This window comes from Papaver somniferum, chromosome 2, assembly GCF_003573695.1.
Source record: "Papaver somniferum cultivar HN1 chromosome 2, ASM357369v1, whole genome shotgun sequence".
Classification (NCBI taxonomy): Eukaryota; Viridiplantae; Streptophyta; class Magnoliopsida; order Ranunculales; family Papaveraceae; genus Papaver; species Papaver somniferum.
Window position 1 is genome coordinate 46,309,699 of NC_039359.1, and position 144,179 is coordinate 46,453,877.

The following is a 144,179-nucleotide window of genomic DNA, read 5'->3' on the forward strand; positions in this document are numbered from 1 at the left end:
CCAGCATCACCTGTTTACTCCATATATTTCTCCCCCTTTTTTCACAAAAATGACAAAGAAACTAAAAAAATAAAGGACAACAGGAAAAGAATCTTACAAATCTCAGAATAGACTTGCAAACCTGTAGAATTAGGCACGAGGGTTACACACATCATATTCTGATAACTAATATCAAAACCGAAACTACAATAGTCTTATTTTGATATATTACCAAGGAAAAAAATTTCCGAAACAATTTTTCCAATTTATTTTAGCAAACCAAAAACAACTAAGCACCTTAGTCCCTTTGCTAAACCATATATGGGTTAGTATCTAGATTGACAAAAACACGATCCAAGTTTCAATTGATTTTTTTTATATATATATAATAAAGTATCTAGATTTCACGGGAATCCTCAACTCATTCTTCTAGATAAAACCTCACAGATAAAAAGTAACGACATGAACGAACGGTAGCTCTGAATCCACCTGATGTAGCACACGGAAGCGATTTGAAAACAAGAAGAATCCACTCCTTAAAAGAAAAGATAAACACTTCAATCCAGGAGCAAAGTGACGATAAAAAATCAATATAGATGATTAATAAAGAAAAAGGTTCAAAGACCAAAGAACTTACTTGTTCATAAACATTCAAACAGGCGAGCTATCCAAGCTGATTACAATGATAAAGGAAAGGGATACTTATAGTTCTAACTAGGCCTAACAGACTCTTGACTGGCCATAACTTCACAAACGTGTGAAGTTTATCCTAACAACTTTACTAAAAATATATTCCGGATAACCCCAATTGACTTAACTTAATAGACCCGTAAATTAACCAACTAACAAAATAAAGCAAATCTTATGAAAAACAGACTCAATAATAGATATGGACTACTAGCACGAATCGCATAAGAAATGGCCTTAAATACGTCCCATATCAGGCTGACATATCGTATAAACCTGTTAATGGGAGAAAACGATTTACTAGTTTTTGAGGAAAAGTGATGAGACGAGGGTCGATATTCCTCAAATGAGAAAATTGCTTTAACCTTTTGCAAACAGATGCACTGCACGGGAGTGCTTTGAGTTCGAGATATCAATCTGTAGGACTCCGTCCTAAACCAAGAAAATGGTCGTTCCAAAGATCAATTCGGCCACAAGAGAGGATGGGTTGATCTGCAGGAGGGAAGCTAAGAAGTATGTGTGAGATCAATGATGATAAAATGATTGTGAATGTGTTGTAGGTTTCTGCCAATTGATAAACTGTTGGGTTCGAATAAGTTTGAATTTTTCTCTGTTGAGAGTGATTGTTCAGAGTGTTCTTTTTCAATCATGAATTCAAAAACTTATTTATATTGCCAGAATGTAGACACATTGATCTCCAGTAAGTGTGAGGATTGCTTTGGTGAAAAAGTTGGAAAGTGGGAAATCATGGTTTAACCAGTTCCATGTCGTGCGGAGACTTGGTTGATTGTCCGTCCACTACTTTGATAACTTCCTCAACCACTTACACGACTTACTCACATATCTCTCAATGATTGGTGCTGTTAGAGCATAGCTCGGTCGACCTCGCATGCGTTGCTATATCAAGAATGTTTGTCAATGTTAGTGATCAAAACTATGAGTCTTGATTTCTAGTATATTATAGCTAAGTCTCGGACTAGGATAGAAAAGTGTAGTTGAGCTCAAGGACATCATGGCAATTCATCATATAACTACGAAGATCTACTCAAGGAACCGTGGAACTTCATCAACAAAAAGGTATGTGGAGACTTGAACTTAGCTATCACTCAAAAGTCTATCTATTCTATCTCTTACTTCTTATGAGACAAAAGTCATATGCTATATAGACTGGATCATACACATTTGACATTTCGAGCTGAGTATACTCTACTTATCTTTTTCTCGAAATCGTGTGTTGGTAAAGCATTCGCTTTGCTCGGGTTTATCTTCACCTAGTGACGAAAGTCATGAAAAGTTTCAATTACTTTGGAAATTGCTCTAACGAGAAAGGTTTGTGAATAACGACTGAATAACGTCCTCTGAGAATGTTACAATGATTGGAATGAGAGTTTACGTCTATATAACCAATGATGGATACAAGCATTGTGTGGTAACACATATGTGCATAAGTCCTATTCCTTAATCAGAAGTTTTCGAACTTTGTTGATTGAGAGAAACCGGAGGAATTGGCTTTGCCCAGTCCGCGAACTGACGGAAGTTCTCTTACCGAGAATTTCTGCTAGGATTTCCAAAAACTCGTTTGCGTGTTTAGTCTGCGAACTGGCGGAAGTCTCTTTGCCGAGATTTTCTGCTGAGTTTGATAAACTCTGCCGGTTATCTTAAGTCCGCGAACTTGGTTGTGAGCTTAAGTTTTTATGATCTAAAGATATGCTCTGAACATGAAACTTAAATAACTAAGGAATGATTTAAGCAAACCGTGGCTATAAAGTTCATGAGCCGATTTAATCGAAACGAGTCATCTTTGTTTCAATTGTGTCTGGTGTAGTTACATAAGATCTCATAGCAATTGAACAACTCTCTAACTAGTTCATTTGAGTCAACTGAACTAGTTATGGTGAAGAAGAACAAGGTTAATATGAAATGCTCATATGGTTAACCTTTTGGGTTACTATGTTAAACCAACATACACGTACACGTTTGGGCATGGTTTTCACAAACCCATTAAGTGTCTACCCAAGTGTGTGTGACAATCTAAGTTTTCGATCTAACGGTTGAGAAATATTAGCTTGAATCTAAATCAGGTTTTCATCTAACAATGAATATGGATTGCTTTGTAACTAAGGCAAAACCCTGATTTGAAGGCTATATAAAGGAGACATCTAGCATTGGGAAAAACTAATCCCCACACATCTGTGTGATACTAGTGCGCTCGCTAGAGTCGATTCTCCTTTAACCTTTGGTTTTCTTCTCTAAAACCAGGTTAACGACTTAAAGACTTTATTGGGATTGAGAAGCCAGACCTATACTACTTTTATCGTAGTTGTGTGATATGATCATGCATATTCTATCGTACGAGTACAATCTATTGATTGGCTTGAGATCGTGAGAGTTCTCCGATAGGCAAGATAAAGAAGTCACAAACATCTTCGTCTCACTGTTTGTGATTCCTCGACATCTGCTTGTGCAGTAAAGAAAGATTGTTGAGAGGTGATTGATTAATCTAGGATGTTCTTCGGGAATATAAGAGTGGATTATCAATTGGTTCATGTTCACCTTGATTTCATATCATAAGACGGAACAAAACCTAGGGTTTTTCTGTGGGAGACAGATTTATCCTTTGATAGACTTTTCTGTGTGAGACAGATTTGTTTATTATCAAATCTGCGATTTTGGGTTGCAGCAACTCTTAGTTATGGGTGAGACCAACTAAGGGAATCAAGTGCGCAGTGTCCTGCTGGGATCAGAGGCGTAGGGAGTACAATTATACCTTGGATCAGTGGAAGACTGATTGGGGTTCAACTATAGTCCAGTTCGAAGTTAGCTTGTAGTAGTCTAGTGTCTGTAGAGGCTTAATACAGTGTGTATTCAATCTGGACTAGGTCCCGGGGTTTTTCTGCATTTGCGGTTTCCTCATTAACAAAACTTATGGTGTCTGTGTTATTTCTTTTCCGCATTATATTTTATATAATTGAAATAATACAGGTTGTGCGTTAAAATCATCAATTAGAAATCCAACCTTTGGTTATTGATTGATCCTTGGACATTGGTTTTTGGTACCGTCCAAGTTATCTCTATTTGATAAAGACTCGCATATTTCCATTTTCTTGAGTAAAGATCAAATTGAGATATTGAGATGTAAACTCTTTGATATAGCTTTTTATTGATCGAGTCTAACTGTCTAGTTGATTCTCATAAAAAGTATATTGGAGTTTGTCCATACAGATTGCTAAGTGAAATATTGGGTGGTGTTTTTAGACCCACGCTTTTTCAATTGGTATCAGAGCAGGCAAACACATTAAAGACCTCAAAAGTCTGTGTTTGTAGCGATATGATTTTATGGACCAAACCGTTTTCTCAAGAAACGCAATACCAGTTCAGGGTCACTCGGTTGGGATTCAAAAACCGAATACTACTGAGAATAACTCCAACCCAAGTCCTTCAACTGAATCTGCACTCAACTGGGAAAAAATGCTTGATGAGCAGTTGGATGAACTTTCAGATGACAGTGATTCAGAAGAAGGACAGAGTGTTGATGAGGAAGTCTCTCAATATATCATGATGTTTGATCGTGCCTTGAAACAAAAGAGGTCAACAACATGTTTGAGAAAATACATGGGTCATCTTTGTCTAGAAAACAGAAAGTTGAGAAAACTCTTTAAAGGATATGATAGCGGATATAAACTCTTACAATCCACTGTCGAAGATCACAAGGAATATGTTCTTCTAAAAAAAACTGAATGTGATAATCTCCTTCGAAATCTTTCGATAATGAAAGATAAGCTTGCAGAATCTGAAGAAATATATGAATCTCAACGCAAATGTTTTAATGAAAAAGAACATCAGTTTCTTTCCAAAGAAAAATCCTTGGAAACTGATCTTGCGGCTTCCCTTAAGAAGGTTAAATCTCTAGAGGAAAATCTGAAGAGATTCAATTCTAGTTCTACAAAGCTATCATCTATACTTGGAGCATGTAAAGAACATTGTGATACGCGTGGTCTGGGCTATAAAGGAATATACGCTCTAAGCAATGGTAAGATTAACTTTGTTAGAGCCACTAATAAATCTTCATGTGAAAGACCTGTGTCAGCCTGCAAGAACAAGATTTCTACACCGACAAAATCTGCTTATAAGAGAACCACTGAATGTAAGTCCTTTTACTGCTATTTCTGCGGAAACAAAGGACACTCTGAGAAAAAGTGTCGTTTTCGGAAAAGGAATGAAAAACTTCACAACATTCTTACATGGATGTCTAAAGAAGTTGTTAAACCTGTATCACAGATTGGTAGAATTAAGGACTCTCGTTATCAAGGGATGAAGTGTGATAAGCTTGATTCTAAACATGTTCTTTCGAAGGATATCTACAATGGGAGAAGAAAGAATGGCAAAAGTGTGACGGATCTGGTAAATCAGTCTGAAAAGAGAATAAGGAACAGAAGGAAGAAAAAGTCAAGTTATAATCCTCTCAAAAATGACTATGGATCCAATACTTCAAATTCAGATTTTCTACACGTCAACAATCGGGTGTTTGATCTGAAAATGTGTATAAACAGACTAAGACGAAATATCAAGAGAACATGGAATGTTGTTGGCACAGGTACCTCTAAATCTTCTCTTGATAGTGCTTCTTCAACTAAACTAGGTAGTGTAATAAATATTGATGAAAAGGAAAAAGGATAAGTAAATAATGATGAGCAAGATGCTCATATTATTACACCATGACATGTTCATGATTGCATCTCTTTTTAATTATGATTAGTTAAATAGAGATGCTCATGATTCTCAGGATTTTTCATCTGTAGAAAGTTGTCAGGATTGTACTGCATTCGAAGCTACTTTATTCCGTTTGCTCCTCAACATCTATTTCTTTTTACTTCTTGGGCTTCTTTGGCCTATTTTTTTTTTTGGCCTATTCTCTAGTACACGCACCAACCCTCAAAAACGTCATATTCCCTAGGGTTTGATGGAATACCTTATATACATAATGTGTTCCAGAAGTGCAAAAAGATTTACTAAAGTCTTTTTGGTGCACAATGGAGGGAAGCAACAAGGTTGATGATGTTGAGCTATGTCCTTTTGATATCTCGTGTTCTCATGCTCGTCATCATATAAACGATGACAAACTACCAGTTCAGATTTCTTCACAATTGAGAACAACTCTGTATTGCAACCAAGAACCTTGATTTTCTGAAAGGCGAACTTAAGAAGGCGAATGAGGAGCTCGTTCACGTTCAATCCCTGGTTGTAGACAGGATTTAGGTTTCATCAGATCTTGGTTTTTACTTGCCTAGGATGTCTTCTTTTTGGATTAGTTGGAAGAATAACTAGCATTTTGAATGGCGAAGATTGTGACTACACATAGCTATTTTTGTTTCCATAATCTTATTTTATTTTATTTTAGGTTTATTATTTTAAATTCTAAAAATATTTGGAGGATGATGGTTATTGCAGTATTAATCTGTTTTGAAGAATTGCAATATTTTTATGGGATATGTATTGTTTGCGTCCGTGAACTTGAAGGTCCCATATTTTGTCAAAAGTAAAATCGTTCATAAATTGATATTCGTTTTGATGAAAGGACGAATGGACTTTTGACAAATACAAAAGTTATGCCTATGCAGTCATTTATTTGATGGAAAATAGGATGAAATCTTTTGTAAGACAAGGATAAAGTCTATTATGTCGTTACGCATATAGTGATGGAAAATGGAATAGATCCTTGTATGTTATCCACGGCATTGATCTTCATTGATCCATTTTGTTATGTATTACCGTGAAGGCTCCATTGTGTGTCTCATGTTTAGCACGATACAACTAAGTCGATTAATTTTGGCTTTTTTGGTTGTTTCGTGAGATGCTATATGTTGAGCATTCTTGAACTAAATTAATCATCTTGGTTGGTTATTTAGTTATTTGATCTGAAAGTCTTCTTTTGTCGAGCAAATCTTTTGACAATTAAATTGATTACTTCTGTGATTAGTTTGGTTGTGTATTTCAATTAGATTAATTATAGGTTCTTTTGTAATTATTCTAGTTGAGTTTTCATATATTCCACAAGTTCTTGTGTTGAGTATATGAACGGATATACTAATCATGTTCTATTGGTTAATGTAGTCGTATATTGCGTAAGGTTTTCCTTATGTTGAGTATGTGAACGGTTAAGTTAGTCATCTCTGTATGATTGTCTTAGACGTAGATCCGTAAATTTAATTATGTTGAGCACAATCAATTAAAGGATCACTTTTGTGGTTTGATTTAGTAGCGTATTCCAATTTAAATTAATCATGGGTTTACTTGTGATTAATTTGGTTGAGTTTTGGATATAGAAAATCATTCCCATGGTTTTTGGTGTCCAATTAAAAATCCTTCTTTTCTTTCGAAATTAAGGTCGCTCTTGTTGTTCTTTCGGGAATGACATCCAATGGAGGAGAGTTCTTTTGAACTTGTGCTTAATGGTAATATCTTGCGGGGTGTGCGGCTGTGGAATTTTATAGGGGTTATCTTGTATCTTAAAACTCCTTGATGAATGCATTTAGCTTCGGCTTTATGATTGCCTCTAAATTAAGTTGGTATGTATTTTTTCTTTTAGTCTATGAAATGTCTCTTGTGGAAATTTCATTATGATCCCGTTTTTCTACCATTGCCAATTTTATTGACAAAAAGGGGGAGAAATAATGTAGTTCACACTACAAGTACATATGGTTTTCAGATCATTGTGTAAGGGGGAGTGGTTTCCATAATCGAGATGGAGTATTGACTAAGGAGGAGTGATACGTATCACCGTAGTATTATTGTTAAAGTGGTGATGCAATTGGACTTTGATGTTACATAATAATATTATGTCACTGTATGATAATGATTGAGAATCTCGATTTCTCTCATTGTTATAGCTATGGATCTTCAACAATGATGGTGTTAAACTTACAACCTTTGGGATCATTAGAGTACTTGGAAGGACGAAGATTTCAAGGAACGTTGAAGATTAGACTATGGAATAGGAGCCACTAAAGTTTTTTTTTTTTTGTATTCCATATGTATTAATAGTTTTGTCACTAAAATTGACAAAGGGGGAGATTGTTAGAGCATAGATCGGTCGACCTCGCATGTGTTGCTATATCAAGCATGTTTGTCAATGTTAGTGATCAAAACTATGAGTATTGATTTCTAGTCTATTATAGCTAAGTCTCGGACTAGGATAGAAAACTGTACTTGAGCTCAAGCACTTCATGGCGATTCATCATACAACGACGAAGATCTACTCAAGGAACCGTGGAACTTCATCAACAAAAAGGTATGTGGAAACTTGAACTTATCTATCACTCAAAAGTCTATCTATTCTATCTCCTACTTCTTATGAGACAAAAGTCGTATGCTATATAGACTGGATCATACACATTTGACATTTTGAGCTGAGTATCCTCTACTTATTTTTTTCTCGAAATCGTGTGTTGGTAAAGCGTTTCGCTTTGATCGGGTTTATATTCACCTAGTGACGAAAGTCATGAAAAGTTTCAATTACTTTGGAAATTGCTCTGACGAGAAAGGTCTGTGAATAACGACTGAATAACGTCCTCTGCGAATGTTTCAATGATTGGAATGAGAGTTTAGGTCTATATAACCAATGATGGATATAAGCATTGTGTGGTAACACATATATGCATAAGTCCTATTCCTTAATCCGAAGTTTTCGAACTTTGTTGATTGAGAGAAACCGGAGGAATTGGCTTTGCCAAGTCCGCGACCTGACGCAAGTTCTCTTACCGAGAATTTCTGCTGGGATTTCCAAAAACTCGTTTGCGTGTTTAGCCCGCAAACCTAGTCCGCGAACTGGCGGAAGTCTCTTTGCCGAGATTTTCTGCTGAGTTTGGAAAACTCTGCCGGTTATCTTAAATCCGCGAACTTGGTTGTGAGCTTAATTGGTTATGATCTAAAGATGTGCTCTGAACATGAAACTTAAATTACTAAGGAATGCTTTATGCAAATCGTGGCTATAAAGTTCATGAGACGATTCAATTGAATCGAATCATCTTTGTTTCAATTGTGTCTTGTGTAGTTACATAATATCTCATAGCAATTGAACAACTTTCTAACTAGTTCATTTGAGTCAATTGAACTAGTTATGATGAAAAATAACAAGGTTAATATGAAATGCTCTACACGTACACGTTTGGGCATGGTTTTCACAAACCCATTAAATGTCTACCCAAGTGTGTATGACAAGCTAAGTTTTCGATCTAACGGTTGAGAAATATTATCTTGAATCTAAACCAGGTTTTCATCTAACTGTGAATATGGATTGCTTTGTAACTAAGGAAAAACCCTGATTAGAAGGCTATATAAAGGAGACATCTAGCATTGGGTAAAACTAATCCCCACACGTCTGTGTGATACTAGTGCACTCGCTGGAGTCGATTCTCCTTTAACCTTTGGTTTTCTTCTCTAAAACCAGGTTAATGACTTAAAGACTTCATTGGGATTGTGAAGCCAGACCGATACTACTTTTATCGTAGTTGTGTGATCTGATCTTGCATCTTCTATCGTACGAGTACAATCTATTGATTGGCTTGAGATCGTGAGATTTCTCTGATAGGCAAGATAAAGAAGTCACAAACATCTTCGTCTCACTGTTTGTGATTCCTCGACATCTTCTTGTGTAGTCAAGAAAGATTGTTGAGAGGTGATTGATTAATCTAGGTTGTTCTTCAGGAATATAAGACCGGATTATCAATTGGTTCCTGTTCACCTTGATTTCATATCATAAGACGGAACAAAACCTAGGGTTTTTCTGTGGGAGACAGATTTATACTTTGGTAGACTTTTATGTGTGAGATTATCAAGTCTGCGATTTTGGGTTGCAGCAACTCTTAGTTGTGGGTGAGATCAACTAAGGGAATCAAGTGCGCAGTGTCCTGCTGGGATCAGAGGCGCAGGGAGTACAACTGTACCTTGGATCAGTGGGAGACTGATTGGGGTTCAACTATAGTCCAGTTCGAAGTTAGCTTGTAGTAGTCTAGTGTCTGTAGCGGCTTAATACAGTGTGTATTCAATCTGGACTAGGTCCCGGGGTTTTTCTGCATTTGCGGTTTCCTCGTTAACAAAAATTCTGGTGTCCGTGTTATTTCTTTTCCGCATTATATTTTATATAATTGAAATAATACATTTTGTGCGTTAAAATCATCAATTGGAAATCCAACCTTTGGTTGTTCATTGATCCTTGGACATTGGTGTTTGGTACCGTCCAAGTTATCTCTCTTTGATAAAGACTCGCAGATTTCCATTTGCTTGAGTAAAGATCAAATTGAGAGATTGACATATAAACTCTTTGATATATCTTTTTATTGATTGATTCTAACTGTCTAGGTTATTCTCGTAAAAATTATATTAGAGTTTGTCCATACAGATTGTTAAGCGAAATATTGGGTAGTGTTGTTAGACCCTCGCTTTTTCAGGTGCGATCCAACCTATAAGAGATATGAGGGTAATCATATGAGGGAAAATAGAGCCCAATCTTTTAAAATGCAAATGATTACCCTCTCAAACGATAAGTTTCATCTTAGAAGCAAGATCAACTTGGTTTACCTGCAAATGATTATTCGAAAGCATATGGCTTATGAACTTTTCCTAGTACCTAGAAAAATAAAGCATATGCTTTGGTAAAATATGCTTTCGAAGCAAGGTTAAACATTACACAGGTACCTTATGAAAGTTGATATGTTTTGGTAAAGTTCTTTTATTCTGTAAAAAGAGCATTACTCCCAAACGATAAGTTTCATCTTAGAAGCAAGGTTATTTACACTAAAACAATCCACTGTGTCACAGCAGGAGTGATCTGATTTAACAGAATAATCATCTTGATGATCATAATCGTGACATGAAGTTTTTTGAGTTGTGTGATAAATAGAACTCTTGTATCGACACAGGAATTTTTTGGAATATGACATCATCGTTTGATGAGATTGTTTCCTGGATTCAATCTTAGACAGTTGATCAACTACAAAACAACATGATCTGAAATCATTCCCTTTTGTGTGTAAGAGTTGATTATTACATCTGTCTGAGAGATAATCATCGTCACCATGATGACAATTGATTTTGACCGGATACTAGTCAAAAGATTATCCCTAGAAAAGCATTCATCATGATTCTTGTGGGCGGTATGACAATTTGAATCACAATGTTGTATATTAGTTAAGAGATTCTGCAGGTTAGAATCACATATCCTTGCTTTAACTAATATAGCTCCTTTGGCTTGAGAAGATTCAAGACCTTTAGATTCAGCACCTTCGTGAATCAAGCAATCTTTGACGATCCTTTCGGCAGATGGATAATAGGTATTATGCTTTAGATTATATTTTTCAGCAAGCTTTCTGAAAAATTTGATCTCAGTATTACAGTCAATTGAATCTGACTTCTTTCCAACAATGGTTTTCTTTCTAATTAACACATCATGGTTAATATTGTTGTGTTCCACTAGTGAACTTACAGTGCAGAACTGTTCACCAGTATTTGGAAACAAACTTTCTTTAAAAAGTATATCATCTTCTTGCTCAACGTTAACTGAATCAGACATTAGATTTAATTCGTATTGGTTGGATCGACTAAAACTGTTTAATGGAATAAGTTCAGAAAGTGCAACTTCAATTAACGTATGATTAAAACAGGAATAGACTATCTTTGGTGTAACGGTTATGAAAACTAGGAATCATAGGTGAAATAAACTATCTTTTCATGTAAAGACAACATGAAAAGATACTCTGTTGCAATCTTTACTATTTTGTTTCAATTAACGCTTATGTAACTTAGTTTATTTCTGAACTAGGAGTCATAGGCGATACTTCTGTTGAAATGTAACTTATGTTTTTGAATTTTACTAAAAATAGTAAAGATTAGTATTTATATGGGTTAGTTTTAGGAATTAATTTGGGGTAAATTAGATTTTTTGAAAAATTTGGCGCCCCGTAATCATTTGGTAGAGTTGGGAAAGAAATTTGATAGGCCCCAAATAATTGGCCTAGCCGGAATTTAACCAGGTTAAACAAAAGATATATTAACGTGTCAAAAAAAAAAGCTAAAGATATATTATTTTTAACTTTGTTTGGGATCAGCACTTGAATTCTTGCATCAAACCAAGAGTTGTACATTGTTTTTAGAACATGGCCTCTACAGACCTTTTACCTCCTGTGGAACTGAAGTTGTGCAAGAACTTCTTAGCTACAGGGTGATTATGAAGAGTGCCTTTGGTGACAAGCGATCATAAAATTCATCTTCTATCACACAGTACCTCATATAAGATTTATTATCACAACGCCTCATTCCAAGGTCTGATTACGAGAAAATACAGAAGATGTTTTTTCCCGCATGTAGAGTAGGTACGGGCGATTTTCGATTACATGTTAAAAAAGAGGGTTAATTAGTATTTGGGTTGTAAATTTTGGTACAATTTAGTGTTTGGGTAGTAAGTATGTCCGCTATAATGTTTGGGTTGTAGACCCGTTAGTCAAAATGGTCAAATAGTCAAAATATGAACGTCAGTTAACTTAAATAATATACACATTTATCATCTGTGTGGAATTTTGTCGTACAGTTGATGGGAAAGACCTGTTAATGGTGGTGTCCGCAAAGGAATCATCTTCTCATGCTCTCAAATTCCTGCAAATTCATATCCAAAATAAAAGAAACATTTCTTATCATTCATAAGCCTTATTGATAGATCAATCGCCCTCATACATTACCTCAAACCATCAATAGCAAATCTAATTCAATGGCTGCTAACTTGTTAAATGGCCGCAAAACTTCCCCTCTTCTTTACTGATTTTTTGATGTAACTCTAAAATACTCGTTTCGCTAGAGCTAAGTTGAAGGTTCACCCGTGACGTTCAATACCTCTAACAAGATTTGCCATCTCTGAAAAAGAGCAATCTTCAGAAGTTTTGTAGGAGACTCAGATAAGAATAAAAGATTGTTCCAAACTGATATGTAAGTGAGGAGATTAATGGGTGTGTTTTGATCATATAAAAGGCGACGATGAGCTTGCAGTGTAATGCTGAGACCAGTAGAGAAATGAAATAGAGGAGACAGAGTAGACGACAACAAAAATGTAAAAAAAGCTGCGAGAACTGAAAACAGCAGCAGAAGAGAAAGATTGATCTTTCATTCGACGGATATGAATGTGGAAGAAAAAATAGCCCGTAAATCATTTAAAAACGGAAGTTAGCAGTTTGACCGTTTGACTCATTTGACTAACGGGTGTACGACCCAAATACTAAAGGTACCAAAACTTACGACCCAAACACTAATTAACTCTAAAAAAAATATTAGCGAATATTCATCCATCCGACTAACATAACATCTTGACAGTTCTTCATGGACGACGCCTACTGGGACCGAGTAACTAAAAAATATTCCCTCCATCCCAAATTAGATGAGCTATTTGGTTTTAAATTTTTTTCCCATAAATAGATATGCTATCTCACTAATCAATGAGATATTTCCAAAACTACTCTTTTAATTAATTATTATTATTATAAAAATATATATATATATATATATATATATATAACTTATAATTATGTTTATATTTGTTAAGTATATATTTTAAACTGCTTTTCAACGGTATAAAATTTATGAAAAACGGTAGTTCAGTTTAAGTGATAAATCATTCTAAATTTTACTAGTTATTATTCATAAAGATATAATTGTAAAAACTACTTAATTATACTCTCATTTCCTCCTTGTCTTAAGAATTGTGCAAACTACAACTAGCTCGTCTAATTTGGGACGGAGGGAGTAGGACGTTCTTGATGGGGGTAGGTTATACCTACGAAGACAACAATTACAATCAACTCGTTAAGTGGGGTAGGTTATAGCTACGAAGACAACAATTACAATCAACTCGTTAAGTATATAGTCTTCAACAACATGAAATACTCATGCTTCATGAAACTGAGAGCATCCACAGTGGGCGATCAAACCCATTTATTTGGTCGAGGAACGAGACACAGTGGTACGGACTAAGGACTAAAATCTGAACCAAAACCCAAATTTCAGACTATATTTGATCTGGGACCAAGACCAAAACCAAATTTGGTCGAGCGGAGATTAAAAGTTCGTCGGGAGTGGGGCGTAAGTATAAAATGCGCCTGACGAAAGTTTTTGAATTAAAAAAAGAAAAAAAAATGAGGCGGACATTATATGTCCGCTCTTTGAAAATTGTTTTTTTCTTTAAAATAGAGAAAATGGGGCGGACATACTAGAGCCCGCCCCTTGAAAAGTTGTTTTCAAAAAATTTTTAAAAAGAATTGGACGGACATATAATGTTCGTCCCATGAAAAAATGTTTTATAAAAAAAAGAGGGACGAACATATAGTGTTCGCCTGATGAAAGTTATGTGGGACGGATATTTGAGTTACGCTCGACCAAATTTTAGTCGGGTACCGTTGCTTGTTGCCACGGACTAAACCTAAAATTCGATCTTTTTTTTGGTATTTGGTCTTTGATTTTGATCGCACCATTGCAGTTGCCCTGAGGTCCCGACTATTATATTATGGCCCTACTGATTAAATACGCCACTAGGCCCGACTAACTAACAACACCATTATGACGCGAGTAAATACTGGGTTCATCCTAATGGTCGGGGCATACGGTCCCGACTAACAAACACTGCCCACCATTATAGATTGGTTAAATGGAAAATTAGTCACATGTTCAAAAAAGAAATATTCTCATTGTCAGGCCCATAATTAATTTTAAATACCGTAATATTCATAATTATTTCCGTGACACTCATAATTATATGAAATTATTAAAAATATCTGCTAACGGATTATGCATCAGGGGTACAATTGGCAACGCAACTTGGATATAACATATCTAAAAATCCGCGTCTTGGAATTTTACAAATTTTATATCGTTGGAAATCTTTTTAAGAGACCTACGCAACGAGTACAAACAAGAATATCAAATTTTTGTTTTTCACGAAAAAATCGGAGGTGATCATCATTTTAGGCAAAATTTTCGAAAGCTTGATATATAACTATTATGCAGCCACCAAAAAAGATGCATAACACATTATGCAGACGCATAACGAATTATGCAACCATTTTCTCCACTGCATAACAAATTATGCATTTGGATAACAAAGTTATGCATCTATAACAAGTTATGTAACCATTGTTTTGGTTGATTTTAGTGCGCCATAATAAAATTGATGCATAATGCAGTATACATCCCATATTTACGGATGCATATCAGGTTATGCATCTATTTTCTCGATGCATAAAAGATTGTGCAACAATTTTCTCGATGCATAATGCATTATGCAGTCATATTTTCGGATACATAACAGGTTATGCATCCATTTTCACGACTGCATAACATGTTATGTAGATATTATTGTAGGTGCATGACAAGTTATGCAACCTTATTTTTTGTTGGTTTCAATATTAAGAAAAAAGTAGTTGCGTACGTGTTATGCAACCGTTTTCTGGACAGCATAACAAGTTATGCAAAAAAAGAAAAAAAACTGCAGAACGTGTTATGCAACCAATTTCGTGAATGCATAACAAGTTATGCAACAAATTTTGTAGATGCATAACTTATGCATTACTATTCACACCTCCAATGTTATTTTCATGTTTATAATTGGAGGTGGATGTTGTGTATATAATGAAGAAGAATCTGGTGAAGGGGAGGGGATGTAGTGGTTTCCATGAAAATAGGCTAACAGGGTTGGCAGAAGATATAAAATATAAGGTGATGGGAGCTCTAACTCATGAGAGTATGGTTTTATGTCAGCTTTCCTCCCGTATGCACATTTCACATATGTGGGAGTCTTTGAAGTAGAAAAGTCCATCTGGTAAAGTTGGAAATAAAGCTATAGTTAGGACTTGGATGGTTAAAACCAGTCAATACTTGGTGACCCTGTGATTGCCAACTAATCTTATCTTCTCCGCCTCTGCTCGCTCACCCTCTCTTTCTCCTCCTTCTCATCTCCATACACTCCAACCTTGATTTCTATGACAACTTATGTTGATGCATTATCTTGTATCTGTTGATTCTCCTTCTTCTTCATTTTAGTCCCAAAAACAGTATCCAAGTAAGATGTAGATGTTGTAGATGCCGAGCAATTACTCACTACAGCTCTTCTGGTGTTGTAATATTTAATCGAACTCGAGCATATGATTCTCTTCTGCTTCTGCTCTTGCTGATTGAATTTGAGATGCTGATTATTCTGAAAATGAAGGCAAGTACAAGATGATGAAGATGATTCAACAGATGATTTCAGAATCGAGCCACCACATCTGATTCCCAAATAAGAAGAAGAGCTTGGTTCGATTGATTTTTTTTTCCAGAACTCAATCAATAAAGAAAAAAACCCTAATTTCAATTTCGAATTTCTGGATTGGTTTGACGAAACCCTAAATCTCCACCTTTCTCTTTCATATTCTTGATTGAGTCGTTGTGGAAAGATAAAGAACCCAATAAAACGTAATTTCAATAATTTTGGGTCTGAGGATAATTTTTCTCTAAAAAATGGGTGCGCGCCTTCAGATTTCCGGGCGTCGGTTTCACAGTGAGAGAAATCTGAAAAATGAGTGTGACTGTAGTTTTCACTTGGTTAAAATGATGATGAGGATACTAATTGACCAACCAAATAACAAACAAAGATCGAAAGAGCTTGATCCCCTTTGTTGGTTTTCTTGAAACATGGTGAGGTTTTAATACCGTGTATTTTCATGATTTGTGATTCCTAATTGGCATAAGGCATGATGTTATGGGAAAAATTTGTAAATACTATATTTTGAAACAAGTTGAAACCCTCTCAAAATAGCTCACCATTTAATAGAGCACAAAAGAATTAATTCTTTTTAGTAATAAAATGTACGGAAAAGAAGAATTAATTCTTTTTAGTAACAAAATGTACGGGAAAAAATAGCCATCAATATGGGCTATTTAGTATCATTGATAAAATGATGAAAATTGAAATCAATATTACAGGACATAGACCAGACGCACACTTTGTATTTATAAGACATAGAACGTGTCCGTACAGGACAGGTTGTAAACAACACACTAAACTGACCAATGAGGGACAGGTCTTACATAGATGAAGAGTACGTGCAGTAGAGTTACAATGCTATAACACTCCCCCCCCAAAGATGGATAGTGTTGCTAGATACAACCTTCTGCTTGTCTCTGAGATAAGAAAATCTTGGGCTAGCCATCCCCTTTGTAAAAATATCTGCAATATGATCCCAAGTAGAGAGATAAGTTACATGCACATTCTTGTTTTGGACCAGTTCTTTGAGAAAATGATATTCTATAACTAAGTGATTCATTTTACTATGCAACACAGGGTTTGAAGAAAGGGACACAATACTCTGATTATCACAGGAGATCAGAGGAGGTGAAGGGAGTAAAAGATGTAAATCCCTGAGTAGCTGACACACCCAAACAATTTCAGCTGTTGTACTTGCTAGAGGTCTGTACTCTGCCTCAGTTGAACTCCTGGGTACACTTCCTTGTTTTTTGCTTGGCCATGAAATAGGATTAGGACAAAAAAAAAGACATAAACCTCCTGTAGATCTTCTAGTGTCAATAGACCCATCCCAGTCAGCATCACTAAATCCATGTAAAGTAAGAAGGCCCATGGAAAATAACACACCATAATCTAGAGTACCTTTGATGTATCTCAGAACTCTCTTTGCAGTAATGATATGTTGATCAGTAGGAGCTTGCATATAGAGACATACTTTGTTAACAACAAAACCAATTTCAGGTCTTGTCCATGTAAGATATTGTAGAGCACCTACTAATGACCTGTATTCACTTGGATATGACAAAGGATTTCTATCTGATGTTGTAAGTGAAGTAGAAAGTGACACTGGTGTGTTACATGGTTTAACACCAGTCATATTATACTTCTCCAGTAAGTCCAAAGCATACTTTGTTTGGCTGAGAAAAAGATGCTTAGAGTTTCTTCTGACTTGAAGTCCAAGAAATTAATGAAGAGACCTCAAGTCTTTAACGGGAAAATATGACTGAAGTTGAGTGATGGACTGAGAGATATACTCATTGGAATTCCCGGTAATGATAATATCATCCACATAGACCAAAATGATTGTAATTATGGACCCAAAATTTTGAACAAATAATGAAGCATCATCTAGTTATGGCTTGAATTCATGTGAGATAATAACTTGCAGAAGCTTATCATACCAAGCCCTGGGAGCTTGCTTAAGTCCATATATAAATTTGTGAAGTTTGCAGACATGATGAGTCTTAGAAGGACCAACAAAGCCTGGAGGTTGTTGCATATAGACATCTTCTGCTAAATCACCATGCAGGAATGCATTACTCACATCCAATTGTTTCATTTCCCAGTTAAAGTGCACTTCCAAAGAAAGTATCAATCTAATAGTAGTTGGTTTTGCTACAGGACTAAATGTCTCAGTGTAGTCTACTCCTTCTTACTGATGAAAACCTTTTTCTACTAATCTACATTTGAATTTGTTTAAAGATCCATCTGCATTGTATTTTATTCTGAAAACCCACTTGCACCCTACAACAATATAAGATGGATCAGGATCTACAAGTGTCCAAGTGCATGTATCCTTAAGAGCAGTATGTTCTTCTACCATTGTGGTATTTTGATGGCCTTAGAATAACAATTAGGAGTGGGAGGAGGTATAGTTGATGTCATATTAGTAGATAAAACATATTTTGTATTATAGACTTTAGGTTTAAAGATACCTCTTTTGCCTCTGGTCACCATAGAATGAGAGTTAGTTGATGAATTAGGAATGACTTGGGCTAAAGGAGGTATACTTGCAGGTGTTATTGCAGAAGGAGTATCTGATATCTGAGCAGTGTCTTACTGAGCATTGGATGGCAGCTGAACTAAGATATGTGTGTTAGTTGAATTATAAGTATCTGCAGCTGATTGCTTTACAGATGTTGTTGCAGAGGAAGTATCAGATAATTGAACAATGTCTGACTGAGCTGATGCAGTTGTTGGCATTAATGTTGTAGTAAAACTTTCATCTGGTGGTGAAGGAGCTGCAAGGCCTGCAAGTAAAGCAGATACTGGTTTCAAAGGAAAATGATTTTCATCGAAAACCACATGCCTGGAGATATACACTTTTCCTGTTTTAATATTTAGACATATGTACCTTTTGTACATAGAGCTATAACCAACAAACACACAGTGCACACTTCTAGGTTGCAGTTTATGAGCAGTATAAGACCTAATCCATGGAAAACATGAGGAACCAAATGATCTGAAGAAAGAATAATCAGGCTTTTGAGCAAAAAACTTTTCAAAAGGAGAGATGAAACCCAAGCTTCTAACAGGCAATTTATTGATAACATAATTTGTTGTACGAAAGGAATCAACCTAAAATTTGTCTGATAAGCCTGGTTGAATTAAGAATGCTCTCCCTATATCTACAAGATGTCTATATTTAGACTCTGCCACTCCATTTTTTCCCTGAGTATGTGGACAAGATACTTCATGTATGATTCCATTAACACTTAAAAATCCTTTGAGTTCATTATTTAAGAATTCTCCTCCTCCATCGGTTGTTATTTTAACAATACAAGTATGCAGTAATTTTTCAGTCATAGCCTTGAAATAAAGAAAAATATCTTTGAATTCTGATTTTTCATATAAAGTAAATATCCAACAAAACCTTGAATAATCATCTACAATGTTAACATAATATCTAAAACCACTTGAGGAAATTACAGGACTTGGACCCCATAAGTTCATATGTAGTAGTTGTAGTAGTTGCAGATATTGAAAGTGGATTATAACCTCTACCACTACCTCTAAACATTGGAGCATAAGGCCTTGTAGCAGCAAAAGCCTTGGAATTAGCCTCAGTAAGCAAGTTCTTTTGCTTATTAGTAACCACTATTTCTTCGCTGAGAAGGAGATTGTGAAGTTCTTTGGACGAAATTGGTGGATTATGAATACGAATAGATGTACAGAAAGAACTATAGTCTGGTCCTAATCCATTGAGTATAGTAACAACTAATGCATCATCATTAATTCTTGATCCAGCAGCAAATAGTTCACCCTTTATATTCTAAATTTCACTCAAGAAAGTTGAAACAATACCTGATCCAAGTTTTGTAGATTGAAGTTTTAGACGAAGCTGAATTGAATGTGTAGAAGAGATTCTTGCATACCTAGCTTCAATATTTTCCCATAAATCTTTTGAAGAATCCGCTCCAACAACATAAGGAATCACTATTTCAGAGATCGATATCTGAATCCAAAGAATAAGAGTAATATCATCGTCATGCCATGTTGTATAACCAGGATTGATAACATTATCAATCAAATAAGGAGGACAATGTAAGGATCCATCAAGAAAACCATCGACTTTGTATATTCCGATAAGTGGAAGAAGAAGTGATTTCCAGGTAAGAAAGTTAATTATTATCCTTGAGTTTGTACGAGAGTATTTGGGAGATTTGATTGAGAGGAACTTGAGAAATTCTTGATTCATAAGCATCCATTGTAAAGAAATTGAAACAAGAATTGATTGACAAACAGTAAAGAGTTGATTAAGAAATTGAAGAACAAGAATGTTGATTAAAGATTTGAATTAATTGATAAACTAGATCTGAATATTTGAGAAGACATTAATGGCGGTGGCGGAAGCTTTGGTCTGATACCGTAGTATCATTGATAAAATGATGAAAAGTGAAATCAATATTACAGGACATAGACCAGACATACACTTTGTATTTATAAGACAAAGAACGTGTCCGTAAAGGACAGGCTGTAAACAACAGACTAAACTGACCAATGAGAGACAAGTCTCACACAGATGAAGAGCACGTGCAGTATAGTTACAATGCTATTACTATTGACCTATTATTATTCGTTTATTCAAATTGATTTAAGTAATCACAACTGAGGTTGTAGGTCCCGGCTAATTTGACCAAAAGAGCATAACATTGGCGTATGGCTTAGCACTTTAGATTTCAACCTAATTATGGCTAATTTTTATATGAGAATTATGTTTGACTTTAGATTTTCAATCCATGCCCCTAATTTATTTCGATTAACAAGACGACGAACATCCCTGACTAATTTATAGGCTCAACATGTAAATTTCAAAGTTATCACCGCTTATACTTTAGTAAGGGGACTAAATATTACTCAAAAATGCACAATCCGTGGCCGCGGATAATTACACTCGGCCAACAAAACATTTGGGCCATAGGCACCGGTTAAACTATAGGCTGGATAATGATTAATGCAACACAATTTTTGTTAGAGCATATGTCTTTTGTTATCAATATATCAATCATACAAAATAAATAATATATACTAAACAAACCTTAATGTTAAGGGATGATTACAAACAAACCATGTAACAAAGAATATGACCTAGGTGATACCTATTGTATATATTTTGATTTTTGTTTATTGTTTGGTTAGCCGTCAGTATTCTCACACAAAATTTTAATCAGCCTGTAATAACTAGGATCGTGTTTAGTTAATCGGGTCATAGTAACCGGGTTCTATGGCCCCGGTCGTGGATTAGTTCATGCATTAAAATTATCTGTGGTTAGGTTAGAATCTAAGGGTTGAGCATATAAGACAGACCCTGGGCCTAGGCATGAGTTACAACATCTAGGGTTAAATGCATTCCCCACATCAAAACTAGCCAAGATTATATTGAAATATAGAGGGTTGAGCCTATAAAGCATGCCTTGAAGTGTTAGCCTGATCGAATTAGTCGTGTGGATTAGAAAATCTACGGTCAAACGTTGTCCCACACTAAAATTAGTCGTGCCCTACCACCCAAATATGTTGTTGGTATGGTCAAATTAGTCGGGGTTTTCAACCCCTGTTGTGGCTCCTTAAGCAAATCCTAGTGTTTTGTTGGTCGTGTCAAATTAGCCCGAGTCTAACGCCTTGGCCATTATCCAAAATTGTTTTGGAAATTAATATCTAGCATAAATGTTAGACGTTTTTAATGTCTAGGTTATCATTAGCTTTTTCTGGGGTCGGAACGTAACAATAAACAACAGTGGGTAACCATTATCACGTGACAAAGAATTCACGAATTTGACCTTATGAAACGGGAAGAACTCTAGAGAATGCAAGAGCATCTCCAGTAGAAGGCCAAATATTTATGTTTTAATGACACACGGGGTTTTACACCTTTATTTTAACTAAATCCATCTCTAAAAGTAGGACCTACAAAATAGGAGGGATGAAATACTAATTTTGAAGTTTTTGAAGAAAGTCTTATTTTGACCTTCGGAATGACCTCCATGTCATATTTTTAATTAATAATATAGTAATATACAATTAGTCGGTGCATGGATATCACACGTGTCTCTCCTTTTACTGGTGAATTTGTTCATGCTTTCGCCCAGGGCATGCCATTTCTAGACCCATTTCGCGAAAGCGTACCAAATACTTAGAGGAATGTGTTGAGCATGGTTATTGTAAAGACCCTCAAGCTCGTCAACGCTATTAGACTAGTCAAGAGACGGTTTAGCCGCTAATTATTCGATTAGTATAACTCGAACGTTAATTATTAGAAATTAATCTAACAACGACATAGATACGAAAACGGTACCGTTATATAGAATTCGAGAAGTCATGCGAAATAGGCTACTTGAACTTGTCATTCGGACACTGGACGAAGAAGATATCACCGGACGAGTATGAAGGAAAGATTAGTCATTTTATAGACAAACCGACTTGGCATCCCTTATCCATGGAGTGGGTGTCTCAGTAATTTGGTCATCCTTATCTGCACCATTTATAGAAGATAAACTCTCGTTTCTCTTTCTATTTCTCTTCATTCTTTTTCTTCTTTCTTCTCTCTTCTTTTGTTCTTCGCTTATGGCAATTCTGCGAGTTTTCTGAGGCTGTGATAGTGAAGAGAAACTCAAGGGATACATTGGAGGTTGATTACTGGTGAAGGTGTTAAGGTTGGTTTATTGTTGGATGAAGAAGAAATTACGAAATAAATAGAATTAGAGTGAGGGTTCCTGAGAGATGGAATCGATTGAAGATTTATGAGATATAGAGGATGAAATTGAGTTCCTAATAGTGAAAGAATGAAGGCGTTGTTGTGTAATTGATGTTCTGAAGATGTTTTGATGAAGCATCATCGAGTTAGGGTTTGTAAGAAATTCGTAGAAGCTTTAGAAGATGAAACTGATGTTTAAGAAAGGTGATTTGAAGATGGGTATTGTGTTAATTTAAAATTTGAGGTGTTGATTCGTGGGTTGAGATTACCTCAAGTGAGTGAAGATTTTGGGAATTGGATGGTGATGTGATGAGTCGATTCAATCTAAAGAAGGGGTTGATTTCAATTAGTGGAGAGAAGCTGTTATGAGGTAATTATTCTTCTTAGTTAACATAGTGATGTTTATATACATTTATTACTGAGTTATGAACTTGTTAATTGAAATAAGAATTGAGATAGAAGTATGTGTATGGAACTAGATGAGGAATTATGTTACAGTGGACGGATGTTTGAGGTAGCAAAGAGATGGAGATGGTGAATATGGAGTTGGGTACTGTTATAACTTGTTGAATGGGTGGTTGATTATTGAGGCTTTTATTGAGTGGCTAGACTAGTCTGAGTTGTAAGAGTAATTGGGGTTTGATTATGACTCTCAAATGGAGTCTGGGGTGACAGTTAGGTGGTGGTGGTCTTGGAGTTGCAGAGAATGTGAATGGCTAGAGATAGTGGCATTGTCTGTGCGGTTGAAATTGCAGAATTAGAGTTTATTGTACTGATGCTAATTCAGTTAGGGAATTAGTCTTACAGTTGATGATGGTGTGTCTGTATGTATGATATTAAGGAAGGGTTGTCTGAGTTTGGATTGCAGATGGTTTGTTAGGTGCAGCTGTAGAGTAGGTTGATACTCTGGTGGTGGTTTGACCATAGAATGGATGTTATAGAAGTGTATCTAGAAATGAAATTGAGTTGATAGTTATATAGATAGATGATAAGGATTTGCAGATGCTTGTGGTTGAAAATGAAATCTCACTGATGTTGAGACATGAGATAGGTTTGTTGTAAATGATGTTACTGTTGGGATTCAGAATTGCCTGAGTTGGTGATGTAGGATTGAAAAGGCTGGATATAGAACAATGGTTGGGATTTAGAGTTATGTTGTATAATCACAGTAATGGGAAGGATATGGTGTTGTTATATTTGATTGTGCAATGTACTGAGTTACATAGATTGTAGAAGGTTGAATGTGCGGGCAGTGTACATAGTGAGATGAACTCAGATTGATGTAGGATCTGATAGAAATGAAGTTAAGGATGGTGGTGTAGACTGTGTAGTGGTTAATGAAGAACAGAAGTTGCAGGTGATGCATTTTGATTAAGTTCAAAGTTTAGAGTCACAGTTGTTTGAGTTTGACTTGGTTGTGAACTGAAATGATAATTGCAGGTGAGGGGACAATTGATGATAATGAAGAGGTCATAGTGATGATTACGTTGAATTGAACTCAGTGAAGTTGTTTGTGATTTGTGTGGAACTCTTGGAGTTGTGTTTGGGTTGGCTGAGTTGAGTTGTATATGTTGAGATTGATTTGAAGTTGGGAATGGGGGTTAGATGAAGGTGTTGAGTGAGTCTTTAAGGGAAAGCTTGGAACTGCTATTGCAGGTAGTCTTAAATTACAGTTGTATTGAATTTGTATAATTCTGTTAGAATGAATTATTTATGCATGATCAAATGAATAGAATCAGGTTGGATGTGTTCTTGTAATTGCAATATAATTAGGTTGTTAGTCATCCCAGTCAGCTATTTAACTTAGCTGACTCAGTTCTTCTGACTGAGTCGGATCTGCTGACTCACCTAATTAGTCTTGTAGACTGAGGTAACTCATTGAGTTTCCCTATCTTGACCTGAGTTGGATCGTTGACCGATTCCTGGTTGAATCATTTGACCTGACGTGGACTGTTAGTTGACCGTTGGAGACTGTTAGTTAAGTCAGATGGACTGGATCTTAGGTTAATGGGCTGGTCTAGTAGACTTGGGCTTAATACTAGTTGTCATATGTTGATGAATTGGATCGCTTGTTGTCCGAATTAGTCTTTGGTTACTTTATAGGATAGTAATAGAAAAATGTAGTTTTTATTAACAGTACAACTTAAGGATTACTTAATAATAATATAAATTTAAGGAAATAAAGTTAGATTAAATCAAACATGGTATTAATAATTAAACCTAGCATTATGATTAATTATGATTAACTTTTACCAGTCTAAGAGATAAGAGAAAATGTAAGAATAATAATAAAATATTAATATCAAATAATTATGAAAAATTATTAGTGGTTTATTTATATCAAGTCACATAATAGTATTACAACAAAGTTAAAAATATCATATATTATAAATTAACCTGAAATCGAATTTGGATTATATATATTGATAAAATAAATAGATAAAAAATCAGATGACTAAATTGTTTAAAATGACGTAAACTATTTATACATTTTACAACGTAAATTTATCAGACTTACACCAGTTACGATAAAAGTTTAGAGATTAATTAATCTTAATTAATACTTAGTTAGTCCAACACTAGGGAATAGTGAAGGTTGTGTTTTCTCTGTTCGTGGGAAGGCATTGTTGGGATTGGCCAACCTTGACAGGGCAACTGCATTCAGAGATGACCGATCATAGAAGTTTGGTATTATAACTCTTTAGGAAACCGATAGATAAAATTTCACTTAAAAAGATTCATAGGAATCTCCCTTGTAATTAAAATAGAAATTAGTTTGAGAAACTTAGACTTCCCTATTTGTTAGAATTTAAATTAGTATAATTGAACCTAGAGACACAAATTTTAGTTGCAGAAAGCAATATAGGTTTGTGCATTGTTTCTTGTTGTTAGTGCTTAGACAAGAGATGGGATTATTCTATAAGGTGGGGAGTTTTTGAAGACCAGAAGGATGGTTTGATTTTCGAGGATGAAAATGAATAAGGTGGGGAGAATATAAAGACCCTCAAGCTCGTCAACGTTATTAGACTAGTCAAAAGACGTCTTAGCCGCTAATTATTCGATAAGTGTAACTCGAACGTCAATTATTAGAAATTAATCTAAAAACTAGATACGAAATCGGTACCGTTATATAGAATTCATTCAAAATGGGATACTTGAACGTGTCATTCGGATACTGGACGAAGAAGATATCACCGGATGAGTATGAAGGGAAGATTAGTCATTTTATAGACAAACCGACTTGGCAGCCCTTATCCATGGCGTGGGTGTCTCAGTAATTTGGTCATCCTTATCTGCACCATTTCGAGAAGATAAACTCTCGTTTCTCTTTCTATTTCTCTTCATTCTTCTTCTTTCTTCTCTCTTCTTCTGTTATTCGCTTCTGGCGATTCTGCGAGTTTTCAGAGGCCGTGATAGTGAAGAGAAACTCAGGGGATACATTGGAGGTTGATTACTGGTGATAGTGTTAAGGTTGGTTTATTGTTGGATAAAGAAGAAATGACGAAATGAAGAGAATTAGAGTTAAGGTTCCTGAGAGATGGAATCGATTGAAGATTTATGAGATATAGAGGATGAAATTGAGTTCTTAATAGTGAAAGAATGAAGGGGTTGTTATGTAATTGAATTTCTGAAGTTGTTTTGATGAAGCATCATCGAATTAGGGTTTGTAAGAAATTCATAGAAACTTTAGAAGATGAAACCCATGTTTAAGAAAGGTGATTTGAATATGGGTATTGTGTTAATTTAACAGTTGAGGTGTTGATTTGTGGGTTGAGATAACCTCAGGTGAGTGAAGATTTTGGGAATTTGATGGTGATGTGCTGAGTCGATTCAGTCTAAAGAAGGGATTGATTTCAATTGGTGGAGAGAAGCTGTTCTGAGGTAATTATTCTTTTTAGTTAACTTAGTGATGTTTATATACATTCATTACTGAGTTATTGAACTTGTTAATTGATATAATAATTGAGATAGAATTATGTGTATGGAACTGGATGAGGAATTATGTTACAGTGGATGGATGTTTGAGGCAGCAAAGAGATGGAGATGGTGAGTATGGAGTTGGGTACTGTTGTAACTTGTTGAATGAGTGGTTGATTATTGAGGCTTTTATTGAGTGGCAAGCCTAGTCTGAGTTGTAAGAGTAATTAGGGTTTGATTATGACTCTCAAATGGAGTCTGGGGTGACAGTTAGGTGGTGGTGGTGTTGGAGTTGCAGAGAATGTGAATGGATAGACAGAGTGGCATTGTTTGTGTGGTTGAAATTGTAGAATTAAAGTTTATTGTACTGATGATAATTCAGTTAGGGAACTAGTCTTGCAGTTGATGATGGTGTGTCTGTATGTATGAGATTAAGGAAGGGTTGTCTGAGTTGGGATTGCAGATGGTTTGTTAGGTGCAGCTGTAGAGTAGGTTGACACTCTGGTTGTGGTTTGAGCATAGAATGGATGTTATAGAAGTGTATCTAGAAATGAAGTTGAGTTGATAGTTATATAGATAGCTGATAAGGATTTGCAGATGCTTGTGGTTGAAAATGAAATCTCACTGATGTTGAGACATGAGATAGGTTTGTTGTAAATGATGTTGCTGTTGGGATTCAGAATTGCCTGAGTTTGCAGAATTTCCTGAGTTGGTGATGTGGGCTTGAAAAGGTTGGATACAGAACAGTGGTTGGGATTTGGAGTTGTGTTTTATAATCACAGTCATGGGAAGGAGATGGTGTTGTTATATTTGATTGTGCAATGTACTGAGTTACATAGATTGCAGAAGGTTGAATGTGCGGGCAGTATAAGTAGTGAGATGAACTCAAATTGATGTAGGAGGTGAGGGAAGTGAAGTTAAGGATGGTGGACCTAAACTAAGTTTCAGCAGACATTTCAAGGTAGACTGTGTAGTGGTTAATGCAGAACTGAAGTTTTAGGTGATGCATTTTGATTAAGTTCAAAGTTTAGAGTCGCAGTTGTTTGAATTTGACTTGGCTGTGAACTGAAATGATAATTGCAGGTGAGGGGACAATTGATGATAATGAAGAGGTCATAGTGATGATTGCGTTGAGCTGAACTCAGTGAAGTTGTTTGTGATTTGTGTGGAACTCTTGGGGTTGTGTTTGGGTAGGCTGAGTTGAGTTGTATATATTGAGATTGATTTGAAGTTGGGAATGAGGGTTAGATGAAGGTGTTGAGTGAGTCTTTAACGGAAAGCTTGAAAATGCTATTGCAGGTAGGCTTAAATTACAGTTGTATTGAATTTGTATAATTCTGTTAGAATGAATTATTTATGCATGATCAAATGAATAGAATCAGGTTGGCTGTGTTCTTGTAATTGCAATATAATTAGGATGTTCGCCATCCCAGTCAGTTATTTAACTTAGCTGACTCGGTTCTTCTGACTGAGCCGGATCTGCTGACTCACCTGAATCAGTCTTGTAGACTGAGTTAACTCATTAAGTTCCCTATCTTGACCTGAGTTGGATCGTTGACCGATTCCAAGTTGACTCGTTTGACCATTTTTCTGGACTTTGACCTGACGTGGACTGTTTGTTGACCTTTGACCGTCTGATTGACTGTTAGAGACTGTTAGTGGAGTCAGATGGACTAGATCATAGGGTAAATGGGCTCGTCTAGTAGACTTGGGCTTAATACTAGTTGTGATATGTTGATGAGTTGGATCGCTTGTGGTCTGAATTAGTCTTTGATTTCTTTCACAAAGTTATAGATATTCATAAGACTTAGATAATGAACTATAGAAACAATCTAAGCGAACAAGTGTACCTTTAGATATGCTAAAGATAGATAAATAAAATGTCTAGAACCATAAATGAGTTTAGAAATATTAGTTAGACTTGTATTGTATGAGCCATTTTGGGCTAGTTTCTTAGACTTCTTGTGTGATTAACAATTATTTTATATTAACAACGATCGATTAAAGGATAAACCAGTGGATCGTGGATCTCGAGGTAGGTGTGGCTTGTCATCAAAAGGGGTGGAAATTTATATTTAACTCTTTTGTGATTATTGTTGTTTTCTCTTACCAAAGTTTATGTTTAACAAATCCATGCATTGTCTGATTGTGCTTTCCATGCATTGTTTAACTTTTAATTCGAAAGTTCTGTTATCTCTTTTAATCTTTCCATTGATTGGAAAGGAATTTTAATCCTCTGTTTGTCTCCATGAATTTTTTGGGAAATAAGAATTTCCATTTGATTGTTTGGAAATGAGAATTTCCATCCGTGGTATATAGGTTACTGCTCCTTCATTTATACCTACTTACTTTTATTGCAATAACTAGGTGTGGGACGAGTTCACCATGTAGCTATCTAGGTACGGGACGGGTCACCATTACTAGTAAATTGTTTGGAAGGAGTTAGATCCATATACATGATTGTTTACCTATGTGAAATTGGTTGCGATTTAGTGTTTAGGGAAAACATGAATCGTTTTCGAATCATTTCCAATGATTACTTTAAAGGTAAATGTTATTCCTACTGGGCACCCCTTTTAGGGATGTGTGCTCACCCTTTCCCATTTTCAGTTTCCGAGACAGATTAGAATTACGCAGCGATAGCTCTGAGAAGTTGACTTCGTTAGTTGGTTATATTCTGATATGTTTATTATGTTGTATATTAAAGTTGTAAACCTAATGATTATTGTATATGTATCATTTGAGAGGAGTTCTTGTATATATATTTCTGAGCGGGGTTAGTTTTGGGTTAAGTTTTTGTAGCAGATTTCTTAATTGAAAGTTTAAGTATTTGTTTTAGATTCGTAATGCCTCTTTATTTTGTTAATCTTTTGGATTAGTCAGCTGCTAGTTTAGGGGACGCTACAGTTATGGTTTGGGTGTTTTGGCCTTCACTACCTTAAGGAGCTTAGTAAAGATATTGTATGTTTTTTTTCAAGCGTTTGAAGAATTGCTTAGTTAGTAATGATGCTGGTAGTGGTGTAGGTAGTTTTATTTTCATATGCTATTCAGATAAGGGTTGGCGCTCAGCTGCCAACTAAAAAATCTAGTGTTGATAAATAATAATTAAAATATTATTTATAAATTAAACGGTTAATATTTCATCACATAAATTTTTAAAGAGTGAGACCTCTATATTGTAGGAGATGGTTTCTTAGTTACGGGGTCCTGTATTTACTATATGTACAAATTATTGTAAGGGGGATTTTGTGTTTCCCCCAAAAGAGATACCTAATTTACATTTCCCCCATTTTAAACTATTATTAGGTGAGACCCCCTTTAACCTGGATGCGCCGTGACTGCTCAGTTATGTTAGCACGGGTAGTACACGCGTCAAAATAAATAAATAAATAAATAAAACTCCTTTTCTCAAACACCGTCATTAAAGATCTCCTGTGAATTGATTTTTAGGAGATGATTTAGGAATCTGAAACAGTAAAAGAACACGAAGTATTATTGATGACCATTTTCAGAAGACTACAACAAGGAAGAAATGGGTCACGGTTTCAGAAGACTACAACAAGGAAGAAATGGCTCAAGCCAAACTTGAGCAGGCTAAGGCTGAGCTCCAAATTATGCGAGATCGCATCAAAGAGAAGAACATACAGGCTGAAGGTTCTTGCATCAAAGAGAAGAACATACAGGTTGAAGGTTCTGGGACCGCCGATGGGACAAAGGCTACAATCGAAGAGGCTACTCATACTATGCAATGCAGGAACAACATTGTAGTGGAGGAAACTAATAAACTCGAATGGGGGGCTGCCAAAGATGAGGAAGATCGCCTGAAAAAGGAACAAGCAGCGAAGAAGAAGGCCGAGCTTCTGGCAGGCAAGAAGGCCCCGAAGAAAACATCAAAAAATAAGAAACAACAAGCTAAGGCTGTCCAAGAAGATGACAAGGGTCCAGCAAACCCTTCTGATAATTTGATTACTTAATGTTTGTAGTTTGGTCATGCAGGCCTGTCTGCTGTCTTTTGTCCTCTTCGTTTTATCTGAAGTAAGGTCGTCTCTCTGTAGGACTGGCATCTTGTTTTTTTTGCTTCATGTAGGCTCTTCTGCGTTTGGCTTTTGGCTAAAGGCTAAAGAGACCTATCCTTTTGTGTTTGTGCTTTTTATTCAATCCATTCTTTGACCGAGTAAAAAGAAAGTGTTCTTGAGCCGCCGAGCCGGGAATGACAGAGAAGAACTAGAATTCTGTATTTCAGTGATTGCATAAGCTAAGAAACAATGGGTTCGTATCGATTTTAATTTGGCAGCAAAGCAATCGAGTTTTTTTTTTTTTGGTAATACGTGAAACCAAGAAACTAGAGAAGAAGATAGGATGATGTTGATATATGATTGAGAATGAATGATATGGATTTATGGGTATGTTTTAAATTGATGTCCTGCAGGGAAGGAGATAATAGGTTAGATATCAATAACGAAGGCATCTCTGGTTCATCATCAAAATGCACACAAGGTGCTTGTGGAAAATCCTGAGTGATATTTTCTCACTACTTCATACTCTATTGCTACTGATTTATTCTGTATTGGATTTTGGTGAGTCTTCGCAATGGATTAGGACATGTTGATATTAAGAAGAATACATAACAAGGACAAGAAATCTAAATATGTAACCTCATATTATCTTCATTATGTCATTAATGGCGTACTTTTTATAAATTATTAGCATGGGAGATGCTACTGCTATTAATGACGGACTTTGTTAGAGAAGAAAGTTTCTGCAACACACAGACAATAGGAATCCGGGACTGCTCGTCTTCCAACACTTGTATTTATCAATCATTAGTACAAAACAACGCTAGGCTAAGTTTGTCTGTGTTAGTGGTGGTCAGGATTTGTCCGGACAAAGATAAATCAAGGGTTGTGGTTCTCCTAACCACCCCCTACAACTCGCACGCATGGCATTAATTCCAATATAATGAATGAAAAATGAATAATAAAGTCAATATATGGATTTGGATTTTCAAAAATTGTATGGATTTTCAAAAATTGTAACAGAGAGGTTTGAACTCATGACCTATTATGTCATAAGAGTGGCCTCTAACCAGTGTTCCACCTTGGTTGGAATTAATAGAAAAGATAAATCAACGGTGGTGGTTTGTTCAACTTAAATATCATAATTTCTTTGTTAATTAGTGTTTCACTAATTGCACATAATAAATAATTTATTCATTATAAAGTGTTCTTTAATTAGTGTTTCACTAATTGCTCATAATAAATGACTAATCATTTGTTAATTATAAATGTTTTCTTAATTAATAGAGAGGCAAACAAAGTCGATAATTACACTGGGTGTGGTGGAAGCCTAGACATTTTAATTATAATATTAATCAATTATAATATTAATTAATTATAATATTTATTTTTATTAATAAGTAATTTTGATAAATAATATCAATAGACATTTTTGGCGACAATGAGTAGTAGAAAAGGTGGAGGCCGAAAGATTAGTGGTGGTTAGGGGCGGAGTCAAGCACAATTATATTTATTTTTGTTCTTTTATCGTAAAATGAGATACAAAGTACATTTTTCACATGTATCCAACTTGCCAAGAATTTTTTCTCCCTCTTTCCTCAAAATCCTGGCTCCGCCCCTGATTTGTGGTGGAAGAAGTAGTGACGGTGAGTGATGGACAATATTAATTTTATGTTGTCGTTAAAACATCGATAACATCGTAGTGTGGAAGATGTGGTTGGTTGTTTTTAACAACTTTTGATAAATGAATGTACCATATATTTCAGGGATGATATCATACAAGACAATATTTTCATGATCGTAGTTGGATCACCCAAATGGTACCCCTGTTATCTTTGGTACTATATCGTATAAATCATGATTTTTTAATGTTAAAGTAAAATTGATTGCAATATAAAAAAGAATATATACACGGAAAAAAATAATGAAACTAATCAATTGACGATAATTTTGATAGGCGCCAAATATTGCATTATTTATCATCGTTTTATTGGCACTTATCCCATTTTGCATACCATAATTCCCCCTTTTGTAATGAATTTTGTATTTTACTCTCCTCAAGGATAATTACTTAATGTTGTTTAATTTTGTATTTTTAGGTACCAAATAAAGACTAGATGAGTTGCGGAGCCAAAAGAGCAAAGACACGGGAGAAAGCCGGTGGAATCTCTAGCGGAAAAGAAGTGAAGATTGTGTTATGGAAGACTCAAGGATAAAAATGGGCTTAAAAAGGAAGAAATTGTTCTTAAAGAAGAAGTGGGCTCAAGATTTCCTAAGCCCAAATCCAATTCCTAAGCCCAAATCCAATTCCTAAACCCAAATCCATATCCTAAACCCAAAATTCAATACCCAACCCCGTTTTCCTTCTTAACCGTAAGATTGGATCCATTCCATCATCCAACGGTCGCTGCGTCATCATGCATCAGATTTCGATGCACCTTACCAACACTACAGCACCTAACTCCATCTTGAGCCGTTAGTTTCGTCGTATTTTTGCATCCAACGGTCGCTCCTCGCTCCCTTCCATCTCGCCGTTAGATCGATCTATCATTTCCGCATCACACGGCTCAGCTTCGCGAAACATCGAGATTTGATGAGTCCGCTCAACACCCAAACAACCAAATACCTATACCCGCAAAACAAACACACCCTTCTTCCCAAATCCATCGACTCCATCTTCTCCATTCCTCTACAGCGACGCTCCCCCAAATCACTCCACCGTCATCTCCCCCCAAATCACTCCACCATCTTCTCCCCCCAAATCATTCAACCATCACCACTCGAGCCATCATCACTTAGACCTACTTTTCTAGCCACTTATTACATCACCTCCTAATCGTTTCATCTCACAGGAATCCTAGGTTAGGAGTTGATGAAATAGGTGAGGTTAGAGGATAAATCGAAGGCATGGGTAGCATCAGCAGACGACAAGGAAGCATGGGTGAAAGTTCTCGAGTAGTTTTCAATGTATGAGGTGATTTAATCTCACTTTTTGTCAGAACCCTAGTTCACTGTTTTGGGGGATTTTAGGTTAAAATTTATTGTTTGTATAAATAGATGGGTGGGTGTGTAATAGAAGGGGATCTCTGGACTAGCCAGTAGAGAATGGAAACAAATTTATTTTGATGCAATTCCAATTTCAGTTCTTCTTATGCAGTTAACAGTGAATGTGTGCATGTTGTTTTCAATTATCTTGAATGTTGAATGTTGCTTGAATTATCATACTCAATGAATGTTATTGCTAGTTACATGTTTAGCATGAGCTAAACTGCATTAGGCTGAGGCTCAAATGAAGCCTAGTGCATTGTCAAATGGTGAATTGCTAGGATAGTTATCCTGATGTCTGTTTTGATTGAGAAATGGGAAGAGATTGATGCTCATAGTGCCTGTGATTGATTGTTCTGTCAAAAGACAGTCAATGCTAGGGGCAAACTAGTGAGCAAATTAGTTTTCCTCCCATTCTAGATGTATGCATAGGATATTCAACTCAACCTAGGATCACATTGTTTGGCTAGGACACAAAGGTGGATTCTAAGCCTTAGCTTAGACCACAATACCTTATTTCAGTCACTTACAATTTCAGTCTTGTTTTGCTTCCTGTTCAGTTTATCTCCTTACCTGTTTGCTTGTTTAATTTCTTGTATTTTGAAGCCTGTTGTGCATTGAAATCAGTGCACAAACTCACCCCTGCCCTTGGCTCACAGCCTTGGTTCCATGCTGTTTTGTCATCTTTGCTTTGTTAACTGTTTTGGTTCTTTGCAATTGCCATATTACTTTGCCTTGCTCACTGCCATAGTGCCTTGTCTCCATTGCTAGCTTAGGAAAATTTCTTGTATGCTCCCACTCCCTGTGGACTAATCCCTTGCTTACTCTCTATACTAAAACTTGGCCTTGTATACTTGCAAGTCTTTTGTGTGTCGTTTCCAAGCACACCAAGTTTTTGGCGCCGCTGCCGGGGAGTGGTGCTGCCATCTGCTGATTTCCTTTGCTGTCTTTCATCTACCATTGCATCTCTGTCAAGATCATTGCAGCTTCTGCCTTGCAATCATTGCACACTGATTTTGCAATCTTTGCACAAGATCATTGCAGAGTTGTCTGAGATCATTGCACTCTTGTTCACTTGCAGGTGCCACTGAGTTGCTGCTGCTGCTGAAACCTTGTCTGTTGCTGTTGCTGCAGCTGGGACTGGTGAGTTTCTGCTGCTGTTGAACCTGGCCAAGGAAGCTGCTGCTGCTGCCAGACCAAGCCCAAAGCTAGTGCATCTCTGCCGCTGGGCTGTGCTGCTGTTGCTCCTGGGCTGCTGCATCTCAACAAGTTGCTGGGCTCGTCCAACTGAGGTGGGCTTCGTTGCTGTTGCTTCTGCTGGGCTGCTAAACCCAACTGCTGTTGCTGGGCTTGCTGCGTGAGCTACTTAGGACGATCCTAAAGCCCAACTGGGCTGTGCAACTAAAAGGGGACCAAAAGCCTATTTTTGGGCTTCCCTCCAAAAATCAAGTAAGCCTAACCCATGAGTTAACCCACTTGGGCCTCATTTAAATTCAAATTCGGGCTTGTAATAATTAATTTAATTATTTAGTTGGGATTGTAATAATTTTTATTTTTCCTTTATTTTCTTTTTCTTTTTCTTTGGGACTGTAATTATTTTTTGTCTTTATTTTTCTTTTATTTTTGTTTTTCTTTTTCTTTTATGGGCTTGTCTTAATTATTATTATTGTTTTTATTTTCTTTTATGGGTTGTGCTAATCTATGCTAGGTTTAGTTCAAATTTTTTTTTTTCCAAAGCCCAATTTTAAACCAAAAACAAAATCCCTTATTAAAACCAAAACCCATTCAAAACCAAATCTTCGTAACCCTTGTGGGCCAAATTGTTTCCGATTGCTCTGTCTGACCAACATGTTAGTTGAGGTACCTACAAGGACATGACTGTGACCTATAGAGACCAAACAAACAGACTTGTTAGAATTAATCAAGAAGAACCTATCGAAATTCTGAGTTCTGAGGTAGACAGCCCAGATCAAACCGAAACAATGGGAGAACCCCGTACCCTCAAGGATTATATGTACCCAACTAGAGCCAGTCAACCTTCTTGTATTGTGCTACCCGAGGATAATGGCCATTATGAGCTGAAATCGAGCACAATACAGATGCTTCCTATTTTTAGAGGTGTTGAGAATGAAAACCCGTACCACCACGTGAGAGAATTCGAGGAAATTTGTGGAACTCTGCGTTTCACTCAAATGTCCGACGAAACCCTAAAGTTAAGGCTCTTTCCTTTCTCCCTGAAAGATAAAGCAAAGGCATGGCTTTATGCTTTACAGCCTCAATCCATCATGACATGGGATGACCTCATAAAGGAGTTTTTCAAAAAGTTTTTCCCGAATCACAAGACTGCGACAATTCGTCAAAGTCTGAATAGCTTTGTGCAATTAGAGGGTGAGACCTTAGCTAGATACTTGGAGAGATTCAATGAATTATTGCTCCAATGTCCCCATCATGGTTTTGAAAAATGGAGACTTGTGCAAATTTTGTATGAAGGTCTAGATGTGTCCACCCGAACAACGGTTGAGTCGATGTGTAATGGTCTATTCGTAGACAAAATTGCTGATGCGTCTTGGGACTTCTTGATTGAAGTAGCCGAAAAGACGCAACAGTGGGAATCCATCCGTGAACCCAGAAAGACTACATCTGAAGCGAAGGCTTTTAGGATTGAAGCAGATTTCGAGGGAAGAGCAAACATGGCATCAATAGTTAGGAGATTAGAAGAGTTAGAACTACATAAAAATTCAAAACCTTCCACCACTACTCTCCGAGAACATGTCGCTTCGTCTGTATGTGCCGCTTGTAACGATCCCAACCATCAATTCCAAAATTGTCCCGATTTGCTTGCAGTCCAGGAATCTAGGCTTGAACAGGCACATGCCATGTTTCAAAAACAAGAACATAACCCCTATTCACAGACCTACAATCCAGGATGGAGAAACCACCCTAACTTTTCATGGTCAAAAGGACCCACTCAGGGAGGACCATCTCAACCCAATCAGAGCTATCAAAACAATCAGGGATATCAGAACAATCAAGGTTATCAACACCCGAGAAACCATCAACAACAATCAAACTCTCAACAACAATCATATCCTCAACACAATACCGACAAGAGATTATCCGCCCTAGAGGAAATGTTCCAGAGTCTGGTGCAAAGTCAGAAAAGTCTTGATCAAAAGATGGGTCAAATCTGTGATTCCATAGGTGAGAGAGAAAAGGGTAAACTTCCGAGCCAACCCCAACAAAATCCAAGGAGTGTATTTCAAACAGGCTCTTCATCCTGCAAGGAAACCTCTCCAGATCAAGTCCATGCCATTACCACCCTCCGAAGTGGTAAAGTCATTGAGAACAACGTGGGCGAACCTAATGAATCCGATACAAATTCCACGCTGTCTCCACAACCCCAGAAAACCAAAGAACCTGAGCAAGTTGAAAAGCCTGACAATTCTACCGCTATGAATGTCCCTTTGCCAACTCATTCTCCTGTTGCCCCATTTCCTCAAAGATTGATCTATCAACAGAAAAGTACCCATTACAATGAGATGTTAGATCTGTTCAAGAGAGTCAACATCAACATTCCTTTTCTTGAAGCAATCAAGCAAATCCCTGCTTATGCCAAATTCCTCAAAGACTTGTGTACTCAAAAGCGCAAGCTCAATGTGCACAAACGTGCTTTCTTAGCTGAGCAGGTGAGTTCCATCATTCTGAACAAAACTCCACCCAAGTTTAGGGATCCAGGATGTCCAACAATTTCTTGCACTATAGGAGAACACACGGTCAATAAAGCGTTATTAGACCTAGGTGCAAGTGTTAACCTACTGCCATATTCTGTTTATGAGCAGTTAGGTCTTGGGGAGTTGAAGCCAACATCTATCACTCTATAACTGGCAGACCGATCTGTCAATATTCCTCGTGGAGTGGTCGAAGACGTTTTGATCAAGGTTGACAAATTCTATTTTCCCGTAGACTTCATTGTCTTAGACACTCAACCTGTACAAAACCCAGACTGTCACATTCCTGTCATCTTAGGACGTCCTTTCTTGGCTACGTCCAACGCAATCATTAATTGTCGTAATGGAGTGTTGAAACTGTCTTTTGGCAACATGACGGTAGAATTGAATGTGTTCGATATTAGTCAACAACCTGTGAATCTTGATGATGATGATGTGCATGAAGTTAATATGATTGAAGGATTAATACAATATTCGTTGACTAACATTCTATCCGTCGACCCCTTTCAAGCATGTATGGAGAACTTTAACTCAGATTCCTATGATGATGCATACTGTAGTGACGTCATATCTCTGCTCGAATCTGTACCTCAAATGGACGTCACTGAAAGAAGATATGAAGTGGAACCACCCTTACTCTCTGATTCCAAGCTTGTTCCTTCCATTGTTGAGCCACCCAAGCTTGAATTGAAAACATTGCCTAGTACGTTGAAGTACGCATTCCTAGGTTCTTCTGATACTTTACCTGTCATTATTTCATCATGTTTAGACACGGAACAGGAAAGTAAGCTTTTAGAAGTACTTAAGGAACACAAAGAGGCCTTAGGATGGACCATCTCAGATCTCAAAGGAATTAGTCCCACCATTTGCATGCACCACATTAACCTTGAAGAGAATGCCAAACCATCGAGGGAAATGCAAAGGAGACTTAATCCTAACATGAGAGATGTAGTCAAAGGAGAGATCCTGAAACTGCTTGATGCGGGTATCATATACCCAATACCTGATAGCAAATGGGTTAGTCCCATTCAAGTTGTGCCTAAGAAGTCAGGCATTACTGTAGTTCAGAACGACAAGAATGAATTAGTCCCTACTCGTACAACCACAGGATGGCGAGTATGCATCGACTACAGGAAGTTGAACACAGTAACAAGGAAGGATCACTTCCCGCTCCCTTTCGTTGACCAAATGCTAGAACGTGTGTCTGGACACAGTCACTACTGTTTTCTAGATGGCTTTTCCGGTTATAACCAAATTCACATTGCTCCGGAAGATCAGGAAAAAACTACATTCACGTGTCCATTTGGGACGTTTGCTTATAGACGTATGCCCTTCGGGTTGTGTAATGCACCTGCTACTTTTCAGCGTTGCATGATGAGCATTTTTTCTGACATGATAGATAGTTTTCTCGAGATCTTTATGGATGATTTCTCTGTTTTTGGTTCCTCGTTTGACGAATGTTTGAAGCATCTTGCCCTCGTGATATCCAGATGTAAAGAAAAGAACCTTGTTCTAAATTGGGAAAAATGCCATTTTATGGTGAATTCAGGAATAGTTCTAGGACACATCATCTCAGAAAAAGGAATTGAAGTGGATAAAGCTAAAGTTGACCTCATTCAACATCTACCACAACCTCGCTCTGTGAAGGAGATCAGATCATTTCTATGTCATGCTGGTTTTTACCGGCGATTCATCAAAGATTTCAGCAAAATCTCCAGACCTCTGTGCAGTCTTCTCTCCAAAGATGTTGCCTTCAATTTCGATGCTGCTTGTGTGAAGGCATGGGAGGAATTAAAAACCCTTCTCACCACCGCTCCTATAGTCCGACCACCCGATTGGAAGCTTCCGTTCGAACTTATGTGTGATGCCTCTGATTATGCTGTTGGTGCTGTTTTAGGACAGCGAGTTGATAGACTACCATATGTGATATACTATGCTAGCAAAACCCTTAATGATGCCCAACTCAATTATTCAACTACCGAGAAGGAATTGCTTGCCGTCGTTTTCGCATTAGACAAGTTTAGATCTTATCTGATAGGGTCTAAGATCATCATATACACAGACCATGCGGCTTTGAAGTATCTTCTTTCCAAGAAGGATGCTAAAGCTCGCCTTATTCGATGGATACTATTATTACAGGAATTCGATCTCGAAATCCGTGATAAGAAAGGTTGTGAGAATGTGGTTGTTGATCATTTGTCTAGATTAACTTTAGAGTCTATTGATGAATTTGAGCTGATTAGAGAATCATTCCCAGATGAACATCTGATGTCTATCTCAGACCTTCCTTGGTTTGCTGATATTGTTAACTACCTCGCTACAGGTAGGATGCCCTCACGTTGGTCGAGACAAGACCGCTCTAAATTCCTGGATGAAGTTAAACATTTCCTTTGGGATGACCCATATTTGTTTAAGTACTGCGCAGACCAAATCATTAGGAAATGTGTCCCCAACACCGAACAGAAAGATGTGATATCTTTCTGTCATGACCAAGCATGTGGAGGGCATTTTAGTGCCAAGAAAACCGCTGCGAAGATCTTGCAGTGTGGGTTCTATTGGCCATCGTTGTTCAAGGACTGCCATGATTACTTTGTTGCTTGTGAACGTTGTCAGAAGCTGGGAAGCATTTCAAGGAGAAACATGATGCCATTGAATCCTATTCTGATTGTTGAGATTTTTGATGTTTGGGGGATCGACTTCATGGGTCCATTTCCATGTCTGACAGCAAGTTGTACATCTTAGTCGCCGTTGACTACGTCTCCAAGTGGGCAGAAGCCATCGCAACCAGAACAAATGACCACAAGGTGGTACTTTCCTTTTTAAAGGAAAACATATTTTCACGTTTTGGTACCCCTAGAGCTATAATCAGTGACGGTGGCTCACATTTCTGCAATAGGCACTTCGAGTTTTTAGTACGCAAGTATGGAATGACTCACAAGGTTGCTACTCCGTACCACCCTCAGACCAGTGGACAAGTGGAAGTATTTGATAGGGAAATCAAGCACATTCTAGAAAAGACGGTTAACCCGTCTAGGAAAGATTGGTCAATAAGATTGAATGATGCTTTGTGGGCCTATAGAACAGCGTATAAGACACCAATTGGCATGTCCCCCTATCGTTTAGTGTATGGAAATCCGTGCCATCTTCCTGTGGAGTTAGAACATCGAGCTTATTGGGCAATTAAGCAACTGAACTTTTCTCTGGACGAAGCTGGAATTCAACGGAAACTTCAACTCAACGAGTTGGAAGAATTGAGAAATGAGGCTTATGACAGTGCCAGGTTATATAAGCAGAAGATGAAGATATTTCATGACAAGCGTATTCTACGCAAATCCTTCACTCCTGGTCAGAAAGTCTTGCTGTATGACTCCCGATTACATCTTTTTCCAGGAAAACTGCGTTCCAGATGGAAGGGTCCGTACCTAGTACGCACAGTTTTTCCTCATGGAGCTGTAGAGCTGGAGGATATTTCCAACAAGAACGTTTTCAAAGTCAACGGGCAGAGATTAAAGCCATTCCTTGAGCCATTTCCACCCGACATTGAAACAACCAACCTGGAAGACCCGGTCTATGTGGACTAAACTGGTCCACTCTTTCCCTAAATAACCAAAAAGTTTTCACTCCCGACAAAATCAAATTTTTCCCAAAAAGTCCAATCCCATTAAAAACCAAAATTTTCTTGTAGATAATGTGTTAGTTAAATTTCCTTTTGTATATATTTTGTGCTCATCCATTGTGACTCCGAATATGTTGGAGTTTTGCCTTGGATAACGGAGTTTTAATTCTGCTTTCGCCGAAATCGGGTATTCTCTCTCCTTTTACTCTACTCAGCATGTCCCTTTCCATATGTTGTATTTTAATTCCTTCCATATTTTTAAACATTGAGGACAATGTTTAGTTTAGGTTTGGGGGTATGGAATGGATACCATGATAATATGCTATAATTGAAAACGAACTCCTTCTTCTTTTGAAAAAATCGAAAAAATTCAAAAAAATTAAAAAATGAAAAATGAAAAATCATAAAAATGGAGCTCATTTACCTTGAAATGTTGACTCTTGTGCATATATGTAATTTTTAGGAGTCTTAGTCTAGATATTTAGGCACCCTGATTCTAGCACAATTCACATAGTGATAAGAAATTTGCACGTGCACGATCTACCAATACATGTATAGCCTCGATCTTCAAGGTGTTTGATAGGAAGTCACGATTGCCAATCACTTTAGAATACTGAACGAAACTTGACTAGCTTGTTCTTTGGTTGGTTGGGATAGAAGGTGGAGGTTACATTAAGAAAAACAACCATCGAATTTAACTGGGTGCATCAAAAAGGGCTACCTCTTGCAAAGTGTCATGTAATCTTTTGTTTCCTTTTGTATATATAAAAAAAAAATAAAAAAAATAAATAAAAAAAAAAATCAAGTATTTATCAATTCCATTCTCTCTTGTTCCAAAAATAAAAGAGAGTAGTCAATGTAAATAAGAGTCATGTAAAGAGTCATCTTTTGTTGTTTCATTGTAATAAGCAAGGAGGGTGCAAGCCATTGATGTACAACGCGAGTAATTGTGAAATACCTCCAACTCATTCACAATTCTCGTAAAGTCCGGACAGCTAGCTAGATTTCGACCTTGGTTCTTAGCCTGAGAAACTATCTCTTGGTGATTAGTAGTCATAACATCCGATCTTTCTTTACACATGTGTAGATACACTTTACACTCTTATCACATGTCTTTATTTGTTATCAGTGCTAGGATTGTGCCTTTGATAGCTAGATTGACATCTCCATTTTGCTGTGAGCTTAAACTGTCTTGCACATGTCACATTTGATGGAATCTGAGCTTATATTTTGACCTAGAACTTTGTAGGTACGTTCTAAGCAAACCTTCACGAGACTTCACTCGTCCACTAGGGACACTTAGTGGTTTAAAAGGCTTAGTGCATACGCTAAATGCATTCGAGAGACCAGCGACAGTGGTATAGGTAGGATTTCCTTAGTTTCTGTTTTACTTGAGGACAAGTAAAATTCAGATTTAGGGGTATTTGATAGGCGCCAAATATTGCATTATTTATCATCGTTTTATTGGCACTTATCCCATTTTGCATACCATAATTCCCCCTTTTGTAATGAATTTTGTATTTTACTCTCCTCAAGGATAATTACTTAATGTTGTTTAATTTTGTATTTTTAGGTACCAAATAAAGACTAGATGAGTTGCGGAGCCAAAAGAGCAAAGACACGGGAGAAAGCCGGTGGAATCTCTAGCGGAAAAGAAGTGAAGATTGTGTTATGGAAGACTCAAGGATAAAAATGGGCTTAAAAAGGAAGAAATTGTTCTTAAAGAAGAAGTGGGCTCAAGATTTCCTAAGCCCAAATCCAATTCCTAATCCCAAATCCAATTCCTAAACCCAAATCCATATCCTAAACCCAAAATTCAATACCCAACCCCGTTTTCCTTCTTAACCGTAAGATTGGATCCATTCCATCATCCAACGGTCGCTGCGTCATCATGCATCAGATTTCGATGCACCTTACCAACACTACAGCACCTAACTCCATCTTGAGCCGTTAGTTTCGTCGTATTTTTGCATCCAACGGTCGCTCCTCGCTCCCTTCCATCTCGCCGTTAGATCGATCTATCATTTCCGCATCACACGGCTCAGCTTCGCGAAACATCGAGATTTGATGAGTCCGCTCAACACCCAAACAACCAAATACCTATACCCGCAAAACAAACACACCCTTCTTCCCAAACCCATCGACTCCATCTTCTCCATTCCTCTACAGCGACGCTCCCCCAAATCACTCCACCATCTTCTCCCCCCAAATCACTCCACCATCTTCTCCCCCCAAATCACTCCACCATCTTCTCCCCCCAAATCATTCAACCATCACCACTCGAGCCATCATCACTTAGACCTACTTTTCTAGCCACTTTTTACATCACCTCCTAATAGTTTCATCTCACAGGAACCCTAGGTTAGGAGTTGATGAAATAGGTGAGGTTAGAGGATAAATCGAAGGCATGGGTAGCATCAGCAGACGACAAGGAAGCATGGGTGAAAGTTCTCGAGTAGTTTTCAATGTATGAGGTGATTTAATCTCACTTTTTGTCAGAACCCTAGTTCACTGTTTTGGGGGATTTTAGGTTAAAATTTATTGTTTGTATAAATAGATGGGTGGGTGTGTAATAGAAGTGGATCTCTGGACTAGCCAGTAGAGAATGGAAACAAATTTATTTTGATGCAATTCCAATTTCAGTTCTTCTTATGCAGTTAACAGTGAATGTGTGCATGTTGTTTTCAATTATCTCGAATGTTGAATGTTGCTTGAATTATCATACTCAATGAATGTTATTGCTAGTTACATGTTTAGCATGAGCTAAACTGCATTAGGCTGAGGCTCAAATGAAGCCTAGTGCATTGTCAAATGGTGAATTGCTAGGATAGTTATCCTGATGTCTGTTTTGATTGAGCAATGGGAAGAGATTGATGCTCATAGTGCCTGTGATTGATTGTTCTGTCAAAAGACAGTCAATTCTAGGGGCAAACTAGTGAGCAAATTAGTTTTCCTCCCATTCTAGATGTATGCATAGGATATTCAACTCAACCTAGGATCACATTGTTTGGCTAGGACACAAAGGTGGATTCTAAGCCTTAGCTTAGACCACAATACCTTATTTCAGTCACTTACAATTTCAGTCTTGTTTTGCTTCCTGTTCAGTTTATCTCCTTACCTGTTTTGCTTGTTTAATTTCTTGTATTTTGAAGCCTGTTGTGCATTGAAATCAGTGCACAAACTCACCCCTGCCCTTGGCTCACAGCCTTGGTTCCATGCTGTTTTGTCATCTTTGCTTTGTTAACTGTTTTGGTTCTTTGCAATTGCCATATTACTTTGCCTTGCTCACTGCCATAGTGCCTTGTCTCCATTGCTAGCTTAGGAAAATTTCTTGTATGCTCCCACTCCCTGTGGACTAATTCCTTGCTTACTCTCTATACTAAAACTTGGCCTTGTATACTTGCAAGTCTTTTGTGTGTCGTTTCCAAGCACACCAAATTTGTTCAATCTAAACCTCATACATGTCATTTGTGATTGAAAATTAGAATTGCGTCCAACAACCTACATGGGGTGGGCGGCAGTGACGATGGCAGTGGTGGAGTCAAAAATTTACATTGAGGAGGCCTACTTTTAAAAAAAAAAAAAAACATGTAAACTTTGGTGGACTAAACCATAAATATATATGGACAAAGTACTATTTATAAAATAAACTAAAAAATTTATGTAGTTATTAAAAATTTAAGGGGTTAGAGCCAGGTTAGTCAACCCTTGGCTCTGCCACTAGGTGGTGGTGGATAAAAAAGAATGGATTCATATGGTTTTATGGTGGTGGCGGGTATTGGTGAACAAAAACATATTATGCTAATTTCGCAACAAGGTAATATTCTATGGCTGTTCGAGAACACTCATGAGCTTAAGGACCAAATTTTTGGTAACTGTAAAAAGAGTTTCAGCTGTAACAATGGGTATCTTAAACTGCAGCTGGGACATGGTAGTTCTCAAACCCGAGAATTTCTGCTGGAGTTCGTGTACTCCTTCCATGAGCTTAAGTCCGCGAACCCAGTCCGCGAACTTGAGTAGGTTATATCTAAAACCGATTGTTCTTGAACTAATGTTTAAATAAACTAAGAAATGCTTTGGCAAACCGTGGCTATAAAGTTCATGAATCGATTCGAGTGAATCAAACCGATTTTGCTTCAATTGTGTCTTGTGTAGTTACATAAAATTTCCTTGCAATTGAACAACTCTCTAACTAGATCATTTGAGTCAGTTGAACTAGTTATGGTGAAGAAGAAAATGGTTGATATGAAGGTGATCATATGGCTAACCATTTGGTTGACTATTATTGAACCAACAAATGTTAATGTTTGGGTACGATTCATAAACCCAAAAATTGGACATTTCATTTGTGTGTAACAAGCTAAGTTTTCGATCCAACGGTTGAGAAATATTAGCTTGAATCTAACCAGGTTTTCATCTAACGGTGAATATTGAATGCTTTGTTACCAAGCTAACATTGATTGTAAACCCTGATTTGAAAGTGTATATAAGGGAGAACTCTAGCAACTGGGAAATCTAATCCCCACACCTCACGTGTGATACTAGTTTGCTAAGCTAGAGTCGATTCTCCTTTAACCTTTGGTTTTCTTCTTCTAAAACCAGGTTAACAACTTAAAGACTTCATTGGGATTGTGAAGTCACACCGATATTATTTTATCGTAGTTGTGTGATCTGATCTTGCTATTTCTATCGTTACGAGTTCGATTGTAATAATTGGCTCGAGATTTATAGAAAAGAAATCACAAACACTTCGCCTCATCGTTTGTGATTCCACAATATCTTTTTTCGCTGCATCGATTAAGATTATTGTGAGGTGATCAATAATACTAGGCTGTTCTTCAGGAATATAAGTTTGGGTTATTGATTGGTTCCTGTTCACCTTGATTTATCAAAAGACGGAACAAAACTCGCAGGTATATTCATGGGAGACGGATTTATCTATTACCGTAGACTTTTCTGTGTGAGACAGATTTTTTTATTAAAGTCTTCGACTTTGGGTCGTAGCAACTCTTAGTTATGGGTGAGATCAGCTAAGGGAATCAAGTGCGCAGTATCCTGTTCGGATCAGAGGCGTAGGGAGCATAATTGTACCTTGGATCAGTGTGAGATTGATTGGGATTCAACTACAGTCCATACCGAAGTTAGTTTGGAGTAGGCTAGTGTCTGTAGTGGCTTAATACAGTGTATATTCAATCTGGACTAGGTCCCGGGGTTTTTCTGCATTTGCGGTTTCCTCGTTAACAAAATTTCTGGTGTCTGTGTTATTTCTATTCTGCATTATATTTGTTTATATAATTGAAATAATATAGGTTGTGTGTTAGAATCGATCAATTGGAAATTTTACCTTTTGGTTGTTGATTGATATTGATTGATCCTTGGATATTGGTCTTTGGTACCATCCAAGTTATCTCTCTTTAATTGAGACTCGCAGTTTGCTTGAGTAAGATTAAATCGAGAGATTGAGATATAAACTCTTTGATATACTTTTCTCTAGATTGAGTTTGACTGTCTAGTTGATTCTCTAGAAAGTATATTAGAGTTTGTCCATACAGATTGCTAATCGAATTGTTGGGTGTGGTTTTTAGACCCCCGCTTTTTCACAAAGGCAATAGAAAAACCAACAAAGGGATCCGGTTACCATCAAATAAAGCCTTCATGTTGTATATACAGAAATAAATTGGTGGTCAATACTGGATAAAATTCCTCGAAACAATGTATGGATGTCTGCATTTATTAAACATATAATTTAAGCAGCAATAGCTTTAGCATTATGGCTTTTATTGTAAACTAAAATACCAAAGTGGAATAAGAAAATATTTGAAGGGGAAATATAAACTCACTCCAAGTCTGTTGTTTTTTGAACAACCACTGTAAGAACTGCAATCAACCCATAATATATTAATTCTTGTATCAATATGAACATTGAATTGAGGATACATTCCTTCTACCTAGGATCATACGCAAAGAGTTGCAAACTATTCAGCTAAGGCCTTCCTTGATTAACAACCTTAAATAGCATAAGAAAATCAGTAGAAACTCTAACTAACAGGAATGATCCAATGTAAGTTTCATGATTCAGGTGAAATTCAACATACCGTAATACCCAATACACCAGTGGAGATAGATGCAAGGCAACCACATTCCCCAATCAACATACCGTAATACCCAGTACACCAACGGATATAGATGTCAGACAACCATATTTCCCAGTTAAAACTTGAAAATCAAGAGTATGTTATAAGAATATTTGTCAAACAAACTGACATAGAAAACGCTACAGATGTTACAACACGTATGCAACATATCACAAAACAGTCCAAAAAATATGCTACATCGGGCTTGCAATCGTTGTAACCCCAGTACTATTGATTTTATTTCATACTTCATTGTGAAGCATACCACTTACATAATTATGCATCATATAACCTTTAATATATACGGCATAATTATTTCTTCTATTTCTCGATGAACATCTGTTAACTTAAAAGATTGTGTACCTTATTGTATCGGAGATGAAGTGATCAATCTCCTCAGTATTCTTTTGGAATTGAATGTTGAGCAGTGCATCCTCATATCTACATAAATAGAAAAGGAATTCGTCTCCATGAACTTTTTCTAGGTCATAGAAAGTCTATAAAACCATAATTAAGATAACCCTAAAAATAAAATAGAAAAAACTATACAATTAAGAGACACAAATTGAAATTTTCAAACTCTTACGCCGTCTCTAATATTACCCAAATATGGTTAACAACCATTCCTTTCTCTACTAATTGTTCTAGAAAATATGCTCAACTTGACATCATAGGGGAGGCCGTTTAGAAGATTTTTTTCCATCTCCATCAACCTGTATACTGAATAAAAATATTAATACTCCCTCCACCCCACATTAGTTGAGCTAATTGGTTTTAGATTTTGTCTCACAAATAGATGAGCTATTTGACTAATTAAGGGGATATTTCTAAAACTCTCGTGGAATAAAAAATAGAGAAGGAGACACAAAATAGAGGGGAAGATGAGAGAGAGAAATTATATTCATTAGTGTGTAAAATACAAAGGTTAGGACTCTATTTATAGAGTTTACATACTTGGTTCCCAAGTAATAGGGTTCCTTTAAAGTGGGCATCTATATAATAAACTGTCGTTTATAACACTCCCCCTAAATGACCATTGTATCTAAGCTAATTACATACGTACCAGGAAAACTCAAAAGAGAAGCCTGAGATTGCATAAGCATGGAAAGACGAGAAAGAGTATTGGACACGTAAATGTTTCCTCGTTAAAACCTTGACAAGGAAAACCCATTGGGACAAAACCTTGACGAATGAAAAAGAGTACAACGCGATATAGTATTGTAAATGCACCTTAATTTGATGATGGCTCTCCCCCTGATAAATACTTCAGTCAAATATTGGCGTGAAAATATTTGAGTCGAGACTTTCCAATTTTGAAGAACGAATTTGTTGAATGCAAAAGACGATTGTGCTTTCATGAATACGTCGGATAGTTGATGAAGTCTTCCTTTGTGTTGCAAAAGCAGTAATGTTTTCGATTAATACTTTTGCTGAGTCTACATTCTTCTTCAACACATTGAGAACTTGTGTCATGGATTGCTAGCTTCCCGAGATGATTTGCAAAAGTTGTTGATGTAGTTTCTTCAACATAGAGCCAAGATGTAGATAAATTACCATAAGTTAACAAAACTGAATTTATGGTCATACCTTATATGGATTAGAATGGCGTCCAAATTTCCAAGGGATTGTTATGTTGATTTGGCCTAACAAAATGTTAATGGTGAGAATCCATTAAACAAACAAACTTGATACAACTCCCCCTTAGATGACCACCATGTTGAATTAAATTGCCTCACTAAAACCTTGCCAGTAAAACCCAAAGGGAAAAAATATGGACGAAGGAAAAAGAGCACAAATATCAACATTAAAAGAAATTGAAACGTCAGAGATGTTGCCTCATTAAAACCTTGTCAGTAAAACCACATGGGACAAAACCTGAAAACGAAGGGAAAAGAGTACAACTTTTGACGATTCATGGATGCTAACTCAACAAGATGAGTATTATAGAAAATAAGAACCAAAATCATAACTATAGTCTACATCATAGACAAGGTTTAAGCAAACATAATATTCAAACTGCAGATTTTAAGAAATAAATGAAAAAATAGAATTTATGCTGCTAAAGCGTAGATTTTTGTGTTTTTAAGGACTCCTCAAGAGACCTATAAAGTTGATATCATCAACTAATTAATCCGGATTTTTTGTTTTCTATCAAATTTCTAAAAACACATAAAGGATCGTTAAAACCTAACACAATCGAGTCAAGTGGTTGGCTGAGTATAATTTGAGTCCTACAAGGATTACAAATTTGAATATGTTCCCAATCACAATTTTTTGTGTAAATGCAATGTGAGTCCTTCAAGGACTACCACGCCAAAAGCATTATACATAGAGAAGTTTGAGCAAAAATAAAAACCCTTAAATCGTCCTAAAAAGGAACATTTTTCTCGTATAACGAATTATGAGTACACCATCCCTTAAGTAATAGGTTTGGCAATTTTAAGGTGTTAAATCTTGGATCCAAAATTATGTTAATTGAGAAATTAATCCAATCTAATTTGGATTGTATGCTAACCAATCACATATGTCGATATTCCTCTACAGAGGGGTTCACAACCACCATCATTTATTTCAGTAGCTACCGTAAATGAATATTCGACAATCATATTAGCTTATCATGATCTCACAAAATTTTCAGTGTATGCATACTTTGAAAAATTCAAAATTTACTGGTACCAGTGCCCACGGGCTTGATAATCTCCTACTATTCAAATAAAGAGATATGAATTTTTTAGAATGTGAATCTTATTATGATAAACTCAGTAGCCTTATTAAAAAAATGTTACATGCTTGCTAGATGTGATTGAGTTTGCCTTTTCAAATGGCATAAGCTTAAATAAGCTAGATGAAATATTTTCACGCCTAGTAAATGACAGCCTTTTTTGATTTGATCAAGATGGGAGGAACGGATATAACTTTGAAGTTAATTAATACCAATGTTTAGTAATGTATATTCTCCCACTGATTATGGGGGAAGTATTTTCATCTCATATACGAAAACAAGTTACGTAGAGTATTACCCGATTAATTCGAGGACATATACTCATAATAATTTTTGGATTATAAACAACTCCAGATTGGACAGTATATTCTGATTTAAAGAGTCATAAAAGAAATTGTCCTAAAAATAAAATAAAATTGTAGTCTTCTTGACATACAAAATTAACATCAACCAACGATACCAAGAGTTTTATTGGATACAACCAAAAACATATAAAATATGTAAATAAATCTCCATATAATTTCGTGAACTCTAAAGGCAACGAGATATAGATTTGGATTGTAGACACTTTATTTTCCAAAAGAAACTAAATTTTAAGATCAATTTAGTCACTACAAGGACTAATGATATACAGGCTTACAAGCCGGGTGCACCCTTTGATCTTATGTGTCCTTCGGTGTTCCAACAACAAGTGCAATAATCCGAATTTTGGAGATTATTATCACGAGGAAACAATAATTGCTCAATATCCCAAAGAAATGCAACAATTCCTCTTTTTATTGGTAATAGTAACGACATTTTATATATATCCCTTTAAGATCGATAGTGAAAAACCAAACTTAATTGGCTTATTTGTTTCTTCTTGAGAAAGATAAAGAAACCATTTTCGTTATTGAATTTAGAAAATTCCTGGTTTCCGGTAAGAAATAGAAACCAACGGTATTGGTAGAAAGAACCAAACTATATTGGTATCCCATATAAGCAATAAAGAAACCAACACCAGATCGTTTGTACGATTCATGAAAATCATATCGACGAAGAGAGAAAAAAAATGTTGTCCTATTATTAGTCATCGCATAGGGATAATACACTTTGTGGTTAAACAAATGATTTCTCGTAAAGGAATAGAAACCAGATAAAAATAAAATCACATGATCTTCGTCCAACAGACGAAGATACCAAAATTAATTCGCCGTAGGTTTTTCAACCATGCATGTGACTAATTACCGTAAAAATAATTAAATTGCGATGATACCAGATTTTGGTGATTACAGTTTCATTAAAAAAAAAAACTATAGAATTTTAATTGCAGCCGGAAAAATAAGTTCGAGAATACCATAATCATACTCTCGTTGTTGGGTTGCAAAGATATATAAAATCCATGAAGATCCATGGTAGAAAAATACATTGATGTGTACACATAAAGAAATACACCAATTACAAGTAATTTCCGTGACAAAATAAAAGGGAAAATAAAAAGAAATCTAATCACATAATTGGTGAAACAGTATAAGATACTAAACAAATAAATAAAAAGTTTTATAAGGTTTTACTGTAGTTATGTCGTGTATGTGCATTAGCACCTTGGGTCCTCATCGGTAGTGGTGTCTTATGTATACGATGTAAGCAAGGTTCAATCCACCTATATAAATGTGTATACAGCCGGAAAGTGATTGTTGATACGTCTACACTTTTTATGAGATAGTATTGTACCGTGCTTACCTAAAACAAAGCCGATGGAAACTTAGTTAGAATCAGATTAATAAATCGTTGAAGAGGAAAAAAAAACAATTTAAAATGATTAGATAGAGATCGTTATTAATCTTCTTTTGCTCATATTGGTGGAGCAACGTGCATGATAAGGTCTTGTGGAATAGAAAATAGAGAAGAAAACTCAATGAGAGAGAGAAATTCTATTCATTAGTGTGTAAAATACAAAGGTTGGAACTCTATCTATAGAGTTTACATACTTGGTTCCCAAGTAATAGAATTCCTTTGGGCATCTATATAATAAACTGACGTTTATAACAAAAACTACCCTTTTAATTGATTATTGTTTTTATAAGAAATATGTATAATTTGATAGCCATGTTTATATTTGTTACGTAGGTGTTTTAAAATATTTTTCAACGATATAAAGTTTACGAAAAACCGTGGTATAATTTAAGAGATAAATCATTTCGAAGTTTTAAAAGTTATTATGTATAAGGATATACTTATAAAAAAATACTTAAACATACTCCCCTTCTTTCCTTGCCTTAATAATTTTGCAAACTACATATTACTCAACTAATTTGGGACGGAGGGAGTATTAATGGATAAAATTTCTAAGACCAATACTTTTTGATAAATACTGTAGAGTGAAATTAGGCCTACAATGTGTTAATTTGTTACCCTTTCAGCTTTCACGAAGTCGTTTACTTCAAGATAATAAGATCTGTTATCGACTTATAAAACACTTCATCTCGTGTACTTTATCTTGTAAATCAAGATTACACATCACCATTAAAGATTTTACCTATGTTTTCAAGTTGAATAAGATTCCAAAACACTGATGTTCATATGTAGTATAAGAGACTTTCCTAAATTTCAATAGAGAATAGATTACCACATAACGAATCACACCTGATTAACATCCATTCTTCGAAGTCTCTTTTTGCCAACCTTTCCCGGATTTCATCGACTTCAAATAGGCCAACGTTAGTGAGCACTTTGCTGGCACTGGTGGAGGAGAGAGGGCCATTTTCCAGCGTCAGTGACATAAGAAGTTAAATCACAAAATCTTGCAGTTTGATTTGGTTGATAATTCTTCGCAGAGATTGACATAGTTTAATAAAGATAACTTGAGATTCCTTCACAAAAGTGTAACAAAGAACAATGACCTGAGGACCTGGGTTGGAGTAGACTACTTGGATCATTTACCATAGGGGAATTTGCAGATGAACCCAAAGTGCAATCTTTAGTATTCGCACCCCCGAAACAGAAATGCTTGGTGTGGTTAAGGACACGTTCTCATGTTGGTGTGAAATATAATATCCGTTATGAATCATAAAATCCACAGGGAAGAATAGATACCCAGGATTCCCAATGGTGAGTTCCGCATTTGGCAGCTCCCGCCACCGAGACGATAAAGCTGCTGAGCGTTGGACATGGTTTTCAGTATGCCAACATCATCTCCAGCGCAGATGTTTGAACAATGAGGTACTGACATCTTAGATGAATATATGTTGTAAGCAAGGTTAAGTTTGAAATATAGTTTGCCTGTGAGATATACGCTGAAAAAATTGGGTTCCAAGTCTACATAGTCAGTGAAAGAGAATTCGTTAGGAGGAATTGACGTGGAGCAAGTGTCATGGAAGCAGCAGCCCAACACTCAAATAATACAAAGGATTGCTTAAAACTAATATAAGAAAGTATTAGTAAAAAAGTGAACCATTAAAGTAGTACAAATGATTGCAAGGGATCCATTTATATTCTATACAAAAATACGAAACCTGAGAAGACTATGTGGCTGTGGCATGCGCGATGATATTACTGATTAAGCCAGCCTGCTCCTTTGCGGTCTCCACCAATGAATCCTGCAGAGATACATCGAATTCTAGTCAACAAAAGCAGCAATCTTCTGGAAATCCAGTCATAATAAAATATTGCTTCTGTCGCAATAAGTCATGCAACTGATTTTTTTTTTTTGCTTCTTTCTTGCAGTTAACTGGCAATCAAAAAACAAACTAAATTGGAAGCACATAATTGGCATCCTTGTCGATTACCCTGCCATTAACCCAAAGCATCCAATACACAGTTAACATTAAGTCAACAAGATAAACAAAGAAGCATTGGATATTTTAGATGGTGAGACATACACATATTTAGCTGCAGTTATTTTTCAACCTAAGAGGTATCAACCTAAGCAAATCCAATTCCTTTCATCAATCAACTTCAAGCTAAAAATATTTAAAAAAAAAGTTTAGTACCAGAGGAAAGAATGAGGTAATTATTCGAATATGCAAATTAAGAAAAAAAAAAGAATCAACATGGTTTATTAACTTCTGTTTTTGTTTTAAGCCTCCGGTATCCACCATACAACGTTGCAGCACATAACTAAAAAACCAGCCAGAATACCAGCCATCAGTAATCTTCTATACTCTTAACTATAAGAATACACTCACACTGAATTCCTTTTCTTTTCTTCTTATATTCAACTAAAGAATACATTTTCTCTGATAATACACTCACATTAAAAATTTCTTTTGTCAACAGGCAAGATCATTGACACAAAAAGAACGCCGTCAAAAATAAAAAAAAGAAAAGGTACATTAACTAAGAAAAAAGCCTGTACTGATTAAGACTGCAACTAGTTTCTGTTCTAAATTTACAATAGGCACAAAAAGAACCTTCAGAAGAAGGTGTTCTGCCAACAGGCCTTCTTCAACAGCCCAGAAAAAACCCATCAGTAATTTTCTGATCAATCTAGTAATACAGTTACTCTTCATAATTGATCGTTGTCGTATGCGTCAAAAATAATTTCACTTTCTCACTCGACTAAATAAATGAAGTATGTGGTAAGAAAGAGTTTGTTCCCTCAGAGAGGCTTTTGTTGTTATGCAAATTTCAGTTTCTTAGTAACCAAGGGGGGATTTTTGTTTTTATCTAAGCAATAAAATAAAGCAAAGCAAATAAAATAGTTGGAATAATCAATTAGCAGAAGATATTGGTCAAGGGACAGTATCATTCACAAACATGTATTTTCATCAATGACTAGAATAGGTATTTTAATCTCTCATTCACTAAAAGTCCTAGGATACCGTGATCGCAAGAATATCCCGTTAATTCCCTGATTTCAACACAAACACATTAAAAGATGCAAATGTGAATTCTTCCTAGAAAGCAACCTAAAGTGTAAAAGCACAATTAAGTTTAACTCCCTAAAAGCAATAAGTTCTATGGAATAAGACTAATCAAGGCAATCAAACGTGTAAAAACACTAATTCGATTTAACCAAGGTTATGATTCACTGTGACTAGTAGGATATATCCCTACAAGCACTACCCACAATTATGCTACTTAGAATCAGGGATAAACCACTTTTTCGTATTGAAAACCCTAATATAGCTTTAGAAATGAACGCAAATCGGATTGATTCCGGACTCAACCAAATAAACAATCAAATCATACGACAATATAAACCGTGAATCATAAACAATAAAGTTGAGACAAAACTAATGCAATGAATCAAATAACATGTTGAGAAATCAACTTTATCGCATAACCAATAATAGTTGTTTAGCTACTCATAGATTTTGAGTTCATCATCATCAATAATAAAAATGAAGAAGATAAAAAATGAAATGAAAGCAAACCTAGTAGAATCACCGCTCTCCTCCAAAGCTCCCAAAAAATACGTGATCCAAAGGAAGTAGAAACTTTTTCCTTTTGTAGCTTTTCATCTTTCCAAAACTAGGTCTTCAAAGCCCAAAGTAGTCGCCGGAAAACTGGGGTCACCTGCCGGAATTTGGCTGAGAAAGTTATCTCAGGTGACTGTAAAGTTACAGGTCAAAACTCAAACGGGTCAACTCGGGTCAACTCCGAAGTCAGACCGAGTTGAAGTGAGTCAAGTGGTCTAGTCAGACCTCAGTCAGAGTCTAACAAGCCTGACTGAGCTGAGTGGTCTTGGCCAAAGCCATTTGCACTGCCTGAGTTGGTTTGCGCCATGATGACCCTTAGCAGCAATGATGCACCACCAGTTTCATGAAAAGTGCATAACTTGACCATTTGCAGCTTCAGCTCTCCACAATAATCTTCATTTCTTCTTCCCTGTCTCAGTCTCCCAATTGTGAGCATTACCAACACACAACTGTATCATCAGTCCATTGCAGCTAACAGTCCAAATCCTTCTCAGCTTCTTCTCCACCTAATCCATCTCGTCTTAAGCAGCAGGAACATCAACCAAGTCACCACCATAGTTCATATTTCAGCTCCAGACTGCAACTACACATACAACCACAGCAAACTCTCTTGAACCTGCAATACCCGTTGGCAGCATCACAACCATACATACGGACTTAGCATCCTTCACTTCTGTTCAGCTGTAACGTCAACCCCCGACTATAACCTTACCAGAACTAGTACCACTAACACTGACTTCTACCTGCAATTAGCCATACTCCTCCAACATCACCTGAAACTGCAGCTTCATTCATTACTTCAATTTCAACTTCACTGACCAGTTGCATACTACAACAGCACTGACCCCTTCAGCTCTGCATTTCAGATCAATCAACTCATTCTCTTCTCTGCCAAGCCAAGTACCAGCAACAACCTGCAACTCATTGGAACCAAACACCCACACAACTGACTCCATTCCTTGGCTCCTGCAAGAGTCTTAAGATCCACCTGAATGTCACCAGCATATACTAGCCCGCACCTGTAGTTTTATCAACTTCACATGACTGCAAAGCTGCATTCATTCTGGCTTCTCTGTAACATCAACTTCAGCTGCAACTTGAGCTTACTAGCATTATCAACTGCAGCTCATTACAAGACCCTGTCACTGCACCAGTTCTCATTCCACCAACAACAACACTACCTGTTTCTGAACTTCTCAACACCACTACTGAATTGTAACCACTATCACTGGCAAATACCACCTTCAAGAACCCAATTTCAGTTCCATTCCACCAATCCTGGCTACCTGCAATCATCCAGCAGTTTTAGCTCCTTCTTGACTGTAGTTCAGCTATCTCCATCTTAATAGCATCACCAGCTACCTCAGTTGCAACCACTGAGCAATTCCATCTCACATCTTCTGATTTCAAGAGCAGATTCCACATCAAAACCATCTCAATCTCTGTAAATCATCAAGCAAGAGAAACCCATTCTCAAACACACAAGTATTCATTCACCATCTCAGTCATAACCTTCATCAATTCCTCCATCTGAACTTCATTACCTTCTTCTACCAGCAATATCAACTAGCGGAAATCCCTAATTTCAATTTCACCATTATCATCTTCTTCCAGTGAATCTTGTAACAGCTTTCTAAGTTCTAACAGATATTGGGGTTCAAAACTCAAACCGAGTAAAACCCATCTTCAATTTCATGAACTTCATCCTGTTCAAACCCATTACAGAACCTAGTTCGAGAACCCCTCAGCATCAACAATTTCTTCATTTCTCATGAACCCAGAAAACCAATTCAGACCCTAAATTCATCGAATCCCCTTTCTTTCTTCACCAAAATCAAACCAAACTCAATCGAATTTAACCCATCTCTTCAACCTCCGCCATTTATCTCTGAATCCAACAGCATCAGGTTCTTCTTTGTTACTCTCTAATTCCATCAGTCTTGTGTTCATCTCTGTTAATCACCAACCCTAATTCGGATTCATCCCTGTATTCTTCTTGACATCAAAATTCACCATAGACATTCATAAATTTGAGTTTTGTTTCAAACCCATCTTCATTCTAACCCTAACGGCACCAGAAAGTCTTCTTAAATCATCCTCTTATCCAAATTCCTTCATCTTTTCCCATCGATCTGAACCATCACTACCTCCATCTACAACAGCAGCAAACTCGATCTATTCCCATGGTGTTCTTCTTCAGTTCATCTTCTCTGAATTCCAGCAGCAAACACTATGAACTGGATACTGAGACACAGAATTCTAGGTTTAGTGTAGAAAGTTCTGGATATAGCCACCCAGATGAACTGGATAAGGGCCAGCCAAAATCATATATGACACAAACCGACAGCCTAATTCAACTGTCAGTTCATTCACCTCTTTCTGGTGTAACCTCAGCTGGCTCCGAGTGTTGCTCGCACGTGAATTGACCTCTTTGCTCCCTTTACGTTTCAAATAGATTTTTTCGCCTTTTTTTTTGCTCCAAGTGACTCCAAAGTACCTAAACACAAAATAAACATAAGATATGCAATTCATAAGGATAATAGCAAAGAAAACGTAAATACTAGATATGAAATTAGGTGTCTTACAACACCTATCAATAATCATGTGAAAATAGATGCAAATATTGATTTTTTGTTCTGCAGGCAGCATCATTAGCACAAAAAAAAAAAACACCGTGAAAGAGAAAAACAAGAAAAGGTACACAAACTAAAAGAAAAGGAGCAATTAGTAATTTTCTGATTCATATCATTGTTGTACACGCTGAAAATAAATTTCATTTAAATTGATAACAGGAAAAGATAGCACGTTATGTTATTCCGACGGCTCTTATTCAACCTAAACCAGTAAGTTGCGATGAAGGGCATAATCAGTTTGTAACTGAGAGAGCTAAAGTATTTACTTTACCATTATTCAAACGTTTAATAACATAATCACCTACAAACATTTAATAAAGCACTTACTTGAATTGACAGGTACGGATGTCAGTGTCACAGCGACAACGTCGCAGCAGAGAACTGAATCAACATCTTTCTAATCAACACGGATCACCCTTAGGACATGCAGAAAATGAGCCATCAAGAGTAAACTTCTGAACCATGTCTACAGTAACATTGAAAACATTGATTTAGAATATTAAGAGATTAAGTAAATTTTATTCAAATTTGCAACGGGCTGCACCCTCGGCACAAAAACAACGTCGTGAAAGAGAGAAACAAGAAAAAATACATCAGCAGGCAATGAAATATCCTCCTTCGTGTCCCAACCAGTGGAAAATCTGATATTAGAACAATGGAAAATCTAAAAAGGAAACAATGAAATATAGTAAGTTCATGTTAGCAATAAGATCTAAAAAAGTTTAGGGAATGAATATCTGTGACAATAGGTACAAATATTAAGAAAGGGTAAAAAATCAATAATGCAATGTAAGTATATAATACTGCTGTTATTATTATTGTGTCATTCAATCAATCACTTGGTTTCTTTGTAATTGCAGAACCGCCATAAAAAAAAGGACAAAAGAGCCACAAGATCATAATGTCTTTGAAGCTGCATATGAAGATCAGGTAAGTATATAAGACAATGCTACAGGGGCCACTGAAATTAACTACTCAATATTAAGTCACTGCTTAGTGAAAATATCTACTCGGACATCTAAAATACGAAAAAAATGAAATATATTGATGTTGTATATGTTGACTAGGTATCTTTTTTTTGCGTTTATAACAGATGAATACACTAACTATGGGAAGTGATATGTGAATACGGTATCTGCATACACCATCCACTTCAGATGAAAATGAGATGTAATATACTAAAATTTGAAGGTACCAATGTATATAAATTCTATTTGAGTGTTGATTTAACAATGTTGGTTGTTATTTGTTTTTAAACAGGTATATTCCTGCTCCAGATATATCTTCTGATGAGTATACTGATTATGAATATTCTTCGGGTGAAGATGATGCCGATGCACACGTAAATGTACCTAAAGATGTTGGAAATGTACCTACTGTTAACTTTAATGAGACCGGAAGAAACTATCTTGGAAGGATGGACGTTCCCTGCCAATTTTGTGGTGCTCTGCATTGGATTGACGAGAAATTGTATGAATCATCTTTCAAGAACCCAAAATTTGGTAAATGTTGTCACAAAGGAAAAGTTAATCTGCCAGCACTACGTGCACCTCCTGATCCAGTAAGAGAATTATTTGACGGTGATGATGATAATTCAAAAATGTTTTGGGAAAATATTAGAAGTTTGAATGCTGCTAATGCATTTACCAGTCTAGGATGCAAATACGACACAAGGGTATCAAAAGGAGGATGACCTCCATGTTTTTCAATACATGGTGAATTACGGCATAATAGTGGATCTTTGACACCTAAAGAAGGAAAGGATGCAATTTACTCAAAACTATACATATATGATCCATCTCATGCATTGGTTATATGAGAAAAAAGAAATCCAAATCTAAGTAGAGATGTTCTTAAAATTAATCAAGATACACTACTGAAGCACAACATTTTCATTACGAAGTATCTTCAGGCACACGATATTTTAAGAGATAATGAGGTGTCATCTCAGAACCCTGTGCAGGTGTCTCTACATTTTAATAAGGAATCTGATAAGAGGCGATATAATCTTCCAACTGTGGAAGAAGTATCCGTCATTGTACCTGAAAAGCCCGGCGACATAAAAGCACCTTGCGATATTGTTTTGCATCTAAAATCAGGAAAATGGTTTACAAGAATTAATGAATGCCATCCTGCATATCTATCTTTGCACTATGTTTTATTATTCCCTTATGGTGAGCCAGGTTGGAGCACCGAACTTGCACAATGGGATGGAAAAATTTTACCGAAAAAAGTCTATCTCAGATGCAGTTCTACGGTTACTATCTTTTTCAGCGCCACTCAGAATATTCAACAATTCTGAGAAGAGGGAAACTATTCCAAGAATTCTTAGTAGATGCGTGGGCTTCGACCGAACAAAGTCGCTTAAATTTTATGAGATTTAACCAGATAAAGCTACGTGTAGATAAATATGCTTCAATAATAGAAATGAAAGATGCTGGATTAACACCTGAAGAAGGAAGTACACCATGCATTTTACCATCCTCATATATTAGAAGTCCAAGATACATGTATGAAATCTACCAAGATAAGATGGCAAGTACACCGTTTAACCACCATCCTGATATTTTTCTCACTATGACCGCCAATCCGAATTGGACAGAAATCCAAGACGAGCTTTTACAACATCAATATGCATGCCATCGTCCTGATTTAGTGGCACGAATTTTCGGATTAAAAAGGAAAGCGCTCATGAATGAGATAACTAAGAAGAATGTGTTTGGCAAAGTTGTTGGTCATGTGCACGCCATTGAATTTCAGAAACGTGGATTACTGCATATGCATTTACTAATATTATTGGATAAATCAGAAAAAATACGTACAGTTGAGCAGGTAAACATATTTGTTTCAGCCTCTTTGGATAAATTTCCGGATGAGAAAAAAGATCAATTCCTCTTTAATACAATAAGGAAGTGTATGGTGCACGGTCCATGCGGTGACAGGAATCCAGAGGCCGCCTGTATGAAAAATGGAAAATGTATCAAAGGATATCCAAAAAAATACAACGACGATACATGTTTAGACGGTGGTGGGTATGCGGTAAATCGACGTGGTAATGATGGAAGAGAAGTTTTTGTTCGCGGCGGACGTAAAGCATACAATACTGATGTTGTACCCTGCAATCCACACTTATCAAGAATGTTTAACTATCATATAAATGTCAAGATATGTGCTGGAGTAAGGGCACTGAAATACATAAACAAATACATCTATAAAGGATATGATAAAACAACAGTTATTATTGGATCAATAGATGAGGTTCAAATGTATATAAATGCAAGGTACATTGGACCGCCTGAAGCTGCACATCTTTATTCGGTTATTCCATGCATCAAGAAGAACCAAACATAATGATATTGGAGATCCATTTGCCAGGCAAGCAAAGAATTATTTATGAATCAACAGGGTCAATAGAAGGGGTTACAGAGAAAGCTGAGAACTATAAGACGACATGATGGCTTATTTTGAGTATTATGCTGAAAATCTTAGAGCACCGAAATATAGGTACCAAGAATTTCCAAAACACATGGTCTGGGATAAAACTACAAAAAGTGGCACATCAGGAAACAGGGTTTCGCAATCGCTAGAATGTATTTTGTTTCTCATAATGTTGGAGAATTATACTACCTAAGATTACTGTTGATTGTTGTTCCAGGTGCGAATTCCTTTGAACTCCTAAAAACAGTGGACGGTGAATTGCAACCTACATTAAAAAAAGCATGCATTTAACTTGGACTACTGGAAAATAAAGGACAATCCATGGAGTGTCTTAAAGAAGCCGTAGATATCCAAACAGGTAGCCATCTCAGAAAACTATTCAAAATCATTTTAACATATTCTAACCCAACCGAACCAGAAATGTTGTGGGCAAAGTTTGGTTTGAAAATATGTGATGATCTTCCTCATAGACTGAGAACAATGTTCAACATTCAAAATCCAACAGACGTACAGACTTTATATTATGGATTATACCTGTTGGACAAACTACTGCGCGTATCCGGCAAGAAGCTAAAACATTTTCCTACAATGCCGAAACAAAAAGAGAACTGGGGTAAGATCATTGGAAACAAATTAATATTCGAGCATAGACAACTTCAATTCGCAATAAAAGAACCAGAACTTAAAAAAATATTGCAAGCTTGATTCTGGAACAATTGTCAGCGTATAATAAAATAACAGAGTCCGTGCGACAAAGAGATGGTCGTACCTTTTTCCTCAATGGTAGTGCAGGAACAGGGAAAAAATTTGTATATAATACAATAGCTGCAAGTTGCCGATTCAAGGGAGATGTAATGCTCACCGTTGCATCATCGGGTATCGCTTCGTTGATTTTGGTAGGGGGTAGGACTGCACATTCAACATTTAAGATCCCGATAGAAATAAAGGAAGACATCGTATGTTCAATTCCTAAACAAAGTTCAGAAGCAAAACTTCTTAAAGAAGTAAAACTGATTATATGGGATGAAGTACCAATGCAGCATAGATACTGTGTGGAGTCGGTTAATAAACTACTTCAAAATGTACGTGAAAACAAGTTCTTACCTATTGGAGGCATTACGGTTGTTATGAGAGGAGATTTCAGGTAAACCTTACCAGTTTTACCGAATGGCGGCCGTGCAGACGTCGTATGTGCGTGCCTCAGAAAATCTGTGCCCTGAAATAATATAATTGTTCTGATACTTACAAAAAATATGCGTCTTGATAGTCAGGATCCTGAAAACATTGCATTCGCGAAAATATTACTAGAGATAATAATGTTCTTTAACACTGTGATATTAATATTTTTTTAAACAATAATAACATTAGAGATTAAAATGGATAATTTTACTTATGTTATAAAATGTGATAGGTGGGGACAAATCCAGAAGAAATGATTCAACTCTCTTCTTCGGTGCGTAGATGCAAAGATATGAAAGAACTCATATCTTAACTCTATCCATGTTTGGGGACATATGATCAGGTATCAGATGAAAAACTAACTGAGAGAATCATTCTATCAGCATGTAATGATGATGCCAACGAGATAAACAAAGAAGCATTGGATATTTTAGATGGTGAGACATACACATATTTAGCTGCAGACAAACTGAATGCCGACGAAAGCGGTGTTATACCAAATTACAGTAGTGAATTTTTGCAGAACTTGAGTCCACCTGGATTGCCTTTATTCAAGCTACAACTTAAAATTGGTTGTTCAGTTATCCTGATCAGAAATCTAGCTCCATCAGAGGGTCTTTGCAATGGTACAAGGCTGTTGGTTACTAAATGTGGTAAACATGTACTTTAAGCAAAAATTCTAACCGGACACAAAGCAGGGGACAAGGTATTACTGCCAAGAATATTGTTTCAACCATCGGTTACAGAACTGAATATAAATATGACAAGACGTCAGTTTCCGGTTCGGCTAGCATATGCAATAACGATTAACAAATCACAAGGTTAGTCTGTAAAGTACGTTGGGATCGATTTACGAACTCATGTGTTCATCCAATGCCAACTATATGTCGCTTTATCGAGGTGCACTGCGGCAAATAGGATAACGGTGCTTTTGGAAAATGGAATGGATAATCTGGAGACAACTAACATTGTCTATTCGGAAGTTCTATTATAAATTATTAATACTTGTTTGATTTAGCATAACATATTGATATTCATGTTTACTTTTTATTCAGTTCTGGCCTGAGGCAAGTCACATTGACTATCCATAATTTATTCAATTTGAAAAATAGTTTATTTCCTGTATATCTATTGTCGTTCCTGAAGTTGATCCAGAAAAGAAAAATTTATTGTCTCTCTACAGTATGATTTTGCTTATAAGTAATACTTTGAAAAGATCATGAAGGATTGTGTATATCAAAACTTTATTATCTTCTTACTTTTAAATGCCATAACAAAATTGAACTCATTAAGGATTGTGATATCAAAAGGCTATACTACAAAACTTAGTTATGTAAAATCAACTAAGTAGCACGTACGTGTTTGTATTCAATTCAAATATAATGCTTTTAACTAAACAAAAATGCAAAGCAAAATCATAAAAACTAATTCAGATGCAATGTGAACCGGAAAAGGAAGAGTATACCGTGATACCTTTAGATTTTGGCTATATCATTATTACTTTTCCGCATGGCTTAATCTGTAGCAATGAAAGAAAAAAAAATACATATCGCATACTAACAGATTGAAAGACATAAGTTATGTCAAGAATTTTGCGGCTGTGATATGCCATATTTGAATTTTTTTTTTTTAAAGAAACTCTTTTCCTAATCACTAACTTTGATCAGATGTCCTTTAGATTACACTAAGCACTAACTCAACATCTTTTAGGTTCCACTAAGCACTAACTCAACAGTTCGGTAAACATATAAAAGAACTGAATTGTGTCAAAAATGAACTGAAAGAGTTATTGTACATTTATGCATGATATACAATGCAAACTCATTCAAAATCGATCTCCACAATTTCGACACACGGACACAGTTAAAATGCAACTTACTCTCTTCAGTAAAAGGGCTCTATCTTGCAGTCCATCCATAGCTCTATCATTATCCTTCTCATCAATTTCATGGGTGTATGATGGAGTATCCATGTTCCTCCCTCTTATATTCCGTCAAAGAAAGTTGATCCCTACATTCAAGCCATCAATTCAAACATTAAATCATTAAAAAATGAAATAATAATAAATAAATAAATAAATAAGCAACTAAACATCACAACAGGAGCACAACAACATTGAAAGGATCATATTTCTTTACGATTAAGAAAGTTAAAAATACATTGAAGACGAAGATCAACATGGCATCATCGGCCATAACTTTCGACCCTTATACCTAATGTTCATATTTTAACAAAAAAATTAACAAACTAAAAAAAGAATAATAACAAAATTTAACATACCTGACAAATAGGTATTTGAGCAAACATATTCAAACTCCAAAAACATGGTAAATTTATGTGCGATAAGAAACAAAATGAACTCAGTCACTGAAACAAGGACCTCAATTCTAGATTCCAATGAAATTTCCATGGATACCAAACAATTGGAGGTTATAGAATGATGAATTAATGACGAATCGGTGAAACTAGATTCGTTTAAAGCCTAATTCACTTGAGTTTTGTGGCGAATTTGAAAACCGATGATGTAAATGTTTGGGAAAATATTAGGGTTAGGGGAAATTTGAGAGGAAAATGACGAAAATTAGAAAGATGATCTAAATGAAGAGATTATATACAACACCATTTTTATCCAACAAAAAAGAAAACGAGCTCTCTGTGTGTGTATGTACACGGATGATTTGCAATTTCAGGGATAAAGTCTCTTTGTAAAAACGGAAGAGGAATGAGTGCTGAAAATTTGGGAAATGACGGAGATAACTACGGTTTCACCTACCAAACATTTAGGAATAGATATCCACGTGTTGCTATAAGAATCCGTATTTCTTTGTGAAAGAATAATAATTTCTTTCAAACTGATTAAACTTCACCCTTCAATTAGTATGTCAAAAGAATTTGAAATACATGCTATGAAGCCTTTTCAAGAGGTTAGTTATTACAGTGAAAACAATCATTCCTTCTCTAAAAAAGAGGAAAAAAAAATCATTCATTTCCTAAAACTTGATCCCAGACTTAATTAAAATTGAGAGAAATCAAAAAGGTATCACCCCGGCCTAAAAAGGATTATTTTTAGGTTTTGTGTATTTAAGATTTTTTATAACACACGCATGTTCTACACGTGCTAATATAACTGAACAGTCACGGCACATCCCAGTTATAGATGGGGCAAAACGAGTTGTTGGTTTTTACGGAATTGAGGAGATGACCGTGCGGAGGAAATTCCTTGAACCGAGCGAACTGTCAAACCTCACACAGATGCACTGCAAAAAGGGAGTGCTTTGAATTCGAGAGATCAATCTGTACGACTCCGGCTTAAACCAAGACAATAACCGTTCCAGAATCAATTCGGTCACAAGAGATGATGGGTCGATCTGTAGGAGGGAAGCTGGGAAATATGTGAGATCAAAGATTGTAGGTGTGTTGTATAGAAATAAGATAAGCTCTGATTAATTGAATTTGCTCCGTTGAGAGTAATTGCTCAGACGTTGAGTTGTTAATCTCGTATTGTCTGTTTGACGAAAGATTATCTTTTTTTCAATCATGATTTGTAGGCTTGTTTATATTGATAGAATTGTAAACACCATGATCCCATGAAGTGTGACAGTTAGCTCATCGTGCGAAAACTTGGTCGATTTCCATCCACTACTTTGTTAACTCCTTCAACTGATTGCACGACTTGATCACATTCTCATCGTGTGTATGAACACACGTGCCGTAGACCGCCAGACCAAAACCCTAGTTAATATCCCCCCATGTAACACGATTGATGTCTCGCGGTTGTGGAGTCTGCAAAGCAGACATGTATTTAGTTAGTCAGTTGCTGACTTCATGGGACGATGAGTCCTTGTATCGCTGAGTCGAACGTGATTTGCAAATGTTCTGAGACTCATGAAACGAACATGTCTGTTGAGACAAAGGTATAATGTACGAGTGAATACTGATAGTTAAGGTGAGCAAATATTGCTCATTCGATGAATTGTTGAACATTGGTAGTTGAACCGTTATTCCTTAGTCTGAGCAAATATTGCTCATATGAGCAAGTGTTGCTCGTTTGATGAATTATTTGTAGTATGACCAGATAAAATATTAATTTAGATACTGGCAACTGAGCCAAGTATAATTAATAAAAATGTTGATCATGGGATCGTCGTAAAATTATTAGCATTCGAATCTGGAATTATGAACCTTAGACTCGAAACCCTAACTCGATCAATTGATGGTTTATTGAAAATTAACCACGGAGTGAAGGAGGGACCGGCCACATGGGATCATGGGTCGACCATGTAGCGCCCAGATGCTCGAGTGAGCAAATACCAAGGTCTCTTGAAGAGTTGGTGAAAAGATGATCAAATGCTGGTTTAATCATTTATTAAAATAACGCTCGTCTGAGCCTTGGGTAATAAAACCTAATTAATTATGAAGAGATGAGGGACCGACCAAGAGGTCAGTAAAAGCAATCATTGCTTCTCTAAAAAAAGAGGGGAAAAAATCATTCCTTTCCTAAAACTTGATCCCAGACTTAATTAAAATTGAGAGAAATCAAAAAGGTTGAGCCCCGGCCATAGGCCAAGGTGATACCCAGTTATTTTATAAAAGGGGCTATTTTTAGGTTTTACGTATTTAAGATTTTCTTATAACACACGCGTGTTCTACAATATAACTGAACAGTCACGGTACATCCCAGTTAATGGGGGTTTTACCTATTACAAATTTAAAAAGAGTAATGCAAATTAGGTATTATTTTCGTGGGGGAACACAAAATCCCCTTTATCCTAAATAAAAATCTGTAAAAATTTCCATGTAAGATTTTTTTAACATGGCTTGATTGGGGTATACCCGAATTGATCGGGATAATACCAAATTTTATCACAATAAGATCACGTTGAAATAAAACACAAAGCCCCTTATCCACATATTTACAAAAATGACTAATTGGGCCGACCGAGCGAAGCGAGGCATGACCTTATGACCACTTTTTTTTTTTTTTGTAAATCCAAGTGATCAATTACCATAAAAAAAATTGAAAATGGTCCAGGCTGAAAAACCCAAAATACCCCTTTCATAGTGGGAGATTTTGCCAAATTGACACAAAGGTCGCGGGATCGAATCCAGGCCACCTTAAAGTTTTTAGTTTTTCTTTTTCTCCTTCTTCCTTTCAACAAATTCTCCGTGACTCCGTCCAATTTTAGTTTTTTTTTTCTTCTTCTCCCTCCTCTCGGTTTCTTCTCGATTTCTCCTCCTCTGAACTTCTGGTGATTTTGGTTCGAGTTTGAGAAGACGATGTAGCGTTCGAGATTGCCTGAATTGGATGTTGCAGGAGTTAAATGTGATGAACGGAGAGTGTTTTGGTCTGTGTTAGGGTTTGAAATTGCATTAGAATCGAGAGAAAAAGGGGAGGCGCTGTTAATGGAGAAAACGAGAGCATTCAGAGAGATAAATTGAGAAGATGAAGAAGAGAGATCTGCCATAGATGGAGAATGGGTTTGTGTTTGAATCACTTGATTTGGAAGAAGAAACCAGAGAAGAAATTGATGGTGATGTTCTCAGTTGATGAAGAAGATGAAGAGGTTTAGATGAATGTTAGGACAGGGGTTAATGGGTTCTCAGATTCAAGCAATAAAGGTGATGAATTGGGGAAGAACTGTGAGTTTAGTGTTCTGAAATTGCAATTAGGGTTTTGAATTTGATTTGAGTTGATGATGGCCGCTGTTGTGAATTGAATTAGCTGTTGGTCTTGATTTGAAAATGTGGTAGTGGTTCTGGTGATGGGTTGTAGCTGAAGTTGCAGTTACAGAGATGGGGTTTTGGACAGTGACTTGAGCAAGTGGTGAAATTACAGTTGACAGTGATGCATCTGCAGCTGGAAATGGAAAATGCTTCGCTGTTGCTGCATATGGCTCAGGTTGTGAGAATTCAAGACAGAAATTGAAGATGATGGTACTGGACTCAACAGTAGATGGAGTTAGCCTGCTGGAATTCTGTTCCCGAGTCAAGTGGTGATTGAGTTGGTCTTGTAGCTGAGTCCAGAAGGCTGAAGGGTTTGATGGTGCTGTGATAATAGGTTGTGCAGGCATGAAGCTACAGGTGCTGTTGGCACCAAGTCAGAATTGCAGTTCTGGTGGAGATGCTGCAATACAGTAAATGGCATGTGCATCTAGATGTATGTTTAGGACTGTGCAGGGATATGGAGAATGAAGCAGGAGCTGGTTATGAGGTTGTATTCAAGGGACGGAAGTTGGTGATTTTGGTGTGTTGGTTGCAGATGATATTATGAAGAGTTTTGTTCAAATGGGTGTTTCGAAATCAATTGACGCACTTGAGGTTAGTTTTCAGTGTTCATTTCTTCAGTTCAGTTTCCATTCCATATGTATTTGATTATGTGATAAATATTAGCTATTTCGAAGCTTTACGAATTTATTTGATTGATTGTTGATGTGCTAATAACGAATTTATTTGATTGATTATGAAGAAAATAGGCAGACTGTATTCGGCAAGTTCTGCCAAGATGATTTACTGAAGTCGAACCTATGAGAAATGTTGGTGCATTAGGCTTACCCCATCGGGTGAACACTATTTCGAGTGTGCTTAATAGTCAAAAGCTTATAAAGTAGATGATTCTGTTAATTAGTGTGCTATTCTCTGATCAAGCTTATAAAGTAGTGTGCTATTCTCTGATCAAGCTTATAAAGTAGTCAAAAGTTTTATCTCAATCAGTGTGCTATTCTGTTAATTCAGTAACTAGATCTATGCTTCGACTACTTTTCCAAAACCCTGTAATGTAATCATGTTCTGTTTATTTTGCATTTTTTAATGTCTAATGCATCAGATATTATATATTTCGCCATATTCTCCCTTCATGCCTATCTTTGGTTGCCAGTTCCTCAGCTGCATCTAAAAGATGCATACACATGATTTTGGAGTTAAAACAGTATGTTCTCTGTATATGTTGGTATTGTTGATTGACTGAATTCTTTAATAACGACAGGATTCTAATGGGTTGACTGATGAGACAAGTGAAAGAAGGCTGTACATCGGTAATCTTGATCAGAGAATAACTGAGTATGTGTCCCTCCCTCCCTCCCATGCTAGTACTAATGGTTGCCTCCCTCCCTCCACTTATACTAGTACTAATGGTCACTGAATTTTTGTTCTTAACTATAGGTCGGTCTTGATCAAGATGTTTTCTCCTTATAGAAAGATCGAGTCGGAGGAATTTTTTATGGCACACTCGTGGTCCGAAGCGAGGAGAGCCACACAGTTTCGCTTTCATTCAGTTTAGTACTAAAGAGGTATATCATCCATTACTCTAGTTTGTTAATGTCTCAGTCAAAACCTCATTTCCAAATTTGAAGTGAGCACGCAGGAAGCACAACTAGCAAAGCAGAAAATGAATGGAAGATTGGCTTGTGGGCGTCCATTGGTTAGCCGGTATGCTAGTGAGAAATACTATCTGGAAATGTCAAGCACATCCCCAAAAGCTTCCAATGTTGGTATTGTCAGTGAAGCGAAGAAAGCAAGTCAAGCGGGTTGTAGTACTTATTCGGGTCAAATGAGTTGAAGTGCTAAAATTGCTGCGTTAAAGAACAAACTGAAATCCTTAGCAGACGAAGAGAACTGTTGTTTAAAGAAGAAATCCAGGCAAGGTGATAGTGTCACTTGATCCTCAGCTGCCTGTAGCCTTTTATTACCCGTAGACAGTTCACCTGAAATCATATGGCATTGTGAGCTTGAGTAGATTTTTCTCCAGTGTTTGTGAGGTCTGAGCTTTGTTGATGAGCTGCTAAAACAAAGAAGCAGCTATAATGTTTATTCGTATCCTAATCAACTTGGATTACCTGTTTTGGTACCTGTCTTGGCAATTATCTCTTAAAATAGGTCAAGTGCAGTGATTTGAATGAAAAAGTTATTTGTTGTAGTTATCTTAGCTGATTGTATAACATTCATTATATCTACTGGCAGAGTTCTCGCATGCTAGCAGGAAGACTGGAGATTTTTCATAGAGGAAGACGGTTAATACTTAATGGACAAGTAGTAAAAGGTTTGTTGGTCAGTTCAGTTCCTCCCTGCTGAGATTGTGAATCTATGTAGCATACCTGATTCTTTACAAAGTCTACTTAATATTTGTACCGGCAAAAAGAGAACATTGCCATTCCTCCCGAGAAAGAAAAAGTTTTTCTTGTTAGTTACTATTGATTCCTCCTACACATGGGCTTCTACACCCAAATAATTACCGGAGTTAAGAGCAACTGCACCGTTGGGTTACTATATCCCCAAATTCTTATCCTAAATATGGCTTTTTTATTTAGAAATTCTGTGTGTAACGCAGTGGGAGACGAAATCCTATCCATCAACGTAGTTTAAATTTGCGTTTCACATAAACGTGATTAAAAAAATCGTCCGACTCAAACGTGTTTTATAAAAGCGCGTGGTATGGAACACAATTATTAATTGCGTATGATGTAACACGTTTTACTTATGATTGTTGAAAGTAGTTTATAAATGCTTCTGATAAAAAGTTCTTTATAACCACTATTAAACGTTGTTTATAACTACTTCTAATAAAACGATATTATTAATGGTGTCCCACGCAAGAAGCAGTTTATAATACTGTCACATCTAGACGTTGTTTAAACACCCGTCCCAGCCAGACGCGTTTATAAAGTTTTTTTTACTCGGTCAATAAAATAGAATAAAAAAGCGAAAATGTACAGGGATCAGGCTAAGTTAGCGCTAAGCCAAAAGGCCGCACGCTAAAAAACCTAAAAACGATAGTAAACCTCTCCAGGCCATTCAACAGATTGAATAAAACCTGGCCTACCCTCGTAAAACTCATAATGTTCCTCAGCCAACAAACATGCTTGTTTGGCCGAGACATCAGCTGAAAAATTAGCCTCTCTGTAGCTATGAATATAGCTAATATTGTTGTAAAAAGTCTTCGCTATTCTCCACCTCTGCATTAGCTGCCATGGCAAGTTGCCTTTTTGAAGAGCAAATAAACAACTCATCGAATCAGATCTGACACTTAGGTTCTTCACATTCCATCTTTGAGCAACGACAGCACCATAGATAACCGCACAAACTTCAGCATAGAAGTTAGTCTGCCAGCCCAGACCAACACACAAAACTCCCAAGACTACCGAGTTAGAATCACGGAAGACAACACCAGAACCAGCCTGCCCCGGGTTACCAAGTGATGCACCATCACAACAGATCATAATTTCACCAGGATTTGGTGGAGTCCAAGTAACTTCAATGGGATCAGAGTGATCGCAAGATCTATGCTTCACTCTAAAGAAATTAACAATACGCAAATCATCCAAAGTATTATGCATATGGCCCTTCATTCTAATAGAGTTATCACGAATTACCTGATGAACTCTTCCTTTAAACTCCAGCCAACGAACCCGCATGTTCTCAAAATAAGCTTTGTTACGCAACTTCCATAGTTCCGTAACTATTGCAAGATTTGCAACAAGCCACAGATCCTTAATCATTCGACTCCGCCCCTTTGCCACCTTGTAGGAGGCCACGAGGTCCTCATTCGGTTTCATATTGAAAATTTCAACTGCCCAATTCCAAATCCTCTTGGCAATTTTGCAATGCCAAGTAATATGGCTAACATCTTCACAATCTTCTCTGCATAAACGACACATAGAAGGCATCTCCCTACCTGTCTTCTTCATAACATTATCATCAGTAGCACAACATTGTTTATAAAATAGCTTCCAGTACTGCACACCCAAAGTAGGATGTACAATACTTCTAGAAAAAAGTGCCGCAGCTGGCAAAATTTCAGCTGGCCCACGGATGGCAGCCTTGGCCGACTTGACAGAGAAAACACCCTTATTGTCCAAGTCCCAAATTTTATAATCATCTCCACCACCAATAAGAGGCAAATTATCAACATCAATATTGCATCGTAACATCAATTCTTTAGTCTTTGGAGGAATAGCCCAAGAGCCATCAACAATAATATCACTCACCTTGGCCTTAAAATCATTAGGGCCCTTTGTTTTGATGCCAAGACGTTGTGCAATTGAAAAATCAGCACACCAATTATCAAAAAATAAGGAAGTATTAGCACCGTTACCTATAATTGAGCGTGTGTGTTTTTGAACAAAGTTATGCACCAATCTAATGCCAGGAAAAACCGAGGAACCCAACTTGTAATCAATCAAGTTGCCACTAACCTTGAAATATTTTGCCTTCAAAAATCTTGCCCAAGTCTTATTAGAGTCGCGAATCGAGACCCATAACTTCATAAGCATGGCCTTATTAACATCATTCAACTTCTTGAGCCCAAGCCCACCTTCACGCCTAGAACGGCATAAGTCATCATAAAGGACCGTGAAATGTTTGCGCTTCTCAGCATCTCCAGACCACAACAAATTGCGAATGACCCTCTCCACCGTCTTGATGGCCGTGCATGGCCATTTATATACATCCATTGAATGAAGCAAATAGCTAGAAATTACTGATTTGATCAAAACTAACCTGGCCTGAAAAGACAAGAGCTTACCCTTCCAACCTGCCAGCTTGTCCATAATCTTCTCCATTACCTGACGAACATGAATATGACGCACAATGCCAGGTTTCAATTGGATTCCCAAATATTTATCCGGGAAATGCGCCCTCTCCATGCCCATAAAGTTTGCAATAACAACAGCACGAGTCTGTCTATCTCCACCATAATAGAATTTGCTTTTGGCGTAACTAACATACTGCCCGGAAGCACGTTGATACATGCCAAGCATCTCCTTCAAATTCCGCAGACTATGAAGATTGCCTTTACAGAAAATAAGAATATCATCCGCAAAGAGTAAATGGGTTGGAGCCACACCTTTCTTACTCACCATGTGGTGCATACTTCTAGCAGCAAACAGCTTAGAGAGATTGCGGCTCAAAACATCCTCAATAAGAATAAAAATCAAAGGTGAAAGAGGATCACCTTGACGAAGGCCTCTTGTGATATTGAAAAAACCTTCAGGGCCACCATTAATCATAATAGATATACGGGCAGAGTGAAGAATACTAAGCAGCCACGAACACCATGCATCAGAAAAGCCATATTGACGAAAAACTTCAACAACAAACTCCCAACTAACCGTGTCAAAATCTTGGGCTATATCCAATTTAAGGCCAACATTACCATGCTTCCGCTCAACACTAATCTCATTGATCAGTTCCGAGGCCAAAGCTATGTTCTCATGAATTTTTCTTCCTTTCATAAACGCCACTTGCTCTTCAGAAATCAATTTGTTCAACACCGTGCCAAGTCTGGTCGCCATAATTTTTGTAATGATTTTGAAGAAAAAGTTGCTTAAACCAATTGGCCTATAGTCTTTAATAGCATCAGACTTATTAGCTTTTGGGATGAGAACAATAAAACTAGAGTTAATGCCATTAGGAATCTTCTTCATCGCCCAACAGTTTGCAATAGCATTAAAAAGATCTCTAGAAATAATGTTCCAACAGGTTCGAAAGAAAGAACCTGTAAATCCATCAGGGCCAGGTGCAGAATCCGCTCCCAGATCAAAAACAGCCTCTTTAACTTCATCCAAGGTCGGGATAGCATCCATACAAGCACTCTCAGCAGCTGATATGCTCTCATGCTCATAATCAAATAATCTTGGATCAATATGAACAGCTCCACCGTTGAACTTTGCACGATAATGATCAACAATGTAATCTTTTATTTCATCCTGCAAAAACAAAGTAGAGTTATTAGAAATCTTCAGTTCGGAAATTGTGTTTTGGCTCCTCCTCATTCTAATTGAATTGTGAAAAAAACGAGTGTTCTGATCACCATCCTCCAACCAACTAGTTCTCGATTTTTGCTTAAGCATATTGGCCAATTCAGACCGCACATCATCAACAGCCTTCCTGGCGTCGGCAACCTTCAAAAATTGGACTTCACAGCTAACATTATGGTCCAGAATATCATTCTCCTTATCAAGATTCAATTCCGCTTGCTTTAAGCGAAACTGAACATCTCCAAACACCGTTCTATTCCAAATCTTCAAAGCATCCTTCAATCGCTTCAACTTTGACGTAAAAACAAAAGGAGGAGCACCATCCAACCTAATACTCCAATTATCTTTGACGAAATCCAAAAAAGATAGATGAGAAAGCCACATCTTCTGGATTCTAAAAGGAGCTCTCTTCGGCCTAGGACTATCAAAAGCAAAACCAAATAGAGGAGAATGGTCCGAGCAGATTCTCGGCAAAGCTTTGCACCTCCAGTTATCAAACTTATCATGCCACGCACCATTAATAACAGCCCTATCATGTTTAGAAACAATTCTATGCATTCCACTCCGACAATTAGACCAAGTATACTTCTTCCCAATAGCATCGGCCTCAACCAAACCATTGTCAGAGATCCAACTTCGAAACTCATTTATATAAATTTCTTTGAGCGGCCTGCCACCCTTCTTCTCATCAAGACGCAAAACACAATTGAAATCACCCAACACCAACCATGGAATGGAAATATATCCCAGACCCAATTGCCGCCAAAGAGATCTCCTTTCGACCGCATCAAAAGAAGCATGCACAGCCGAGATAAAATTCCCAGAAAAATCCAAAGTGATAGCCTTCTTAGACGAAGATAAAACAATCGGCCTTGCTAGAGTATTCCTCCAAAAGACCCAAATATTACCTTTCTGGCCATGCACCTCATTAGTAATAACATCTTCACAAAAATCAAGCAAATTAAGCTTCCTAACAAAACGTGTAGTGCAACGAACCTGAGGCTCCGCAATACAAATAACATCAGGTTTGTGCAAGTAGTAAAGCTCATTCAACTTGGCCCTTGCACCATCTTTGGCCAAGCCTTGAGCATTCCAATAGAAGACACGCATTAATTAACTCTACTTTTTGAAGGGCTTGCCGAACCCTGTCTAGACAATTTTCCACCTCGAGTTTGAACTTGACTAACAGTAGCCACAACAGCTGTCTTCTTCTTAGGAGCTTTAGATTTTTTCTTCTTTTCCGCCAACTCCTTCTTCTCATGATCAACTAACTCTTTATTAGCAAGAATCTCCAAATTTCTTGCATCCTCCTTAACTATGTTTGAAGTGCTAGTTGCAACTACATCCTCAATCACATCATCAGCTTCAATAACCACCTTATCAATCTCCTCGGTCCCAGTTTCAAATCTATTAGAAAGTGTTAAATTTTCTAAATATGTAGCTGGTGAAGATCTTCTTGAAGTCTTAGTGACCTCACTAAAACTAGCTTTCTCATTAGCATCCATAGTAATTGGAGTATTAGCCGGAGAATGATGCAAGTCCAAAACCTGCTTCCTCAAGTTCTCTAGCTTTGCTCTAGCAATATCTTGTTGAATTTTGGCAGCTTCAACATCAGCCTCCCGTTGCCTAGTTGCCTCCTTCATGGCCTCATAATTTCTATAAGCTTCCATCTCTTGCATCTCCAAATCCATATCATCTTCCTTAGTTAAATTATCATGCACCAGCTCTTCAAGTGCTGCACCAACACTTCGCAAAACCAATTCCGCATCGTCATAGCGGACAGATTCCGCATCTTCTTTATGCAAACCAGGTAAAGCTTCGTCACCAGCGTTAGCAACATCTCCGCATTGCTTAGATAAGCCACCATCCTCCATGAGCTGCACGGACTGAATATCGCTCTCGCTGCGAGCTTCAGCAATTTGAGTTGCAGCAATATGCGGCACGGACAAAGATGCATCTTCGGTGTGCTCCGATATAGTATCATCATCTTCTAATGTAGCACCAGCACTCTCACTGTGCTCAGGAAAGATTGTACGTGTTCCAGTTGCCATCTCAAGGATAGATTTCTTCTTCTTCAACGTTATGGGCTCATCACCATGTTTAGATTGATCGGTTTCCAAGATTGGAGCATCCGACGGCATATTCTTCTTACCTTTAGGAATTCGTTCTTTTTGCCAAAAATTCTTAAGATCATCCATATCCGCTTCAATTGCTTTTTTAATCTCAGGATCAGTTTCAACTTCAGCCTTGTCCTTCAAATCATCAAGCTTTTTTGTTCTACAATCAGATTTTTTATGGCCGATAGATTTACAATAGTCGCAAAAGCTTGGCATGTTTAAAATTTCATATTCTTGAACAAAAATTTCATCATTCTCTTCACCATCAATCAAAATTCGTCTCAAAGGTTGAGAGAAATCTATGTCAACCAAAGCTGCCGCAAAGTAACCATATTCATGGCGCAAAGTACGCGGATCAACCGAAACCGGTCTACCAAGCCCTCTTGCCAGCCTAAAAATCGTCTCTTCATCCCAAAACTCCATTGGCAAAGCTGTGAAACGAACCCAAACTGCATCTCTAGTAATCTTATCTTTCCCAGGATCAAACATAGGTGTCCATGGATGAATTTTAAGCTGTTGAATTCCGTTTGGAGATTTAATCTTCCATGGACCATCATAGCTTACACGTTTACGATCATCTTCATTGTCTAGCTTAATAACAAAGTATCCCTTCTTCCATGGAATAAATTGGACCGAACCAGATAGCTTCCATTGATTCAATAATTCTCTTTTAACATCATCGAATTTTAAGGTTTTGAAAAAAACCAAACGACCAACCAAACTAAATCTCCACACAGCCTTAATCCTTGTATGAGTGTCTCGTGGGATCTTGATCAAAACATCATTATTTGTTGTAGAAAAAATTGGAGGATGAGAAAGTGTTTCGGCATCAATCTTTGATAAAACATGAGTTCGTCTCTTTAATATAGCTGCATAGGATCCTTCCATAACACCATCGTCACCCGGTTTCCTAAACGAGCTATGATTTCCATCTTCCTTCCTAGACGCACCATGATTGTCCGTCCCCATCACCTTCCTAATCGCTGTAGGATTTGCAGCGTTAGGGTTTGCACCATGATTCCTAAACGCGCCAGGAATTGCAGCGTTAGGGTTTGATGCGTGTGTATCTTCGAGCTGCCTTCCAAACACGGAAGCATTAGGGTTAGCATCATAATTCTTAGGTATATAGATATTTTTTGATTTTGATTGATTCCATATCCTTGTTGATTGATTATCATAACTATTAACAAAAACTGGTGGATTATTGTCTTGATTTTGCGCCATTAGAGCGCAAAATCAAAAGAAACTTTGTGAACGCCAAGAAAATTTTGAGGGAGAAAAAACCGGAGCCCAACCACGTGAAACCCTAGCTTTTTCGCTTTTTTGAGACGCGTTTATAAAGCACGTTACATTTTCAATACGTTGTCTAAAATTTCGTTTAGTGTTCAACGTCCTTTAAAATTGCGTCTGGTGTCACACGGATTTTATAATGGCGTGATGCTATATTTGAGAATTGCCAAAAAAAAAAGTTCTCAAATATAGACACCTCGTTTAACAATATAGCATTTTGATAACAAATAAAGCTTTTGGCAATCGGGACTGCGCCTCATTTTGTTGTCATATATATACCTTATAGAAACAACACTAAAGTTGCTCTAAGTGAGACAAACCTTTACCAATACTCTTAAACAAAGAGTACGAAATCCGAAGTGACATGGCAGTTTCTCGAAGCTTAGATTTGTATGCCTAAGATCCATCAGTATCACGATATTTATAACCTAGATTTAAAATTTGTCCCAAACAGAAAACACTTCACTTGTAAACTTAATACAACTTCTTTTTACAAATTAGGATTATGATAAAAATTTCTGAACATCTCTTTTACAAAAAAAAATCTTTACAAATCTGAATTCGTGCAATCATGTAGTGGTGTCGTTTCGTCAGGTTTTTCGGTCGGCCCTCCCACCGTGTAAACGTTGTACTAGTTTTAGATTGAACTCATGGATGTGGGTAGATTTTTTTTTTTTTTTAAAGAACTCTATTTGTAATGGAAATGAAATCGTACTACCCAAACACTTATAAATATGTGATTGTAGAGCTGTTGGGCGATTTTATACTCAAGATTATAGAAGGAATCAACATTTTTAGTTGTGAAAATATGGAAAGTCGGCAAGGTCTACGGATGAAGAACATGCCGACTATATCTGGCCGGCAAGGTCTGCGGATGAAGAACATGACGACAACTTATGGCCGGCAAGGTCGATAAAAAACTACCCTGCCGACTATAGGATTTTTGACATACAGAGAAGGTGTTACAAATGCATGATTAGTCGGCAAGGTATTAATTTCATAACCTTCCTACAAAAATATAATCGGCAAGGTATAGAGATGGATATCTTGCCGATCCTGTAACTGCTAATTTCAGAGATGAAAACTCGGCATGGTATTCAACCTTATACCCTGTCGACTAAAATATAGTCGACAAGGTCTACAAAAAATACCCTACCGACTTTTGGTTCGTTTTGATTCTTCGTTTTTTTTTTTATTTTATTTTGTTTCACATGTATAGTTAGAGTGTAGAAGAAAGATTTTGATTTTTTTTTAATATGTTTTGGTCGGCATGGTTTTTTAGTATAGGCAATTTGGTCTTTTAACATCTTTTAGACACCCCATAGCACATTAGTTTGGATAGGAATAAAATGAGTATATCCCAATTAATCTGGGTATACCCCAATCTCACCAGGATTTTTCACACCCTCTATTTAAAGACCGTGCACAAAATAAATTGATCTTATTGGTCATTTGTAACTAATTGTTAACTATTTATTAAATTCTTTATCCTTTTCCAATTAATTCAATTAAAATATAAAGTTGGTAAATATTTATATATTGAATCCTTATACATAGGCATTAGAAAACAGAAAGGGTAAGTATCTCCCTCCTTAACCTGGACTGAAAATACTAAACGTTTTTGGTGTACCGCCGTACCTTTCGTGTACGGCCGTATTTTTCATACACCGAGCGTATTTTTCTTTTAGCCTGTTGGATTATATCCATCTCTCATTACTGCTGTCAGATCCAACTAATCTACATAAACAAAGACTTTTCTCCTCCTCTTTTCTTCGATCGTTCTTCTTTCTCTCTCTCTCTTTTCTCTAAACATCTAAAACCCAACAACTGAATCTTCGACTTGGTTTCGAAATTTAATGACGGAGATCAAGAATTTAATCTATTGTTTTTCTCTTCTTCGATTAGGTATGTCCACTTCCTAAAGTTGTGATCGTTTTATTTTGTAATACGGAATTCTAGGATTCTACAAAATTTTGGGGTTTCTTTTTGACTTGTGTTTATGAAATGGTGTCGAGGGATTTGTTATTCAATGACAACAATTTCAACATTTAGTGTCGCGTATATGCATTTGACGATTACATAAGACTTGATTTTGGATCTTATTTAAAATTTGCTTCAATACCATTATGCAGTATATTTTGAATATTTGGCAGAATCTTGAGTTCAAACATAATCATATCTATGAATATCGAATTTGAACTTTATTTTGATTTTATTTAAACATCTATACAAACTGTTGGCAAGTTGAGTAAAATCCTAAAAAAAAAAAAACCCATTCAAATTTTGGCTTACAAATGATTCTCTAAGGAGGTAATTTAGAAGGTATTTTGAGATAATTTTTCCTCAACTTGGGTGTTTTGAATTTAGCAAAATAGGGTGTGAATTGTTATAGTTAGGGTCACTCCTACTCCGTTCTATTATTTCGTAATTAGTCTTCTTTCAGATTGAATTTCCAAATATGGCCACTTAATAGTCAACTTTTACTATTTCTTAATTGTTCTTTTTTTTTGGCGGACATGCGGAGTAATATGCATGTAGATCATCATTTCATTGTGGATTGTGAGAAGTTAGTTGGAGATATTTTCTAGAATTACTTGCCTGTTGGGGAGAGCTGAAAGGTATGATAGTACTCTTTATTGATTTTTGGTTGTGATTAATGCTCATATAGAAATGGGACTATAAGAGAATGTCGTTTATTTTTTTTTTTGCTATACTATTTGATTATGTGAATCCCATTGCATGTAAAATTTGGTTCTAACTATAAAGATTGTTGATAAGAAGAGATCATTTATTTTCGCTGATACTTTAGAATCACGTTGAAACACTTACGTTCTTAACTTTATTTAAGGAGATGGTGGGTGTTACACGAAGAAAGATTCTGCAGTAATATTGCGGCAAGTAATATGCTCTTCGGTTTGACTATCAAATGAACAAAAAAGTTTGTCACTTACCGCAGGTTTGGAATTTAGGAAGCTGACCTATAGGAGGCTACAACGAACTTTCGTCAAGGCTGTAATAGTAATTATCACTCGAGACTTCTTCTAGCTCCAGCTACTATGATCGCTGAGACAAGGTATGCTACTCTTCTGAATAGAAATTAATCCTCACAGTCTCAATCTCTTTTCGCATGTGTAATATTAGTTGGAATATTCTGGGTCTTTGCGCATGATGCATTCTGGACAAAGTTTATTGTGTGTCTAATGTGCTTAATATTTTGTTGAACATCCAACTCATATAGTCCCTAACTCTATTTGAACTCAAAACGAATCTTCTAATAGTGATTATATCAAACTAAGTCATTAGGAAATCCTATATTATCATGGTCCCTATGTATAGTTAGATGATTTGGTGACTCCAAAATAAAAGAAGAGACAAGATGGGTGTTTCTTTTTCCCGTTTCTTCATTTTTTTTACAAATCTTTATTAGTATCACACTTATTCTTTGGTTGATATTAATTGTCGTTCCAAATTTTTGCAGGTTTAAAGTGTAGATGGTCAGAGCTTAATCTATTTAGTCGCAAAAGCGTGTTTCAATTGTTCTTTGAATAATTTATGTTCTTTATAACTTTTATGTATACCTGAGAAGATATTCAACATCAAGTCTATTAAAGTGAAAAAAAATGTATTTGCTTGGTTTGTAATTCAGTTATTCAGTAGGAATCCCCATTTCTATCTTTGTAACATGAATATATCGAGATTTATATAATCTACATCAATCCGGTGATTCCTCATTCTAATAAGTAATAATTAAAATAACAGAAGGAAGAGAAACATTATTGCCCAACATAGGTTGCAGTGTCATACTTATGCAAAATGGAAGATAAGTGTGAGAAAAATTATGGTTTGCCGACGTGCAAAGCACGTGCACTCTACTTGTATATATAAGGGCCGCAATATATGCTTTTGAAATCAGTGATTTGTTTCCTAATTTATGGGAGTCAATGATTTCTTTCATAAGAATGGGCTAATCGCGATTTGATCTTGACAAACAAATTAAGTGGCTTAGTTGGAACTATATACGGTAGTAAGATTAGCAAGCTCATCAATATTGTTTGCAAGACTACCATTTTTTTTCTTTTTTATCGTCAGTAAATAATTAATTAGTTGAACAAAATAAATCAATGGGAAAATGTATAATCAATGAGTCCGATAATTAGTTAATCATCAGGGGTTAGCCCAGTTGTCTAGGAACCTGACTCTCAAGTAGGAGGTCAGCGGATCGAGTCTCCGCTCACGAGTTTGGAGATCTCATGAAATACTCTTTATATGTATTTTAAGTGATAATGTACGACCTTTCCTATTAAGCTTGTCTTCGATGTCTTCAAATAAATTAGGGTTCTTTGTTTTCGCAGATTTTTGGGCGATATTTCTAATGAACTTGCAAAAGTTTTGGAAAATTCTCACTTTATGATATTTATCTGCTTCTCTGTTTGAATATTTATCTTGTTTCTGTACCCCTTCGTAGATATGGATGATCGTCAGCGGGTTCCTTATCAAACTCCGCCACCGATCCCTCATAGATCTCCCCTACATAGAAGTCCTGATATATCTCCGTCGGGGGGTGGTTCGTCTAGACCTTCACAATTAGATCCTCGTGCTCAGAAGACTTCATCCACTTCTCCTCCCAGAGCTTCATCTTTCAAGGGAGGGGATCAGATGAAGGGTCCTCATGGTTCTAGGTACGTTGTCAACCGTACCGCTGCTTCTCAACGTGTTGCGCCAACAAACACACAGACTCCTTCTCCTTGTCGTAGTGAACCGCTGAATGCACATCCCCTTCGTTTTGTTGCTCCCCCTATGATGCCCCTACAGAAGCCTAAGGCACCACCTTCTGTCATTCCTTCAAGAGGGAAATCTACCAAGGGTGTCGCATCGAAGGTCGATCCCTCAAAGAATCTTCCTACTAAGAGGAAAGCCTCAGATATGAGTCCCCGCAAGAGGCCTTCGTCGGATCCTTCTAATGATTCGGACGTTACCCCAATTATACGAAGCGTCACATTCGGTAAGAGGAAGGTTACTTTCAAGCACATAGACCTTGCAACATTCAAAGCGAAGCATGAACTTGAAGCTTTTGAAGTTAGGTTTTATGCTCCCGATGAGGATCTTACTTATGATATGATTTCCAAATATCAATACGATGAATTCCACTTGTTAACTACAGTGGGAGCCTTCGGAGCTGGACTTATGCTGCCTTTATACAAGTCGGGTGATTCTTTTTACTACGATGTCTTGGCTAATCGCGAGGGTTCCACTCCACATACTCATCATCGCTCGATGGCGCAGCTGACCGGTAACTACCTTCGTGCGCTTAAGGAGAACTATCTTCGGAGTAAAGGGGAAACGATGACGAATTTCTACGTTCCCAATCCTGCTGAGAGAGACTGGTATACTCCTGATAATTTTATAATTCTTTCGGAGATTATGTTAATGGTAGGAATCGTAAGCCATGGAGTGTTGGCCTGCGAACCATTGCTGCTCCTCGTGGTGAGATTCGTCTTTTAAGCGAAGTGAGTGATTCAAAGCTAAAGTATGCTCCTGGTACCGAATGGACTTCTCAGCGGAAGATTTTCCCTGCTCGTGAGCGGCTAAAGCGTGATCACGATTATGAGTGGCATGCCACCGTTCTTGAGGTTGTTGGTCCTTGGGCTTATGGCTGGGTACCTGGTCCGAATGGATGACGTCCAACCGCTAGTAGCCAAGCTCGTGAGAGTGCCCCAGCTCGTTATGGAAATTTCTGCCCTTGGCAGTAAAATTTTGAGGGTATGAAGTTTGAGTATGCCTTCAATGCTGCTGATGCAGACGAAGAAGAAAGTTCTGATGTTACCCTTCCTTCGAAGAGTACCACTGCTGCTAAGGTATGGTTTCTTGTTATACCATATATTTTGCCCCTTTCCTTCTTGGTTTCAATTTTTAATTGAGGTAAGGAGGAAATAACCTTCGTAATAATTCCATGTCGTATTTCTAGGTGACCAAGAAGAAGAATATTGGACCACTTCAATCTTCTACCGCTGTTGTTGAGGAAACAGAGATTCCCGACGAGGTTAACAGCCCTGTGAACGAAGAGTTCATCGAGGAAGAAGAAGAAATTACTGATGATGAGGAACGTACTGATACTTCTCCTCACAATCACGGGGACGACAGGAATGCTGGTGATGGTGCTGTCAAAGAGGAGATTGCCCCTGGCGATGGTGGCACTGCGAAAAGAGGAACTGCCCCTGGAGATAGTTGAGCTGTAGAAAAGGAAAATGCCTCCGGTGGTGGAGTCGGGTTTACCTCTGGGCAAAAGAACGAAGACGCCGGTCCTTCGTCATCAATTCCTGTCGTATTTCAAGAGTTCTCTTTTGGAAAGATTTATTCCGCAGGTGAGCCAATTGATATGAACGCTGCTATGGAACTTGCTTCAGAATTTTCTTTTCTTTCCCCAAACGATGATTGGGATGTTCTTGGTAAGTCCTCTGGTGAGAAGACTGTTGAAGCAGAAGAGAGTTCTGATGGCGAGGATGCCGATGCCCTTGCTGATGAGGAAGCATATGCTAAGAAAAACTCCGACGCTGGGAAGAATGTTTCTGCTAATGAGGCTTATGCTGAGTCATCCTCGTAGGATTTTCCACAGTCCTTAATGCGTGATGGCGACGATGCCATCCTCGACTGGTTAATGAAGAAGAACTTGATGTTCGTACCCAATCCTGCCCCTGTAGTTCCTGGTGAGAAGAACTCAGATGCTTACACTCGTCGGATGATGCAACTATCTTCTGAAGCAAGATTTGCATAAGTGTGGAACAAGGATCTGAGGGCCACTTCTACCAATCTCCTAGTTGATCCCCCCTCTGTCGTTGTTGATATGATGGCCATAGTTGATGGGTATCAGTATGGTTTCCCTCAGCAACGGTTACTTGAAGTAAGTCGTCTTAATTCCTTAGAACTTGCATGGTATTTTGTTGTGATTTCTTATAATTATCACCTGTCTATTTGAATACGCAGATGATGAGGAGTGAATACTATAATCATACTCTGTATCAGTTTTTCAAGGCGAAATCCCTCAAGTTGGAAGCCAAGCTTCGTCATAGGGAAGAAGAATTATCCACTGTTGAGGAGGTTATCTCTGCTAGAGATAAAGAGATACTTTAACTAAAGAACCGGTTGAAAGGAAAAGAACATCTTGGTGCCGAAGAAGAGAAGCTTCGTCACGAACTTGCACTGATTCGTAGTGATCTGGATATGGCTCGTAATGATGCTTCGTCCTTAAAAGGTTCGTTTTCTTTTCTTATCTTCCTCTTCGTCTCTCCATTTCGTGCTCTTAGTATATTGTCTGAGTCTCCCCACCCTATCTCCAGCGGGTGATGTCCAAGAACTGAAATGGCTTCGGAATGAGAGGACTCGGTAAGCTTCATGTATCAACGAATTATTAGAGAAGATTAAAAGTGAGGCTGTTAAGTGGAATGCTTGTGCTGATGAGTATAATACCTTAGTAGCTGAGTGGAGAGAAATGTGAACTCAGATGGTCGATATGCAGAATAGTTACAACACTGACCGCCGTTAGTTTAATGATGTTCTATTATGGACGCATGAAAATCTTCGTGAGGCGCGCGAGCTCTAGAATCTAAAGTAACCCATCTGGAGGAGGAGTTACGCCAAGCTCGTTCATCTCATGATCCCGTAGTTAAGGACTATATACAGCGCCTCGTTCGTGAAAGAGACGATGCTAAAGCTGAAGCCCATGCCCTTAGCAATGCTTTAACTGCGTCTCGGGCCGACGTTGCTCGTTTAGTCGATTCTGAGAGAAGTATTCAAGTGAATGTGTACAGACTTAATAAAGAGATAGAAGAAATAAAAAACGAAGTCAATCACCTTCGTCATTTGGATTCCATGAAGCAGGTAGAGTTAGATGAGTGTCAATTTGCTCTTACAACCCTTCGATTGGATTATAAGAAAATATCAGACGAGTATGATTTCCTTGACGAAGCCCGAGACGCTGTAGTTATCGAATATGAAATAGCCTCAGCTAATGTAGAAGGTATATATTTATTTGGTCGTGTGTTGTTCTATAATCTCAGCATTCTAACCCCTTGTGTTACCCTTTTTCTTTACAGAGCTCGAGGGGCAGCTTCTCGATGCAAATGAAAAACTTGACAAGGCTCAATCTTCCTTAGTGCAGCAGGAGAGCCAGACCACGTATTACAAGGGTTTAGCTGGGTCTCGGGATGAAGCAGCGAAGAAGGCGGCTAAAGAAGTAATCTGACTGTCATCTCTGTTGTCGCAGGCTGAACTGAAGAGCATTATTATTGCCTATAAGGCTCGCTGACAGCTATCTGAAGAGATTAACAAAACTCTGACCAAGATTGAGCACGATCTTCAGACAGAACATGGCATCATCAAGAACTACCCTCGTCGTCCTATGCCTGAGCCATTAACTTACTCTTCGGGTCCTTCTTCGGGCGAGAGTGTTCCTTCGTCGCAGAAGAGAAATCCAACTGATCATGTAGAATCATCCCAAGGAAAGTAGATTCCCTTATTTGCTATAAAAAGTTGATCTTTGTTGATTACTTGGCTTCGGGCCGTTTCTTGATGTATTTTGTGTTTCTTGTTCATTTTGCCGAACTTGTAATCAACTTTCATGGAATAGATCGTCGTTTATTTGGATATGTACAATCTAGATCTTACCTGCATCATTAGTTCAGTTATTGTTTAGCTAATAAGTTAATGAACTAAATGAGTTAATGAATTAATAATCAAAAAATGATAAAGTGTTTGACTGCGATGCCGAAGGTATGCACCCTCGTGATCGTCTTGAGACCTGTCACCCCGCTGGCTAATCCCTGGCCAGAGGATTCCCAGACGGTGGGGGTCGGGGCAGCGTCCCGGATATGTGGTGCGTTATTGAAATATTTACATGCACCCATTCCGCTGAATTGCTGCCTTGCAATTGGTTGGGTATCTCTTTCTGCTGGATGCCTTCCCCATGGATCTACACTTTATAGACGTGGATAGGGGAGTCCTGAGAGATTGTATGTGATTACTTTCCCCAATGAATATTTTTTCAAAAGACTTGTTTGTTTGATTTATAGGTTGAGGTCTGCTACTCCTCGTCCATAGATAGAAACATGTCAAGCGGGTACGCTGCCTTCTTCTTCTAGTACTCTTCGTGCAGATGCAGAACTGCGCTGCCTTATGGATAGTATGGATTGAGATACTTCGCATTCCACGGGTGTCTGAGGACCTCTCCTTTTAGGTTGCACAGGTAATATGATCCGTTCCCTGCGATGTCATGTATAACAAATGGTCTGCCCCACGTTGGTGCTAGCTTAACCCACTTTTTCTCTCGCTGGTATTGGGGTATGGTTCGTAGCACATACTGTCCTTCTACAAAGTTTATAAGCTTAACTCTCTTTTTGTATTCCCTTGCTAATCTTTGTTGGTAGTTTTCCATCCTCTGTAATGGCGTCTCCCTTCTTTCTTCTAGGTCATCGAGCCTTTCTAGCATCATGTCCGTCGTGAGGTTCTTCTCCCATGCCTCAGTTTTTGTTGTTAGCATGATGATTTCTGTTGGGATGACTGCTTCAGTTCCATAAGTGAGAAGGAATGGTGATTCCCCTGTGGCGGACCTCCGAGTTGTTCTATATGCCCATAAAACATTGTGTAGATGTTCACACCATCGGCCCTTGTGTTCATCTAGCTGCTTTTTGAGGATAAGTGCAAGAGTCTTGTTTGTGGCTTCGGCTTGGCCATTGCTTTGAGGATAAACGGGGGTCGACTTATTCTTCCTGATCTTCAAGGTATCAAAGAGCATGTCTATGTTCTTTCCCTGCAGCTGTTTGCCGTTATCAGAGACAATTTCTGCAGGGATTCCGAACCTGCAGATGATGTTTTGGAAGATGAAGGTAAACACGTTTGAGTCGCGGATTCTTGCTAAGGCCTTGGCCTCTACCCACTTACTAAAGTAGTCTGTAGTCACGATTAAGAACCGTCTTTTCCCCGACCCTTCGATCAGGGGTCCGACGATGTCTATCCCCTATTTGGAGAATGGCCATGGACTATCTACGGAATTTAGCTTTGTTGCAGGAGCATGGATCTTCTTAGCAAACCGTTGGAATTATTCACATCTTCTGGACATCCTAGCTGCATCTCGTATCATCTGTGGCCAGTAATACCCCTGCATTTTTGCTTTATCCGATAGTGACCTCATCCCACTATGATTTCTTGCGTCCCCATAGTGGATTTCTTTCAAGATGTAATGTCCTTCCTATCTTGATAAGCATCGTAACAGTGGTCCGAGGAAGAATTTTTTGTATAAAATTCCATCCCGAAGGTCGTACCTTCCTGCCTTCGATTATATTTTCCTAGATTGTTTCAGGTCTGTAGGAAACGTACCTTCTTTTAGGTAGAGGTGGATCTCAGTTATCCAATCCTATTCCTTGGTAAAATCCTCATCTTCGTTTGCCCTTGTAACAATGTCATCTTCAATGAAATCTTCAACAATATCCTCCCCTATATCATCATCGGCAATGTCCTCCCCTACATCGTTTTCATGAGTTGTAAAGAAAGACTGTTGTGGAATGACCGAAGGTTCGTATAACCTGGCTACCTTGATCGCCTCCACACTCTCATCTTTTAACATGGATGAAATATAGGCTAAGGCATCGGCGTGCCTGAGTTCCTTTCTGCATAAATGCTGGAATTTGATGTTGGGTATCTGGGCAGCCAGTGTCTGGACTAATGCCATGTATGCTGACAAGGTCTCATCGTAAACGTTGTACTCTAGCTCTATTTGTCGTATGAATAGCTGTGAATCACTTGTCAGGCCCATTTCTATTATCAGACGAAGAGCGTGCACTACGGCTTCATATTCTACGATGTTGTTGGTATGCCCCTTGAATTCTAACCTCAATGCGTGCACGATCCTGTCCCCAGTAGGAGATGTGATTATGATGCCTATACCGGCCCCTTCCCTATTTTTTCATCTGTCGACGAAGATCTCTCATCGTCTCTGGTTTGAGGGTTCGAGAATATCAACTGGGTCTTTCCCGTCTTCGGTTTCTGTCATGTCCCTAACCTCCTCATCGTTATCGAGGGGTGGATTTGCTAAGAAATCCGCCAAGACTTGCGATTTTTGGGAATGTTGGATTTCATGGATGATGTTGAATTGGTCAAGGTGTGTGTTCCACTTTGTTATCCTTCCTACCTTCCCAACGCTTTTAAGAACAGTCTCCAATGGTGCTTTGCATGGGACACAGATGTAATGGGTTAAGAAATAAGTCCTTAGCTTTTGGGGTGCCCATACTAATTCCAGGATAAGTTGCTCGATCTTTGTGTAATTCCTTTCTGCCAAGTTGAGAGTCTTGCTGACGTAGTAGATAGGTTGCTCTATCTTCGTATTTGTTTTGACCAACATTGCGCTGACTGCATCTTCCGTAGCTGCTATATAAAGAGCCAGCACCTCGCCGGAATCAGGTTTTTGCAGGATCGGGATTTCAGCTAGGTATTCCTTGATTTTTTTGAAAGCTTCCTCGCATTCTGTCTTCCATTCAAATTTGCTTCTTTTTTTTAGGATGTTGAAGAAATGTTTGCACCTGTCCGATGATATGCATATGAATCTACCTAACGCAGCTAAGGATCCGTTGAGATTCTGGACCTCTTTCAAATTCTTTGGGGATGGCATTTCTATTATGGCTTGGATTTTGGCAGGATCTACCTCGATGCCCCTTTTCGTTACCAGGTACCCAGGGAATTTTCCTGATGTGACGCCGAATGTACACTTTTCTGGATTCACTTTCATGTTGTGCTTCCTCATAGCTTCAAAGATATCCATCAAGTCTTGATGGTGGTCTTTACGTAGCTTGATTTTCATGAGCATGTCGTCCACATAGACTTCCAGCGTATTTCCAATCCATGGTTTGAAGATTGCATCAACCATTCTCTGGTATGTCCCCCCTGCATTTCTCAGTCCGAAGGGCATCTTGGTGTAACAATAGAGACCGTGCGGGGTGTATAATGTCGTATGTTGTTGATCTTATTCTGCCAAGGCTACTTGATTGTAACCAGAATATCCATCCATGAACATTATTTCGTCGTATCCATCGATGGCTTCTACGAGTTGATCGATGCTGGGGAGCGGGTAAATATCCCTTGGGCAGGATTTGTTAAGATTGGTGAAGTCGATGCATATCCTTACTCCTCCGTTTTTTTTTGGTACGATGACCATGTTCGAGATCCATGTTGGATAATTCACTTCCTTGATGAATCTTGCTTCTAATAATTTGCAGAGCTCCTTCTCGATGGCTTGATGATACTCTGGGGCTATCTTCCGTACCTTCTGCCTGAAAGGGGTCGTGTCTGGTTTAATACGGAGCTCATGCTGAATTATCTTTGGGTCGATCCCTGGCATATCTCCTAATTTCCATGCGAAGATGTCTGCATATTCTATTAGTAACTTGATTAGTGCCAACTCTCTTACTTCATCCATTAATGTCCCTATCTTAATCATCTTCGGGTTTTCTTTGGTCCCTATGTTGATTTCCTTTGCTGGTTCCAAAGACGTAAACATGGGCTTTGGCTCCCCTAGGAGAGGAACATTCTTTAATTGCTATTTAGTAGGCTCTTCAGCCCCCTAGCCATTGAGGTACTTTCCTCGGTATTAGAATGTCACCCTCCTTCGTCAGGATTTTTCCTGAAATTTCTTCGAGATAAAGATCAATTGCCTTTTCCTTAGCGGCTTCTTTGTTTCGCCTTCTTCGAGATTTCCGCTGCTCATCTAGCTCGTTATTGAGCTGGTTTTGTATAGCTTGGCATTCTCGGGTAGTAACCTGATCTCCCTTTATTTCCAGTACCCCTTTGGGTGTTGGGAATCTAAGGTATTGATGATAAGTTGCCGCCACTCCTTTCATTTTGTGCACCCATCTTCGGCCAATGATGGCATTATAAGGGGAAGGGTGATAGACACATTTTTGTGTCTAATTTGTCCTCAATGTCCGTATTGTTGGAACTCTATTTTTGTACTAATATTGTGTTTTTATGTATTTTTAGGAAATAAACATTTTTGGAAAATTCGGCTCGAAAAGTTGATTTTGGCACCCGGAGGACAAGTGTTATTCAGACTCTCGCTTTTGGATAAGGGGTAACCAAATTACTAAGGGGCACCCCCAAGGCAGCTGCTATTCGCACCCCTACTCTGGATAGGGGGCTACCAGTTTCTTCCCCATTTGAACCGAGTTTTGGCGGGAAAAATAGTTCTTCACCTGCGTAATTGTTGAAGCAAATTTTGGACGTGATATAAGGAGATTTAAGGGCTAGTTTTCATTGGGCTGGACTTGGTAGAGCAAAACAGCGTTAGTTTAATCAATTGGATCAACTGAATTAGGCTGGATCGAGTGAAACGGAGCTCAAACAGGGAAGGTAGTTGACTCATGCACGTATTAAAGGGAAGATATGATACGATTCTAAGTGACACAGGGAATGGAAAATTTTGAAGTTAAAGCAGAGAATACGTATCTTATGAGAACAGGGAAAGAATATATTCACCGGGTAATCATATATATCACATCCACAGAGTTTAGGAAAGTTTTTAATGCTGCAGACGCGTGATCAGAAAAGAAGGGAATAATCCCGTGAAAATATTTTTTATTTATCACGGAGATTTTTGGAGTTATTAGAGGAGATTCGAAGTCCTAATATGTATAAATAGTCTACTGTGGTTGATTGGAAGGGGTTGTTGAGAGTTGGGAGGAGAAGAGAGGAAGCTGCAGAGGAAGAATCACGAATTCTCTCTGCTGCTGCTGCTGTTCGTGATGAAGATGAAGAACATGAAGAACGGACTTGCCAAGACAGTCGTTTAATAACTGTCGTAGTTTGCCTTCATTTGCAGCAGTTATTCGCAACACTTCCTTTTTATCGTTCTGTAATAGTGGAGTCTGTAACGCTTATAAACGTTGCAGTTTCCCGATTTTCTCCATTTTTCACCATTGTAAACCATTTTTGAGCCATAATTAAATATTTTGAGAGTATGTTTGCGATGATGAGCTAAAACCCAACACTGGGACGACGGAGGAGGCCGAGCTTCATACATGGGTAATTTTATTAATTATTTTTAAGACTTTTGCATTAAAAATTAATTGAAATATGATTTGATAAAATTGGTTGTTATTTGATTAGATGGGTCATGCTTAGCTTAGGTGATTTGATGTTCCATGCTAAACATTTACAATCAATTTTTTGAGAATCTACTTTGGCAAAATAAGAGTCCATATAACTTATGTTTTGAGCGATTATTGTCGAGAATAATTCATTGAGCCCTATTTTATGAAGATTGGCGAATCATTAGTCCCAGTACCTCACCATTGTTAATATTTTATTGTATATATTTATCTTTTTTATTGAGTCTAAAAAAATTATCCTTCACAAATCCGAGAGTTTGAACCTTCATTACTACAACCCCACAAACTTGGTAGGAAGATGTGATATGGCATGAGGAACACATTATGGGCAGTGGGTTCGATCAGAAGTGGCTGGAAAACGCGTGATGATCCTTGAGCCCAAAACAGAGCACGTGCACTGTAACACGAGCAAAAATGGAGTTATTGTGTGCATGGAAGAGTCCTACTAGCGTTGGAAGAGTGTTGAGGCGTGGAGAAGACATTTGGGAGCGTGCAGGATCAAAGTTAATGCGTGCATGGGATTAAAAATGGAAATTTTCGTTATTATTGGCAGCCGAGAATATTTGGATTAAATGGTGAATATATGCAATCAATGGTCGGATTTTTGGCTCCAATTCACTATAAATACAAGGAAAAACAGTTTGGGAAAGGCTAGCCAGTTTAGGGAGAGTTTGGAAGAGAATAGAGACGTAAAATCGAAGAACTGGGCGCTGTGAAGAAGAAGTTCCTGCTGCTGCTGGAACTGAAGAACACGAAGAACATTGGACGAGGCAGGAAAGTCGTTAAAAACTGTCGCTTTATTGCGACACTTTTCCACTCCTTTCCGCGACTGAGTCATTGTACCAACATCACTATCTCCGTGTTGTTGATTCTGGACGCCTTCTGTGGGTCCCAGGATTCTGTTTTATACTATTTACTTCTCTTTCTCTTCATTGTAAAACACTTTTGAGCATCAATGAAATATTTTGAGAGGTTTTCCAACACAAAAAAAAAAAAAATGAAAAGGACTCAACGAAATATGGTGAAACTATCATGTTATTACTAACACCTGAGCTCTGTGCTTTTATGAATAAACTCTTTCGATGTTTCCATCTAATCAAATTGGTTCCTCAACTCCTATAACCAAGATGTTCCCATCCACTTAGATTGGTTAGTGCAAACCTTGATAGGCATAAATTTCTAGGCTCTGAAGTTTACTGATTGCAACTAAAAAGTTTCTCCCATACCCCCAAACTTAAATCTAACATTGTCCTCAATGTTCTAAAGATGAAACTAAAAGCATGAACAAGGAGAAACTGTTACCATTTGAAGCGAAAGAGTTAAGGAAAGATATGACCGTGTTGCATGAGCATGGGATACCTCCCAAGAAGTTCTAAGTTTAAAGTCTTCAGCCAGACTTAGGAAAGGATTAGTCAACTCGAACCATAAAGTAACAGTCGAAATAACTGTGGGTCTTCAAAACTAAATAGAGCTGACCAAAGGAAACTGCAATGAACCAAGAAAGTGAACAAGACTAGCATGCCCTTACTTAGTTTCCTGATTAAGAAATTTATATCTAATTGTGGTTCAGGTTCAGGTTCTACGAAAGGGTCTAAATACAAAATTTTCATTTGCTGCGTTTCTTCATAGGTGGGATCCGAATCATTAGGTCCTAGAGTCTGGAAAAACTCAAATATGATCTTAGAAGCGCACAATAATAACCTAAATAACTGAGGATCCTCTAAGTCAATAAGATTTGACTTACATAATTGACCACAATGAGAGTAGTGGTCATTCTTAAGCAAATGTGTCGATTCTAATTTCCTAAAGCATTTAGGTTTAGTCTCACAACTTAATATTCGACACATTTGGAATATAAACGTTCTCATAGTTGGAAGAAAACTATTTGGTGGGAAAACAAAGTCAATCTGGGGATCATAGCCTGGGAAAACCACATCAACCAGAGGATGGGTTTCTAACGACTGAACTTCTTCCTGTACATCATTAGGTTCGGGAAAACGAGTATGAAGGTAATCTTGTAAAATTGTCGAGGCAGAGATATCAAGTCCTAAGTGAAGGGACTTTCTGAGAGTTAAAGGTAAGGCACTAGGAAGGTGATAATCACCCCCAAACTTAGAGTTTTGGGTATCTCTAGATAGACTAGCTACAATTTCCCTAATTTCTAGGTCATCAAATTCCTGGAAATAGTCAATTGATTCTTCTAAGTCAGGTTCATCCTCACTCATCTCTACGAGTTCATCTTCTTCGTCTAAGACTATTGTTTCTAAATCGCTAGACTCTAAAACATTATTCTCAGAATAAACTCGTTCCTCTAAATCATTATCGGCTTTGTAAACAGGAAATACTACATCGTCTAAAACGAGGGTATCTCTAGTCAAATCCTCGTCCTTTTGAATAGGTGAATAATTATTAAAATTATTTGGATTTGAACTAGAAATAATATTATCATTGTAAAGCTCAATTGGAGTAACCATTTCCTGATCACTATTCCTACATAAGTATGATTCTCCATCAACACTATCCTCATCATAATAACATGAAAAAGATCGAACCTCATCAAAACAAGTAGTGCTACCAATTCTAACCTCGTCATCTTGATTATGCAAATAACTATCCTCATTTTTAAGGGTATTATTGGAAACACTATATTGGAAAGTAAGATTATTTCGAGCAAGTTTTTCGTTCGCCTCAGTCATCATCTTGAGGGATTCCTCTATAGAAAGTTCACTCATTACTGTAGTTCTTTCGTCTAGAATTACACTATTCATCTCAGCTAACTTACGCGTCGACTCAGCTAACTCCCTGAGGGACTCTTCTAAAGGAGGAATAGGAACAGAGGGATCATAAAAAGGACTACTTTTCAATAGTTTGATTGTATACTCTAGAGACGAAGAACTAGTACTATAATCTTCTTGCTCGTAAGACTGATGCATGTGTGGATAGTAATTGGGCTCACCAGGGTATGACCCATATCCTTCCAAATGATGGCGTTCCCAACCACTATTCCCAACATGGTCATAGAAAGGATGATGTCCATATTCAAATTCAGGTCGATAATCATTGTATTGGCTTCTATCATACCAGTTCGACATTCTTAATTGCAAGGGAATTCTACACAATCACAAACAAGGCTGACTCGACCAAATCAAACCTATAAAATCTAGCAAACAACAAGCATGATGGCTCCACTTAGATTGTTTCTAGACCAGCTTCTAATCCTACGAAAGGGAATTCATTACAATTTAAGCAAACCCCTCTGGAATCAATTCGAGTCAAAGTAAGTTGAATTGAGGCGAGGGAAGCTCAGTGGAGCTTTGATACCCAAGGCCTCACCGCTATCACAAGGCGGCGCAATCACGCATTCAACTCACAGAAACCATCATGAACTTCGAAGTATGCTTAAAGAGTAACCAATATTTTTCAAACGACTTTCCTACTAAGCTCGTTACCCTACAGGTCTCGTTCTAGTCAAAATTTTAAGCTTAGGTTCGCGTTTGGTTTCGTTTTCCTAAAGCGGGCAAGAAGGGAGCGGTGATGAAATCCGAACCCTTATCTTGTATTGGCCAGTCCTTTCCCTTTACTAGGAATTTAAAAACAGTCCAAATTCGTCCTCAATCAAAGAATCACCTTAAGGAATACAGTAACTCGCTTACAGGAGATTCGCGAGTGTTTCGATGGACTTACCTCCCGTACCAGACGGGGGATGAACCGTTAAAGTCGACTCGGGCCACGACTCCTATGTCATGTACGAACCCGAGGGGCCGAAACGATATTGTAATCGTCGTCCTTCCCTGCAAACAGTTTATATATTTTTTTTTTTATATAACCCTTCCGTAGGGTTTAAAATTAAAATAAATTGTCCAAAGTCCAGTCCAATGAAAAGAAATACAAAAAATAATAATAATAATTACAAAAAAAAAAAGAAAAAGGAAAGTCTCTTAAAAAAAATAAAAAATAAATAATTCTCTTTTTTTTTTCCTCTCTTTTTTCTTTATTTTTTTGCTTTGTCTTTTTTCCTTCTCTTTTAGCTTTAAGCTTTGATTCCAAGGTCTTTAGTATCCAACTTCAAACCTGTAATACAAAGACACAACCAAAGAGACGTAAAAAAGAACAAATGGAATAACAAAAATAATAAAAACCTAAAAATTCTACCTAAGCACAAATCCGCGTCGTCGGCGCCAAAATGATTAAGATTTTTATGGGGTTGTAGTAATGAAGGTTCAAACTCTCGGATTTGTGAAGGATAAGTTTTTTAGACTTAATAAAAAAGATAAATATATACAATAAAATATTAACAATGGTGAGAGGTACTGGGACTAATGATTCGGACAATCTTCATAAAATAGGGCTCAATGAATTATTCTCGACAATAATCGCTCAAAACATAAGTTATATGGACTCTTATTTTGCCAAAGTAGATTCTCAAAAAATTGATTGTAAATGTTTAGCATGGAACATCAAATCACCTAAGCTAAGCATGACCCATCTAATCAAATAACAACCAATTTTATCAAATCATATTTCAATTAATTTTTAACGCAAAAGTCTTAAAAATAATTAATAAAATTACCCATGTATGAAGCTCGGCCTCCTCCGTCTTCCCAGTGTTGGGTTTTAGCTCATCATCGCAAACATACTCTCAAAATATTTAATTATGGCTCAAAAATGGTTCAATGGTGAAAAATGGAGAAAATCGGGAAACTGCAACGTTTATAAGCGTTACAGACTCCACTATTACAGAACGATAAAAAGGAAGTGTTGCGAATAACTGCTGCAAATGAAGGCAAACTACGACAATTATTAAACGACTGTCTTGGCAAGTCTGTTCTTCATCTTCATCACGAACAACAGCAGCAGAGAGAATTCGTGATTCTTCCTCTGCAGCTTCCTCTCTTCTCCTCCCAACTCTCGACAACCCCTTCCAATCAACCACAATAGACTATTTATACACAGCAGGACTTCGAATCTCCTCTAATAACTCCAAAAATCTCCGTGATAAATAAAAAATATTTTCACGGGATTATTCCCTTCTTTTCTGATCACGCGTCTGCAGCATTCAAAACTTTCCTAAACTCTGTGGATGTGATATATATGATTACCCGGTGAATATATTTTTTCCGTGTTCTCATAAGATACGTATTCTCTGCTTTGACTTCAAAAATTTCCATTCCATGTGTCACTTAGAATCGTATCATATCTTCCCTTTAATACGTGCATGAGTCAACTACCTTCCCTGTTTGAGCTCCGTTTCACTCGATCCAGCCCAATTCAGTTGATCCAACTGATTAAACTAACGTTGTTTTGCTCTACCAAGTCCAGCCCAATGAAAACTAGCCCTTGAGTCTCCTTATATCACGTCCAAAATTTGCTTCAACAATTACGCAGGTGAAGAACTATTTTTCCCGCCAAAACTCGGTTCAAATGGGGAAGAAAATGGTAGCCCCCTATCCAGAGTAGGGGTGCGAATAGCAACTTCCTTGGGGGTGACCTGGGGGTGCCCCTTAGTAATTAGGTTACCCCTTATCCAAAAGTGAGAGTCCGAATAACACTTACCTCCGGGTGCCAAAATCAACTTTTCGAGCCGAATTTTCCAAAAATGTTTATTTCCTAAAAATACATAAAAATACAATATTAGTACAAAAATAGAGTTCCAACAATACGGACATTGAGGATAAATTAGACACAAAAATGTGTCTATCAAAGGGGCATCCACCACGCTGAATCGAGTATCGACTTTCATTGGTCCCGCGTCTACTTGCAAAACAATGTCTCCCAAGGGCTTTGTAGACGCTCCGTTGAATCCGTAGATGGTATAATACGATGACATTAACTGTTCGTCATTAAGCTTCATTCGATTGAATGTATCATAGAACAAAACATTAACCGAGCTCCCGTCATCGATGAGGATCGTCTTGATATTGCATCCCGTGATAGACACATTTTTGTGTCTAAGTTGTCCTCAATTTTCTGTATTATTGGTACTCGATTTCGCACTTATTATGGTGTTTTATGTGTTTGTAGGGAAATAAACATTTTTGGAAAATTCGGCTCGAAAAGTTGCTCGGGGCACCCTGAGGACATTTGCTATACGGACCCCCACTTTTGATAAGGGACACCCACGGCTATGTGTAGCCCAAATTTTTAATTAGCACCCACTGGTTATTTGGCACCCAAGACATTGGATAGGGGCACACCTTCTTCTTACTCGTGAAGAACAATTTTGGCGGGAATTGTTTTTTTTGAAAACCCGAGTTTTGCTGTTTTGCATTTGGAGAAATTTTAGAGAGATTAAATCGTTGCAGTCAATTGGAATGATCCTGTTACACTTATACAGGACTGGTAGGTCCATCTGACTTGAATATATTGGGCTGAATCACAGGGTTTTGAGGAAACAGGGGTGTGTTTATTCCCGTGAAATATTCTCGGGATTTCTTGTTGTTTTGGGAAAGATTATATGTGTTTGAAGCGTGTTGCAATTATACTGCGTGTAAGATCATGTTTGGAGTGTTTCTGCATCATTTCAGCGCGTGAAGAGTTAATTCAGGGAAGAAAATATCCGAAGAATATTTTTTCCTTCAAGCCGAGTAATGGAGAATTTGATGAAGTTATGACGAGATATTTCGGTGCTGGAAAGCTATATAAGTGTCTTAGGATTAGTATGAAGGGAGACAGAGAGTTTGGGAAGGATTTGGAACATCACAGAGGCGAAATACGATCACCAGAGAAACCTGCTGCTGCTGCTGCCACTGAAGAACACGAAGAACATAAGACCTCAAGAAGCAGTCTTATTTTGCTATAGTACTTGCGACTGTTCAGTGTCAGTCTTAGAGCTACAGTAACAGTGACACATCCTCTGTATCGTTCTTTGGTTTGTAACAAATATAATTGTTACAAACCCGCTTTTGAATTATTTCTCAATTTTCATCATTTGTAAACCATTTTTGAGCAATGAAATCGAATTCTGAGTGTGTTTCCAACATGATGAGAGGCTAAATTCTCGCTTACCAAGGCAATGGATGAAGCTATTTACACATGAATAATGGGTAACTATTTTATTTTCTCTAATTTTTAATTATAATTCACTCAATCACTGCTTTTGCAGAGCTTTTAAATGTTTACATAATTTTCTTAATTACTTGTGATTCAATTTGATAGATTATACTTTGTTTAATCAATTGATAGTCTATGCTTGGGGAATACAATTAATATTTGGGAATATGTTTGATTACTTGTGAATTAAGAAATAAGGGACTTAAAAGATAATTAGAGTTTTGGATTATTTGCCATAATTTATTCATGTGTGATAGTGGAATCAGTGTCTTGGTTATTCCTAATAATCTTGAATTAAGTTTTGTTTGTTTTTAAATTTCATTAAATCTAAAATATTTTGCTTTCACAAGTCTCAACGAACTTTTTACTACAACTCGATTGAAAATACCATCATCCCGCTACTGGCAATGTGAGGACCAAAGGATCATTGTGATCTTCCATGTCTTCTTCGATATCTTCAGAGTCGAAGGTCAAGGGCGCGTTCATCCATTGCTCATGTTCGTCCACTTCTACTTCATCGATTTTGTATAGCTCGCAGTAATCCTCAAATTGCTTCCGCAGCCTTTTTCCTATCTGAGCTGTTAGTGAAGGTCCGGTAGCTTCGGAACATGAAATGGTATTCATTGTTCGGTTTTCTTCAGGCAATTGAACTTGCTTGCTTCGTGTAGCCCTATCTTCGGTTTCTACTTTTCATACATACTGCTTGAGATCTCCCGCGTCAATGAGATTTTGGACCATTATCTTCAGATTCTTGCATTTTTCGGTCTGGTACCCATTGAAGCAGTGATATTCGCAGTAATCCTTTGACTTTTCGGATCTTGGGGGCTGCTTTCCTTTAGACCATGAACATTCCAAGTTTTCCCGGCCCTTAATTTCTCTTAAGATTCGAGCATAACTTGTGTTTAGTTTTGTGTAGACTTGATCTTCGAATTTTCGATCGTCATGTCGGCGATCCTCCTTTCATCCTCTCTTATCTTCGGTTGGACGTTCGGGAGAACCATCTCTTTTTGACCCGCTGGATTGCTCTGCTGAATTAGTTCGATGTGACCTTTGAGTCTGAGCTCTGGGATTCTTCCGCTGAATTTCTTCCAACCTTGCATGCTTTTCGATAATTACTCGAATATCCCATTCATTAGTGGGCACACTCCCGTGAATCTCAACAAATAGTGGGCTCATCATATCAAGTCACCACTTGTAGCAGTTGATGCTGACCACTAGATCAACATTTCATATAGCTTGTCAGATCTTGTGCCATCTATCCGAGTACTCTTTTGTTGTCTCCTTGTATTTGATTGCCAGTGAGAATAACTTGTCCATTCCAGCGTGAACGACCTTGTTGTACATGTAAGTTCTCAAGAATTTATCAGTGAGTTGGTCAAAGGAGTTGATGGAGTTGGGAGGAAGGTTATCGAACCAAGACAAGGCCGATCCTTTCAGACTTGATGGGAAATACCTACAGAGGACTACATCCTCTTGATCCCATCGTGCTAATATACGATTATAATATCAAAGATTGGTTGCGGGATCGCTGGGATTGGACATTTCTTCGGTATGAGTGCTTTGGCTAGGCGCGGAGTCAGCGGTGTAGTATTAGCTTCTCTCATTACCTCTTCTAATCTTCCCCCTCATTGCTTTGCCTTTAGTTGCTTGATTTCAGCCTTCATCTCTGCACGAAGGTCTTCCATAGCGCGATAGTGATCATCCTCCGCAAAGGTTCGTCCCGCTCCTCGGTTCTCACTGAATCTTCAGGAGTATAGTCCGGATCCGATGACCTATTTCTTCTGGCGGTTCTTCGGTTTAATGGTTCGGGATTGGCTTCGTTTTTCACGAAGAGTCTTTGGTCATGATTGGGCTCTGGAGCTTTTGAATTAGCTTCGTCATGTTGGTGCGCCGCTCCTAAGCTTTGAGCCATTTTCTCTTTGAGTTCTTGGTTTTCTCGTGCCAACAACGCTACAGCCTCTGTGTATACCCTTTGATTCTTCTTCAGTTCCTCAAGCTCCGCCATTATCTGGGGGTGATGATTTGATCCTTGATTTGGGGTTCCAACTTGCCTTTTCCCCCATCCACCATGGTATGATCTTCATAAACCGTTTGGATTAGGGGTATGGGCGGATCAGTGGTCTCTACTGGAGGTTCGTCATGAGGAATCGCCGGTAGATTTTTTGTTAGCAAAGGTAGGGTGACCGGTAAAGTTTGGTTTTGAGCGTTGGTAAGCGGCATCCCGAGAGCTGGTTGTTGCATTGTTGATTCTGCAAATCCTTCACGTTGTTCGTGGTTACGAGAAGTTGCTGCTGCTTTTGCTGCATCGGCTTTTGCTGCCACGGACTTGACCGCTGATGCTGCTACTTCGTTGGCATTTACTAGCGAAGTGATGTCCACTGTATCGACCCTTTGGGTTGATGCCTTCGCTTTTTCACCCTTCTATTTGCTTCGAGTCATGACTGGTGTCGTCCTCAGCGTTTCTTTTGAGGATGCCTTCGCTTTTCCCTCATCTTTGATTTTCTCCATATCTGATATCTCTGCAAAAGATGGGTCTAGACGAAGAAACAGGATCCATAGAAGGTTCGTTAGTAAAATAATTCTGACGAAAATAACCTTGACACCGAGGGTAGGGAGAGGTAACCCAGCAATTATTCCCCTCTTCAGAGGTATTGGGTCTCGCAAATACCCTAGGTGTATTTTGGACATTGATGACAAAGAGAAATGGTTCTAAACGGGATCATTTAAAGGCTTATTTTAAGCGAACAAATTCAAATAGATTAGGAAAACCTATAAATTCGAAGAAGGCGCAGATCCATAGAGGGTGCGCCCCAAAGGAAAATCTCTTCGGCTTAAACGAATTAGATCCAAAGAGATAATTTACCAATGAGTTCAAAGAAAATATTTTCAACCCCAATGATAGGTCCGAAGTAAAGTTTGAGAAAGGGGTCGGCACACACTTGAGGAAAATAAATTCTGATAGTCTGACAAAAATGGTTTAGAAGACTAGATCTGAGGGGAAAACCAGATCTGATGGGTTTTTGCCGTAGGAAATGTCATTTTGAAAATAAACATAACGAAGCGATGGAGAGTACTCAAGACGCTACCTCACATGGAATAGCGCTGAGTCATGCCCTTTAAATTCAATACCAGGGCGACCCCTCCGTCCAATCCCAAATGGTACCATCTCAAAGTCATGCCCTTTAAATTCTATGTTCTTAGTTATGAATCTTTCTGGTCGGAACTCTTCAGGGTCTTCCAAAAACTTAGGGGTCCACTGCAATAGCTTTTGCATTAAAGAATACCTTTGTTTTGGCTGGGATGTTGTACCCGTTTATTAAGCAGTCATCTCTAGTTTCCCTTGGAACTAGCAATGGTCCTGGAGGATGAATCCGCAGTGTCTCTTTTACCACTGATTTCAAGTAGTTCAGTTTGGGAAGATCAATTTCATGTACCACGTTTTTATAGCCGAGAAATCTTCTCACTTCCTTTTGTACTCTTTCCATCACCATTGGACTGCTAATTAGTTCTGTCATTGCCCACACAAGCGTCGAAGAAGATGCATCGGTTCCAGCAATGAGCATGTCCTGTATACAAACAATTCATAACTAATTAATGAACTAGTTAGCTTCTTTACGAACACAAACATCACCAATTCTCCCAGAACTGGTACAAAATTTATAAGGAAATGTGGTAATCCACAAAGATTAATCTCGTAAAAGTAAATAAACATACCTACAAAGCCAACCTAAACCACCTGCCTTCAACCGTCTGTCAGAGTGGTCAACAGAATTCACCCCATTACCTCACACTGCGAGCAACTCACAGCACCTGAAAATTAGAGACAAACGGTGTTACAAGCAATTACCAAGTGACGGTCAAACAGTAACATCCATCTACAATGGAAGCCCCTAATTTTTCATCTCCAAAAATCACTATAAGCTTAGGCATGCATTGTAATTAGCACTTTGAAATGACTCTCCATCAAGAAACACATATTCCACCCATAAACTTACCCAAACCCACTTAGTCTAAGTCTAACCCCAGGAACACAGAAAATAGTGGAACAACCAATTCCGACCAAGCATTGAATTTTGTTGGAATTCTTAAGTTCTCACACCATCCATAAGATATTGAAACTCCTCCCACCCACCATATTTCACTACTACTACTACCAAAATTGTTTCTCGCTGAATACTTCTGAGGTATTATGAGTTGTATCAATTACTACTACAAATTTACAGATGAAAACCTCAAACATTGGCAGAATTTCAATTCTCATTTCTCACTTACCATTTAATTCGCAATTTTCACAAACTATGGTTGATACTTGAACAACTGGACTTGGATTCGCATTGGCCTGCCAATTACACAACCAAACATTAATAAACCCCCAAAAATTTGGAGTACATCTGCACCAAAGTAGCACACAAGAATAAAAACATCAACAAATCGAAGTAACAAACAAGAATCTTAGATTCAATAAATTGCTCCAAATTAGTTCTTGGAGTTTCTAAATTGAACATTTATTCTTATATTTAGTAGCTTATGATGATTACCTGAGCAGTCGATATCGCATATGCATTAAGATTTGTGTCGATATAATAACAACTGATATGCAAATCATCTCCCTATCATCATCACACAATTCAATCATGTTTAACAAAATTATTCAACAAAAATTTAAACCAACACTAAACAAATATGAATTACTTACTACCTGTATATGATCAAGCACTGATCTAGCAGAATTAAGTGAAATCCCAATATAGCTATGATTAATTTCACTTTCAGTTCTTCAATTTCAACCCCGTCGTTACACAATAACATCTCCATCATCTTCGTTAAAAAAACCCACAACCAGGGATATTCGTTCTTCTCTTAATTTGACAACAGCCCCATTCCTTGATAATCACCATGGTAAGAGCATCGAACCCATCTCTCTGATTTCCACATCACCGGTTTGAGTTCCTCAACCCTTCTTTCTGTTAACAGAGAACCACATCTTCTTCTCCGTAACATCAAGACTCATAAAAACCCTCAGATTCTCAGACCCTGAATTCAATTCTTCAATTAAATTTCGAATTCCGCTGCAAAACCCTAACTCTTCACATCACACAGCAGCGACCCATGTTGTTAATCGATGGCAGCATTCACATCTTCTACTTCGAATCCTTCTCAATTTCTATCCTCAATCATTTCTATCTTCAATCATCTTTCATTAATCTTCTCTGTCTCGATCTCCTCTCTCGGTTTCATGGCTGCTTAAAAAAAAAAAAGGAAAAAAAGAAGTAGGAGGTGGTCGGGATTTGATCCTGCAACCTTTAGGTCACCTTACCGCTGAGTTTACTAAACTGTACCTCAACAATTAAAATATTTCCAACCTCCGTGTCCTTTTTTCTGCCCACAAAACTTACGCGATTACTCTTCATTTTGAGTTGTATTTACACCAGTTTTAGTGAGTAACGGAAACACGGAGGGGCATTCTTGGTTTTTCATCATCGACCATTCTCAATATTTTTGTGGTAATTCGATCACTTAGATTTGACAAAAAAGTGGACATATAAGGTCCCCTCGATCGGCCCAAATACTTGCCTTTTTTTAGATTTCAATTACATATAAATAAATTTTTTTAATTGGGCCGACCGAGCGAAGCGAGGGAGGACCTTATATGTCCACTTTTTTGTCATATAACAGTTGAAATAACTTGAACTATTAATATTTACGAAAAATGGGTCATTTGTCCAAATATTTTTAAAATATGGTTCAAATGGACGACTAAAAATTAGTACGGGTGAAATGGACACCAAAAAAATATCAAGTATGAAACTGGATTCATCCAGACTTAAACTTAAAAAATAGCAAAGATGAAACTGGATACATCCTGATGTAAATTAAAAATAAGAAACAATATTCGAAAATGGGTAGGATGAAACTGTTTACATCCTGGCTATTTTTACATTTTTGTCCATTTAAACAGTATCAAAATCTAAATGTCCTTTTCACCCAGAAATTATTGATTTTGATCGTTTTAACCAATTTTGTGTAATAATATTTATATAAATATTTATTTGTTTAATATATAGTTAACGGGTGAATATTTGTATGCTTGTAGGTTCATATAAATATGTTTTTAATATATAGTTAACGGCTGGCTTACACCGACCAATAAGATTCATTTGTTTCGTACAAAGGAGTGTGTAAAAAATTGCACTCGGAACATAGTGTCTTCACATGGTGAAATAACTTGAACTATTTGTTGTTCCTCGATTGTTGCAATAATGATGAGGTCTTTACCAATTTCAGAAATATTCACCCTGTATGAACCTACCTCGCGTTTAAGAAATATTCACCTTGTATGAACCTACCTCGCGTTTAAGAAACGTAAACGGTTCAGTTTCAACTGAATTATCAGTAACGGGTGCCGACACATCGGGTTACCTCGGGAATAAAGTGACGAGCTGCTACTTTGGGCTTCATCAAGTCCAAAAATCACCAATTCCAGAAAAACTCCGTAATTGTTGGTCGAGATAGTTGCAGTTATCATGCTAAGAGATAAATGAAGTATCCTTGTCTTCTTCTTCTTAACCGTTGAATGAAACATAAACCAAATCAACCCTAGTTCTATAGCTTCTCCAATGGGGTTGTGTGTCTTTCCTACGTGGCACTACAAACAAGACATCTCCTTTCTATTTGTCGCTTAATTTTCCGGAAAATCGGGTGGAAAAAATATTGATGTCCAGCCCTGCTATTCTTTGACCTCTTCACTACCTAGTTATCAACTTGAAAAAAATGGATTCAACTTAATATTAAGGTTTTATTAGGTTTTTCTCCCTGATAAGCTTTGATTTTATTCGTAAAACTAAAATTGATCGAAAGAGCATAAAAGGAAAATGATAGGAATAAAAGCAAATGATTGAAAAGTGTTGGAGTTGCAGAACTACTGCATCACGATTCAATTGATTGAAGAGCGTGAACAGATGATGATACTCTAGCTGTGTGATTAGTTGGACTTTATGCATCATATGATATTCATTAAATTTCTGTTGATTATAGTTACGATCTAATTCCTTTCGTAAATCTTGTCATGTATAATTCTGAATCTACCTAGAAACTACAATTGTTCAAGAATTTTTGAATTGAATGAAATGAAATTTTAATTTATACGAACTTATGTTTCTGCAGTTTTATTTCTAGGTTGTAGTTCTAGGAATTATCATGAAGACGTATTTCCAAAGCTTACTCTCGATCTTTCTCAAAAAAAAAAAAGCTTACTCTCGATGCAATCGAAAAATCCCTAAACCTCCATTAATCTTTTTTGTACTGTATCATTATGGAACATGTATATCACGATTAAAAATGTTAGTATAGGATTGCAGGTCATCGGGTCATTTCCAGAAATGTAACAACCAAATACGTGACCCCAATTAGTTCCAAAAATTATATACAGATCAAATATGGTTGATCCAAATTACTCGTATGCTCGTATGATTTTGATTTTGTAACCCCAGGCACGAAGGCAAACATTTCTTAAAGAAATGGAAGAACAAAAATTATTATAGTTCTGATTTAAATTAAAATTGTTATTAAATAAAATTAAATTATTTTTTATATAAAAAATAACTGACTAAGATGGGAAGACATCCTCTATGTAAACCTCTAGAACAAGAGGTTGAGCAAGAGGATGTCTTCCCATAACTATGCCATGTCATCTATACACTCATCATAGAGGTTACGATTGGAGAAAGAATTTAGGAATTTCGGATGTGTATCCTAGGTGTACTAAGATTTTTTCTCTCACACACATCTCATTGGAGAAGCTCTTAGACTGTGTTTGATAGGATTTAATTCTGTGGAATTAGCCATCTTTTTATGGAAATAGCATGTTTTTCGTCATTTGATTGAATACCTATTTTCATGGAATTGCAAAAAACTGTGGCCTAAAATATGTTTTAAACTCAATTCGGTGGAATTTCTTGGAAAGTCTTTTTTTGTCTTCCCCAGAAAACTGATTCCGTGGAAACACTATCCTCGGAATTGTTTCCTTTCTCTGATATCAAACACAACCTTAAAACTATTCTCCTTTAAAATACCCATAATGATCTCGATCGGATCTTGGAAGATAACAATTAACATCAGAAAGAAAAAAAAATCTTTAAGAATTTTATTTTTGAAGGTAAAATCTTTAAGAATTAAAGTTTATGTTATGATTATTTCTTCTTCATTTTCTTTGTTAGAGAGAACACTTCATCTAGATTTTTTCTTCTAGTTCGAAATTATTTGAGATTTCTTAAGAAATATGCCAATTGATTAGTAATTTTGATTGAAAACTTGAAGCTTTTGAATCCATGCAACTGATAGAGGAAGGGGAAGAGAATGTGTTTTGTGAACACGTAAATCACGAAGGCATCTATAAGTTCACAAACAATGTTCGCACTCTAAATACAGACTCGCACTGATAACACAATGGCATTGATTCCTTGGCTCCAAACCTTCGGGTTTATCATAGCATCATCGAATAACATCGCGAGGGGCGTTTACGTAGGGGAAGATAAAGAAAACGAAGCATAAAAGTAAAACTCATGGAGCGTTAGGCAAATATAAAGTGCTGAAATGTAAATAAGACTGGGACGTGGTTCAGCACTAAGGCCTACATCCACGGGGTTGTTGTTTCACTATATACTTGATGGTTACAAAGAGAGTCGAGTGACTTTGGGGTTTACATAGATCTGTATATTGTAAGAGCAACCACAATCATGAGACAGACCAAATACCAAAAGCCAGACTAAAAGCCAAAAAAAAATGGTATTCTCAGTGTTCAAGCGCAATGGGAGAGACTAAAATTTGGTGAAGCGTAACTTATACGAACGCTTGATGAAAGACGGAACTTATACTCACGTTTCTTGATGGAGCGTCTTTATAATATGCGTCTGAGTGAAACGGAGGTATAATGCGCGCTTGATTGGGGCGTAGGTATAATTCACGCCGGACATGGGACGGCGATGGAAAGTGCGTCTACTGGGACGGAGATGAAAATTGCGTCTCACACATACGGAGATATAAAGTGCGTTTGGTTTGGGGACATAGAAAGTCCGTATGTTTTGGGCGGAGAGTGGGGCGTTACGGAAAGTCCGTCTGAGTGGGGCGTTTACGGAAAGTCCGTCTGAGTGGGGCGTTTATGGAAAGTGCGTCTGGATTCTGTCTTGGTCGGTGGTGGATTGCATGTTAACTCCTAATGAGGTTTTGAGCATAACATGAAGTTCTGATTATGTGTGGATTCACTGTTGTCATTATGTGTGGTTTACCATGAGGTTCGTATAACATGATTCTCATTATGCATGGATTCCCCGTTGGTCACACAGACGTACATTAAATTTACGTCTCACACAGGCGCTCATAATACATGCGCCCAAACCAGGCGTACACTAAAGATACGCCTACACACAGGCGCTCACAATACATGCGCCCAAACCAGGCGTTTTTTTATAACTGCGCCCCGTTGGGACGTACATTCTAATTACGCATGCTATGGGACGTATGTTTTATCTCCGTTTGGTCCGGCGGTGTTTATAAATACGCCTCATTCATACGCTCTTTATACATACGCCCGGTGTGAAGCGCTCACTATACAACCGTCTAGATTCATACGCTCACAATAACCCCGTCCCACTATAACTGATTTTAGTCTGGGTTGGAGACCACATTTGGTCTCAAACCCTAATTATCTGGACTAAATATAGCTTTAGTCCGTTCCATTACGGATGATTTTGAGACCAAATTTGGATATAGTCCCCAAATTTAGTCATGACTGTGGTTGCTCTAAAGGACTAACTTACACTCACAATCTTTCTCTCTCCTTCTCTTCCTCAATTTTCCGATCCCCTCACTCTTGGTGGAGAAGGGGTATTTATAGGGTTAGAGTGTGGGACCCATCTCTGAGGGCCGTTGGAACCTTATCTTCTTGTGTTTTGTGTCCATCACTCGGGGGTCTTCGTTCATTACTTCATCACGCAGAGTCGTCCTCGTTCGTTCCACGGGTTGATCGACACGTATGCTGCTCAGAGTGTTTAATGCGGGTAGTTGAGTCGCCTGCTCGTGTCAGGCAAGTGTCTTCTGCCCCTGTCACATCCATGTCAGTTCACCTTCTCTCCACCGTTGATCTTGGCTTCTTTTGGGGATGAGATAAAGTAACTCTTCGGGAGTTATTTGGTGCTCCGCAGTACATCGTGTTACCGGTACATCTTTTAACTTCTGCCCTTAGATTTGTTCGGGTAAAGATCTAACGTCGACGGGATGGGCTTCTTGGCTATGGGCGTGTGTCATCATGTTTTGATGACTTTGTCTGCATGTTCTCCACGTATCTTCCTATATACACGTGTTTGATGATGAAATATGTGCACACATGTTTAGTTGAAAGAGAACTAGAGAAAACCGTTTCTTTTGGATTTCCAGAGAGAGAACATTAAGAGCTAGCACTATGAAGAGCATCATCCCTTCCCTATCCCTCTTTATCTCTCAAAATAAAATAAAAACATCTACTATGATCTTTCATATCCCTACATGTGTAGGGATGTCACCCCCTTTCCCTACATAGTGATCACATCTGATCCCACTTGTAGGCAAGGTTTGAAAAACGGCCGTTTTTTCCGAAAAAACGTCCGTTATAACGCTCACGCCCATATACCGTGCCCGTGAGGCTCACCAACACGCTTACCTAAATAACACCGATAAATAGGAAAAAATGGCGTTATTTAGACCCGTTATAACCGTTTTCACACCTGTGATTACCGTTTTTCTAAAATTAATATTTCAGTTTTTTTCTTCTAAATAACATTTTAACACACGTTTTTTACACCGTATTTTCCGTTTTCATACCGGTTAAACCCGTTTTTAAGGAAAAAAAATTTGAGTTGGAGAAATTCTTATACAATTTTTAATTTCAAACTTACAACTAAAATTTCATAAATAATCATTAAACACTTCAAATGTTATAAACTTACAATAAATAACCTAGTGACAGTAGTGCTTGAAATTTTAAACTTAGACAAACCAACTTGTACCGGCATTTTTTTTCGACTTATTCAAGTATTTTCTGTTTTCTCGACGATTCTCAGTTGATTCCTCCTCCTCTTCCTCCGCCTCATATTCGTTCGCGTAATGCATTTGGCTGTCGTAGTTAACAGTATCGTCATCTTCATAACCATAGTCTTCTTCCTCATTATCATTACGATTATCTACTTCATTATTGATATTAATATTGGAATTATACTATTCATTAATTCCTCGGGTATCTTCTTCTGGACGATCTTCAGTGTAATGAGAATTGTATATGGGATTTTCATTTTCATGACCTTGTGTATTGTCTCCAAATGTTAGGTTACCAAAGTCATAAACAAAGTTACTCACTGGCAACCTTTGATATCAGATTTCAACTTCTGGATCATGCCATTCGTATGGTGGAGGGAGAGGCTCTGGATTATTAGCTGCTTCCTCTTCCAATTCATATAACCAATGTTCTTCCTGAGGTAAAACTGGTGTTTCATCATCCCCTGCTATCCAATCAAGCATATTTTCATCTGTCAGGAGGCTATGAACATCGTGGACATCGATGTTATGTCGCTTTGCTTTACCTTGGACTCTTTGCTGCTCCAATCTTAAATTGTACTGAACATATACCAAATCGTTTATTCTTGACGAAACTAAGCGGTTGCGTAGTTTGGTGTGAATTCTTTCAAACACACTCAAATTCCTTTCGGATCCAGACGATGTGTTTGTCTGGCTTAGTATCTTTACCGCGATCCTCTGGAGTGATGGAAACTGAGCACCGTATGACAACCACCAGCTTCAGGATCACCTTGCAGAGCAGCCAATCTTGCTGATGGTGATGCAAATTGGCCTTGCATCATTTGCATTCTTCCCGCCTAAAAATATCAAAAACTGTGAATAGAAATTCATATAATTACGAAATTAATTGTTAATAAAAATTCACACCTCTAGCATGCATGTCGCTTGTTCTTGAGGGCTACTAATCATTTTTGATATAACTTCACTGAGACAAATTTGGGGCTGAGAAATTTCATTGTTGATGAGATTGGCTGTTGGGTTGTAGATATAATATGGATTCAGAAAATGCGCTGCAGCATGAAGAGGAGAACTCAACTGATCTTTCCATCGTCGGTTAATCACACCTACAATAGAATTATTTCGAGTTTTACCCAAACCCCTTTCTATAGTTTCCACACATGTAGCAAGTGCATGAAACAAATAACCCATGGTAGGTTTATCTGAATCCAAGAAACGGATCATTTTCAATAAAGGATCACTTTCACATAGCAATAAGTGACATATATCAATTCATCATGCCATTTTTTTTATAAAGAAACAATGATTTTTTACGTGCCAACTGATTCAAGTTGATGGACTATTTAATTATGAATATTAACATTTATTAAAACATTTCTTAAATAAATGATAATAAAATGAACAAAAAATCTATATTTCTTAAAACATTTCTTAGATAAAAATGAAACATTTATTAAGTAAATATACGTTAATAGAATGAAACATTTCTTCACTTAACATTTCTTAAATATTTCTCAAACATCATGAAAGAAAAAAACATCGATATTTCTCAAACATCTATATTCACTACTCTAACATCATGAAAAAAAAACGATAATAAATAAATTAATAACGTATTAATAAATTATATCTCTAATTGAATGAAAAATCTACAAAAAATAATTAATATTACCTCTTAAACTTGTATTTGAGAAATTCAAAATGTAAAGCATTCATTTGAGCAAGAAGCAGAGAACCAGAGGTATTGATTTCATTTCAATTCTCTTCTTGTCCTTTTAAAGCATTCCTTTGGGCAAGAAGACATAATAGCTAGCAAATAGAAATATTCTTGAAACATTTGGAATCTCGTTGCATGCGTATATAAGCACAGGCTAGCTATGTCTTTGATCATGAAACCAACTACTCTTTTTACTTTTTTTTTTTGTTTTATTTCTTGAACTTTTGAGTATGAACTCTAAAGTACAGACCACATGTAGCATATAATGTACACACCTCATTAGCATAGAAAAAACGTCCAACAGAAGAATCAACTTTTTCCCGGCATGTTTTACTTCTCCCAAAATTCTCCATGCTAGGTTGAGAATCCCTATTAGTATTATATTGTCCTCCCATATCTACAGACATCCTAGGTGCTTGGTGTGGTGTACGCATTGAAGAACTAGGTATGTCCATAGAGGCCTGTGGACGCTGTGATGTACCTTCTCCGGCATTAGTATTCTTACTTTTTCGTCCAAAAAGGTTCTTCAACTTCGATAACCCGTCCATTTTATTTTGTGTTACCGGCGCTTGTTCTTCTTCATCTATATCATGCACAGGGTTCCACGGTTCATTTTCATACATATCTTGAATTTCTGTATCTTCATATTCAGTTTCTGGTACTCGTTGCTGTTATTTTTGTTTCTGTCTTGCACCCATACTTTTGCTAAATTTTTAATCTCAGGTGGCACATGCATGCAGGGACTAATTGTACCTCTTTGTTGTGCCAAATGCATTTTGAAACGCGAAATTCCCGCAGACACTTCTTTTTCACAAAAATTACACTTCAACTTTTTACCATCACTCATTACAGTACAATATGCATGAAAAACATCTCGTTTTGCAGATGTTGATCCTTCCATTATATTTTGTAAGTAGGAAATTTCACATAGCAATAAGTGACATATATAAATACAAGTTAAGTGGACATATTCCATCAATATAAAAATGGTTAGAGTAGCATTATAATTAGAAATCACAAGTTGCATTAGTCATTTACTCAACTTGAATATTAAAAGTTGAAATTAAGGATCGTGTAGCCTCTCATTTTTTCATGATTGAGAACAGGAATACAAACATACCATACATCAATTCATCATGCCATTTTTTTATAAAGAAACAATGATTTTTTACGTGCCAACTGATTCAAGTTGATGGACTATTTAATTATGAATATTAACATTTATTAAAACATTTCTTAAATAAATGATAATAAAATGAACAAAAAATCTATATTTCTTAAAACATTTCTTAGATAAAAATAAAACATTTATTAAGTAAATATACGTTAATAGAATGAAACATTTCTTCACTTAACATTTCTTAAATATTTCTCAAACATCATGAAAAAAACATCGATATTTCTCAAACATCTATATTAACTACTCTAACATCATGAAAGAAAAAAACGATAATAAATAAATTAATAACGTATTAATAAATTATATCTCTAATTGAATGAAAAATCTACAAAAAATAATTAATATTACCTCTTAAACTTGTATTTGAGAAATTCAAAATGTAAAGCATTCCTTTGAGCAAGAAGCAGAGAACCAGAGAACCAGAGGTATTGATTTCATTTCAATTCTCTTCTTGTCCTTTTAAAGCATTCCTTTGGGCAAGAAGACATAATAGCTAGCAAATCGAAATATTCTTGAAACATTTGGAATCTCGTTGCATGCGTATATAAGCACAGGCTAGCTATGTCTTTGATCATGAAACCAACTACTCTTTTTACTTTTTTTTTGTTTTATTTCTGTAACTTTTGAGTCTGAACTCTAAAGTACAGACCACATGTAGCATATACTGTACACACCTCCAAATGCAAAAGAAAAAGATAAATCGACTCCCTGACTTCCCTCTCTCACTCTCTTTTTCTCTAGCTAGTCTCTGACTCTCTTCCTGTTGCATTCCTTGTTGGTTAGTCTTGTAGCAAGTAGTTAAGAGCCTAGGAGTATTATTTGACAACAAAGTTTTGACTGCTTTTGAATCCGAATATGCATTATTGAAATATTGGGGAATGCATTGAACTATTCGAGTGACAACTTGAACATATCAAGTGGATAGTGATAGTATGCGTGTATAAATATTGTCGGTAGACGATAACTACAATGCATTGTTATAAGTCATAGACTTAGGGTTGTGAATTTTACTAGATATCCATAAATTTGTATGTTAAAAACCCATAAACAAATAAATTAATTAAACCAAAAAAAATGAAAAAACGTAGTAACAACGTTATTTAGACCCGTTGTAATCGTTTTCACAGCTGTAATTACCGTTACATAGGAAATTCAGATCACAAATTATTTATTTTTCTTATTTAACCGTTATCACACCCGTTATTTTAAAAAAACGTCAAAAAAACGCGTTTCATTCCTATATAACGCGTTTTTGACCCAAAACGTGCTCACACCCGTCAAAACACGTTATAACGGTCACGCCTAGTACCTGTGACCTGGGCCGTGACCCGTTTTTCGAACCTTGCTTGTAGGGAAGGAAAATCATACGACTACTGAGTCATTATTTTACACTTTACGTTTACTCGGTAGCCGTAACATTTGTTTTTAGTTTTTAAAGTTTTACCTTAAAATTTTCCCTTTTCACTCTTTTATCCTATTAAAACTCTTTTTTTACCTATTATATCTCATTTTTACCTATTACATATCTTTTTTTTTACTCTAATATCTTTTTTTACCTAGATAAATAAACTCCCATAGAAAAAAAAAATACAACTACTGAGTAGCCGTTTCATGAAGGAAAGAGAAAAGAGAGAATCAAAATGAAGTTGTCTTTCTTGTGCTATCCCTTCCCTACATTTAAGGGATAGGGAAGGGATAGAGGGCACCATAGTGCTAGCTCTAACGAGAAGGCATAGCTAAATAAGCCGGACTCTGATTTTCGAAGAAAACACCGGATCCGCCCACTTATAATTATTGGGCTTGGGCAGGGCGGAAAAGCCCATGACAGGCTATCAGGCGACCATGGGCTCCTTCAGACCCAGTCGGTACATGGCAGGCTTCCGGGAATTCTGTACACCCTACAGTCTTGTCGTGGAGGAAACAAACATGCTGTTAGTAATTTCTAGAACTCCAACAAAACATCCAATCATTCAATCCACTACAAAACGTCAAGTTGCGCCTAACATCCACAAAATAAAACCACCCCTAAAATTCTCAAGGACAGGTAGGAGTATATTTATTTTTTCAGACGATCCGAGACTTCAAAAAACGATCTTCTCGATTTACTCAGCTGCCGGTACACCAAGCTGTCCTTCTCGATTTAGTCAGCTGCCGGTACACCAACCTCACTAAAGCTTTCACTCTAGAGGTCACTCCCCCCTTGCTGTCCTTCGCTGGCTGGGGCTCCACTGCAACTGAAAAGTAGATGCGTTCAGATATAGCTATTTACTTAGTTGACATAACCACCACCGCAGTTGAATAAATTGAATTTAACATGAATGGTGAACCCAATAGAAAGGAATCGAGCAAATAGACAGACCAATTTATCTTTACCTTCCTAGATTTGATGGTTGTTTTGTGTCATCCGTATCAAACCACGACACAACATTGCCAGAGATGGTGGAACTTTAAAAAGAGGAGAACAAATTTCAAACATTCAACAAGATGGATAAGGCTTCAAGAAAATCTGCAACTGTATAGGAGTTATATAATAAAGGAACATGATAGTCTCAATCGACTTAACATGAACCCAATAGAAAGGAATTTAACATGAACCTGATAGAAGGAACTTAACATGATCCCAACAGAAAGTAATTGAGCCAATAGAGAGACCAACATAACTTTACCTTTCTAGATTTGATGGCTGTTTGGTGTCGTCCATATCATTTCCATCATAGAGGATGATGTCCCGGATGGCGGTTCTTTAAAAAGAAGAGAACAAATTACAAACATATTCAACAGATGCAACAAGATGGATAAGGTTTCAAGAATATCTGCAACTATAAATAAAGGAAATCAAATTACCCAACAAGATAGTCTTGACGGATTATATCCTCAAATTCTTTATCCTGTTCAGGATTGCAATCAAATTTAGAAAAAGGAAATGTATTTCAACAGTAAATCACTAAAACTACACATTTCTCAATTTCCTAACTGAATTAACAACTTACTGCCCCGTCCCAATCATTCTCATTCTCAGCGTCTCGTGGAGATTTAAAGAAATTGAAGAAACTGCCACGGTCTAGGCCAATCATCACCCCTGAATTTGTACCACACTTTCGCTTCATCCACATCACTACCTCTGTCACATTCTTCCCCTCAGTCCAATGAATAACAGTCCTACATAGTCACAATTTCAAGTAAGAGAGGAATAAACGATGACGGAGGTAACTGTTGTACAAGGATGTTGTGAGATGCTTACGCTTTTACATCTTTTGGTTTGTCATCACCGGTCACGTGATAAATTTTTGCAAGGACATCATTTTCGAAATAGTTATTAGCATGAAACTCGAAATCAAGCTGGAACCCCTTAGGAATCCTGCAGTACTTGATATTTTTCAGATATTTGAGGGGATCTTCATCCCTCCTTGTGATCTACATTTCAGAAAGAAAAAGTTAAACCAACAGTTCTGGCATTTTACTCCAACAACAGTATGAGTGGCAAACCATAAATTTACCTTCTCTCTTACTACTTTCTATGACTTCATCAAACTGAGCCAAGAACTGGGAGCAACATTCTCTACAGCAAGTACACACAAGTTAACAAAAACTCAAGAACTGCTCTGAAATTTTATAACTCAAAACAGTAATTAGGGTTTATTGTACCATCGACTTCGGACACATCATTCACAATCTCAGACCTCTGCAACCAATCCAACAAACACCACTTTCAGAGTTATTTAACAAATGGCAAACTTAACTATAATGAAGGCAGAGTCTAACATAAAATCCAACTGAGAGTAATGTTTTAGAAGCATTCAGCTAAATTGCTGAAACAGATGTTTCTTTCTGTGGATTAGACTCTCATAGATTAGATATTATACCATAGCATAAAGTTTTTCACACTTCTTCTGAAACTGGGCTTCAAGATCTGCTCTCTTCCTATGATAATTGGCTTTTAGCTTATTAAATTGAGTCTGCAACCAAGAAGCAAAATGTCAAACTCTCTTAGTTGATAGAATCAATGACCTGCACATATAACAGACTGTATACAGATAGGTGGGCATAAAAAAAAAGTCAATGTTTATTAAACAGCTTTTTCCCCTACAAAAGGGAGCTAGCAAGGGAGAAAACGATCCAACTACTCAAAGATTAGCTGTCTGTCAATAAGCATACCACAAAAATAACTACTAGAAAACAAACATTACGGTTATAGCATACCAATTTATCTAACTAAACCTCCAGAAAACTAAATTCCATGAAAAGAAATACAAAATCAAAAAACCCAAGCAGGAATAAACACTCATAAACCTAGAAAATCAATGTGAAGTAGAGAAAACAACAACCACAGGCCTGAATCTTTCTCAAACTCAGAATACAATTCTTAAACATTTGGTTTAGGCCCTTCAATTACATCACTAAAACAGTCACCAAAATTGAAACCAAAATATTCAAGAAAATAACAAAGAGAATAGCAAAAAAAAAAGATTAGGACTTACCAGAGGCAGGGCCTTCCGTTTCGATCTGATCTTCAGATATGACATGACAGTGATCACGATAAAGATAGACGGCGAATCCCTACAAAATCCAAAACCGTATAAAAGAAAAAAGAGGGCGTCTGGAAATAGGGAGAAGCGAAGGAAGTGAGATAGGTACTTCTTATCAATAAAAGAGATAGAGCTGAGAGAAGAGGATATACAATTATATATCTTACAAAAACAACGAAAATGATTCATACACAACGTTGTGTGTACCTTGCGAGCGAGGAGTGGGTCTATTTCTGCCCACACTGTCCCGATGCAAAGAGGATGACCTTCCCGCCATTATGTGTAGCAAAACCGCAAAAACAAATGATTTTATAACCATCTGACGGTTCTAAATGTACCTTTTCGATCCATCGACGGCTTCTATTCTTCTCGAAACGGAATATCTATCTTACGAAAACGCAAGGCCCTCTTAGGGAGGACCAAATTGCTTGGGGGTGTATTAATATTGGTTAGGACAAAACACTCTCAAACCTTGCACTGGTACACCCTCAATCAATTTGGTGCCTGCTATTAGCAATGGATGAAAATGCATGATTGCTAAAAGGTGACCGGAATTAACAGGGATATCGTTTTATATGAAACAAAAAAGTTGCATACGGTCGTGACCGTCGGATCAATCAAATGTCCATTCTTAACCCGGTAACCCCCTTAGTTGGACGTTCGAGATCTCTTTTTACACTTCAAGGGGGTAGCCAAACAAGATTTCAAATGACTTTGGGAGAGTTCCTAAATCTATTGTTAGTCAATAAAGATTTTTGGAGAGTCTCTGAATGTCTCTTATTATTGGTTGGAGACCTTTTTCAAGTCATTTAAATTCTCTGGAATTCCAGGTTATTGGATTAAGATTTCGTAAGAGTCATTTCAACACCCTTGTTATTCAAAAATGAATTGAAAGTCTTGATTTGTAATTTTTAGAGATTTGTGGAGACTTTTTCATGAAAATAGGCATGGTTGAAATCTCTCCTTGAGAGGTGATATTTTAAGAGACTTGAAAATATGGGATATATTTGATAAACATGACAATGAAGATAAAGGTGTTTCCTTATTTACTACACATAGAAATATTGTTGTTCCATATAATGCTAAGATCTAACCCATAGACATCAATTACAGAAATTCTCATGTTAATCTTTTTTATTTTTGTTTTGAAGATTAAAAAGATAATTGATATTCATGATTCTGATCATTATATGCAAGATTAGTTACTGCACATAGGTTATTTTTTGTTCCATCTACTGCTAAAATCTAACGTATACACAACAATTACAAATATTCTCATGCAAATATTTTATTATAGCAAATAAAATGTGGGAAGAGAAAATGCTAACCAGTGGCGAGATAGTATAGCAAATAAAATGTGGGACGAGTGGGATAAAGAGAATGAAAATTTAGTCACAAGACAACAATGAGAATTTTGAAAATGGCCACATATTTCATTAGTTTTTTTTTTTTTTTTTGAAGCATTTTCGTTAGGTATTCCTGGTACTTTAATAAACATTGTAACATGGATAGTAAAAAAATTTGGTAGACGTATTAAATTTTTTTGGGGGGATATTATACGTTTTTTGTCTCCACAAGTCACAAAGATTCTTTACAAATCTTTTTTTTTTGTCTCTACAAGTCACAAAAACTCCCTAAAATACTCTCAGAGAGTCAAGAAGACTCCCTAAAAGTCTCTCAGAGAGTCCCTAAAAGTCTCAAGATTTTCAGAGAATCTCCGGGAGTCACTCAAATTAGAAATCTATAAAAGTCCATAGAAATCTTGTTTGAATATCCCCTATTATTTTCCTCATCGGTTAGAAAACCATAAGGGAGGGGCGTACGACTTTTCTTCCATTAATATCATATTCGATTTTCTTCACTGGTTCTCCTCCTATTAGAGGTGTCAAAAAAGCCAGGTTAGCGGGGCTCGAACTCGAACCTTTATAACTAGAGGCATTCCTAACACTACCACCGAACTAGGCAAGCTTTCATGTTATTCACTTGCGTTCAAACTTATTTGTACATAATAGCAGTTAATTTAAAACTTTGTGTAAGCTTCTGATTAGGAAAATATTATGAATTTTTCCTTAACTATGGCAGATACTACAGATAAATAAATTGATGAAATAAAAATTTTCCAAAACGTTATTAATATTGTAATGCCATATTTAGATATTGAAATTGGATCTTGCCAAAAAAAAAAAAGTCTAATGAGTAATTTTGTTTTATTTTACTACAACCATTCATTTTCATTTTACTGCTCTTAAATCTAGTTTATTTCTACTTTCTTAAGTCTTTGATTGTGTATTTGATATTTAAAATCTCTTCTAACCTTATATGTGTTTAGAATTTTTTTTACTCTGTTCTTAAGCTTTAATCCTTTAGTTATGAAGATTCTTTGTTGGAATATGAATGGTTGTTGTTCGGATAAAAAATGGATACATTTGTTAAACATCTTTAGGAAAAACAGACCTAATGTTTATATGTATAATTGAAATTATGGTTGATTCTGATACAGTATATAAGTATAATCATCACCTTCCTTTTGATTCCTGGTATGTCGTGCCTTCTGTTGGAAAATCAGAAGGTCTTGCTTTGGGTTTCTTTGCAAATTCTGGTATTGAGGTTATAAGTAGCTCTTTTAACATGATACATATAATTTGTGATATTACTCCACTTATTAAAAACTGCTTGATCTTTTATTTATGGTTCCTTAAATGTTATGGGTATGCGAAATCAGTGGAATTTTCTTAATCATATGAATAAAGATGATAATCATCCTTGGTTATTAATGGGTGATTTTAATTTTATTTTACATGCTTCTGAAAAACAAGGAGGAAATCCTGATAATTTTTTTCCTCCTGATTTTGTTAGGAATAGTTTGTTGCAGTTGAAAATGAATGAAATATTAGCTTCTGGTAATCCTTTTACTTGGTGTAATAGGAGATTTAAGAATCCTTCTGAGTTGATTTTTGAAAAATTGGATAGGGGTTTCATGAATGATAAGTGGTTATCGGTTTTGCCGTTTACTAGGGTTACTAACTTCGGAAGGGTTTACTCTGATCATTGTCCGATTCTGTTAACTTGTTTTCATCAGCAATAAAATCTTAATATACCTTACAAAATTTTCAAATGTTGGCAACTAAGTCCTCATTTCAAGAATGTTCTTTTTAACTCCTGGGTTAAGCAAGTTCACGATTCTTCAAGCTATATTGCAGCTGGAAAACTTAAGAATCTTAAACAGGATTTTAGTCATTGGAACATCAACTCTTTTGGTCATATTAAAACCACAATTGCGAAAATGAATATGGAAATTGAAAAGCTACAATCTCTGCCTTATACTCCAGCTATTGGTAATTATATCCTTAATTATTCAAATCAGCTTGACTTTTGGTATGAAATTGAAAACTCTTTCTACAAACAGATAGCTAGGATTGATTATTTCACTCAATATGACAAGAACACAAAAAAAAATGTAATATTGTGAAGCTCAGAAACATGTATAACATTATTCACACATTAAGAGATGGTCAAGGTAATTGGTTGGGAAGCAGAGAGCAAGTTGTTTCTCTTCTCACCAATCATTTCAAAAGTATATATACTTCTTCTTTGCCTAGTAATGCTAATACTGATGCTGTCTTAATGGAAGTTGAGCCTATTATTACAGAAAAATAAATGACAACTTGATAGCTATTCCTTCTTCAGATGAGATTTTTTTAACCGTTAAAATGATGGCCCCCTGGATTTCTCCGGGGCCAGACCATTTTCCAGCGGGTTTCTTCAGAGATAATTAGGAAGTCATTTCTACTGAAGTTATAAATCACGTTCAAAGTTTTTTCAGAAATAGGTATCTTCTTAAGCAGATGAATCATTCTTTTATTTCCTTAATTCCTAAAGTAAATAGTCCTTCTACCCCTAATGACTTTAGACCTATAAGTCTGTCTAATACTGTTTACAAAATAATTTCAAAAATTCTTACTAATAGGTTAAAATCTCTTTTAGACTCCCTTATTTCCCCGTTTCAGTCTGCTTTTATAGCTAATAGGCAAATTCAAGATAACATTATAATCAGTCATGAGATTTTGCATGCTTTTAAGAATAGGAAGAAAAAGAATAATAAAAATGGTTACATGGCCATCAAATTGGATCTTTCAAAAGCTTTCGATAGATTAGAAGGGACTTTTATTATAGCTATGTTTAAGAAATTGGGTTTCTATGATGATTGGTATCGGCTGATCTTTCAATGTATCAGCACTGTGTATTATTCAGTTTTGGTAAATGGATCGCCGGGTGAATTTTTTCTTCCTTCTCGAGGTATTAGGCAGGGTGATTGCTTATCACCGTATATTTGTATTATCTGCATGGAGATCTTATCCAAGCTTCTGTTAAAGGGTGAATCTGATAAACTAATTCAAGGTTTTAGGTTTAAAAAGAATAGTCCTTCGATTTCGCGTTTGTTTTTTGCCGATGATTGTATGTTTTTTTGTAAAGATTCTTTAACTTATGCTAGAAACCTCATGAAGATTATAAATACCTTTGCTAGGGCTTCAGGTCAAGCGATTAATATGAAAAAATTTGGTTTCTTTACTAGCTCAAAAATGCATCACAAGCATATTAAATTGCTTGCTAAAACTCTTGGGATTAAATTTTTAAGTAGTTCAGAGAAATATCTTGGTACTCCTCTCTTTATTGATAGAGATAAAACGAAGTCTTTTCAGTTTTTAATAGATAAGTTCTATTCTAGGTTAGGTAATAGAAAAAGAACTAATCTTAATGTAGCAGGTAAAACAGTCCTTACTAATCATGTGCTATTTAGTTTGGCGATTTATCATATGAATTGTTTTCTTTTTCCTAAGAAGTTTAATAATAAAATTGATTCAATTCAGAGAAGTTTTTGGTGGTCTAAAAAGAATCCTAGAAAAGCTGCTTATTTTCGTTCTTGGAAAGATATAGGTAAGTCCAAAAGATTTGGTGGTCTGGGTATTAGGAATTCTTATGCTACTAACAGGGTTATTATAGCAAAACTAGGTTGGAGGATATGTCAGAACCCGGATCATCTGATTTCTATATTTCTTAAAGATAAATATTTTCCAAACCAAAACTTATTGGAAATTGATAAGGCTGCAGATTCTTCTTTGTGGATTTGGAAAGGTATTGTTGATAGATTATCCTTTCTAAGATCTAATGTCCTTGTTAAAATATGAGATGGTACTTCAACAAAAATTTGGACTTCGAATTGGCTACGTCTTAGTAATTTGCCTCCGATATCTATTAGTCAAAATTTCAATGATTATACTTTAGTTAGTGAGCTTATAGATGTGCAGAATAATTGCTGGAATGTTGATTTGCTAAATATGTTATTTTCACCTGAGGATGTTATAAAAATTAGATCGTTAAGAATTAATACTAATCAAGTAGATAAAATTATGTGGGCACATACAAGAAATGCAGTTTTTCTATTAAGTCAGCTTATGAGGCTTATGTGAATGATACTTGTACAGCTGAAGAATCTTCTTTTTGGAAAAAAAACGTGGTCTTTAGATTGTCTGCCGAAGATTAAATACTTTATTTGGAAGATTTTTGCTCAGATGCTTCCCATTAATTCTCTATTGAAGTTCTATAATCCTGCTATAGATGATTGTTGTCCATTATGCAAGAATACTGATGAAACTGTTCTTCATCTGTTTTTTAACTGTCCGTTTGTTTCCCATATATGGTTTGGTTTGTCTCTTCAACACTTAGTATTCACTGATTATATTTGGATTGAAGATGTTTTCTTGAAATGGTTTGACAATAACTGGGGTCACTCTACGTATGCGGTTAATTGGCCTAGCATTGGTGCTATTGTTATGTGGAGTATTTGGAAATTTCGTTGCGTGTGGGTTTTAAAAATATTTCTATAAATCTGGATAGAGTGATATTGGATACTAGAAGGTTGATTAATTCATATATAACACCTTCCTTGCCACCTAAAGTTGTCCCTTTGGTCATTAAAACTCTAGTTGAAGATGTTGATCATGTTATTTTTATAGATGGTTATTTCAAAAACTTTAACATGGGTGTTGGTATTGTTCTATGTGATGTAACAGGTAGAATAAAGTATTCCAGATCGGACTTTGGACTAATTTCAGATGCAGTTGGTTCTGAGGCAAACTGCTCTTGTTTTGGTTATCTCCTGGGCAGAGGAGATGAATTTGTCTAAAGTCATGCTAGTCAGTCATTGTCTTCAGTTGGTGAATTTTCTCAATGGAAGTAATGAAGTGGTAGGATGGAGAAGCCATGATTTTTTGGAAGATTGTAGGGTGTCCCTAGCAAATAAAAATGGTTTTAAACTTGTATATATTAAGCGTACTAAGAACAAGGTAGCTGACCGTCTTGCGCGATGGGTTAGAAGGCTTTGTATTAAGAATGTTTGGGTTTATTTTCCTTCTTTTTTGGACAATGTTGTAAGGAAAGAACCAACTGATGATGCTTGTAATTTTCTTCTTAGTTTTTTTTTAATAAGAAAATAAATTTCATTCATAAGCTTCAGAAAAGGTTTACATCGAGTTCATCTCTAATTAGTGATTTTAACTATAGTCGTAACTCTGTTTTCCAATATTCATCAGCTCTAGCATTTCTAGCTCTCTTGGATAAACTATTAGCTACTTCATTGGACTCTCTATGCACAAATATGCATTTCCAACTTGCAAAACTATCTAATAAACTCCTGCAATCCTGGATTACATTATTATTTCTCCAATTAACAGATCCTAAACTACCATTGATAACATTTACTACATTTAGGCAGTCTCCTTCTAAATGTAGTTTTTGAACTACTTCAGCTTTTGCCCACCTAATAGCTGCCAGTGCTGCCAAAGCCTCGGCCTGCTCCTCATCAACATCTACTCCATGGATTGATTGTGCACCCCCACAGGTCCCTGCATCATTAAAAACTATTAGTCCAATTCCCATATGCTTATTTTCTTTTTTAAAAGATGCATCAAATTTAAACTTCTGAAACTCTAGCTCTGGAAAGTTCGATGGTGTTACTACTCTGCTGTGACTTGTTGTATTTCTATTTGTCAGAATTCTCATGGAATTCACATTCGAATCTCTGACATCTGTGTTCACCTGATTAACCAGGTTATTTACCTGCACTTGAGCATTGTTAAACACCACATTACATCTTAAATTCCAAATTTGCCATATAGAGAAGCAAACAAATTGAACAAACTGTCTATGCGACTCTCCATTGTTACTACTGAGTGCAAACCAGATAGTAATCCATTCCTTCATATTCATATTACTCATATTACCTGCAATATTAGCATCCAAAGCAAACCACTGTCTTTTTGTGGTCTCACATTCAACAAAGAGATGGTTCAAAGTTTCAGTATCCCTATTACATAGAGGGCATTCACTAGGTATAGCATCAACATACCTAGATAATTTACTTCTAACAGACACATAATCATGCATACATTTCCATAAAAAGTGTTTAATCTTTTGAGGTAAATCAAGCTTCCACAAAGATTTCCAAGGAAAGGTAACAATCACACTTCCATGAATATCCACAATTAAACATTTATAAGCAGACTTCACACTAAACTTCCCATTGTGAGTTGGTTTCCATCTGAGTATATCCTTACCAGTAGATGGTACCCTAATTTGACAAATTTCACTAACAGTATCTCAATCAAAAAGACAGTTTAGGGTATTTCTATCCCACTGCTTAGTTTCCTGATTAATTAACTGATCAACTGTTTTCATATGACTAGAAGAAAAATTTGTGTTAAGACAGTTTTCCCTATTAGGTACCCACTTATCTTTCCAAATTTCAATAGAACAGCCATCTCCCATATCCCAACAGTAGTGTTTCCTAACCAATTCTAGCCCCCTGCAGATACCCTTCCAAATCCAAGACACAGAAACATTATTAGTAGCATGTAAAGGATTATAACCAAAGAAATACTTGTGAGACAAAATACGGACCCATAAGGCATCTGGTTTATTAAGCAATCTCCAAGCTAATTTAGCTAGCAGAGCAGTATTAAGATGTCCAGCTTTCCTAATATTAAGACCCCCAAGTTCAATGGGTTTAACAACATTATCCCAATTAATAAAATATCCTACTTTAGTGGAGCCTTTTTTATTCCACCAGAATCTCCTTTGAGTTGCATCTAGTTGATCAGTAAGTTTTTTGGGCATATGAAAAACTGAGAGGTGATGAGAATCTAGAGTTCCTAAAGTGGACTTAATAAGAAAAGTCTTCCCAGGTTGGTTCAAGTATTTCCCTTGCCAAGAATCTAACCTACTATCACAGGCATCTCCTAGATGCTTAAAGGTTTCCATTTTATTCCTTTGTAACAACAAAGGAACCCCTAAATATTTATCAGCAAGCCCAAGATTCTTAATTTTAAGGATAGATAAAATGTGAGATTTAGTTCTAGGATCAGTTTTGGGACTAAACGCTAATCCTGACTTATCAAAATTAATAGCTTGGCCTGAAAACTTACTGAACTTATCTAACATGCTCTCTAAAAGCTTAGCTCCTTTGATAGTAGCCCTAGAAAACACAAGACAATCGTCAGCAAAAAACAAATGACTGACATAAGGTGCAGAAGGGGTAACCTTTATTTATTGTATATTTTTTTTGTTCTCAACATCAATAAGCATTTTAGAGAGAACATCCATACAAATGATAAACAAGTAAGGGGAAAAGGGGTATCCTTGTCTAAGACCCCTTGTAGTATAGTAAACCTCACCTGGGGCTCCATTTAGCAAAATAGAAGTTGACACAATAGAGATACATTGCTCAATTAGCTTGCACCAATGCTCATGAAATCCAAGTTTATGCAAAATATCAATTAGAAACTTCCATTCTATTCTATCAAAATCCTTGGACATGTCTAATTTAATAGCCATAAGACCAGACTTTGTTTTGTTCTTTCTCATAGTATCAACAATTTCATGTGCAATAACTATATTATCAGTTATCTGCCTAGAGGATAAAAAAGCAGCTTGATATGGTGAAATGAACTTGTCCATAACAGTTTTAAGCCTACTAGCAAGAAGCTTAGAAATAATTTTGTAACTCACATTACTTAGACTAATGAGCCTAAATTCAGCTGGAGTTCTAGGAGCATTATTCTTGGGAATTAAAGACACAAAGTTATGATTTATTTGTTTAAGCATATGTCCAAAATGGAAAAACTCTTTACCATAGCAACTGTATCAGGGCATACAATATCCCACATCTATTGATAGAACCCAGGTGGATACCCATCTGGTCCAGGGCTAGTCCATGGCTGCATTTGCCAAACAATGGCCTTAATTTCTTCATCAGTAGGAGGTCTAATAAGGAAATCATTCTCAAGATCAGTAATACAAGGAGTAAGAATATCTAAAAAAAACCTATCTCTAGGAGGATTAGAAGTTCTACTAATTTTACTAAAATGATCTCTAAGTTCAGCAGCAATCATGTTTTTATCAGTTAACCACACACCAATACTACTTTGCAAACAATCAATATGGGTTATTCTCTTCCTATAATTAACTTTATCATGAAAATATTTTGTGTTTTGATCATCAAAAGTTAACACATTTTCTTTAGCTCTTTGCATGTAATAATCCTGCCTAACACCATACCATTATTTTAGAGAGTCTTTAAGACTCTTCTTCTCATTAATACTAGAAGAATCATGCATGTTAGAAGAGATATCTTCAAGTTGTTTTTGAATAGCATTAATATGAGTTTGAAAATTTCCAAAGACATTCATATTCTAACCCCTAAGAGCTATCTTCACATTATACAAACAATTAGCATGCTTATAAGCTTTAGAGCCCCTTTCATCAGTATTCCAATTACTAGAAATGACATCTCTACAAGTATTATTACTAAGCCAACATCTATTAAACCTAAGAGGCCTTCTAGATGTGTTATCATCTCTAGAGGTAACTAGGAGGATAGGTGTGTGGTCACTGGAAAATTCCACCAAGTGATACACAATAGCTTTTGGGAAAAAATCAAGCCAATAAGAGTTAGCTAGAATTCTGTCTAATCTCTCGAGGATAAGAGCTTCTCCACTTCTATGGTTGCTCCAAGTGAAAGGATTACCAATGAAACTAACATCAGTAAGGCCAAGATTATCAAGATGGTGTTTGACATTATCTAACTGACTTTGAGGAATGCTGTTGCCACCAACTTTTTCCTCTTATCTAATTATAAAGTTCAAATCTCCTATAATAACCCAAGGGCAGTTATATCTGGTAGCTAAATTGTCTAGATAATCCCACTGTCTTTCCCATCCTATATCATCTAAAGCAACATACATACAGTTGAGCAGTGTATGGCTACTTCTAGAATCCATATTCACTAAAATCGAGATGAAATTACAATTCATATCAACCACATATATATATGTATACCATCTTTCCATAGCATAAAAAGACCACCAGAGGCACCAATTGAGTCTACATACAAGTAATTCATGTAATTAAACCCATAAGTAAAATTAACCATCTTGACCTGCAAAGTTTTAGTTTCAGACAAGAAGATTATATCAGGACCATTATCTCTAATGAGTTCACCTAGATGTTTTCTAGTATGTTTATTGCCAAAGCCTTGGACATTCCAAGCAAGAATTTTCATTTTCCAAAAATTAGGGTTATTATAAGATCTAATTTCTCAATTGAGGCCACACTTACACAAACTAAATTTGTAACCCACCCAGTAAGATTGAAATCGACAATTAAAGAAAGGGAAATCAAAAAAATTACTAAGAAAACAATTTAAATCTGGTGAAAGGATAAGAGGGAGATTAACCTGTTTTGCTGCACTTCTTTGCATTCCAGCAGGTGATGGGTTCCTTCATTCCTCCCCTCATTATCAGCATCTGTCATGTTCAAATCTTCCCCAGAAAAAATTGAATTGTGATTTTCATCGTGATAAACTCTACCAGTCTGAATATCCTGGTTTTCATCATAGTTTTCTAGAGGATTATCTAAAAGAATATAGCTATCTTCAATTCCATCATCACGAGTTCTCTTGGTCTTACGCTGCTCCGACCCATCATCTGAATGTTGACCCGGTCCACTAGAAGAACCCGACTGCTCACCCTCATCTCCGTTTTTCTCTTTGTTTTTCTCAAAAGCTTCTACCATATGAGCATGATTAGCATAAAACTCTTCAAGCTCTTTATCTGTTAACCCATAGATAAAAATCTTCCAAGCAATATCTTCACACTTCTCTTTATCATGTTCAATAACATAACATTGAGGGCAGGTAATCTTCGGCTGCTTTTCGAAATGATATTTAACCCAAACCTTTTGCTTAGTTGCATTAAAAATCCACACACCTCTCTTCAGTGGTTCTCTTAAGTCGACTAAAATCTTAGCCGTCACCACCCTTCCCATGATTGTAACACACTTCTTCCCATCAACTTCAACCAATTGGCCCATGTCTCGCGCCATCTTCTCAATTATACCATCCTCGGTATGCTCCAAAGCAAGGTTGGGAAAAATCACCGAAAAAATTTGGTGAGTGAAAGTATAGTTTTCCAACGGAACAGAGTTGTCATACTCTTGCAGCACGATGAGCATAAAATTAATCACCCACGAGATTCTCTTGAAAACTTCAGGTTTGTCTTCTTCATTTCTGAACTTGAAAACAAAAAGATTACGACCCATAGTGTTTAGCTTCACTTTTTTATATTATCTCCAGATGATGTTGATTTCCTTCTTCACAACATCAGTCTCAATGGTGTCTTTATGGATAATCTTACCAATAAGACAATTCTTCCACTTGTTAGCTGCTTCATCAATCTCAGAAGTTGAGATCAAACTACTTCTCACATCCCTAACTTGATTGAGATTGAGATTAGCATTCTACATCCTTCTTGTTAGTGCTGCCACTTGCAAGTTGTTTGGGTGAGACATTTTTGTCTGGGTTTTTCTTTCTTTTTGAGTTTCCTTGGATTTGTGCAAGTTAAACCTCACCAGAACTACTTTTATATCTTCCCTTTTAGGGTTAGGGTTTAACCCTTTTTCTTCCATGTTTCCTAAAATAACATGTTGACCCAGCTCATACCCAGTTAACTCTAGAAGATTTTTCGGAATGAGATTGATCTCTGACTTGGAAAGAATTTTCAAATTTTCAAACTCCATAGACTGCGCTTTCTTCTTCGGTTGATTACCCATTTTACCCTTGGGATTTTTGATTCTGCAACTGCGATTAGGCGAAGGGAACACCATATCCATCATTGATGAAGAAGGTTGATGTTCACTGGTAGCAAACCCCGCTGATTTGTGTATCACGATATTTGACAGATAAATCACACATAACACAAAAAACACCACTGTTTTTTGACTTCCAACTATTCTTGAGAATTTGAACATATCCATGACAAATGCAAGATAAACCACTATGATAAAGGGAGATTGAAAATCTCCTACACCACTGTTATAACAACCACCATTAGATCACCACTGAAATACTACTCAAGAGCTGCAAAACACAGAAAAATACGAATTAGTTCCACATAATGACAGAGAAAGAGCTCAAAAAATTTCTAAAACCAGCAAAGAAAAAACCAGATCCAGATTACTAAACAGAGTCAAAACGAAGTTATAATTTAAACAAGACAAAAAAACATGATTGAATTAGATAACCCAAAGAACAGATTTGATGGAAGAATTTTAGATTTAGATGATCATTGAGATTTTTGAAAACCGATTTGAATTACTGGGTTGACTCAAAATCATAATATCTGGTAATAGATTTTTACTTCTTAGTTAATAAATCGGTTTTTCTCCGCAAAAAAAAAGAGTAATGAGTAATTGTTTTCTTAATAAATGTTACAAGATTTTGAGTCCAAAATTTGTACACTCCTCCGAAGTTGGGGTGCACATTCCGGCTTTCTCCATTGGTTGGTTTTTGTACAAGAAAACCGTTACTAGTATTTCATCCCTATTTTATTTTCCAGTTCCCAATAAAATCGCATTCTCTCTTTTTATTTTATTTTTGGTAGTTTATACCTTCGTTTCTCTTCTAGTTCATCGTTTAGTTTCTGCTGCTTCATTAGTGTTGCAGTAAGCTAATAATGACTCGAATAAGGTGGATGTAAATTTTTCCACAAAAAAGAAATAATAAACTCGACGATCATATCCATGTTCTTTGCAAAATGATTTTTACTGAAGATACAAGTTTCATCGATCACACGACTCCCACAATTTACATCACCCCAATACAAAAATTACTACCAAATTTCAATGTGCAATCCAAAGAGAGAAGAACTCGCTTAACCTGGAAAAGTGTTTGGTGCTTGGAAAGCACCCAATTACTATTTTGATCTTAATTTTCAAATCCTTAATCAGAATGATTAAAGAACCCAACTTTTTGGATAATATCCTGATTTGATCAACTTCATTCCTTATCACCACCTATTAAGAGAAATGGAATTTATGGGGGAATCTTTTAATTTAAGATCTGATTGATGACATTTTTATTGTATTCAAAACTACAAATTTGTTTGTCTTTCCCCTCGGTGGGAGTCAGAGTTTAGAAATGAGGAGGACTAAAATAAAAAATTTGGACATTTGTGGACTAAACATGAAGACTTAGGTGGACTAAATACACATTACACCATAAGACTAAGGGTGAATTATTGTTTTATAGATTTTAGGGGGCTAGAGCCAGGGTTAATTAACCCTCGGTTCCGCCCCTGTTTCACATTGAAGATTTAAGGACACAAAAAAAAAATCCAGAAGAAAATAGGGACTAAGCGAAAATGGCCAGTTTTACAGCGGAAAAGGAGAAAAAGAGAACACAATATAATAGTCAGTCCTTGAATTATAGATTGAACATGTAGAACACAGTATACGTAAAGTTTCAGTTTGAAACATTAGAGTTTCAGGGATTCAAGCTCTGTCGATGATTATACAAAAAATAAAAATAAAAAATAAGAGCGATAAAGACTGGAGAGAGAATTTGGTCTAGTTTTAAGAAGTAAATATAGGATTAGGAATGCAGCCTATTATTGGGACGACACATTTTAATAAATGGACTTTACATGGATTCTTAGTGACCAAAAATTGGTTATGGGATGTCTTGATGCAATACAAAACATCTATATTACCCTCCAATTAAACCTAATTTTTCTTCTAAACTTAAATCATAGATTTGATATACTTTCCGTTAGATTCACTCAATTAAGAGAAAAAAGTTATTTCTATGAAGCTGTTACGGTTAAGTTCGATTCAAAACATCAAGCCGTAAAAAATCCTGGAACTGTATTATTTGTCAAAGTTCTTTTACGGCTAGGTTTGAGATTTTAAAAACAAACCGTATCTAATTACGATTGGATGGTTTTCTTTATAACTAACCCTAAAAAATTCTGGGTACATAAAAAATTTGTCCAACTCGTTTTACAGTTAGCTTCGAGTTTATAAACTTAGCCGTAGCTATACGAACAGAGTTTTATTTGGTTGAAATATTAAGCCCTAATAACTTGCAAACCCTAAACGGACAACTCCAATGACAAATAAATTTAATACCAGGAAGAAAAAAATCAGTTCATACTATTCATGCATTAGGATCCGGTGTTTTGGTGAATTCGGACAAGAGGTATGTACCGTTGCTTATTGCATTTAGTGGTTTAAATCAAGTTCAGTTGGTACCATAATAATTTAGCAGCTCATACTTTCCCTTTCCATTTGTTTACAAATTCGAAAACAATCCTGCTAAAGGGGGCGGATTCCATTGGAGAGGGGTGACAGTGAATATGATAAAAAGGATCATTACATGGTAATTTGAATTGCCCCATATTTCAAAATTTGAAAAATGATTAATTAGCCCTTACATAGTTTAGTGTTGACAAACTAGTCTAGTTTTGATAATCAAATTTCATTTATATTAACTCCAAAACAAATTAAAATCAGATTTTTAGAGTTAAAAAAAAAAAAGTCTAGAGGAGAAGAAAAGAAATTTTTTTGTGATATTTGTGAAACCCCCTAGATTGTGATTCACTCAACCAAAATGAGTGATTCCAGTGACAAATTTGAGATGGGTGAATCTCTAAATTAGTTCTCATTAGCTTTTTTCGCTCAAAATTATCTAAAGTACGTAAAAAAATCGAAACTTTTAAAATTTCAGAAGAACTTACAGTTGGAATTTTGCTCATTACCAACCGTAACTCGCAGTTACGGTTCCAAAAGTATCGAATACCAACCGTAAGTGGTTCAATTTGGGGAAAACCCAATCATAATACCAGTTATGGTTGGTAGAATGACAACATATAACAACCGTAACAAATTACGGTTGGTAACTAATGAATCGAGATCAACCGTAACTAACCTACGGTTGGTAAGGTTATTTGAGTTACAAGTCTTAACTCAAATACGGTTGATAACAATGATGCAATTACAAACCGTAAAAAGAAAATGAAATATCCAGAACAAATTACGGTTCGTAACTTAAGTAGCGAGACCAACCGTAAGTAATTTAGGGTTGCAAAAAAAATCCTAACTGAACATTTTATCTCAAAATCAAGAACTTACGGTTGGTATTTGAGTTAAATGAACCGTAAGTCAACCAAATCTATAGTTACGGTTCTAATTGGAGTTATTACCAACCGTAACTCACATGCAACATAGAAATTTCAATTTCAATTTTGATCCAAAACTCTAATTTTTGATACAAAACTAACTTAAATCAAACACAATAAACTAAACCCTAACTGGGTTTTTTCGAAATATAGTTTTCAATCAACAATTATCAATTTTTCAAATCGCCGATTAATCAAGGACGATGAAAATTTCAATTTTAATGGAGGAAGAGAAGAGAAGAGAAGATGAAAAAATCAAAAACATTGTTTTGATTTTTCTGATTCCATTAAGTTAGAATAGGAGAAAGTAATCTAGTCAATTTACACTCCCTATAGGACATCTCCTAACCAACCAGAGGGACATTGTTATCACACTTCCGCCCGTCTAATGGAATCCCCTGCCCTTTAATAGGATTGTTCGAAAAGAAGTTATCATTACTCATGGTTAGCCTCCACTTTTATGCCTAATCGTGATAGCTTGTCTCTTGAACGTAGACACCTACTAATATCAAACGAATGTCAAATAAATCTTGATCTATATAAACAGATTTTCAATTTATTTGAGGGAGAAATCATAACCGTAGAATCCAAAAAAGAAAAGAAAAACAGTACCAGTATCACTGGATTTGGTGGAGGAAGAAAAGAAAAACAATACTAGTTTCACTGGATTTGGTGGAGGAAGAAGAGCAAACTTAGGGTTGTGAAGCTTGTCGCAAACTTGATAGTTGATACCTTTTTTTCTTCCATTGATCACCAAAACGATAATAACAACACTTACAGCATTTCTTAAATTTCATCTCACAAACACCCCAACTCTTTTATCATCTTCAACAGACCAATGACGTACTCTGATGTCCAATAAAGCTCGAAATATCTTGAGGAAAATAATCATCATCAAATTATGATTATAAAATCATGATTATGATCGATCACCCGTGGAAATGGCAGCAGCCAACTCAACCCTTCGTGATGTTATTAGCTTTTTAATTATCTTCTCTCTCATCAAAACAGCTCATACAATTCATATAATAAGGGTTTTCGGTGAACTGAAGATGAAAAAGATATATTGTATCTTCTGTCGGCTAGGTTGAGATTTAGAATTCCTAGCCGTAGATTGCAAGAAAATACATTTACGGCTGGAAATATAGTTTCGTTCCTAGCCGTAATCAAAAGCATAATCTGATTTAGTAAATCAGGAATCTTATTTAAATCAAAACCGTTAATGTAATTTGATTATCTAACTTAATTAGATAATTATCACTAATAAACCTGAGATAATTTTGTTACTATAGAAAATAATTGGATATGGGTTTTTGAAATTACTAGCTAGTGACTCATTCTTGTCCTATTAGTGAAGTCCTTCTATTGGAGTGTGACGTCCCAATAACATGCTTCTTAGGAATACACCCTGGTTTTCATCCAAAAAATTCTCCAATAAGGAGAGCCGGAACGTGCACACCGATTTTGATGGGGTGCACAAATTTGGACTCCAAGATTTTGTATGTCTTAGTAACTTATTTATAGTAACACATTAATGCATTACTCATAATGTTTTTTGATTTGTTTTTTTTTTTTACACTTTGCATATTTATAGTTACAGCTAATTAAATCTCCCTTATTTTTATACTTTAATTACGTGAATTACCTTAAATAGAAATTTATATTTTAGTAGTTATCTGATTACTTTCATGAGTTTTCATTATACACTAGGTATCACTGGGGCCTTAAGGCCCTCGCTCAATCTCTCGGTTTAATCTTAAATGTACATTTTATTTTGCAACAATAAATACTACAACACAATTAATGTATCCAAATACTTTAAAAAGACTACAACATCAATTAGATCTCATATGAATTGTACATCAAAAATGCATAAATAAATTAACAAATCCATTCTTCTAGTCAAAACAATGTCGCAAACAAACTAAAAGTATACTCTATATTATAAGGGACAATGGTGTTTTCCTACATCAACGGTCGTCTACAGTTGGGACACATAAAGGACGGTCTAGATTTAGCTTGGGACACATTTTAAGAGATCTACATTTTGAATACATAAAAGACGATCCAGATTTAGTTAGGCACACAACTACCCATCCAACGCTAACCCATCTGTTTCCAATAGGGTCAATTATTTCTCATTTATTGAAGAAAAACATTTATTGAAAATAAAACGCTCGATTCATTCTCCTCTTCCTCTCTCCTTTTCCCCGTACGATGAACAAACCTCTCATAAGTCGTAACATCGCCTTCCCGTTGGTTATGGCATGTAAGTTTTTGTTAGAGTCGTGTTGCTTCTTAGTTTGATTCTTATGTCTCAAATTTCTGTAGATTGTAGAGTTTGTATGCTTTGAGTGATAATTTTTTCTTTTGGTAAAGCAAGTTTAGAACATGTTTTGAGTGATAAGGGAATCTTTATTGTTGCAGATTTCTTTTAAGAGAAATCACCAATTTTATACCCCTTAAAAAATGAGTAAAATGAGCAATCTTTCGACTGCGGCTATTTGTTTTGTATTTTAAGGATTTAATTTTGGGTTTATAACTTTGGAGAAGGTATATATATAAAAATTTGCAGGTATTCCAATGTTAATCAATTCATTTTATTTTGTTTTTGGTCGGAAATCAATTCATTTTATTTTGTTTTTGGTCGGAAATCAATTCATTTTTTGTTTCTTAGAATTTACAAGGTATAAAGTTTCTGCATCCCTATTAAAGCTTCTTAAGTTTTGTGTGTAGTGTTGGTCGCAGGAACTAATTGATCATAAACATGCATGTTATGTCTATATAAAAAATGTAATTATCATGTGAATTCTTCCGATAGCCCTACAAGATAGTTTATAACGAGATTATTTAGTTAACATCAAAATACTAACTGGATAAGGATAATCCCCGTTATGCCATTAACCTCGGTTTGTTTCTAGCTCGCAAATTTCATATCCAATTACTATAAACCAAGGTGTCAATTGACAAGATAACAAGATTGGATCTAAGAAAAGATGTGGTATAATAAGTTTTCGGTGTGGTGTCTCCTTATACCCTTTGATTTATTTCTATTAATTGCAATCAAATTGTACAATTTGTGTTTCTTTCTTTAATAAAATGTGTTGGTAGTTTGTGGATGGAAATCCTTCGAATACATACAAACTGTTTGATCGAATTCTTAAGTGATATGCTTTTTCAGAGAATAATTTTCGTGGTCTTGGATGAGGAGTTTTTGAGTTGGATGAAAAACTCTTCGAAATGGTTCCAACCTCTTTAGTATTTTGTGCTCAACAGCGGCATTGGAATATAAGTGCCAGAAATGTTGACATAGGAATGCACATGATAAAGGAAAATGAAAAATGGTGAATATAAACTAAATATTATCTTCTGCATTTTCTATTGTATTTTTATCTTCTTTGAGACAGTCCTTTTTTCGAACAAATTGGTTAATTTGCATTTTACTTTTAATAAACAATATACTTTTGTTTATGTGTTGCTTTCAATCTATAATAACTGTTCTTATTTTATTGTGATCATTAGCAGCGGCATAGGAGTTGGTGATATGCCTCTGTATCTCCATTTCTATGTCGTTCACACCATAGTCAGTGCAAAGGGGTAGCAACGTTCGTCTTCGCATATTATGGCTATCATAACCAACGTGATTATCTGAACCAAGTTGTGATTTCCATGGCAGCTGAGGTATACAATTGTATGGTTATACGGATTCATTTAAGTTATTATAGTTCCCATGATGGTATGCTTACAATGTGGTGAATGTTTTTGGAGGTTTTATTGGTTCATTCCTTCTGAATCCATGATATGCCATTTGTTAGTAACCATCATGTATTCTTCTGTAATATACATGGTTTTAACAGAGGCACAAATACTTCGAATCCATTACATATTATTTACTGGAAAACAAATTTAACTGTGTTATGAACATGGTTGCACTTGCTTTTCCTTCATTTTCTTTTTTCCAAATAAAACTTTTCAGGTCTATATGTGTTTTATTCGTTTAATAATTCGCTGGGAAAAATGTAATTTGTACTAGCTTTTAGTCCGCTTTAATTTCGGGTTACATAGTTTGCCATTACACATTCTTTGCTTTAATATGCTAAACCTAGACTTGGTAGAGTTGTATAAAATGATAAGAGTAAAAAACAAACAACTTTTGAAATCTAAGTACTGCAAGATGAAGTTCACGTTGTCAGTAATGTAAGACCTGTAGATTAAAGATTTTAGTACTCAGCTTGAAGGGAAAGTACATATCCAGTTGCTTCTAAGACTGTATTGGAAATTGATGCAATCTTAATTATTAGTCATTGTGGTTTGGATAAGTCACAATAGTTATATTTAGCCATAACTCAGTTGCTTCACTCAGCCTAGAATAACTTCAAATTTGTCATATTTTTATTTTTATTCTGCTTTTATGGTTGCATCATAGGGAGTAGTAAACTTTTGTTATTATTTTTTGTTTCGTATAGATTGGAGGATTACAGAGACCTAAACTGCAGTTTTCGATTGTGCATCACCAAAGTTAATTTTCGGTGCTATCTTTTTTGATGTAACTTCCAAGTGTATTTTTATCCAGTCTACGCAGTCTGATTTTGTATAAATTCAAAATTGCTGTTTTATACGTCTTACACTGTAAAAATGCATTAGTTACTACGTAGACTTTTATGACTAATTTTTTGTTACACCTTCCAAAAGGAATTCCTATTTGCGTAACTGACCTATTTGTTTTTTTTTCTATTGTGTTTATGATTATATATAGGTGTGCAGATGCCTGACGTAAATTACCTGTAAAATGTGGATAGCCAGCCGCAATCGGGTAATACATTTTTAATGTTTGGGTTTGTGTCCTAACACATTTCTAGCCGTAATTCTTATTACTATTTGTTTACCAAATATGTGGTTATGTTTGTTAGATTTAATTGATACAAAAACATTCAATAGTTTCAATTGGACTCTGAGCATGTTATGTCACTATCAATAGTCAGGAGTAAGCATTTCCCTGTTCTTAAGAATCATTGTTGCAGCAAGTTGTTACCTATATATGTCTGTGACTATCGTGATTAAAACCCAAATTTAATCTAGATCTTTTTTCCTGTAAGAGGGGTGTCGACTAGATTACAAATTAGGTAGAGTTCAACTGAGCCATTGGACTCCCTCCGTAACATGAACAACATAAAATGTAACAACGCCTACAAGCAAAAGATTGAGGTCAACAGGAAACACGAATAGGATTGTACAGGCCAAGAAAGTACATAAATGAGTGCGGAGAAATGGTGGCCACAAACCAATATACCACAACACTCTCTTTCATAGTTCTTATAATGGTGTCCTCTCTTTCAAATTTTGGTGTTGCTCAACAGCCTTAAAAATGTTACATTTTTCACTAATATTTTGAAAATTCTAATCATTGATGATTAGGCTATCAAATTTGAACTGAGTTTGTGTTCGCGAAACTTTTGTTGTTTATGGGTAAATCGATGTGTATTTTTGATTAACCATAGAACCAAAATTATAGTATGAACTGTTTGGTTTATGTATTATTTTTTGATATATAATTTTATTTGGTCATGTGCTTGATTAAAAAAAGATTGATCGTATCAGTTTACTATGTGTTTGAGTTTTAAAGAGGTAAAGTTCTGGGAAGATTCTTTTGCAGGGAATATTCGAATAGACAGAGATGAGAGGTTAACAATTTTTTTTTAAGATTTGGAGATGTTCTTAAGCTTGTTCAAAAAGCTTTGCAGAGTTCAATTATTTTATTTGCTTAGATTTTATTCATGGTTCACTCAGAAATTCTACAGTTAGTTGTTGTAATTGCGTTTGGATTAGTTAATGAAGTTGTTTATTCTCTGGAGTCCTATCAAGAACAACAATCACTTGCATTTGAATCAGCTAATCAAGTTGCCCATTGAAAACAAAAGTTGCTTAATGCAGTACCATGGCTAAAGAAAGTACTAAAAAAACACTGCAAACTTATAATATGTGTATGTATTAATAAGGTTATTGCAAATGTCATGGGTAACTCATTGGTATTGGTTTTACCTAAATACCACCCACACTTTACCTATGTACCATCCACGGTCTAAAAATACAGTAAATGTCGACCTAATTTAGAGTGGGTAATGAAACTTCGTCTTCTCTAGCTACTACCGCCCTAAGGCACTTACACTTCCATTATCACTGCCAGTTACAATAACCACAGTCACCACCGTCCCTCTTCATAATACTACATACAACCTTTCATATACAGACCTTACTTACAAAGTTTTCAAATCATATTACACAAAATAGGTAAGGCCTAGGGTTTGTTCCTGTAATGGAATCAAATAAATTTCGTCATCATAGATCAAAACTTAATTTGTCGCCATTGAAAACGGGACCTAATCGTTCAAAAATAAATTAAAATTAAATCCTAACTTAATTTCTAAAATAAAATAAATTTTGTGATTAAGATTAAGATTAAAATTACCATTAAAACTAAAACTAAAACCTAATCTCAATAAGGTTAATAAGTTTTTTTTCCCGAAAGATTAAGATGCTATACATGGTTATGTTGAATTTAGTTAATCGAAGGTAGTGAAGGCGGCAGCGTCTGTTACAAGTGGTTGTTATAGTTAGGGAGGAAGGTGTATTTTTGTCACCCACTTCAAATTAGACTGAAAAATATTTATATTTTTTTAGCGTGAGTGGCACTAAGGAAAAACGTGGCTGGTATACAGGTAAAACCTTGGTATTTGTATGTGTATTATGCGAAATATCAACTACGGTAAATTGGTAACTCAGAAATGACTTATTCGGTTTATAAACCTAACAAAATTAGACAAATCAACATTACTCTACTTTGAACCCTGTATATGGGTATGAAACTAATTCGAATAAGTCAAGAAACTAACAAGCGGCAATACAAAACAAAGCCCGTGCCATAACAGCACGGGTCATACCTAGTAATAACTAATAAGAGACCTTAAATCAGCACTTTCAACCCCAAATTAGGGCCTTAAATCAACTGAACGTTAGCCATTTAAGCAATCAAGTATTCAAAGTTTGATCAGATGCTATCAAAGAATACTTGTTTCAGCTTCCTCCTGTTCCATTTTCCTCTTCTATTCTGCATGGAGTCCTCCAAAGATCCCAGAAGCACCACCTTCATTGCCGGCTTTGTCGTAAATATCATTGCATATACGCGAGTTCTTAGAATTATGCTGCAAATACACAGATCAATATTGAAGACACCGATGAGCCCCGAAACTAAAGAAAACATGGAAAGTAATGCGAAAACATCAAGGAATTAAACCCAATCCTGCACTTCCGTAGCTAATATATGTACGTACTCCAAAACTTCAAACGAAACTACATATGCAAACTCTATTTTGGTTTCTCAATGATGTGTACACAGTGAACTGGGCCAGTAAAAAACTAATTCATATTCCTGTTCTTGCTGCATTGCTAGGATCACTACTAACCCGCCAATCTTTGAATGTCTCAAACATGACAGCTACAATTGGATGAAAATACCCAGAATTCTTAAGGTCTTTCGATGCATCAGGAAGAACCTAATGATCACTCCACATATAGGGAATGACAGTGAAATATTATGGTAAATAGAAGTATCTTATATAATGTTTAGCTTGCACAAATAGTGAGGAATGCAAGCATTGTACGTTGAGGATGTTTGTACTTGACTAAGATAGTTTGGGGGGCAAGATACACCAGAAGTTGTAGTCGAGTAAACTCTTCGAATCTAAGTGCATTGTGTGGTAGTGGAAGCATAACAATGAACAAAATATTACTGCAAACAGACAAGGTATGTCGAAAATTCTTTTTCTCATCTTTTAGGTTCTCAGGCTCATAAGTCGTAAACCATTCCGTGTAAATACAAACACAAAAAACCTCGGGATAATAAGGCAGTAAAGTTCAGGGCATTTAATCAAACACAACTGTAGATGTAGTTGTTCTTTGTAGGTGGCAGATGTGTTTAGTCTTGCATTCTATATACTACCATTCACAATTTAGTTGGAGACAAACTGTTTGATTAAATGCCTTGAACAACTACAAAGATATGTAAGAGAGCAAATCTAATAGCATACTATAGCAGAAAGGCGCTTGCCGACGGAGACGGGGGAGTAAAAAAAATAGTCCTTCCCCTTGGGAAGCTACTATATGCTCGTAAATTCCCACCAATATTCCTACAATTTCACTAAAGGTTTTATATTCATTGTAAATCAATATGAACAGTAAAATAAAAACAGACATAAAGGAGTTACTTTGGCGGGAATCAAATTAATAATGCAGTTGCAAGTGCATAGGGTGGAGTAGGAGTAACATCATCTCCAGCAACCGTTTACGGCTTAGACCGAAAGGAACCAAACTCTATAATTTGCCAACCTCAGAAAACTCCCAGTCTGCACTTTCTTGATTGCAACACCTACAGATTAAACCGACAAACAACTAAACAACCTGTGCAGAAAAAGGTAAAAGGTAAAAGAACAGTGGAAATTGTAGAAATCTGTATTGAAAAAACATACATGTAAATTTGTTAGGGTGAAAGCAGGGAAGGTAACTGGTGCGTTTAGACTTTGGATTGGTCACTGTTTCTACGCTATTTCTCTGAAACTACCCTGACATACTGCTTTCCGTAAAAAAAGAATTCAAAAGGGAAACGTCTCCCTTGTTTTTGTGAAACCTGAGTATTATCCGATTTAGTAGTATCTGAAGTGAGTGAGAGGACAAAAGTATTCTAAGTCTCAATGCACAACTTCTACTATTTCCAGATCACTTATAAAGAAATACAAAATTGCCCTGTAAGATCAACGCATGCAACTCAAGCTAAAACAATCCACTTTAGAAAATTCAATGGCAGTTATAGGAAATCGGGTTCACTTGGCTGAGAGTATTACTCTGAGATTAGTATTCCTTTTGAGTTTGGGTTTTCAATTGAATGCATTCAGCTAATAGCTTAGGCTATAAATAAATAAAATTCAGTACATCTATGCTAAAATTTAATGGCTTAAAAAGACCTCATGCAAGTTTGATGTAGAATCCAGCACTTGTGAGATTTTCATCCTCTCCCGAACCTCAACTTCTTCACTCGACTCATTTTTTCCACCAGGATGCTCATAAGTGTACTTCAGCTACATCTGCTCACCAAAAGATACCTTCATTTCTTCAATCACAGGCAGATAGAATGCTCAAGGTTTTAAAATCTCCTCTACTCCACAATGCAGCACATCAAGAATTCTTTTGATAGTATTCAAGAATGTTCTTCGCTATTTATACCCCAAAAAAGTATACTACTAAAAATGAAAGTTCCAAAAGACTCACTTGATTAGGTACATAAAACGGTGCTGTAGATTCTCTTGTAACTTTGTGCATTTGCAGGCCGAGCTACTTTGGAATGGAAAGTTTCAAAGGGTTAAGGATATTAATAAAGCCAAAAAAAAAAAGCAATGTCATGGGTAGATTGTACTGCTAACTCTATTTTGGAACACTGCGAAAAAAGCAACATTAAGCTAGCATTAGCACTGTTAAGGATATTACTTATTAGTGAGCAATGTTGTGGCAAATGACGTTTGAAGTTCTTGCATATTCTAGAATCCTAATAAGGCTGCTGCAACATACCAAAAAAAAAAAATCTAACATAAAGACACAAAAAAAAAGACGCTGGATCGATCTAGTTGTTGAATTAGTGATCTTGTTATCATGAAGTGAGAACTGTTCTCATCATCAAAGTAGGAGATGAAAACAGTCTTATGAAAAAGCACCACTAATTAGTAAAAAGGACATTCTTATAAGATATTAAAATGACTGTAAGAAGGAAAAAGAAGAATACAAATAAACATGCCAAATAAAAGCAAGATTACCAAATTTGATAAACAACATCTTAGTGAATGTGCCAAGATATAGTTCTTTGGTCCCGACAACTCGACCGATCCTTGTTTGACATCCACCACAAATGATAAAGTACTTTGTTTCCATCAGCTACATACAAAGAACACAGCGTGCGACTTTGTTACAGTATGTTATGTACTTTCCATGCTGCAATAGGAAATAAGACAGAGGATGGTATTAAATTAGAACATGAGGAGTATATGGTATTGATGAGTTTGGGATTTCACAAATTAGTTCTATGGTATTAGAACAAAGAGTAATTCTCGACTTGGTTGTTGATGAAACAGACAATAAAACACTCACGCATCCAACGGCCACCCATCCCCTCTAGTAGCATGTGTAAGGAACCAATGAAGGCGCTCTTCTGTTAGAGTCTTACTCTGTTGTGCCCACCCTAGTCCAACTCCATATCTTCTGTTAGAGTCTTACTCTGTCAGCATCAAATAATGGAATCACTATTTCAACGATTAAAATCATGTAAAATTTTAGCCTACCCAACCTACCCAAGTAAGAATGCCATCTGTGGGAGTCGAACACACAAATACATGGTTGAAAACCATGTGCTTTTCCAATTGAGCCAAGACAGCAGATACCATTTCCGAAGTAAGTGGGATATAATGCATGGAGTAATACAAAGTAGCAGATTGAGCATAGCCGTCAAAATAATTAAAACACCTTAAGTTTCAATCTCCTTAAATCTTAACTCATTGAACAACAATACCATGGTGGGCACTGAAGATACTAAATGCAGTTGTGAGTCAAAAAATAAAAGACAACTAAATCTATGCAAAAATTTACCGATACTAAAATCGATAAAAATCAGGTTAGGAATAACAAAAGATGGTATCCCATAATGTGGAAACTTTACCCGATAGTGTTTGGATAATTATTACTTCTGATTTTATGTTAAACGCAGGAATTGTGTCAAGCAATGGATTGTGGAAGAAGATCAATGACTCTAGATTCCGAGTCCTTATCCATTTAGATCAGAGGAATGTCCCACAAACCTCATTGTAATCTTCTTTTTCTAGTGTGAACCTTATACATTGTAGCATCATTCATTCTCAGAAGATTAAGTTCGCCGAGTAATAGCTTTAAAGATCACAAATGACCATGGATCCCCTACCTTTACTATCTTACTCTTTGTAGGGTTATATGAAAATTTAGTCGTTCTCATGAAATGGGTTCTGCCAGTCATTACCTCGCTCTTTATATGTCTTCTCTCTGCTCAGGGTTCTCCATTGGTTAATTTTAAGATACATCATACTTACAGTTCTTTAAAAAAAATCCCTTTTCTCAACAACTCACTTCCTTCCAAAGCATCAATCAAGAAAAATAAACAAAAACCATAATCAAGAATTTATTCAGAAAGGCATACCTATATAGATA

At 36.6% G+C, this 144,179-nt stretch overlaps 3 protein-coding genes, 2 long non-coding RNA genes and 1 pseudogene across 33 annotated transcripts; 3 read left to right on the forward strand and 3 right to left on the reverse strand.

The window, feature by feature from the left end:
* Positions 1-26,009: 26,009 nt before the first annotated feature.
* LOC113347539 lies at positions 26,010-30,786 on the forward strand. Its single transcript, XM_026591222.1, has 2 exons — positions 26,010-27,887; positions 30,039-30,786. Exon 2 carries the CDS (start codon positions 30,158-30,160, stop codon positions 30,560-30,562), a length of 405 nt encoding a protein of 134 aa, XP_026447007.1. The 5' UTR covers positions 26,010-27,887; positions 30,039-30,157; the 3' UTR covers positions 30,563-30,786.
* A 20,500-nt stretch (positions 30,787-51,286) lies between these two features.
* On the reverse strand, positions 51,287-65,410 carry LOC113347541. Of its 22 annotated transcripts, none has more exons than XR_003359040.1 (10): positions 64,782-64,793; positions 64,381-64,511; positions 63,975-64,020; positions 62,478-62,538; positions 62,092-62,231; positions 61,857-61,905; positions 58,477-60,841; positions 58,212-58,350; positions 55,207-57,748; positions 52,253-53,427 (listed from the first exon to the last, which is right to left on the reverse strand). XR_003359040.1 is itself a non-coding variant. In XM_026591223.1 (7 exons), exons 2-7 carry the CDS (start codon positions 64,471-64,473, stop codon positions 60,781-60,783), a joined length of 591 nt encoding a protein of 196 aa, XP_026447008.1. In that variant the 5' UTR covers positions 64,474-64,511; positions 64,782-65,410; the 3' UTR covers positions 58,357-60,780. The 22 variants fall into 22 exon arrangements, 1 of the variants encoding a protein (XP_026447008.1); XR_003359039.1 differs by having other exon boundaries at positions 62,478-62,597; XR_003359037.1 differs by having other exon boundaries at positions 58,477-58,548; positions 59,262-59,331; positions 60,707-60,841; positions 62,092-64,020.
* A 2,262-nt stretch (positions 65,411-67,672) lies between these two features.
* LOC113347542 lies at positions 67,673-70,422 on the forward strand (annotated as a pseudogene).
* Positions 70,423-79,379: 8,957 nt separating this feature from the next.
* On the forward strand, positions 79,380-81,389 carry LOC113347543. Of its 3 annotated transcripts, none has more exons than XR_003359043.1 (3): positions 79,380-80,276; positions 80,510-80,731; positions 81,137-81,389. It is a non-coding gene; the product is annotated as an uncharacterized LOC113347543 (long non-coding RNA). The 3 variants fall into 3 exon arrangements; XR_003359042.1 differs by having other exon boundaries at positions 79,381-80,276; positions 80,507-80,731; XR_003359041.1 differs by having other exon boundaries at positions 79,389-80,276; positions 80,615-80,731.
* A 17,786-nt stretch (positions 81,390-99,175) lies between these two features.
* LOC113347545 lies at positions 99,176-104,086 on the reverse strand. 3 transcript variants are annotated; one of them, XR_003359045.1, is made up of 6 exons: positions 103,555-104,086; positions 103,394-103,465; positions 103,128-103,194; positions 102,570-102,665; positions 101,942-102,421; positions 99,176-101,389 (listed from the first exon to the last, which is right to left on the reverse strand). It is a non-coding gene; the product is annotated as an uncharacterized LOC113347545 (long non-coding RNA). The 3 variants fall into 3 exon arrangements; XR_003359044.1 differs by having other exon boundaries at positions 99,176-102,421; XR_003359046.1 differs by having other exon boundaries at positions 99,176-102,442.
* Positions 104,087-114,727: 10,641 nt separating this feature from the next.
* LOC113347546 (nucleosome assembly protein 1;3-like) lies at positions 114,728-117,450 on the reverse strand. Of its 4 annotated transcripts, none has more exons than XR_003359048.1 (10): positions 117,292-117,450; positions 116,677-116,769; positions 116,459-116,495; positions 116,311-116,372; positions 116,055-116,227; positions 115,804-115,972; positions 115,658-115,701; positions 115,480-115,554; positions 115,187-115,325; positions 114,728-115,041 (listed from the first exon to the last, which is right to left on the reverse strand). XR_003359048.1 is itself a non-coding variant. In XM_026591226.1 (10 exons), the coding sequence occupies exons 6-10, from the start codon at positions 115,924-115,926 to the stop codon at positions 114,996-114,998; spliced, it is 360 nt and encodes a 119-aa protein (XP_026447011.1). In that variant the 5' UTR covers positions 115,927-115,972; positions 116,055-116,227; positions 116,311-116,372; positions 116,459-116,495; positions 116,677-116,769; positions 117,292-117,450; the 3' UTR covers positions 114,728-114,995. The 4 variants fall into 4 exon arrangements, 2 of the variants coding, with proteins under 2 accessions (XP_026447011.1, XP_026447010.1); XR_003359047.1 differs by having other exon boundaries at positions 114,728-115,047; XM_026591226.1 differs by having other exon boundaries at positions 115,187-115,258.
* Positions 117,451-144,179: the final 26,729 nt, after the last annotated feature.

Excerpts from the sequence above, each read along its gene's own strand:
- LOC113347546 (XM_026591225.1), bottom strand. The coding sequence starts at position 115,926 with ATGTGGATGAAGCGAAAGTGTGGTACAAATTCAGGGGTGATGATTGGC. Across the intron at positions 115,702-115,803 it reads AGAATGATTGGGACGGGGCA|GATAAAGAATTTGAGGATAT; the intron begins GTAAGTTGTTAA and ends AATCCTGAACAG. Across the intron at positions 115,259-115,479 it reads CAGCCATCAAATCTAGAAAG|TTCCACCATCTCTGGCAATG; the intron begins GTAAAGTTATGT and ends CTCTTTTTAAAG.
- LOC113347539 (XM_026591222.1), top strand. The coding sequence starts at position 30,158 with ATGGCTCAAGCCAAACTTGAGCAGGCTAAGGCTGAGCTCCAAATTATG.
- LOC113347541 (XM_026591223.1), bottom strand. The coding sequence starts at position 64,473 with ATGGATACTCCATCATACACCCATGAAATTGATGAGAAGGATAATGAT. Across the intron at positions 61,588-61,856 it reads CGCAGTAGTTTGTCCAACAG|GTTGCAATTCACCGTCCACT; the intron begins GTATAATCCATA and ends TTTTTAATGTAG. Across the intron at positions 60,842-61,511 it reads ACAATCAACAGTAATCTTAG|GCGGCCTCTGGATTCCTGTC; the intron begins GTAGTATAATTC and ends TTTTTCATACAG.